Source organism: Oreochromis niloticus, linkage group LG12 (genome assembly GCF_001858045.2).
Source record: "Oreochromis niloticus isolate F11D_XX linkage group LG12, O_niloticus_UMD_NMBU, whole genome shotgun sequence".
Classification (NCBI taxonomy): Eukaryota; Metazoa; Chordata; class Actinopteri; order Cichliformes; family Cichlidae; genus Oreochromis; species Oreochromis niloticus.
In genome coordinates, this window is record NC_031977.2 from 8,658,799 (window position 1) to 8,775,839 (window position 117,041).

Below are 117,041 nucleotides of genomic sequence, written 5' to 3' on the forward strand. Positions count from 1 at the left end.
AATACAAAGTAGCAAAAACCTAGATGTAAAAAATACGAGTGTAATATAGAAGTGTCTAAAAACTTTGTCCCAAAGTATAAAAATGTTAAAGATGGATTGTTATGGAACTCTTTTTTTGCTCCCAGTAGGTCAGCAGGTTTAAGTCATAAATCCATTCTTTAGAGCTACTGTCTTTCTTTGCAGCCAGCAGCATTACCATCTGACTTTATTTGATTTGATTTTTTAACACCATACAGTAAAAAAATAAAATAAAATCAACTTAAACATATGGAAATGTTCAGCAGCATCTCTTCTGTTATTCACATCCCTCCAGCACGGTAAAACCCATCTTTTACAGTCCTTCTCTCTCTCGCTCTCCCTGCTCATTGTAGGTGTGGGACTCTTGGCACTGTTTGTGCTGAATCATGGGGATATCAAACAATGACTGGCTGGACAAAACTGACAACTAATGAAATAACTTTGTGGGAGTGTGACACTCCGGGGTGGGGTGGGGTTGGGTGGGGGTGCACAGTGACCCCTGATTTCATTCTGCTGGGCCTATGGCAGGCCGATCTGCTGGCCAGCTTGGACACTCTCGGTGCTGTTGGCAAAGTTTCCACCCCTGGGCGTCCCATATATATTGAGCTCATTGTGCCATCACAAACACACTGGCACAGACAGGTACTGGTAAGGGGATCATATCCGTCACGCTGTATTTTATAATGTTTTTTTTTTATATATATATTTATCAGTATTTGTCTTCTTTTTACCACTGTAACTTAGGTTAAATCTTAGAAACTTAGAACAATAACAGCAAAGAAATACAATCAACAGCGTCTCAGATTTTAGAAAAACCTAAAAAGAAAAAAATACAGAAATACCTCAAAATGATTCAGAATTATACTTTTGCCTGTTTCTTTTCAGCATCATCCTTATCCATTCAATATGGCCACAGACCACCAGAGTCCTGCATCCAAGCAGCAGCAGCCAGGCACCAGTGCGTTTAAGGTGAGGGAGGACAGGCACACACTGGCCGTGAGACCAGTTCACATAAGTTCACATAAAATCTGTGCACTCCCTATTTGCAATTGTTTATCTTCCAAAAAAACATAACTCCTTTCATGAGCTAAAAAAAAAGAAATTTTTCCTCTCTTCCAGCTGGTTATCTATGAGCAGGAAAACTTCCAGGGACGCTGCCATGAGCTGACTGGTCCCTGTAACAACCTCCAGGAAGCAGACGTGGAGAAAGTGGGCTCCATACTGGTGCTGTGTGGACCGTGAGTGTGGGTCAGAGACAGACAGAGAAAACTAGCAAATGACCAAAAAAAGAGGGAATGGCATACAAAAAGCAATCAAATTTAATGTGTGATACACAGACAACCAGCCATCTTTCCAGCTGAGCCCCTGCACCAATCACAACCCCGTTTTTTGTTTGTTGTTTTTTTCTGTCTTCTCAGATGGGTGGGATATGAGCAGGCCAACTGTAAGGGGGAGCAGTATGTGTTTGAGAAGGGCGAGTATCCTCGCTGGGATTCCTGGACCAACAGCAGGCGTAGTGACACCATTGTTGCATTCCGCCCCATTAAAGTGGTAAGAGAGATTTACAAATTTATACCTCCATCATCCATCCCATAGTCAGCTGCTTCACAACTCACCCTTGGGTTGATTTTTTTTTCTCAGGACAGCCAGGAGCACAAGATTGTCCTTTACGAAAACCCCAGCTTTGCAGGGAAGAAGATAGAAATCATAGATGATGATGTCCCCAGCTTTCACGCACACGGCTACCAGGAGAAGGTCTCTTCTGTTCGGGTCCAGAGTGGCACGTGAGTCCATCCTCTCAGCAGGTGCTGCATATCATAGAAATAGCTGCCACATGCCCTTTGACCTCTAACTGGCTAACATTTGTTTCCCCTCTCTTTGCTTGTGGTGCACCAGCTGGGTGGGCTACCAGTATCCAGGCTACAGAGGCTATCAGTACCTGTTTGAGAAGGGGGAGTACAAGGACACCACTGATTTCGGAGCCCAGATTCCTCAGATCCAATCAGTCCGGCGCATCAGAGACATGCAGTGGCATCAGAGGGGTGCCTTTCATCCCGTCAACTAAGCTTGTGACTCTCTCCTGTCAGGAATCCTGACCTCGGCATCCTCTGCTCCCTTTCTGGCAACAAACCCCTTGACCTTCATTTACCACCACCATGCAGCATTTTGATATCAGCTGAGGCAGTAGTGACAATCTTTGAAGCAAACTAATAAATCCTCATTGCTTACATTTGACTCGGTCATGGGATTTTCTTCTGTTTTTCCCCTCCACACAAGTCCTTCAGACTGCAACACCTAAAAAAGAGACACCACCAATGCATCTAAACTGTGCTTAAACCACCAGAGTATATGAGAGTAGGGTTATTGTATTATGAAGCCATTACATGGGTTGGTTTTTGCATTGGCCCACTCCGACCAATAGGCTGCGCTGTAGGGTGTTTACTGGAGACGTCACTTCCTGTTGTCCCAGTAAAGAAGAGGCAACATTACAAGATGAAAAACTATTCTCCTGCTTTAGCGTGCTAACGGTTTAATTTTTAAAAGCTATTATAGTAACTGCATATATTATCCCCACATTCCCCGGATACTTTGGTAAGAAAATGTTACCCAGTGTACAGCTCACGAGTTAGCTTAGCTTGGCTAGCTAATGTTAGACCACGTTTAGATTTTGTATGTGTTGTGTTGTACTACTCTTAAATTTGGCATGTCTTGAAAATATAGCCTGATAATCCACTAATATGACTGAAGTTGTGACTAAATTATCCGCTTATTTCTATGATTAAAGTAACTGGATGTTGTATCGACTTTTATATCGAAAAAAGTGAAGCTAATGTAGTAAGAATCCAGCGTATGAAGTGAAGTTTCTTATTCTTCAGGGCTTACATCTCATGTACCCAGCCTAGCTATGTAAGGAGCTGTAAAAGTGTTTTTTAAAGCACTTACTAGACTATTAGACTAAAGCCAAACTTTAAATCGGGATTTTCAGGTTACAAAACAAACATGATAAAGATCACTTTAAGGAGGTCAGCAGTGAAAAGCATCAGCAACGAGGAAATTGAGCTTTGTAGATTTGTAAGTCTTTGACATGAAATATTTAAAGTATTTGTTATATTAATTTTGGACATTGTTGTTCTTTTAATAAACCACCTTTCCAACAGTCAAGATGCCTGTCCAGTGTAGCAGCTGCTCTGAAAAGCGTGCTGTGCTTAAACGTCCAAAAACCGGCCACTCTCTGTGTAAGGAGTGCTTCTTCTGGACCTTTGAAGAGGAGATTCATCAGACCATAGTGTCAGCAAAGCTGTTCAAACCCGGGGAGTCTGTGGGAATCGCTGCCTCCGGGGGAAAAGATTCCACTGTGCTTGCACATGTAATGAAGGTCCTGAATGAGCGATACAACTACGGCCTTGAGCTCATGCTTCTCTCTGTGGACGAGGGAATCACAGGTTATCGGGATGACTCCTTGGAGACGGTGAAGAGGAACCAGCAACAGTATGAGCTGCCTCTGAAGATTGTGTCCTATGAGGAGCTGTATGGCTGGACAATGGATGCTATAGTGAAGCAGGTTGGGCTGAAAAATAACTGCACCTTCTGTGGCGTGTTCAGGAGGCAGGCGTTGGACAGAGGAGCCATCATGCTTAAAGTGGGCAAGATATGTACAGGTAGATTCAAAGGATTGTGAAAATGTGAGCAGTGTTAGCTTTAATGTGTTGTTTTGAGTAACGAGATGTCTCTGTTTTGTTTTCTTCTTTCTTTTTTTCCCCTCTCTGCACAGGTCACAATGCTGATGATGTGGCAGAAACTGTTTTGATGAACGTCTTGCGAGGGGACATAGCTCGGCTGCGCCGCTGCACCGCCATCTCAACGGACAGCGAGAATGAAGGGGTCGTGCCGCGCTGCAAGCCACTCAAATACGCTTATGAAAAAGAGATTGTGCTGTATGCTTACTTCAAGAAATTAGACTACTTTTCTACTGAGTGTATCTACTCTCCTAATGCTTACCGTGGCTATGCAAGAACCTATTTAAAGGATCTGGAGAGTGTGAGGCCCAGTTCAATCATGGACGTTATTCACTCCGGTGAGAACCTGTCTGTGCGCGAGGGGGTAAAGATGCCTGTCCAGGGAACCTGCAGCCGCTGTGGCTACATCTCCAGTCAGAAACTGTGTAAGGCATGTGTGCTGCTGGAGGGGCTGAACCGTGGTCTGCCAAAGCTGGGAATAGGCAAACACCACCGCTTCCATGATAAAATCCTCTCCCAGCAGCCGCTTACAGAGGAGGAGGAGAGAAAGCTGAAAGCAGTAGACTTTTGACTATCAGAAATAATGATTTTTTTTCTTTAGAATAAATGAGATTTGTTGTCTTTTATATGCGAGAGATCAAATCTTATCTTTACATTTGATATCATTTAAGTATTTATTGACTGTTTATATGGAATTTTAATTTGAAATGGAAATGCTATGTAGACTTTTTACACTTTATACAAAAGTGTGTGACCAGCTGCTTTTGTTGTCATTTGCCATCTAAAAAAGACACATTTGAAGGTGCATTTTCTTTATTTTTGTATGTCCCAGTGTTGGTCACACCAGTTATGGTCATACTTCAAAGTATTTTATGAACTATAATAAATGCATTGATCTTTATCTTCAAACTTGTCCCATAGACTTGAGTATCAGTCTGATTTGTTGTGCCTTTCATGATTCTAATGGTATAATGTTGATTCTTTTCTGAGGTTATGTTAACAGATATGCACTACATGATCTAGAAGGTTTATAAAAAATTGCGGTTGCTTATACAGCCATGACATTATTTGGGTATTTGGAGATATTTATTTTAAACGTGTAATTCCGGTGTTTGGCCGCTAGATGTCCGTCATCACCGCCATTCAGTCGGCGCGCGCCCTGGAAAAGTACACACACACACAAACTGCCGCGCGTTCACGAGAGCCATCCTGACTGACCAACTTCCAGGGCAGCAGTGCTGGTGAAGTTTGAAGGGGAAAAGTCTGATTTCGCAAACCCTCCGCAGGCTCGCCAAACAAAAACACTGACGCAGTCCACAACTAGACAGCAGCTATGGACGATTTAGGTAAGTTATGAGGGGTTTTTAAAAAAAAAAAATATGTGGGTTTTCTTCCCCCAGTTTGGAGCGGATAGCTGGGTGGAGGGGTAGTCAACGTTACGAAGAGATTTTATGTTGGCTGTTTGTGTCCATTGTAGCTTTCTTATCCAGGGAAAGCTTGATAATACCTGACAGAAATGTTACAGTGACGAGCGAAAGAGTGAATGTTGTACCCAGTTGACTTTCTCCTCACGTTGTTGTAAAATAAGCAGCATAGTAGGTTAGCAGCTGGACATCGCTAGCCTTTAACTCTACCTACTTTTTAACTCTCCCTCTCTGAGGTAAAGCGAACGTCTCTGGCAGTACCACGCTGCCCTGCTCATCTAAATCAAGGTCTTTTTTTTTTTTTTTTATCAGTATGTGTGCCGGAGGGAGGAGTTATTTAATGACATTTTGACATTAAGCCTTAACGTTACCTCCTCAACTTTTGCCCCACGGCTACTCATTCCAGCTTTGAAGTGGTAGAGTCAACAGGCCTCCCTGTACAATGTGTGCTCAGCCCTGGCTTGGCTGACTTCTAGTGATCCTCCAGTGTGACAAACTTAACTTGCAGGGATGTATAATTACTTGGTATACAGTCCACTTTATCATTTTATATGAAAAACTAAAAACTGAAGTATGGGAAGCGGAAAGATCAGGTCTGAAAACTGTTTGATTAGACATGTGCAAGTTGAGAAATGCTGTAAGAGTTGGACAATCAGTAGATCTTTAGGGATCTCCTGATTGGGAAATTCTGTGCTGATACTGTTAATGAGCTCATATTCAAACATGTGTTTATTTATCTAGCAAAGAAACCTTCATCATAAGAAATAACTCGGTGCTGATGGAGACTTTAAACTGTCTTTAAATATTTGTCACACACACCAGATAAAAACTGGCCTCTACCATTAGGCCGATATCTTGATGTATCCCTGACAATTTTGTACAGGAAAATATACTACATGTTTGTTAATGGCCGAATGTCATTTTCTCTTACCTGCTTCACATGTCTGTTATGACTCTTTGTGCATTTTCTTTTTTTGTTTTATGTTGGGAGACACTGTCTCTTAATATAGACTGTAACTTGTAGCTGAGGCTTTTTTCAGTGTCTGTTAATATAACTGTTATTTCTGGATTGGTGTGGCATCCCCATGTATTACTAATTTGATCATCACAAGTCATGAAAAAACAGTGATGTCATCAAATAACTTGTGGATGACTTTAACTGGTTAATTTTATTTCTTTTAATAATTTAATCAGTTTGACAAATCCTTTCATCAGTACTACAGGTTTTATCTGCCTTTTATCAATGCCAGTTCTTCTGATGTTACCAGCTTCATCTTTTTTTTCTTCTTCTACTTTGGCCCCACTTATAACCTTTGACATGCAACGTCTGAGTTTCTAATTATGTTACACTTTTAGCAGCTGGTCAGGCTTCTATATTTACATTACTAATTCAGTACTTGTGAAAAACTTGTTTCGCCAGTCAAATATCTGTAGGAATCTTCTGATCTCTTAAAGTAGACCAGCAGTGAAATGGATTTGTGAATTGTTTAAGTGGAGAGATGATGGGCCGCATTTCCCATTTGTCTGTTGTGAGAATACCTCAAGGAGCCATTAGACGCTCTCGCTGCCTTAGGAGGCTGAAAGGATTGATTGTTGGTTGAGAGGGAGCCTGTAGGCTCGCTGAAGGGCTGACGGAGGGGGCGAGGCTGCTGAGGAATTTCGAACATCACTTTCTGACAGGGTCCAAGGCCAAAAACTCTCTGGGTCACGACTCGCCTCCTGTCGCTACTATCTGAGAGAGGGATGTTGGTTTCACACGTGTCTCATTAGAACATGGGTACCCTAGTAATTGCAGCCACTGTTTAAAAAAATTTGACCTTTGGGGTGGGGTTGCTTAACAATCGCAGTCATCCACATCCTCCCTAAATACACAAAAACAAATCAGTGTAAATATTTGTAAATATCACATCACTGAGGTTTACTCTACTGCCATTTACCTGCACCTGCAGGTCCTGATATTCAGGGTCGCTGTTTGAATACTGTGTTTGTGTATAGTGATCTGGTGTTGCTCACTGCTCGAGGTAAGGAATTCCATCAGCAGATTGTAAGCATTCTTCCCATTTGTTCCTCTGAGTCAGATTTTTCCAGAGGACCTGCTTGATCAGTCAGTTAGCACAGATCATACAGCACAAACTAGAGATGGGATCACACCAACCATGAGGCCAAAGATTTCCCGGACTACACCCATAATGGAAAATATTGTTTATACACCAGATGTAGATCCTTAAGGGGAGTTACAAATACATTAACAATGCAAAAGGCTGTGTGACGGTGGCATAAACACACATAAACACCTGCTAGGGTGTTCATAGCCATCTCGGTTGTAATTACTGCTGGAGTAGGTGAATCAGGGGCCGTGTTTGGCCATGATAACAGACAAACACAGTCATACTGTTGTGGCTGGTAACCAGGTGGCAGCCAGGCTTAGCCTTCACTTCTGATGTGGCCAAGGGGGCGACTTCTCATGCAGATGTGGCTCTTAAACCACATGTGACGTAGTGTCCTCTCTGTTGGCCCGTGCTGCATTTCATGTTTGTGGGGTGTGTGTGCAGCTAACGTTCAGCTCTCTGTGAATTCCTGACGATTGTGTGACATTCAGGCAGACTGACCTCACTCAGTGAGCTGAAAACCCCCTGTTCCACCTCTGCATGTTAAGAACGAGCATACTGACCTAATACACATACATGCAGTACGCTCAATGGTCACAAACAAAGTGAGAATAATATTGAGTAACAGAATGTGCTTTTTGGTTGCAGTTTCCCGTTGAATTGTCTCTTTGTTAATTACTAGGGAATCAAACTGAAAGATTAGTGACTGGACACAGAAGGGAACTTCTCCTATTTACTGCATTCTTGTTAAATATATTATTTTAACGTACAATAGAAACTATAATTCCAAGGGCCTAAAGGCAGCTTCTTTATTTTTAGACTTTGGGGAGTGACCCTAGATTTTGCAAAACAAAGTTGGTAGTAGTCAACATAGCTTTTTTGAATATATATCCACTCACTCAAATTGAAACCAAACTAATGTCGGCAACCAGGATCACTAGGAGTCCTTTTGTTTGTTCGTCCACAGATAATGTCAGTATGTGTACACTCCCATATAAAACCTTGTTTTCTTAATCCAGGGCTGACCAAGTAAAACATTGACGCAGTTTCTTATGATTCTAATTTTCATTTACAGGTCCTTCTAGTAAAGCTTAATAATATTTAACTTTAAAAAAAACAACACTTTTTTTTCTTTTTAAATTTCAGAGAGACCACTTCATCCCCTATGTAAAGCTTTTCAATTCAGTTTTACTTTACTTATTTGTATAACGCCAAGTTACAACAGCAGTCACCTCAAGGAGCTTTATATTGTAAGGTAAAGACCTACGGTGATACAAAGAAAACCCCAAATATCAAATGACTCCCTATGAGCAAGCGATGGGTGACAGAGGGACAAACACTTTTTTTAACTGGAAGAAACCTCCAGCAGAACCAGGCTCTGGGAGGGGCAGCCATGTGCCGCGACCGGTTCGTGGTGACGGGAAGAAGACAGGACCAAAGACAGACTTCTTGAGGCATCGCATCCTGAAATCCCAGCTTGCACTGATTGATCAGTTCAGTCCTTGGAAAAACTGCAAGACTGGTTACATAATGTATAAGTCTTGAGGTTTTGTAGACATGACAAATAACCCTGTGATGTTACGTTGTCTGCCATTTTCATATGTAAGATCATGTGAAGAAGGCCCCAGTCACACAGTCCACAACTGGTCAGTAGGTACAGGATTCCTCTGAAGTGATTGATTGAATGACTGATTAATAATAGACAACTGAAATAGGCAGCTGTAGAAACCAGGGATGAGTTGTTGCTTCAATTATATTTCTCTGAAATCCACCAAAAATAAAGTCACTGTTTGTAACAAGCCAAAGAGAAACTTATGAGAGAAGTTTCTATGTTACACAGTGCACAACACTTTCTTGCAACGATGTTACTATTTTTGAAACTGCTTACTTCAATCCTCCACAAATTTGAGAACCAAGTTGAACTTTTTTAACCTTTCTGTGGCAGTGGAGCAGTTTTCTTTGTTTTTGTGTGTGGTTTATTTTTCTTTTGTTTTTTGTTTTTAAATGCACAGTAACCATGTAGCTTAAGGTAATGCTAAAAAAAAAGGTAGCTGTGGTGAGGGTAACACTACAGTACTGAAGGTGACATGAAAATACAGGAACATACATCTAGTCCTTGCTTCACATTTTTCTCAATTACTCTGTGACCTCAGTAAACACTTTCCTGATGTCTTTATGGCCTAATTGCCAGTTTCAGGTCATGTTGAATAAAATAAAAGAAGCCTAATGTGTTCATGATTAAAGTAAGAAAGGAGAGTTATGCAGGATGTGCTTATTGGCTCAGTGTGTGAGTTACATGTCCGTTCCCAATGAGCATGTGGTTTCACTGTCGGATCCAAGTCATCACAACCTATTTCAAAACACACAAGACAGAGCTGACGAAAACACTCATCCAGAGGCTTCATAACAGGACTTGACTAACCATCAAGTGACTGTTGACTTGTCTTCACTGGCACCCCGTATAATCCAGAATCAAATTGGGAGGGAAGAAAAGAAGGATTTTCAATGTCGCCAAGTGCTTGCTCATAGGGGGTCGTCTAATTGTTGGGGTTTTCTCTATATAATTGTAGGGTCTTAACCTTCAAATGTAAAGTGACTTGAGGTTACCGTTGTTGTGATTTGGCGCTGTATAAAAAAATAGAATTGAATAAGTCACGGAAAGAGAGCAGTTTTCTATAGGAAAACAAAGCTTTGGGTTTTGTTACTTTGAAGATCGTCTACATGCGTGAAAAGCCATGTGAAAACTTAAATGAAAGGGGAAAGCCCTCAGTGCATTATATGGCCACTTTAAAGAAAGGATAAACATTGCCTATCTTTGCGAAGAATCTGAAAAGAAGCTGCAGAGGAGAGGTGCTCTTTACTGCTTAAAGGCAGACTTTAAAACAGTGGGAGCCACTCGGCTTCGTTTTGCAGACATAATGAGGGCCATGTGGTTGCTCTGTGGAATGAAACACAGCGACACCTTATAAGAATGCCTTTGGTAAACACACAGTAGTCCTGTAAGATTTAGTGTAACAGTAACTGTTGATCACCTTGAAGAGGAACGCCTTATTCTTGAGACAATCATAGGAGTTGGCTGAGATGTGAGGCAGCTGTCTTAAATGTTTACAGTGTTTACACAGCATACCAAAAACTCTTAGAAGGTCTTTAGTGGTTTCTGTGTCCTAGTAATTCCACAGCAGAGTTAGTGTTACCAGACTAGCTATCATCACCCCTTGAGAGCTGCAAGGTTGGTGCATACCATCCCTAACCAGTGGGCTTGCCTGCTAGGCTAGAGAGAAGCTCCCGACTGTAAATCAGCCTTGTTCCCGAGCTCCACACCCATCCTGTTCTGGGTCTGGGGAAGAGCTGCGTGGCTGACCTCATCGCTTAGGCAACAGAGCCTGCCCCACATCCTCAGGAAACAGAGGAGAAAAACAGTGAGCAGAGTCAGCGCTGGGGGCAGCTGGGGGGCCTTCAGTCTGTGATCCTGCTGCTAGAACAGCCTTTCCACTATTAAATGCTGTTGTACGATACTGTTCTTTCCACTCACAGCAGCCTTCAGTCTCTTCCTCTTCCCTCCCTGCCATACTGTTTCCATGCCTTCACTGTTCCCTGCTCTTGTAACTTCTCTCGGAGAATAGTGCTGATTATTTTCCTAACAGGTCTGGGTAATGTAGTAGGAATCTGAGTCGCTGCTGTATTCTTCCAACAGTACTCAAGCCGGGGACCTCCGGGGCATATCGGGGGGGTTACCTGGCTTTGAAAAAAATGGGCCTTTTGGGGGTGGCAGCGCACCTAGGAATATTTGATCTGTCTATAGTAAAGGCAAAGAGCTTCTACTGCCTTATTTAACGGAAGTGGGTGCGTTTTTCTGTTATTCCTGCCTATTTGATAAACAAAAATGTATTTTCTACTTAGGTAAATGAAATCCCAGCTAAAAAAATATTACTGTCCTGTTGTTATTCCTTTGGGGGCAATAAGCTTGTTTATTCAGGGGTCAGCTGTCAGTAGGTCTCTGGAGAGGGGAATGTGTGTCCTTAAGCGGAGCAGGGAATCTCACTTCTTTTCTAAAGAGTAATTGTGCTGTCATTAAGTTTTGTTTTAGTCCATGTTTTGTTACTAAGACTGGGTAACAAACACTGATACTCTGACAGTGACAAAATGATTTCCAGCTTTCTTGGTTCCAAACCAAGGGCTGCAGTCTGTAGTAAACATGCTGCCTTCAGTTAATGTCGACACATGAGTTTGAGAGCTGCCCAAACCTGATGAAGTGATGAGGTGTTGGCAAAGAAGGAAAAGACGACGTGTAGCATAATAATAACGATGATGATGATAATCATTTTGGGTTCTATAGATGCTGTGTCATTTATATACAAGCTTTTCTTGTGTGAACTGATAAGATTATCAGTAAATTGTAGTCAATTTTTTTTTTTATATCTCTGCTGGGACTCTTTCGTTTGAACTTCTGCTATTTTTCTCCATTCGGTAGTTTTTCTTTATTTCCTGATTTAAAACCTGATCTTTTTTTTACACATTTCCGTTTTTCTCCACTTCTCCAGTGAGTGTCTGAGTTTCATGGTTTCATCGTCATCAGGGTTTTCCCTGCATGCAAAATCTGCACAATTGTATAGTTTGAAAACATGAACCTCTGTATGCACAGTTTTATGAATATGGTCCCAGATCAGGTGATGTGGAAACGCTTAAACCAGAGTGTGTCAGAGTTTCACTAGTGTTTGTGATTTTAAAAAACTGATATTATGAAGTTCAGCCCAACAGTTCTGTCTCTGTCTCACATAGACGTTTAAAGTGAAGTACAAGATAACATTTAGAGTAACTTTACTGCTGTAATTATTACTTTTACAGCTAAGTTTAATTTAATTTTCTTTTTAATTAGTTATAAATGTTATTAAAAAACTAGTGTTAATGAAACAGTAATGGGATTATATTCATAACAAAAGCTGACGTGCAACTACAACTTGATTATATGGGAAGATGAGAAAACCACCAAGTGTACATATGAGTTTAAAGTAATATAATAATTACTTATTCACAAAAATTCAGTTGGAACAGGTGGTACACTTTCCATATTTAAATAATTTTTCACATTATGACACTTTCTTTTGTCCTAACTCTATATTCTTAGTGTTTAACTCAAAGCATTAAGCCCTGTTAGTTTGAAGCTTGGATGACTGGTTTCAGTCGGTGTTTAAGAGGGACAAGACGGTCTTTCTTTGACCGTTCTTCTCATCCTACCCAATTACACTCTTATAGCACAAAAGGCTGCTCACTGACATGCAATTTATCTACATTCATGGCTATGAATGTGTCCTCAGTGACTGGGGTGTTACATCAGTCTCCACACGGTGCCATGTCATCTGATTTACTGGTCTGTGGGGAAGTTCTTTTATTTTGGTTTGGCGTTCCCTCCAAGAGGAGTGTCATCTTTCGGATATGGGATTGCTTGGCAGGATATTTTTAGATAGTAATCACTCTACAATGCTTTAGTCATTCTGATCCATTCATTCATCCATTGTCTGTTTGGGATTGTGTGTTGTACTGTATAGACAGGGTGCAAGACCCCTACAAGGTTTGACCTTTATTTTTCCCCTGGTCCACTATTTAATCAAGTTTGCTTTTGGTCCATTTTCTTTCATTCTCAGCCACATTCCCGCTCTGTGGTTTCTACACAGCCTTCCTTGTCTGTCTCGCTGGCATCTAACCCTCCACCCCCTCTCCGTGGCCCCTGCCTGTCTTGTTTGATATAAATATCATGTTGGGTTGGCCTGATGGGGTAGGGTTTCAGCCTGGGATTGTGGCCAGTTCTGCTCTTTTGCTCCCTGGCTATAAACAGGTGAGCTGTAGACCTCAGTGGGCCATCACCATTGCCCACATGTTAATAGAAAACATTAGGCAGCCTTGGTTTCCACCCTGCACAGTGCTCTGTACTCTGTGGGCAATGGGCAGTACAAATTTTGACATCTCCCTTATCCTGGAATTCAAGGCATGCTGCAGTTAGTGGAATCCATCCTGTAATTGTCAACACATTATTTTCATTTTCTGTACTGACAGATGGTGTTTTGTATTGGAGCACATTCTTCACAGGCCCACTACCTAGGATCCCGCAGCATTGAAGGAATGTCCTGCTGAAGTAGCTTTGATCACAAAGCGTCATTTAGATTCCAGTTGAAACAGGTTGGGTTTTTAAAATGAGTTTTCATTGGATTAGGGTGACTGTATGCTCCTGTTCCTGAGCCACCTTCCCTGCCTGCGTCCCTGCCTAATCTGCTTGCTTTTTGCCAAGTGGACAGAGGAATGTGTGGAATTCCCCATGTACCTTCACTCCCATCTGATAAACACAGCAGGACGATGGCATGGCTTTGGGTGGGTGGATAGGGGTGCAGACAAGACTGTACATGCACCCACTGCCTCAAGAATGTGTACAGTGTCCACATGACTTCAGTTGTTTGTTGAACATAATAAAGATTAGTTGGCACAGTGTGGCCGCAGTTGAATCCCCTGAAAGTGCTGCTGTTGGTTTAAATCAGCACATTGTTCGAGTGAAGCAGTTGGTGCACTTTACACCTCTGTCCTGCTTTCTTTTCAGGTTGCACACTGGTGTATCGCTGCTTTAATCATTCCCATCTATTCAGAGACTTAAAGCAGGCAAACCTAATACCTGCAGAATAACATGTAAAATGCGATCTGCTGTATAATAAATCGCCTGGGTCTCTTTCTTCTCCATCTTCTTTGTGAGAGAGGAGTAATGACATGGTTTAATCTTTAAACTGTTGGATGTCGAACCTGTTTCTGTATTCACTGTGAAACACAGCATTTAAATCATAGCTCACGACTTTTGCAGACACCCTTCTAGATGACAGCTTCATTCCTCCAGATCTTGCACAATGAACCATTGAGTCAGGATGCTGTTAGAGCAGAATTGGACTTTGTCCATTGTGGCTCCTACCCCCTGTCTGGAATGGAAAAGATTAGCCTGTTGCTTGGCTTACAGTGCATGTTTGGATTCTCAGTGTTTCTAACTCTTTGTGAACTTAACTTTTCTGAGGCTGGCGAAGGCTTGTTGTCTGTCCTCATGACAGTCAATGCTGCCCTCGTCAGGGAAATGAGGAGCAGCAAGCAAATTTAACTCCCGTTTTCATTCTTTCTCCTTTTATGAGCTGCAGTAAAAGACATCAGAGATGTGCTTACAGGCCACCCACTGAGAATAGTGTGTGTGGATTACAGGCTGCTTAGTCAAAAGCCACAAAAGGATGTGTGATGGAAATTTTGGATTTTCTTTCCTAATGTCCTGTTTTCACTGTCAGAGCAAATTTAAGGTACTTTTCTTTTCCTCAGACATACTTTCTACTTCTACTCTGCAACATGTCAGATGGAAATATTGTTTACTTCCCTAGAATTATCTCACATCTATTGTTACTTATTGTTTACAAATTCAAGTTTTTAACCTAAAGCACATAAATATTTCGCGTCAAAAAGTCCTCTCTAGCAGTTTATACAACCTGTCAGCTGTGTTTTTGTAAATGTTTAAATTACCTGCATCAGAATATTTACAAACCAAACAATGGATTAAAAGAGAAGATAAATAGTTGAGATTATTCTATAATATAAATAATTGTTAACTTGAATCTAAAACAGAATCATTCTGTCAGTCAGTTTCCTAGGCAATCATTTTTGCTCTGGTTTCTGGCTATACTGGTTTCACAGCATAACATATTATGAAAATTTGACCGGCATAATAAAATGTACATTTACCTTTAAGTACAGCTGCATGGAGGTTCTTACCTGCATAACTCCATTCCCCTAGTGACTATCTGTTGGACTGTTTCCCTGGCTGTGCACACAAACACATATGCAATGGAGAAAACATCAGACAGAAGTGATGTGAAAACACTGGTCTCTGTCCATGGCCAAAAAGAAGAAAAAATGTGATTTATAGGGACTGATTCCTTGAGGATGTGTATAATAAATAAATAAACTTTTTCTTCTTCTTCTTTTTTTAAATAACCATCATGAATTGTACTATCCAGAAAGTGTCTACATTATGGCAATGGCTATATCTATATTGTCTGACAGTTTGGTAACCTGTGACCTACATGCAACCGCACACATGCGCTGAACCCTGTGATATGAAAGAAACACAAACTTATCAGATGTAGAGTAGCTATAATAAGTTGCATATATGGATAGGAGCAGTCTAGCTGAGCTGCTGTGCCTATTTTTCATTTACGGGTGTAACAAGTTTGGAACTGGGACCAAAATGACAACACGAGAAGCATGCTACTCAGGTGAATACATTTAGCATAACCCCAGTTCTTTGAAAAGCAAATGAGGGTTGAAAGAGAACTGTGTATCGTTAAGGCCCATATATCATAATAATGGAGTTTATTTGTTATCCAGTCTGTGACTAATGGATAGGTTTTTTTTTAAATGAATGCTCCCTTGTAAAGAGCAATAGAGGTATTAACCAGCCTCAGGTTTTAGAGAATCATTATACCCTGTAGTTTCCTGAAAAGATACTACTGTACTGATCATTGAACTAGTGTCACATTCAGAAAACAAACTCAGAAACTGATGTATCAATATTGGCTTGTCACAGTAAAATGTACTAAAATGTATTTCCTATTATGGATGCACTGGCTTGTGTACCTGGATACTCTGTGTATATTTATCCTGGAGATCATGGTCCTGTGTCAGGCATACATGTGTAGTATCACCAGCTGGGAGAAGGAATAATAAGTGCAGAGTTGCTGTGAAAGGAGTTGTCTCATAAACTTGGCTCAGAGGGCCTGAGGCAGCATAGCTGCCCTCTCTGTCAAGGCTGTGAAGAACTTTCTAGGAATACATGGCCATAATTAGTAACCTAAGGCATTTATTTATTAATTTATTTTGATTTGAATGGCTCTAAGCTGATGCTTCATGAGAAATGTAAATCAGTACCTAAATGCACTATATTTCACAGGACTCACCTTTGCCCCAAAACACAGTTGTGGTATTTTTTTTTTTTAATCTAGCGGCTTTGTTTCATGAGTGACAAAGTCAACTTCAGTGAGACCTTGCTCAGCATGTCAGCACCAGGTGCAGATTATTTTGGGCTGGTCATGATATTTCAGCACATTTGCACAGACATGGGCTACTCACAGAGCTTCCAGCTTTAAATAGATTTGAGCTCCCATGTGGTTTATGTCAAACTTTTCAGGGCTTGTGGCAGTGTCTGTGGATTGAGGGCTGTGATGAAGCGTCGAGACTGAATATATATGAAATTTGAAAGATGGAGACAGGTGTGAGTTTTTCTTTTTCAGATATAGCCGGTCTGTCGCTAGAAGATGTACAAGATTCAAACTTTTTTCACACATTATTCTTGCTCTTAACCAAACACCTCTGAAGCTCAGATCTGTTGGTCATATTTTGTTACTGCATTCTCTCTCTCAAATTTACAAGTTCATTTCAGCGTTTGTGTTGAGATAAGAGGGCACTGAGAGGATACCGTTTGGCCCTTAAACCACTCCCCCATTAGACTGGCAGCCTGTTATCGCTTCACGCTGCTCACACTCACTCATTGGCACCCACACAGTCGCAGTCCTTCATCAAGGATATTACAGATACAGGTGGAAAGAATGTAAGTACAGATACTGAACTTTCTCAGGATTTCAAAACTAGATAGTTGTGTTGCATGTATGTGTTTCTCTGTGTGTTTGTGTATTTTATGCTGGAGTTGTCTCCATTGACTTCATTAAGGAGGAAGTTGGGATTTAGTGGTGGAATATTTTGAGAATTTGAATTATTTTGTAAAATATACAATTTTATGAAGTTATCCAGAATGATATGTAATCAGATGAATCTTGTTTCTTAACTTATTTAACTTTTCTTTTTTTTTTAACTTGTCAGCTCTCAAATACTTTAGAGTTAGATATTTTCCCTTTGGTTGCTCTAAACAGGCCCATATCTCACCAGTGACTTGGTTTGATGTTAAGAGATTAAAATATTAACTCCCAGAAGAGGCAGGAAATAAAACTTAACAAATCCAAATCTAGAGAGCCAGTCTGTGCTAGATAGACAGGTGGTAAGAGCTCCCTGTTTCTTGGATATTTGGACAGTTTTCCATCCTGCCTTTCAAAGATATTATTCTTTGTAACAGGGCCAAGCCACTGTAGTGTAACACTATGCAGCCAGTGATTGCGGTCTATTCTAGACATGCTGCAGATGGATGGATTGTGTGATGTAAGAGTCTATTTTGTTCCTGCGTTCCACCAAACACTCATCAGGGTAACACTGTACCCCCTCAACCCTGGGCTGGATTCAGAAACATTTTCTGTCTCTCTCTGCTTCTTTGTTTTATCAGTCTGTCTCGCGAAGTTCACACTCATGCTCTTGAAACTAAGACTAATCATAGACATGAACTGAATGCATGGCATACTGAGCTGACAGATCAAATGCATGGTTGCTCTCATTGACTTCACGTTTGTATCTTAATGTGGACTGTTGGAAAAACATATTGCCAGTTTCTGGGGGATGTTTTATAGTTTTATGATTTAGGTATAGTGTTGTTGTAGTGTGCCATGCTGTGGTGGCCATGTACCCACCACAGCATGGATGACCTGCTCTGAGGAGAAACCAGTTTTGTTGACAGGCTGGAATGAAGGGCTCAGACTCGCTGGCATTGTCTGTTACAGCCTGACGCCAACATCAGTAGTGACCTCAGGGCGCCCATCCATCCGTCTGTCCACCCATTTTGTTAACTAGTTATTCAGCAAGAGCTGCGAGGGCTTACAAGGATAACACACTATATCATCCAAAGCTAAGGCCAGTATAAAATCACAGGTTACTCTGATATTCTTTGAGCTGTGGGAGGAAACCTACACAGACACAGGGAGATTATGCTTGCTCTTCACACAGAAGGGATATCCCACTGAAGGTGTGATTGGTTTTCATGTTCGCAGGCTAAAACATCTTGGAAAAAGACCTTTAGAATTTGTTTACCTTAGACAAATAGATCTGTTCTGATTGATTGTTGTTTTGGTTGGAGAGATCATTTTTTATGTTGTCACTGTGCCTTGAAACATGAATGAATTCAATCTTTCAGACGCGTTACTGGCAGACCTGGAATCTACTACATCCCACATCTCAAAGCGACCAGTATTCTTGCCCGACGAGACGCCCTACTCCATCCCTACAGGAGGACAGCCCTACCAAGATGTTACACTTCCACCTCCGGTCCCTCCTCCACCTTCAGCTGAAGCTCTGAATGGGTCCCTGAGAGATCAGCCTGATTCCCACCACTCCTCTCAGCAGGTAGATCTCTGCAATGTTTGTGATCTCATCTCACTTAGTTAATCAGACTCTTCAAATGAGAAACAGTAAATTTTACATTAATTAAAAAAAAAAAACCCAAAACCTCAGCAATGACTGGTTGGTGTATTCTCTGCAGTCACTGGGTTCGGCACAGAAGAGCTCATGGTCAAGGGACAGTAGCAGTTCTCCATTATCTCACATTGAAGAGGACCACGTTTACAGGTAACTTCCACACGCTCAGGATGTTGTGTATATAAACCTGACTACGTCATCTGGCATTTTCTTTAACTTTTAGTTTCTTTCAGTAAGTTATCTCTGTCTCTTTAGTTTCCCAAACAAACAGAAGACATCAGACTCCTCTACAACAGCCATGACTTCTGCCTTGGGCAGTAATCTGTCAGAGCTTGACAGGCTTCTCCTGGAACTTAACGCTGTGCAACAGAGCTCCCCTTCATTTCCCACTACAGGTAGAGATAAAGGCTTTAGTTTTATCAATTCTAATGGGATTGAGCATCATTAGTTTCAATGTTATGTGTCCACAGAGGAGGCAGCTCCTCCCTTGCCATCCTGCAGCATCACTCACTATGAGAACGGCGGCACACCTGACATCTTGGTAAGCCCACCACCTCAGGAGAAACCAAAGAGGAATGGGAGGATGGAGGACGCCCGGCCTACTGTGGAAAGTCTGCTGGATGAGCTGGAAGGCTCGGTGCCTTCACCCAGGTATCTCCACTACAGCTGGGTTCTAACTTGGCATTAAAGTCCCCTCTAATCAGTGTTGCAGACTTTGTTCCTTTTTGTTTTGTGTTTGATTCACTATACTTTGCAAAAAGTTCAGATTTAGACACTAAAAGCAGTCTTTATATTCTTCAGCAGAAAGTTTCTGAGACCGACAGAGTAGACCTGTCATGTTCATTTGCAGTGCTGTATTTTTATCCCTAGAGTCTACTAGAATAGCTTTGCATGATTTGCAGATTAAATTAATCCTAATATATCTGATACAGAGTTTTTGTGTAGCCCCTTCAGTTCATCCACTGTCCCAAGATATTTTAGTTCAAGCCACCCTCCCTTTAGTCAACTTTCTTCTGATGCGCTGACCCTCTCAAACAAATGATATGAGCAGCAGATGTGTGGGGCTTCTGCGGTCACAGAGCTTTATACCCGAGATGACCATGTTACGGATATTTGCTCATTTTTTCATCGCGTAGAACTTAAGAGTAGAAGAAATATTTGCAGATGTTGGGCTAAATGTCTTTTTTTTTTTTTTTTTGGTCCAATTTCTCCCCTCATGTGACCTTATTGAAAAGTATTCCAGAAAAGTTCCACACAGGGAGGTATATATATTTAAAATGTATGTGAGAGTGTTGATATTGGATCTGGTATGAGCAAATGCAAATATTTGAGGTTTCTGAATGTGTATTAGCATTTACATCTTCTTAACAAATACATGCATACATGCATTTCCCACACGCAGTAAAAGATTGTTTAAATAAGTTTACAGCAGCAATAAATGGTAGCTGTATTGCTTTGTGTGTGACAGCTGCCGTGAGGAGACTGAGACATTGTGGAGCAACACAGCACCTGTTTTGCTTTGATAATTAGAAATCATCAACTTACACAATTTTGAGCTTCACTGATAAAATAAATGTCAGTGTTTGCATGTATTTAATAATCACAATGACTTGTGTTTTCCAGCCCCTCCACACGCCACAGTGACTTGGACACATCCTCTCAACAGCAGGCCAGAATTTCAGCTTCCTGTGCCACCAGAGAGCTCGATGAGTTGATGGCCTCTTTGTCTGACTTTAAGGTACAGAGCCCCATGAGGGAGCATTGGAAAGGCTTTATTTAAACAACAAATCCCGAGCTTCTCCTGTCATTTTCTTCATGATTGCTTTCTTCTTCTTCTTCTTCTTCTTCTTCTCTTACTTGTGCTTCTCTGTTCCTCTAGCCTAGCTCTTTAGGCTCTCTGCTAGAACCAGCAGGAGCATCTTCCAGCTCTCGCCACACTCCAGTGTCCTCTTCCATTTCCCCCATGGCTTCTCCTTCCTTGAGTCTGTCCCATCCATCTGCCTGTGCCTCTCCTCTCTTCTCTTTACCTGCTGGGCTAGAGCTACATATAGATGAGGATGGAGGAGATGGTGGCATGTTGAGACCCCACCCAAGCCGTCTCTCTCCACACAGTCCTACATCCTCATATTCTGCAACCAGTGAACTAGACCTGGACTCTGTCATAGATGTCTCTGCCACCATGCTATCATCTCAAACCAAGTCTCTGCTAGTCCTCTCTCAGTCTGCTTCCTCTAACTCCAACCTGCTAAGAAATAGCCCAAGTCCTTCCAATACCACTACCCCCTCCCTTACCTCAGTTATCACTGTCCTGGACCACAAGTCCTCCAAGTCCCCAAGTCCATCTGTAGAACGGGTCTCACCCTCAGCTTCTGGAGGTAAATCCTCTTGTGCTCCTGAGAGTGTAAGCAAGGGTTCTCCTTGTTTTTATGATCTCGATGTCAGTTTCTCCTCTTCGTCTTTACTTACTACCCAGAACCTCACCCCTCAGGTCTCAGCCCCCTCACCCCTCCCCGTTTTTGTCTCTCTGTCCCCACCTTCAAAAACATCTTCACCATCTCCAGTCTCGCCACTAATAGTCTCTTCTCCAATGGCCTTTAATAACCACAACAGACAATTGCTGGAGACAGCACCCGCAACCCATACAACCACCACCTTCACTGTACAGCAACCGCCTGTGGTAGAGCCATCCCTGGATGAGGCACTAGACAAGCTTCTAGCAATGAGTTTTTCACAAAATCACACAATGGCGAATGTGGATGGACCTCAGCTGAAGAATGATGCAGAGTGTCTAGGCAGAGGAATGCAGGAGGTGCACGAGGAGCTTATCCTGCCCTTGGACAGAAGCAGTGTCCAGCCAGACACTTTCACCAACACTTTTACAGACGATTCAGTGGACGGAGGAACAGACGGGAACGGAGACCTGGACTGGGCAGACGAAGAGCTGTCCATGTCCTTACATGACGGTCTGGATGGCACCATGACCCCTTACACTGAGAGGCTCTATACAGATGGCAGCATGACCCCACTGACAGAGGCCAGTTGGATGGATGAGTCCATGACCCCATCGTCATGCCCCGGGACCCCTGACGTCACCCTGGACCTGCCCCTGCTTCAGACACCCACTATAGACAGAGTCTCAGCATCTGGACATGTACGCTTCGCCGGGCCTGCCTGATTTTAAAATAGGCTTGTTTTGCTAGCTAATGAGACTGATGCTCCTATGAATCCCAGCCTCTGCTGCAAGGGTTTATCTTGCATGTTTCTTGAAAAACTAAAACATGGCATCTAATATTTTATCTGCTATTTTGACCACTACTATGATCCTTACATCAGATACAATTATGATTGATTTATTAGCTTTCAGTATCATCAGGGCTGTGATTGGCCAAAGTCTTGAGCTCGATTCTTTTCATCCCTGTAAACAGACCTTGGAGGAGATGCGTGATTTGAGATCCTGTCAGACAATTTCATTAATAATATGGTGCCCAGTTACTCCAAAAATATATTGCATACCCCCAATTTAGCCAGGCAAATAAACCAGGCGGAAAAACGCAATATGTTTAAGCTTTGATCGATATATAGAAACTACATGTATTTGTTTAGAAGAAAATGCCTTGTAAGTAAGAGGCTGAAGGAGCTGAAGCAAGCTAATTAATAGGTTTTGCTTGGAAACTACACTTACAACTAACCTGCTGTTTGGTAGCACCAGCACTCTGCATGGCACCACTGCATTTGTGTGAAGGACCAAACTGAGAGCTGATGTTTATGTGGCTGCTTGAGAAACTGAAGGATGAGAGTTAGATCATCGATAGCAGTGGCTTCTGATGAAAGCATGCGTAAAGTTCCTAATATGGGACTCTGAGCTCAGTGACCACTGCTTTGCCGGCATGTCAGTGACTTGAAAACGGCTGGTGTGACTGACCTGCTGCCTCAGTGCTCTGCTGTAAGTGCTTGAGCTTGTAAATTGGAGTGGACATATGATAAGGTGTTCACTCCCTCCCTCCCTGCTCTTAGATAAAATCAGTTATTAGGCGCACTAAGGAGACTCCCAATGTGCACCCCATGTACCGAGAGGCTCACCTGCGCAGGAAGATGGGACCCATCATTGTAAACAAGAACTCTTCCCAGGACCGTCTCATAGAGGAGCTTCAGGGTAAGCTTGGGATCGGCCGCTCAGAACGGCGGCGCAAACAGTCCGATGATTGGCTGACGGAGGGTGTCATCATCACGTCCAAACCTCAGCGATATCGTCCCGATGGGGCGGCCAGTGAGGTCGACAAGGTTGGCTTCAGTGTGCTTGCCAGTTTCCACAAATTCTCCTTTTGCAGTTGTTTCACTTTTGTTTTCCTTTTCTGCACATTTCCTGTCTCCTTCCTTCCTTCTGTTTTTCCTCTTTTCTTCAGATCATAATTCCCCCCGAGTCGCCTGTCCCTGTGAGGAAGGTGCTCCCACCTCCCTCTCCCCCTACCCCTCGTCGCCCCCTGTCATAGAAGAACCTAAGCGACCCCTCCCAGTACAGCACCCCCCTGTCCCAATACCACCCCCACCTCCTCCACCTCCTTCACCACCTCCACAACGTACCCACCACATTCACGAACCAGTTCCCGCTCCACCTCGGCAGTTCATAAAACCCTCACCTCCACCGGCTCCAGTCCAGAACCCTTCTACACCTAAACCAGAGCCGCCTCTTCCTGTCCTAAAAACCCCAACCCAGCCACCAACAGTGGACTCGGTTCCCCCAGTTGCACCCAAAGTCCTGGTCTCTGTAGGCTGCCAAACTGAGTATGACCCCATCTTCCCTCCAATGCAGGCATGAACCCCTCCCTCTTTTATTCCTTCTGTTTTTCACGCTTATTTTAAAGTTTAGTATCCCAAAACTTAAATAGTTTTGTTACATTTCAACAGTAAATAACTATTTTCATACTGAACCATTTCAGATTATGGCCCAAGGGAAGGGTGGTGTCTCCGGTGGGCCCCCGACACAGGTCAACAAGCTGGACAACATGCTTGGCAGCCTGCAGTCTGACCTCAACAAACTGGGCGTGCAGACAGTAGCTAAAGGAGTTTGCGGAGCCTGCTGTAAGCCGATTGTGGGACAGGTGAGATGGTTCGGTTAAGGTAATCTTTTGTCTGTAACATAAATTGATGTTTGCTAACCATGCTTCGGTTATCTGTTTTTTTTTGTCGTTTATTTTTTAGGTGGTGACCGCCATGGGCCGCACATGGCACCCCGAACACTTTGTGTGCACACACTGTCAAGAGGAAATCGGCTCCAGGAACTTTTTTGAACGTGAAGGACAGCCCTACTGTGAGAAAGATTACCACAATCTGTTCTCTCCGCGGTGCTACTACTGCAACGGGCCCATCCTGGATGTGAGTCACTGCTCTCCACACATGTGGTCTCTGCTGTAGACGTGTCAGCCAATAATAAATGTCTTCAATGTCCATTCAGAAAGTTGTGACGGCGCTGGATAGGACATGGCATCCCGAACACTTCTTCTGCGCTCAGTGTGGCTCTTTCTTTGGCCCTGAGGGTAAAGTGATACAAGTATATTTTTTTTAATCATACTGCTTAGCAGTTTCTCTCTACTTCAGAGTGGATATAATCTCTTGTCTCTTTCTACTTTCAGGTTTTCATGAAAAGGATGGAAAGGCCTACTGCAGGAAAGATTACTTTGACATGTTTGCACCGAAATGCGGCGGCTGTGCCAGAGCCATTCTGGAAAATTACATCTCAGCTCTGAACTGTCTTTGGCATCCCGAGTGTTTTGTTTGCAGGGTTAGTGTTATGCTTAAGTCAGGAACTTTTCCTTAATAGTTTGCACGCCTTGTAAGAAAAAGAGTACTAAAATAATAATGTGTGTGTGTGTCTCTGCAGGAGTGCTTCACCCCGTTTGTGAATGGAAGCTTTTTTGAGCATGACGGCCAACCCTACTGTGAAGTGCACTACCACGAGCGTCGCGGCTCCCTCTGCTCCGGCTGCCAGAAGCCCATCACGGGGCGCTGCATCACAGCCATGTCCAAGAAGTTTCACCCAGAGCATTTTGTCTGTGCCTTCTGCCTGAAACAGCTCAACAAAGGCACCTTTAAAGAGCAAAACGATAAACCCTACTGCCACGGCTGCTTCATCAAGCTGTTCAGTTAGAGAGTTAGGGGGAATGTTTAACACTGGCACACTTGGGTCAGGGCTAAAATGAGAGTCTGAAGCATTTCTAGCACAGGGAGAGTGAGAACGGGTTTAGTTTGTATCACAGGAAGCTGTCTCTGGATGATGGCGTTGGAAGTGTGTATGGGCTAAGTATGTGCATGTGGTTGAAGCGGTGTGCTGCTTCTGCCAGACTAAATGTTTTTCATGTCATTCAGATTTTTTTTTTTTTTTGATTGACAGCAGTTTATTTGTGAAGCTTTTTATGTGTTGTGAGCGGGTGACTATATCGGATGAGGGTGTATTTGGTCTTTAAAGGAAAATCCCCCCCCCCTCCAAATCAGCAACTTTTCTCCCAGTCTACTTAGATGTGCTGAAACAAACAGCTGTCTCTGTTTTGTTTTGTTTGTTTGTTTTGAGTGTGTGTGTGTGTGTGTGTGTGTGTGTGTGTGTGTGTGTGTATGTATGTGTGTAATCCTCAAATCATTTTATTTTTTATCTTTTTAGAAGGTGATAAATTGTTACTAAGCACACTGAAACTCTGATCTATGAAACGCTCGGTGTGTGGTGAAGTTACTCACTGGTTGAGTGCGTCATTTTAGAAATCAAATAAAATGAACATATGGCAGGGAACAGGTGACCTGTTGTTTTTACACAATATAAACACTTTTTTTTTTTTTTTAAACAAATGATCAGGATAAAAGGCTTTTTACTTTCTCCCTTCCCTAGTCTAAAGTCAGATAAGGCACATCTTTATATAACTGATAAAGTTGTGTTTTATGGTGAAATGCATCTTTAGTGTCCCTTGACCAAAAACCCCTTTCTAGTATGTCATATTTTAATTAAAGATGCATACTGTGTTACAAAGCAGTCAAGGGCAAACTGAGCATGGATTAATATTTGACTCAACAGTCACTGCGGTGTTCACTCTTCATTACACGTGCTGCCAAATCATTCCTTTTGATTCCTCTGAATTAAAGCGAGTCTAAAAGCAGTTTGTTGGATTTGCGTCACCTAAAGTGAAACTGCACAGAGATATTGGGAGTACGGTGTTTTTGCGCTACACTACCATTACTGTTTCTGAGTACATCCTGAGAAGTTTTTGTTGTTGTTTGTTGTACATATCCAATGCAGCTACATTGTAAGCATGTACATGTGTTTAATAACCACTCGTTAAAAGAAGGAAAGGGCTGCTGGGAAGGCATAGCGGAGATATTTGGATGTCTTTGCTGATATTACTGTATCGAGAAGCTGATGAATGTTTGTTTTTGAGAGAATGCAAACCGTACACACAATTTGCCTGTGATATTCCGATAACTATGCAACTGTGGATTAACAGCTTTGTATTTCAGCATCAGCATCTATTTCTTAGGCTGTCTGTGCCATTGTATCATGTCTAATAACACTGGCAAATTCAGCAAAAAATACTGAGAGCAGGTCAAGAGTCCGCTGTTCTGTTTTCATGTTATTAGTCTGTGAGTTTGTAAAAATGAGAGCCTGGTGGTCTGCTAGAATAACTGGTAGGACTAGGATGACTCGTCTCCCTCAGCGTCTGAGGAGCATCTACTGTATGACCACCAGGTTGGGGTTCTGTACAACGTTATTCATACACAGCAGACAGATTTGGCCTTTTGTCTTGTTCAGGGAATTCTAGAGCCTTAATTCTTTCTTCTTTTTTTTTCTCACTGTATTTAAGATATCCTGTAACAGTCATCTTTTCAAAATGACTTTCGTAGAGGTTATTTAACCAAAGCCATACCTTCTTTCAGTTTTTCTTGTCTGTTCACTTTGTTTTTTCTTTTCACTTTGAATGTCAATAGATACAAATAGTGAGATTACTCTGTTCTAGCCTGATTATGCCAATAAATTCAGTTTTGGTATCAAAATGTCATCCAAGGGTCTAATTTATGCTAAGCTTTTACTTTGTGTGTAGCTGTTACCCTTAAGCTTTGCAATTTCTTAGCTTCTAGAGAAGCTTTGCATGATTCACAGGTAAAAATGACCCTTATTTATCTTGGTACAGTCTTACACAAGCTGTTTTAGCTTTCTAGTCCTTCCCTTTAAGATAGCCATCTTCTGATTGACTGAATAGTGCAGACAAAAGGTTTAAAGAGAAGATGAGTGTAGCTTTATTAAGGATACCTGCTCTCACTGAAATCATCAAAAACACTCACAGAGATTGCTTGTACACGCGACGACTTCATTATGTAAAGTTTAATTCATCACAGTTAAATAGATAATAATCATCATAGGTCCACTTTAATCAGACATTAGTCCAGCTGTATAGCACCTCTTTCAGGACGAGGTAAGAGCCCTCTTCTTCTGCTTATCCACTTCAGGGTCACAGCTGGGTGATAGGCAGAGTACACCCTGGAGAGGTCACAGAGCTAATGCATAGATTATTCATGCTCACACCTTTACACCTTTAGTTAATTTAAAATCCCCAATGGGGATCAAGATACGCATAGGATTCAAACCCACAACCTTCACAGCACCCTGCTGTCCCTACTCACTATGATAAGTTAGCCCTTTTTATTTAAGCAATTCTACAAAATCTAGGCAGAAGGTCCGTATTATTCATCACCTATAGATTAGAAAAATAATAAATAAATGATTCGTTTCCGTACAGAAACCCTTTGAAAGTTCAGTGTTTGGGAACGTCTTTCACCGATTGTGGGCGCTAGTGAGACATTTTGCACGCTTACGTAGACAAACAAAACAGAAGACGAGGAAAACCAAACCTCTACTGTGATTGGACGAGGAGTCACGTGGCTATCTTCCTACCCGGAAAGATGACAAATGTTTCTTTGCAAGATTTCAGGTGAGTCGACCAAATTTATCAGGTCGGGAATAGTTTTAAGACAATAAATTCTTTTTGTATTTTATGATTGGACAAAGCTCGTGTAAGGGTTGGTGTTTCCGGTAGTTCAGTGTGGAGGCTATTTGTAATGTGGAAGAGCCTTTGAGCCATTGTTGGTCGTTAACGTCGAAGCGGCTGGCTCACTGTTTACACAGTTCGGCTGGAAAACGCTTTTTGCGATGTTCTCAGTTTTATATTTTGAAGTTTTATTTGTATCCTTAATACGTGAACAGAATTTGCTAAGTTGAGCAGTTTTCTCTTTTGTTTTCACGTAATAAAGCAAGTAGCCCAGGTCGATGGTATCTCTGCGCTGACTCGTGTTTTTGTTGTTATCTGCCCCCCTCCCCCTCTATTGTGATCGAGTCCCCAAGGAAAGCCTTTATTGTAAAACATGACCGGACTGTGTTTCAGATCCCCATCACACTCTCTTTGAATGTTTATCCTGAACAAAACTGAAGTTACAAAACAACATCAGTCCCTGCCATCAAGGCACATATATATCTGCTTTCCAGTATGATTGGCATAGCTGTGTTTCTCGTACTTTCCTGCACGGTGCTCACTCATCAATCGCATTCCTCAGCTTTTCATTTTCACTGTCTGTTGTAGAGCCAAGCTTTAATGAAAGCATGTCTCATGCCTGATTTCTGTTGTTGTGAACAGGACATACTGGGCGGAAATGGCATCCTACTTTGATGAACACAACTGCGAGCCCACCGACCCCGAGGAGCAGTACCGCCAGAATGCTCTCCTTGAGATGGCCAGGTGAGGGCGAGCAAACAAAGAGGCTTTATTCTCATGTCTGCAGCGCTCTGACTGACTGTTGGTGTCTGCGTTGGTGTTTACAGGTATTTGATACAGGGCTTGGACTGGATCGACGCACGCTATGCTGGCATGTCAAGCTGGGACCAGAGGCTTCCTCCTCCAGCTGCCAAAACTGCTGTTCAGACCCTCACTGTGATCGTTATAACTGCTGAACAAGCAGGTAGACAGAAGCACGAGAATTAACTGCGCTGACATTTAGATTGATGATCAGCCCATTAAGAAAGGGCAGAAAATCTACGTAAGCGTGCATAGTACCTGAGATTTTGATGTGGCTTTTTGTTTTTCATTCTCACAGGCAGAGGTCTCAAGTGTCCTGTGTGTCTGCTGGAGTTCGAGGAGCAGCAAACGGCTCGAGAAATGCCTTGCAAACACCTTTTCCACTCAGGATGTATACTCCCATGGTTGGACAAGGTAACGCTCCCGTGTTTGTGCTTCTCTTTGAAATAGAAAACACACGATCGTGACCTCTTACAAATCCTTTTTTCTTTTTCTTTGTCGTCTTTAAACTTTAGACCAACTCCTGTCCGCTCTGCCGACTTGAATTACCCACCGATAATGCAGACTATGAGCAGTTTAAAAAAGACAAGGTGGGTGTGTTTGAGTGTGTCCTGTCCTCACGTTTAACGGTACATTTATCGTGGCATTAGCTGAATATTGTTATTTATTTATTTTTCTGATCTGCAGGAGAGAAGGAAACAGAGCGAGCATCGGCTGGAGGGCCTGCATGGAGCCATGTACACATGACGCTGCAGTGCTGTTGGGCAAGGTTGTGGCACATTGACATTTTAGTTTAATGAAAGCTTGAGAAGTGCATAAAGCTGCATTCGCACACCATTTCACACAGTGTAGTTTCACGCTCAGGGATGGGGAAACAGTGTGAAATATTTGGCAAAATATCAGCAATAAAATTGTAATACTGAAAAAATGGACCACAGTAAAATAAAAACAACACATCAGTTTATCTGGAATGACTTTATGTTGGGCAATCGGGATGACTGTCGAGGATTAGTGTGAACAGGCTCCTGGTCTCCCGACTCTGTTGACGTGGTGTGAATGCAGTGTAAGCAACAAGGTCATTAAACATTTAAAATGCTCGTTTTCTCACTAGCTAGGACCATTATACTTCCACATCCTGTTGCCAGCAGAGCGCTCTCAGACACAGCAGCTGCTTTTTCTTTTCCTCTAAAAACAAACCAACAAAAAAACCCAACTTTGTAGGCTATAAATGGACAAAATCTGTTCGTCTGTATTTGTTCAACAACTATGAAGTAATTATGATTTGTAATTTATGATTTTAACCTCTGTCTGCTGCTGTTCTTACTTCTTCATAAAATAAAATAAAAATAAATTAAAAAATGATTTTATTTTGGTTGTTTTTTTTAATCAAAAGCTTAATTTTAAAAGAATCGCCAACAAGCTTAGCGGAAGTCAAATTCTGGGTTGCCCGTTGTTCACGGATAAATGCCCGCATCTTTCAAACTCCATGTTCCCAGTAGAGAACGGGCTTTTTTTTGTACATTTGCAGTCTCAGCAGATTTTTCTGTCTGTTCCTCGTGCTGAGTAATTTGATCTGTAACTGGGAAGATTTGTGGAGTTCCCCTTCAGCTGGTCCCATGATGTTGTTTTTAATTTTAGAGAAAACACTAGCTGTCCTGTAGCCTATCTGGAGTGAATATTAAGAACACAATCTGCACAGAATTGGTTTTGATGCTCCTGAATCATATGACAATCTTCAAACTGCGTCCACGTCACAGTGGTAATGTGGGAAACATTACCAGAAGACAGTTGCCCTGATGAAAGGGATGATGAAATTAAAATAGAAGCTGATTTGTAGAGTTGAACTAATTTTGCCGTTTATATAACGTTGTAGTTTACACATTCACTGAGTGTTTTTGAGAGCCCAAGAGCCCCGGTCTGATCCCAGGAGGAGATCTGAATTCCTTCGGGGTTGCGTCAGGAGGGGCATCCCACACAGAAGAAAATAATCTTCTAAATCGAAGACACAGCAGCTGAAAGTAACATTGAGGAAACAAAGGGAATTCTGTGCGTTTAAAATAGTCCATGAAAGCCACATGCTAATAATTTATCATTTTTATTTCATATTTGAATATAAATCTCTGTCAAATGAAAATACCTAAATGATAGACAAAAATCATACATATTTACAGAATTTATAAAAAACAAACAATTTGTGTTGACTTGATTTCAGGGATTTGTCAGACTCGTGATTACCATTCCTTTACATACTCTTCAAATTCAAAAGAAAAATAGGACCAGTAAAGTTTTTCTGTGTTGTTAAAGTTCAAGACGTACAGTTCAGGCGGCTTTTTGTAATACAGTGTTCTTACACAAACAACCTAATGATCTGACTGCATATTGAAGTGCACATTTGGATAGAAAGAAAAAAAATAAAATAATGAAATCCACTTTAATTTAATATTTGGCGTGTGGAAGATGGCATTATGGTATAGATGCTGTAACAGAATAATCCCAGCCCCAATGTGAGGACTCAAACAAGCTGCCATTGGGAGTCAAACTGCATGACTCAGTTACAGTATAGCAAAACAGGTTACAGGTGAACACATGAGAAGAAGGGGAAAAAAAAAAAAAAAAAAAAAGTACAATAAAAGATGTAATGGTAAAACAGAAAAGACACAAAAAAATTTTTTTAACTCAACCTGGAGTAGATTTGTCTTTTTGGCAAGTTTTGCAGGACAAACAGGATTGACAAAACAGACACATGATTGTGCATCCTGTGTAACAGTGCATCCACTGTGCTGTTACACAGGATGCTGACACTTCTTAGGACAGACACTTGCAGACAGAGCCGCAGACTGCCGACTCGCCATAACATTAAATACCTCAAACGCTGCGAGATGGAAAAGGTTTCACAACTGTATTCTGCACTACAAGCTTTCACCTTCTGGTAACATCCAACTGACAAACGATAGAGGTAGGTGACCTTTTAAAAAAAGAAGGAAAAAAAAAAAGTATTGCTGGCATCCAGTGTTTCAGACAGTTTAAAATGACTCAACACTATGCAGAGGGCAGAATACTGTGCATCTGTGAAACACACCTCATTCACTCCAACATAAAGAAATGTAACAGGCAGCATTAGCCAGCTGCTGTTTGACCAGTGGTGATGTGTGGCAGTCTGGTGTTGAGCTACAACAAAGATAACAACTTAAGAGAAATTGGCAACAACACAATTAAAAAAAAACAAAAACGCATTACATAAAGCACTTTGACATCAGTCTACAGCCTGTATCATATGTACCTCTCCTGTGAATAAATCACACTACCTTGGGCTTCACATCACTTCATACTGAAACAAAACGCTGGTCGATGAACTCAAATAAGGCTTCCAAGGGTCCAGCTTGGAATCACATCAATGTGCAAACAAGAACTGCGTTATTCTCAAATGCCAAAGTCGATTCTTGTTTTAACTCACATGCGAGCTTGTTTTATCATAACATGGGCTTTAAATGTCTGTCAGAACCAAAGAGAAGGTTTGCGTTAAACTCATTATCACATGACTGATGGCAGTTATTGCGTGGACATCGGTGAAATAAAGGGTAACATGAAATGTTAGCATTCCAAAGAAACTGACTACAAATTAATGGAACGACATAAAGGAGATGACAATTATCATTGATTCATTTCCATGCTGCTCGCACACGAGGGACGCAGGCCCAAGATACACATTTACACGTTTTTAAAAAAATTATTTAAAAAGTACCTTGACCATCTGAATTCAAATTATCTGTGCAACCAAACCAAAGGCAGGTGCAATAATTAATTTATGCTTGATTGATTAAAAAAGCCTGTGTGCTCTCAAACTGTAAAACATAACGTAACTATTCATTTCTCAGACATTCAGTGGTTCCTACCTACTACACAAACTCGGAAATCAAACATGAAATGCTCTTCTGTTAAAAGAAAAAGAAAAGTGTGCCGTGCAGAGAGAAGCAAAACGCCGAAGCAGGTCAGCCACACAAAAGTTTTGGGTAGGAGTCTGGGGAGAAGGAGAAAACCAAGGGACCAGCTATGCAGAGTAAAAAAACAAAAAAAACAAACTACTCTCCCAGTCAGGCAACACCCTACCTAATGCAGAAGTGCCCAGATCAAAAGCCACCGAGGAACATTCATGGCTCCAAACTTTCAACAACACTACAGGAAACAACTGTAGCAGGTCATGCCAACAGTGGAGATTTAAAAACAAAAAACAGGTTGAGGATATCCAAATGCCGCCTCTTCCTCCATGTGCTGCTTCTGTCAGCTTGGCTTCCTGTGGGAGCCCGTGAAGCACCTCTGCGGTGATGTTTCAGACCTTTCGGCTAGGCTGCACAGCTACAACATGGCTGTGCTCTCTGGGGTACAGTTGAGATGTGTCGATGTGCTGCTTCCCCCAGGGGACTTGAGGCCTTTGGTTGCCCCTCCTAATGTTGAGCCCTGGCCCCTGGAACCCATGATCACGCCTGAGCCGTGGTGGCTCTGCTGCAAGCCTGCCATCATGGTCTCACTGGTGACGGTGCCAAACTCATAGGTGAAGGTGCCGTAGAAAACCAGGATGTCCACCGTGAAGACCCACTCGCAGATGGCTGCGGCGTGCTGCAGGGTGAAGCTCTCGTGAATGAAGAAGATGCCGCCTTGGAGGACAAGTTAAGGATGACAAACGGCTCTTGTAGAGAGAACACGGGGCATTTATCCTCACTGAAGCAGACAGAACATTCAAATCTATACATAAAGCAGCAGCTTCACCTCAGGCTGTCACACATGAATTCCGGAGGTTTCTTCCTGTTAAAAGGGAGTTTTTCCTTCTCACTGTCACCAAAGTGCTTGCTCATAGGGGGTCATATGATTGTTGGGTTTTTCTCTGTATGTATCATTCTAGGGTCTACCTTACAATATAAAGCGCCTTGAGGCGACTGTTGTTGTGATTTGGCATTGTATAAATAAAACTGAATTGAATTGAATGATCTGATTTAACTGCAATTGGGTCCTGAGCTCTACCAAACAGATGGACTTACAGTATTTAGTGACTGGTGTCTTAATTTTTTCTTCACCCACAATAGGCTTATTTATAATGAGGACAGAGCTGTACAGTTCTAATTTCTGTTGCCAATCAGCCAATGAGTAGGCAGGCAGAAATAAAATGATATTAATTGAGCACTGAAGGGGAAACACTGATTGCTAACTTGCAGAGAAGAGCAGGCACCATAGAAACTAAAGTCTACAACTCTATTCCTTTGATGGCTAAATAATGAGAGCGAGATAAAAGCAGTTTGACATGAAACGTCAAAGGCTATTTTGCTTATTTAGTTCATAGATTGTTCCTGTCCCAGGTGAGGTGGCGAGAAAAGCAGGTTACACCCTGCTTAGGTCACCAGACCATCACGAGGCCCAACTAGACTATACTGGAGCAAGAGCAAGCAAGGAGCACACAGAAAGGCCCTGTCTAGGTTTGAACCCAGGACGGTCTTACTGTAAGGCCAACCACAGAGCCACCATGCCTTTAAATGACAAAATCATCACTGTGGCTTTAAAGGATCTCAGTCCAGTGAGGAAAGGATACTGAAGACGAGGGAGATCATGGCTCCCAGTGCCAGAGCCACTCGGAAATGAGCCATCCAGTAGTCGAGGGCTGTCACAGCCAGACGGTAGGTCAGCACACACTGCAGGCACACAAACAGCAGCCCTGCTGGAAAGGCCACACCCGCTCCCACATAGTGAAGAGATTTGGCGTGATCAACCTGTCAGATGGAAACAATGTCAGAAGAGCCGTTTGAACTGTGACATCCACGAGAAGGTCTTCACTTATTGTGTGCAGCATCACTATAAAATGCAAATAAAAATAGAGTGCAATGATTTGCAAGTCTCACAACACTGAAACATCAAATGTTTAAACTGAGAAAATGTATCATTTTATAAATTAAGGTCATTTTAAATTTGATGGCAGCAACATGTGAGACATAGCCACCTTCTCTGGCTAAAGATAATATAAAATTGACCCTGGTAACAAAAAAATGCTCTGTGGTCAGACAAACTGACGACAATCCAGCTTATCATCAGCGCTCAGTTCAAAAGTCTGCATCTAGATTGTATTGAGGCACATCAGTGCCTGTGAAATTAACAGCTTGCACAAACAGAAAGATCCCATCAATACCAAATGATATATACACTGGTTTTAGAGAAACTTATCCTCCCATTCAGGCGATGGCTTTTGTTTTGTTTATTTTAAAAGAGAAGGCCATGCAAATTTGAGCGAGACTGTGTTAAACCACCGACTGCAGCCATTATTACATCAGAACAGAAGAATGTAGGTGCTGAACTGGCCGGCTTGCAGTCCAGACCCTTCAACTAAAAACATCCGATGGATCATGAAGAAAAAAAAGGAAAAAAAAATCTATTTCAGACAAGAACGAGACAATACTGCTGTTCAAGTTCAGCAGCTGGTCTCCTCAGTTCTCAGATGTTTACAGACTATCGCGGAGAAAAAAAAAAAAAAAAAAGGCACTTTTGTGCACCACATTCAAATGAGCAAATATGGGTTTTTTTCTTAAAAGTGGTACATTTTTACAATTTAAACATTAGAAGGGTTTCTATTGTGAATAAAAGACAGGTTTATGATATCTGCCAATCATTACATTCCCTTTTTTTCCTTTAAATTTTCGCAGTACCCCAAACTTTTTGGAATTGGTTATGTATTAATTCAGCGTTTTTTCTGTCGACACTTACCTGAAAGTTGCCCACCATGACAAGACCAATGGCATTGGTGCAGCCAGACACCAGAGCGCTGGTGTTGACCCAGCATCTGTGGCTGTGTTCGATCACTTGGGCGTAGCGCAAAAAGCACACCATCACAACTGTTGGAAACAAATTTAACAAGTATTAATAATCTATAATAATCTTTTTGATTTGAATGTGGAAGGAATCAGTCTTAGTATGAAAAGTATGCTTTTGTTTTCCTAATTTTTAAAATAAACTTGAACGCCTGAAATTTGGACACTTGCTGTTCTGCATCATAAGAAAGGCAGCTAGGAAGTGGCTTCACGCATTCTTCCAAAGGTTAGACTATGTGATTCATGTAACTGCCGCCTTAGACAGGATGCTGGTTTTCAAATACTGACATCTCTGCTTGCATAAGGGTCAATTTTCTCAGTAGGCTTAAAAACCCAGGTTACAAGTCAGTAAAACAGAGCCCAACATCGAAAGCTACCAACAGGAAGGAATTCGAGGGTCTAAAACGGCTTCTGGTCTACCGAAGAATTACAGAAATGCATTATTTACTAAAAATCCAAGGAAACACACACACAAAAAACAAAAAAAACAAACAAAAACATGACAGCTGGAATATATAGGAAAGACATATGAGAAGTAAAGGTGACGTGAATAATGAAGTAGAGCTGCAGGAGAGAAGCAATCAAGCAGCTGGGGGAAACTGGGACAGAAGTGAGTGGCGAAAAAACAAGAGAGAGGGGGAGGAGAAGGAATGGAGGAAAGCCACAGAAGGTGAATGCAGGGGAAGGGACAGAGGGGGAAGGAAAGCTGTATTCATTATTGATTAGGGAGCACAGGCTATTTCCAGCCCCTGCATAACTCTTAGAGGCTTGTGGCTAACATCAGTGCCTGTGGGAAACTGTGGAGAATTAATAAAATAGACAGAGTGGACTGTGGAGACTGTGTGGAGATGAAAGGTGTCTACTGCCTAATTTTGTTTGCATAACAAACAGAAGCCAACAGGCTTTTCACTTAAGTGTTGGTAATGAATATAGAGACAGATTAGAGATTTAACCAATCCACCTTTTATTCCTTATGAAATTACCCCACACCCTTCTTCTATGTGTCATTTAAGATGCTCTTAAATGTTTTAAGACCCTAAAGACGAAAAATAAATAAAATAAATAAACAAACAAATAATAATACACCAAGGTATACTTTGGTCATCATTCACAGACGGTATCATTCTTGCTAGTCAAATATGATGTTCTTACTAGAGATGGCACGATACCACTTTTTTATATCCGATACCGATACCGATATCATAGATTTGGATATCTGCCGATACCGATATGAATCCGATATAGTGTGTTTTTTAATCAATAAAACTGTTTTTTTTAATATCTTGCTGCATTTTGTATAAGTTCATACTCAAGTTTAAATAAACAACAACACTAAAGCTATTCTGTTATACCTGTATGTAAAAAAATACACTGCACCCAAAATATTTCATAGTTCAGCAATACTGATCAATCTAATAAACTTAAACCTACTCCATCCTTCCTATTCTGGTATTTTAAAGAGTACTTAGCAGAAATATTAAGCAACCTAACTAATAGGGTTGCAAACTCCCCCCCCCCCCCAAAAAAATAGGGAACCATCCCCCACCCTCCACCTCATGATGCTTAATCGATGCAATCAACTTAAATTTGATGCAGGGTGAAAAAAAATGCACAGAAATAAATTATTTTTCAAGAATAATTAAATAGATTCAACATTTTTCTTCAACAGAATTGCAGAATTCACAAATGGTACCTTCCCAAAGGAAAAAGTACTATAGCTTACTAGGGTATATTAGACTTAACAGTTACTATATACAGTAATGGACTTCTATACATTTTACATCAGATTAAAACTTTGGGTGTAAGATTCAGATAATTATTTATTAAAAGCTCGACATTTTAAATGAGAATAAGAAAGAAAAGTATGTCTTTGTGCCCCCTTTTCCCTGTTCATGCCCTATCGGCCCCCCTGGCTAAACTTTGCTAGATCCGCCCCTGCACAGTTACCAGCCGTCAGCTACGTAGAAAAGGATCCTGGTGTAGAAAGTAATATTAAATAAATTCTAACAACAGCTTATCAAGCTTAAACGTGCTACTGTTGTTCAGCCGCTGGTTTCCTCTTTCTGGTGCAAAGTGGGCCAAACACAAAGAAGAGAGACGGACTCGCGACAGAAAAGCCGATCAGCTGATCATTGATCAGTTTCATGATTGAAGTAGCAACAGGAGAGGGAGAGAGAGAGGCAGTCGCTCCATATATAGGTTGTAAAGCTTAACATGGGAATGCTTTACAAACATTCAGAGATGAACTTACACACTTGCTTTACTTCTCTCTGGGATAACTTCCTCGGAGATGAACTGCTGGATTGCTAGCCAGGCTACAAATACACACAGCTGCTCTATCACGTGAGCGCACTGTTCCAACGTGCTACGGTTATGAGCCGAGTTACGCCGTGTCGCAAGTTTTGTGAGGTGCTTTTTGGATATTTAATGGATCAGATTACATTTTTTTATTTCTCGCCGATATCCGATCCAGTAATTTACGTCAGTATCGGACCGATACCGATACGTAATATCGGATCGTCCATCTCTAGTTCTTACAGATGATTATCTCAGTTTAACATTAAGACTTGAAACAGAAAGTAGCTTAAAATGATTATGTAATCAGTACAACAACAAAAAAAGGAAGTGTTAAAATGTCAACTGGTAGTTCTACAGGAAGTTATTAACCAAAACTTAGTTTCTCTGAGTACAGTCGCTTCCTGGTGTCTTCACCAGGAAATTGGTGATACATTAGCTAACACTAGTACATAAACACTAAAACCCTGTCGTTTTATTTTTAACTAAGATTTAAAGGTGTTGCTAAAACTTAACATAACAACAGAACATAAAACATAATGAGGAACAGATTTTCCCATAGTTTACAGACTACATGTCGCACTAAGCCAACTCACTGCAAGCTACATCGACATCTATACACACTGTAAAGACATGCATGCATGTACTGCGTTTAGTTGGCTTACCCATGAAGGCTCCAACATTGCCTATCAGGCTGAACAGACAGCTTTCAGGAGGGTAGGAGCCACATTTACTGTGAAGACATGAAAACAAGATGCAGTCAGTATTTACAAAGACACACAGCACACACACACACACACACACACACACACCAGAAATGACATAAATGATTCTAATTTCTGAAACACCAAAGATGGCAGCTCTCCTGCCTCTACCCTTAAAGAGCAAACCAACAATCTAATGAACTGAAAAACATGAGTCAATCATGTTGTTGTAGTGTCACATACGGAGATTCAAAACTAAACCGTTCTGAAACCACTCGATATACTAAAAACATGGAAAAGTGTACTTATTTTTTTTGTTAACTGCATCCATTTGTTCAATGATCTGGTATGAGAAGCAGGAAACACTGTCTTAAGCAGTTATTTATAAGACTAACCATGGCTCCTTCCCATTCATTTAGATAGGATCTTTAAGATAAATGCCCAATTAACTTCCCAGAGGTGATGATAAGATGGCTGCTGAATAGTGAGACTTACTTTAAAAGGACTACGCATGTATTTTACCTGACACTGTTTAACAGTATGCTTCTGCCAAGGGAAGCTTCTCTAATAAATTCAAGTATGACACCAAATGTCGGCTTACGCAGCCTGAAACTTAGATGAGAAATCATCTAAGCATACGGACTGCAAAAACTTGTTTGGAGTGATTAGTTTTTACAAGAGCGCTATTGTACTCGCCTGTGGTAAGTGGCGTATTTGCAAATTAAGCAAATGCAATTTATGCAAAGCGATGACATAACAAGATGATAATTCATGCCTCGAGGCCTTTGCTAACACAAAATAGCTTTTGTACTCTGAAACAAAGACATTAAGTGTAGCAAAGGGACCTGATGAGGGGGATGTCCTGGATGGTGCAGCATGACTTCGGGAAGCCTGGCCGGGGCAGCTCCTCTATGCATGTTACATTGTAAAACCTGTAGGAGTGACACAAAAAGCTCTGTTTATTCCCTGCTCATAGCTATGGAGTTAGGTTACAAAAATAAGCCAGAGCTATTAGATATTTTAGCCCATTTCATCACCTTCATAAAAGAAAAATCACATACCAGTTCTCCACAGGACACACATGGTGATTCATCACAGCCATGGCATACCTGTAGAGTAAAAAAAACCACCATAACTTAAAGAAATACAAATCCCTAATGACAAAAGCCCATTTGCCCTGTCCTTTCCCACAACCCCTTCAAGTAATCTACCCATCATGTAACACATTTAAATGTGACAGCATACAAGACCCAGGCACTGTGACTCACACTATCCATATTCCTGTGATGGAGAAGGCAGACAAGCTGACAGGTAGTACAATCCAGGCAGTCATTGGGCTGGCAGTGAGCAACCTTTGTCCCAAGCATGGGGTGAGAGGGTGACTTTGGGCTGGAGCGGCAACGGATCAGGTTGGGGGTGGGTGGGGGTGTGGGGGCACTAACACACAGGGAGACACACGGGGGAAAGGGGGGCATGAGAGGGCAAAAGGGGGAATGGCACAGCTCTTCTGCTCCACACGTTCCTGCAAACAGCAGCAACCCTAAAGAAGGTGAGGAGTAGAAGGACAATTTTATTAAACAGGTGAAGCATTCAGAGAGTTTTTTTTTTTTTTTTTTACACAGGCACATCTTCGGTGTTATATCATCTGGAAACATCTTGCCTTGGCATTCATATCACAGAAAAAAAGAGCTCAGTTGCCTCACACGCTCTGTTAATGGTTGCATTTTAAGACATAAATGCAAGCGGCCAACTGTTAAGCACATACACACTGTACTTGTGTGGCATGAGGGACAAAATAAGCAGTGACTGTGCGTACTCTTATAGTAAATTGAAGATCCCCAGCATGCTGATAAGAAAAAAAAAGACAAAAAAAACCAAAACAAAACAAAACACACAAAACAAAGGAGGATGGCCAACCTATCAAACTCTCTTAGGGACTCTTAGATTCTTGATGAACCTCAGCACAAAGTCATGTTTACATGCAAGACTGTTCCATTTACTGTAAACAAAACACATTCAGCAATAAAACCTCACTGCAGTCGCTAAATATCTTCCGTAAGACTGCCCTATGTCACCATTACTAATGTCCATTTGTATTGGCATCTGTTCCCCACATGATGCAAAAAATGACTGCACCTCTAGAAAAGAAATGAGCAGCAACATGAAGCTGTTAAACTGTCTGGGCAAGGTGTACCCTTTTGAGAATGTAGACTTGGCCAAGGTCAGCTGTGTGGTGGAGGAAAGCATGCCCCAACACAGAGGTGTATCACTTTACACAGGGTACAGTTACAAGTGTGCCCTTGGTTCAGAGGGAATATACAGTGGCATTAGATTGAGCAGAAGCTCTTGTACCCAAAGAAGGGTTGAACCCACAAATGAAGCAGTGTTAAAATTATTGTTCTTTTTCTACTCTGTAATGTAACAACAACAACAACAACAACAATAATAATAATGATAATGATGATGATGATGATAAAACTTCCCACAGTGACTACACCCTACTAAAATGTGATTTGCAATTACAAACCTCTACAACTAAAAATAAAATAAAAAAAAATCCCAAATCACTCATTTAGGTCTTGTATCTTTTAGCATTTGCCAAACGTAACTTGCCTGTTTGTTTAACGTGGCAAACAGTTAGCTTCACAGCATACTTACTTACTCATACAAGTAATTTTAATTATGAAAAACTACTCAAAGTTAGCATTTGTAAATGTAAGATGGTAAAATATGCTGTGATGAAGAGGATGACGAGGATGACTGGCCTTTTATTATTCTTACCTCGCCTCTACGGAGAAGGACTTTAACATACTGAACAGAACCGTCTGTGTAAAGGGGGGCATAAATGCCCCCCCTCTTACCGCCCGCAGCCACTCACAGCAAATATTCGCCACTGTACTTATAAAAGGCAAAATACAACCGTGACAGTATGTTTTTTACGAAATGCCAACAACACTAACTTTTCCACCGTCTACTCCGGCCAACCAAAGGCAGTAAGATCCCGGAGCTCGGCAGCCTTCTTTGCAAACCGCGGAAACCCAACCGTTAGCCTCGCTAGCTTCAGCCTAGCTAGCTAGTTAGCTCGCACTTTACCAGTTCGTTTGACTTGACACCTGCACGCATCTCGGTTTCCGCTAACCCCAGCGATAAGCTCCGAAACAAGAAAAAATTCAAGACCGAGAACATCTGTGGTAACTGGACAGCTATAGTGCAAAAATTAGTTTACACCTACCTTCCACCTGCTATGCCCACAACAGACCTCAACAACCTTGGTTTCCCTTTAAAAACAGCGTTTTCTTAGCAAACGAGGTATTTGCTTAAACAAGTTCCGGTTGGGCGTTTCAAAATAAAATATAGTAGCCGTTGCTGTTAGAGTTTCTTTAAGAATAAATAAATTATCAAATAATTTTAGTTTATCTTTATAACAATAACTATTTCATTGGTAATAAAATACAGAAGATGCTCTGCACCGCTAATAAAATAAAAAATATATATATAAAAATCACCACCTCCGTTTAATGCCCATCTCCTCAGTTTGCCATCCAATCAAGCCCGGAAGTCACACCTTTGGGGCCAGCCGACAGAAACCATTTTACATGTAAGCCGATTTGGCATAAAAATAATAATTAGACCTTCAGTCCATCCGTGATTTTTTTTTTTTTTTTGTCTGCAAAAAATCCATCTCCTGACGTCTTCCCTGGGAATCTGTCAAATACTCATAAAACACTTTTATTTTCTTACAATCATATAATCTTTTATTCTAGTGTAACTAACTTGACAGAGCTCACAGTGCTGTCAGGCCCCACTGTGCGACCCCGCTGTAGTTTTTGGTGAGGCGGTTAAGTAAGAAACGTGATTTGAATGTGTTCAGAAACGTAAGCTGATCAAAGTTTATGTGTGTTTTGTTCCTAAAATAATATTGACTCACTGTAGTTTCTTCTTCTTCTTCTTCTCTTTTTCAAAGTTTCTACCACAAGAACTCATCTCTAACAAGTGATGGAGTTGGCCATTAGGGGAAAGGGAATACCATAAATGATGAGTTGCCAGCCTGATACAGAACACGCTGAAACTTAAGCACATAAATGGTGTTCAAGCTACATGTCAGGACAGCCCTCCAATTATCAGTCAACAACCCTGGCAATATAAGAGCAGTGTAATTCACTTGTATGTCTCAGCAGCGAAAGCACACATGTAATTAATAAGTAGAATTAGCTCTGAAAAGCTGTCTTGAGAAGATGGAAATAGTATTTTGAGGAGCTGATGAATGAAGAAAATGAGAGGACAGATGGAGAAAAATTAGTGAATCAGGAAGTTTCACACATGTCAGGACAAAGTAGTTGGTCCACATGACATATCTGTGGAGATAGTGAGATGTCCAGGAGTGAGGGCAGTGGACTTTTTACCTCAGTCTTGGAGAGTGAGAGGATGCCTGAGGAATGCTCAGGCATCCTGCTCAGAAAGTTAACCATTATTTTCCTTTGATTGCATTTGAGTATCACTGATAATCTAATCTATTCCTAATCGATATCTACTCAGTATTTTTTACTGACAAAGACAGAAAAGTGGTGTTACTAACATTACTGATGACTTGATTCTGTCATAAACAAGCAATCAGATCTCAAAATCGAAGTGCAATTAATTCATTTATTCCGTTTCCTATTGTGATGTGTTAAATTGTCTCTGAAAATGATGTATTGTTGGGAATCATTGCAATAATTCTTTAAAGGCTTCAAACCAGAAAATAACAATATCTGAAATATCTCCAAAGCTACTTTATGAATATTAGAGGTAAAATAACCTGTGCACAGCGGAGGCGGGAGAAGCCAGTCATCTAAATGTAAAAATAAAAATTCTTAATGAAAAGTAACATTTAGCAGAGCACTCTGCCCCCTTCCCCCATACTACACAATGTAAAACAGATTGGTAAACAAATATTTTGATGGGTTTTTGCTGTTGTTCTGTTTTGTTTTGGTTTTTTATTTGAGGCAGCAACAAAATCTAACTGTTTTTAACAAATTGGAATATGAACATGTGTAATGTATACACATGCAAGTAGTGAGAAAATAAGATTAGGTTGTTGTATCTCACTGTACCTAAAAAAAAATATTGACACCAAAACTGACACTGCACAAAGGTCGGGGGCTTTATGGTATAATCTGCTGTGGAGTTTGCAGATTGCAAAGTTGTTCACTTTGAAATTATATAATAACACCTTCAAAGGTCAAACACCAGCATTTACTGTAGCTGAACAATCTGTGTTTGAATTTAAATAACAAGGAATGTTTATGACCGGAGGCTTTAAAAAAGCTACAGGGCAGATTAAAACTTGCGTTCTTGTTCTGCTAAGCAGCTTTAAAGGGACTGAATTTGATCTTGTGGACATTTGTGATTGACAACAAAGCATAGGCTTTTTTTTGGGGGGGGGGTGTCATATTAATCCCCAGAGATGCAAGTAAAAAGTTATGGTACAAAATTATTTTGTTTTAGGATCTTGCATCATGAACTGGATCAATAGGGAGATTCAGTTGTAAATGAAAAGTACAAAGAAGTTTGAGCGATTATGTTTGCTAGCTATGTTTGTCACCATGTTGGACTACTTTAATTTAAATCCTTTCCATATGGTTTTTGGATCTTTCTAACATTTATTCTGAAATATTAAATTCTATGACAATCCATCATTTTTTAATCACCACATTGTAAATTAGAAATTTCAGCAATACCGTAAAAGAGGACTCACTATGGCCACAAGTGATATTTACAGGAAAGACATTCGGATTTATTCAGCAGACAGTTGCATAAATGGTTTTGTGATAAAATCACTGAAAGGTATATATATGTATATATGACTCGGTCTGTAGGAAGGTAATGTTTGTCACCATGTCAGAGTAAAGGTCATAGTAAAAATAAACCACATTATTTTCTCCTTAAAAGGCAAGAGCTGCCTCTCATTTCCTTATGTTTTGCTGGGAAAATGAGAAAGAGGTGCAGGGATTTATTGAAACATGCAAACACACATCAAAATACAGCATAAGACAAAAAAAGTTTCTGGAATTCTAACAAGCTTGAAAGTCAATATTTGGCATGGCCACCTTTATTCTTCAACACAGCCTGAACTCTTCTATGAAAGCTTTCTTATAGTTTCTTTAAGTACTCTTTAGGGATAGTTCTCCAGGCTTCTTAAAGGATGTTAAAAATGTTCTTCCTTGGATGTTGGTTGCCTTTTGTTCTCTTCTTTCTCAAGATGATCCCAACACAATGAAATCAGCCTCAAATCATGACAGAGCTGTGTTTTACAGATTCCTGTTGACACTCACTGTTGTACCTCTCTCCTGAACTGCACTGTACATACTGACAACAATTTGCACCAAGGACATGACTTTCAGATAATGTTAATCAATGTTCAACAAATTCTGTGCTTTTGAAACAATTTAAAATGAGTTTTCTGTTGAGTTGTCTCGTATGTGTAGACACATTATTGGTTTATCCCTCGAATTGGGTGCCTTTCATATTCTTAAATGATTCACAGGTCAGTGTGAAGTGGCTTAACAAACAACAAAAAACATTCTTCTGAAACTGTATATTATGGAAAATGTTCTTTTCCTTTCTCTTCCACATGATCTGACCCTACAGTTTGCATCGTCATCCCAGTTTACCCCCTGTTCTACTGACACCTTATACTAATAAGACTATCTTAAGTCTGAAAGTGGTATTTAAGTGTCACTGATTTAATGACTTCAGTCCTTAACTGATTTAAGCCTCACGTGGTGGTTGGCAGCAGGAAGGTAAATAAAGGGTTGACATACTTTATGGCTCTTGTAATAAGCCAATAGTCTTGCAGAATGCCATCACTGGTCAGCCTGGGCTGTTAATCAGCAGGACAATAATCTGATATCCAATAAGAGGATTCAATGGCAATCAAAGTCATGTTGGAGACACTTGTTTCTTCTGAGTAGAAATTTCCATCTGATTAAAGCAAGCCTGCTAATTGCTTATGTGAATGTGTCACAGCGTTGCTGCTGATGCTTGTCTGCTGCTTTAACATTAAAACCACATGTTTTAATGTTAAAGGCATGCAACCTTGATTCACTTCATTTCTGAGGAACCCCACCCCCTTCCAGTCAGGAAGTAGGCTAATGCTTAAAGCCTTTATCCTCTTTTATGTATGCACTAGCCTTCCTTTGTTTCCCTTTGCTATAGGAAACCAATACAAAAACATCTCACAAATAATTTGAAGTGAACTTTTAACAACTGTTCTACTAGAAATCTACAGTTTATCCTGTATTAAAGTATTAAGTAGTGTAGTTTTATTCAGACAGCATGCAAGTAACAAAGCATTTCCCACACATAGCCTTCAGGTATAACTTCTTGAGTTAGGGATTTCAAAACACATTTTATATAAAACGAGATGTATTCTTATTGGTCATCTGTTCAGATATTCTACACAGCCACCGTCATGTCACCAGGCAGCTCAGCAGAGGATAATGGTATTTATATGTCCTGTAAGCACGCGGATCCTCTCAGTCAGCAACATTAACAGGGCCATGAGGCATCCTGCTTGTGTCCTCCACTCTTAGGTAAAGGGGGTATTAGACTCCGGTAATGCTAGTCAGTCTGGCTGCTCTGTTTGTTGTGTAGTTTTTGAGGGTGGAGCACAGGAAGATGGGGAGCACCAGGAAGGTGGACAGCATACTGAACAGGAGACAGAGTCTCTTCCCCAACTACAAAGTCACAGATTCTGATATTAATCGAAGACCTTCTGAGATTGTTTACCCACTAGCAAAGGAAAGCTGCGTGAAAACATGGAACTCTCTGCAGGAGCTCAGCAGGGACATCTACGACATTTATGCAGAATATGAGGACGAAGAGGATGACAGTACTCCATACGGCTTCGCCAAGCACATTTCCCCCTCCAAGAAGAACTATGTGATCAATATTAATGTAGGAGGGAAGCCCTACAAGATAGCCTACAAGATGGCAGCGAAGTACCCCAAGACCAGGATAGGGAGACTGGCCACCTACACAGACCACAACATGAAGCTGGACCTGTGTGATGACTACATAGTGACCAGCAATGAGTACTTCTTTGACAGGGACCCAGATGTCTTTCACAGCATCTTCAACTTCTACAGGACGGGAGTGCTCTGGATCAAGGACGAGCTGTGTCCCCGCAACTTTCTGGAGGAGATCAACTACTGGGGCGTGAGAATCAAGACCACCCACCGCTGCTGCCGCATCGCCTTCGAGGAGAGGCAGGACGAGCTCAACGACCAGCTGAAAATCCAGAGGGAGCTGGAGGCAGAGGTAGAGATCGAGGAGAACGAGGAGCTGTTCCACGACATGTTCATGGGCCACATGCGGCGAGCCATCTGGAACTTGATGGAGAAGCCTTTTTCATCTGTGCAGGCCAAGCTGATGGCTGTGGCCTCCAGTTTGTTTGTCCTGATCTCCCTGGTGGCCATGACCCTCAACACAGTAGAGGAGATGCAGTACAGAACTGCTTCAGGTCACCTCAGCGGCAAGACATACTGGGAGTACGTGGAGTCCATGTGCATCACCTTCTTCACCATGGAATACCTGCTGCGTCTCTTATCCACACCTGACCTCAGTTCCTTCAGCAGGAGCGTGCTCAACACCGTGGACCTAATCGCAATCCTGCCTCAGTATCTGCAGTGCATTCTGGAGATCTTTGACAGCCAGGATAATTACATGAAGCATGAGGCTGACATGCAGGCGGTGGGGCAGGTGGGAAAGCTGGGGCAAGTGTTGAGGATCATGAGACTGATGCGGATCTTTCGGATCTTGAAGCTGGCGCGTCACTCCACTGGTCTGAGGGCGTTTGGCTTCACCCTGCGACAGTGCTACCAGCAAGTGGGCTGCCTCTTCCTCTTCATCGCCATGGGCATTTTCAGCTTTTCTGCTATGGTTTATACCGTGGAGCACGATATGCCACACACAAACTTCACCAGCATTCCTCACGCATGGTGGTGGGCAGCTGTAAGTGCATGTTTGTATTGAGGGGTATAAGGAAGAATGACTACAGTCTGAAATAATAACAGAAAGGGTAGCAAATATAAACTTTATCATAAAATAAGGATTAATGCATCCTGTCCTTGAGTAACTCGTGTCTCAGTGCAACATTATTAGATTACACTGGGCAATACCCACCTTACAAAACAAATGAGGTCAGCTCTGATTAAGGACATGTCTCCCTGCGCTTCCTAGGAATTGTGTATTGAATATTTTCTGATTAAATAGGGGCACCTTGTCAAGTTTTAGAGGGTGGAACAGCCATAACTCCAGTAGTGTCTGTGCTGGAGTTTAAGAGGTTAACATCTTGATTCACAGAGTCTTCTGTTGCCATGAATAAACCCATTAACAGATCCTTTCCCTCCCTCCCCTAAACCAGGTGGTAGAATCTTACATCTAATCCAAAGGAAAGAAACAATAATCCTCTGAATGATAGTCGTGTTTATGGAACTCTGAAACCTGCTCAAGGCTACCGACTCCAGTTGCATTATTGTGAATTCACATACAGTGAGTCATCGAACCACCTACTTCTAAAGCAGTTTACCTGCAGTCTGTTGGCAGGATACCTTATGAAAACTGAACTGGTGTCTGACAAAAGTGCTCATGGATCAAGGGGCAGTGTGGGTGCTTTCTAACTAAAAGACTGAATGTATTTACACAATACAGCCTGACCGTGAGTCTGTCAGCAGGAGGGGAAAAGCAGTGAAATTCAGCAAAACTGAACCACTCTAGGGCAAGATTTATAACTACTACAAAGGTGGTTTGCTAGTCAGTGCATGTCCTGATGTGAAACAAATTGTCATGTGTCATCTCACCGTAAGTAGTTGTGTAGCAGTGATTATTATTAATATCTAATAATAAGATCTAATAAGTAGTGGCATGGTGTGTTAACGCTGCGATGGGCTGGGGACCTGTCCAGGGTGTACCCCCTCCTTTGCCCCATGGCAGATGGGATAGGCTCTAGCCTGGAAACAACCTGGAATTGGAGAAGTGGTGGAAAATAGATGGATGAACATTTGCATTTTTTTAACATAATTATTTTTAGCATACCTACAATTTGCAGCACTGAGATATACAGAAGCATTTACAAACTCTTGTTCGTGGACGCTGCACTCTAAAGAGGAGGCCAGGCTTGTTGTTAGGACGGTTAAGAGAGTTAAAAAAGTTCTCTTAACACTGACCATAAGCTGTATATAAAAGTTGGCTGTAATGTACATTCTATCTTATGGCCAACAGGGGGCGTCTTGTGTTTAGAAGTGAGTGTGAATATGAGCATGCTGCTCACTTCATTCATAACCTCAGTAAACACTTTCCTGTCTTTTAGGCTGCTAGTTAGCTACCGAGAACACGCTAACCTGCTAACACTTTCCTGGTGGCCTCAGTCATTCGTTTGAAGGCTTATTTAATACAATGTGATTTAGATTACAATAGGCAGGAAAAGCAGAGACAGCTTTAGGCCAGTTTAGCTGGGCCCTGGCTAAACCTGCCTACTGTTTATTTCTGGGATGTTTTTTCCATCAGGACTGACCGCTCTCCTGTCTTCGCTGCAGGTCAGCATCTCCACTGTGGGCTACGGAGACGTCTATCCAGAGACCATACTAGGCCGTATTTTTGCCTTCATCTGCATTGCTTTTGGAATCATCCTCAACGGCCTGCCCATATCCATCCTCTTCAACAAGTTCTCTGACTACTACTCCAAACTCAAGTCCAACCAGTACACCGCCTCCCTAAAGAACCGAGGGAAGGTGAGATTTGCCAAGAGGACGGTGAAAACCCTGGAACACTGCTTTGGAAACCACCAATGTCATGCACACTGATTGTTTTTTCTTTATAGAACAAACTAATATGCTTCACTGTGAAACTGGAACAGGGACAAAAAAAAGAAAAGAAAGAAACCACTCAGTTTACTGGAGTGGGGTGCTCCAGCTAGTTGGCAGCTTTTGTAAGGGAAGCATATGGCTGTCTACACCCTCCAGACTAGTTAGCTATTAAACTGAGTTCAGAGTGAAAATCTGGCACACAGTGTGCCGAGAAGAAGAGGAAAACTGGTCCCTTTAAATTTTCTTACAGGAAATTATATTTTTATTAAGGGATATTCAAGCATTAAAAGCATAATTTAGAAATATTTGTTTAAAGAATACCACAAATGTAAACATTCTTCAAATCTAAACAATATTTTGTCAACTATGCACTATATCAAAAGAAAGACAAAGAGAAACTTTTGTGGGCAACATTTATTAAATTGTGCACATCTACAGTATTTACCCTTGGTGCAAAAATGGGAATAATTCTCTCCATAAAAGCATCTAGTATGTAAAAAATATGTTTACATATGATCGTTTTATCCATGCTGTGAAGATGTTGTTTTTTTAACTTAAAGTCAAGTTTTTAAGTGAAATGTTTTAAAAGCAGTACTCTTAATTTCCCAGAGTGAAAATCTGTAATCTCATCAACATCTAAATGTTTGGATAAAGAGGTCAGAGTTCACCTGCTCGTTCTGGATACCTATAGCATGAATGAAAATCCTTTAATCCTTTTCTCTCGGGCATAGGCAGGGCATAGGTCCTCATGCATATCTACAGTGTAGCTCTGTGAAATTTAGGAAGAGACACTTTTAAGAGGCAGCTGAACAAAGTTTCCTTTCCTTTGCATCTGAAGTGCTTTAAATCAGTGTTCACACGGGTGATCTGTTTACTTGGTGAACTTTGTAGAGCAGTGCTGCTTTTCATGTGTTTGCAGTATTCGGTCATTTTGTAAATCTGCATGCAAAGCAAATAAATCATTCCGCCAAAGTACGCAGTATGATTCATTGGCTTTGCCCGCAGCAACATATGCTGTCTCAAACATTGTTTTCAATAAATGCTGTTTTCCTCATAGAGAGAGTCTCCTCAGTGACTGATTGTAAACAAGTAGAGTTTATTTAAACTGCACTTTTCAAGAACAAACATCACAGGGCTTTGCAGTACAAAATAGGATACAAAAGTTTAAACTATAAATGGATAAAAGTAATTAAAGCAAATCTCACACATGTGGGTTTTAAGGGGTTTAAAAAAAAAAGAAAAAAAAAAAAGGTATCACAGTCCAATCAATGGAAGCGAGTTTCACAACTTGGGAGCCACAAGCTCAAAATCCCAGTCTCCTGTTGTCTTTAACCTGGATCTAGGAATAGGCAAAAAGAGATGGTCGGATTACCTCAGAGTCCTAGCAGTTACTTATACAGCTGTAGTCAGAAGTTCACATGTACTGGTACTCAAGATGGGCATGAACATCATGGTAATTTTGGGCTCTTAATGATTTCTTTGAACTGTTCTTTTTCCAGGGTCTAATGATTGGACAGCAAACATCTTTAATGACTTCTGGATTTTCCCTAACACAAACACAGGGTCAAAATATACATGCAGACTCAAATATATACACATGTTCACTTAAATCTTTTAATAATTGGTGCTGAAGGCTCCACACTGTCTTTTAACCTGACAAGGCCTTTTAACGTCTTGGTGATCATGACTGACCACAGCTTGTAGGTTTTCCTTGGAATTACCAACACTCAGAACAATGGGAAATTTCAAGGAACTCGGTGTCTAATCTAAGAACAGAAATTGTAGATTTACACAGGGTGGGAAGGTTTCTTTCTATACGTAGGTACATGCTGTTCAGATGTGGCATCACTTTGCTAAATTCTTGAAAAAACACCTGAACTATCAACATCAGATGAGTGGAAATTGGTTAGGATGTTCAGGAACAACTCAGGAACCACCAAGACTCAAACTGCTGGAACACCAGCATCACTGTCCACAGTCAAGTCAGTTTTATATTACCATGGAGTGAGAGGGTGCTGACCGAGAAAGAAGTCCCTGCTTTAAAATCAACATCGAGCCAAATCGAGCCTTCTAACAAATGTTTTATGATAAAAATGAACAAATATCAAGTGATTCTGCAACAATGACAAGAGGTATGTTTGGAGGAGTAAAGGTGAGGCTGTCAAAACTAATACTGTACCAGCTGTCAAGCATGGTGGTGGTAGCATCATGTTCTGGGGCTGTTTTGCTGCCAGTGGTTGTTACATTGCACAAAGTTGATGGAATAAGAAGGAAGAATACCTTCAAATTCTTCAACTTCACCTCAACACAACAGCTAGAAGGTTGAAACTTAGACACAGTTGGGTGTTCAAACAGGACAATGATCCCAAACCGAAATTAAAACTGGTCTAAAATAAACAAATCAAGCTAATGCTAAGCTTCTGGTATGGTTTTCCCAAAGACGACAGATTTTGTGTAACATGGGACCTTTTAGAGGACCAGGTGAGCAGCCTCACAGGAGCATTCTGAGCTATTTGCAAGTGATCCAGGAAAAGGAATAATGAATTGCAATGGTCAAGGAATGACATAACAATAGCTTGTATGATTGTCTTAGTTTGAGACAGAGACTTTAAAACTTTACAACTGCATACCTGATTAAAAGTTACCCCCAGATTTCTCACACCTGGGTAAACTGAACATGAAGTGTGTCCAAGGTTCTCAGCTATCCTGGGGATCTTCAAAGATTCTTTACTGATCTCTGCAGGAAGACATTTGCTACTGCAATGTCATGTCGGTGTATATAAAGCCACAGTTTTTAGATCTCTGGTTGAATATTATGACAAAGAGAAAAAGTATTACTGACATATTTAGTAATGGGCTGGTTTTCCTGCTGCTGTTATGATTTTCCATTTAGCTCATAGACCTTATTTCTGTGGAGAAGGTGGATTATGAATTATTATTATTATTATTATTATTATTATTACTATTATTGCTAGATGGCAGCATTAGTAAGGGAATTAACCCAGTGTTATGTCTGAAGAAGAGTTTCTACATTATTTTCAGATGTAGACAAACTCTATGACTGAATATAAACAGATAAAAGAAGATAAAATGTTTGCATTTAATTAGAAAAACAGTCCACAGGGTGGCACAGCACTGTTACATGGAGGCATGGTTGAGGAAGTTGAGTACTGTAGTACATATCACAGCACAAAACAGCATTTGCAATGCTAAAGACATTTCACATCAACTTTATTTTTGTTTTATTGTATTCGGTACAGAGTTGATTGCTTTTTATAGTTTTTATCAACTACACTCTTCAAAAAACCTAAACACATTAGGTCTAAATGGGAAAAGATATCATGCTCATATCTGTACAGTTACGGACAGAGTGATGTGTTTGGAACAAGAGGATGGGTTAGTCCATTTTGCTGAATTTTCATTGCAGTAACTCAAAATAGTACTCAGTAGTTTGTATGCATACGTGAAAATGTCGGGGCATGTTCCTAATGCGATGACGGATGGTGTCCTGGGGGATCTCCATCCAGATCTGGACAAGGGGATCACTGAGCTCTTGGACAGCCTCAGCTGCAGACTAGATCAGGTGAGGGGAACTCCAGGCCTCAAGGCTGAAGAGGACCATTTGTTCCAGGAGGTGGCAGCAGTTCCCCAGCGGCAGTAAGACCTAAAGAAGAAGACGCCTCTGCTCTTCCTCCTACTGGTGCTAAAGTGACCTCTGCTGCTAATCGTAAGCCTTCCGTGAAACTATGGTTCCTCCGGTTGCAGTGTCACCTCTGATTAAGGTTTGCATTGACACACATTTTGTTATAAACATTTACTAGTGTTTTATTGTCAGACGGCACAAACCGCTGTCTTTTAGGCTGCTAGTTAGCTACCGAGAACACGCTAACCTGCTAACTTTTAGCAAGGGCATGCTAGCTGTCAGCTGTGTCACTAAAACTATGAATGAGCAGCTGCAGCCTGAGCTGTACTGTTGTTTGTTTGTGCCGTACAGCTCAGCTTGCACTGACCGTACATGTGTGCAGGAGAACAGTGACTGTGTTACGGAACATCACGCTTGATTTGACTGATAGTTAAAACAAGCTGCCTTCATTTAAACGCCGAATCGCTAACTGGCTCGTAAAGTGGAGTCACCGGAAATAACTAATGACTAATTCTAAAAATGTGTTGTTTTTGTAATTGTCTCTGCATCAAACAAGTTTAGCTGCTGTTCGCTACTTCAGTTGTCAGCTGTCAGAAAACTCTTGTTGCCCCCTACTGGTCATACTGTGAATGACCGGTGGATAAGGTCACTGTAAACTAGATATTTTTTACTGTAACAGTAACTCTTTGTGCCCTGTCGTTAATGCCCTTTAAATCCTCAGTCAAATGTATGTTTTGTACTAATGAAAGCTCACCAGGTGTAGCAGCTGGTGTTAGAAAACACAGCCTCCAAATGATAAATACTTTAATCCCATAAGGGAAGTTTTTGTGTTACAGCAGCAGGATAAAGAATACAAATAGTACAGTCTTTAATAAACATTAAACAAGTTAAAGTAAAAATGCTGCAGGCGCCTACTAAGGGCATTATTCTATGAGAACACAAAAATGTATATATACTACAGACTGACATTGTGTAAGAGAATAATGCATAATGCATTAATAAATAATATACACTATAAATCTACAAAAAAAAAGCGACGTGACGGTATAATACACAATATCAGAATATTTCAATAAATTTGCCATAATTGAAATGTGAATCTATTAAAACAAGGTGCATTATAGTGCAATAGTAGAGACACAGCAGAAGTTAAACATACTACAAAAGTAGCCTAGACAGTTTTTTTCCCTCTGGAAGCCTTAAGTATAACTGCTTAACACTTTAGTTATTGTTGAACTAAAGTGTGAACTTAACCCTGTAACCCTTCAGGAGCTGCACCATGCTGTCATATAATAAAACTGAAAAATATTTTCTGTCTTGGATCAAGCTTTTTGCAGCCTTGTTTTTCCACCATGTGATCACATCAGTAATTTCCATCCACCGTTTGCCCTTCCTGTCATACGGAGCGCAGTCAGCGAGTTCTCCAGCGATGCTCAGTGGAGTCATTTTACATTTGGGTCGCACAACACCAGCCGCTAGTATCTCCCTCTTTATGGCAAGGTTTTACTCGGTGGTGTGTTTTTGCCTCAAGTGGTGAAACACCTTTTGTTGTTTCCACTTTTACTGGGAACATTTTTCCTCCTGTGTTTTGTTGGAGGATTTTTGAAGTAGCTCGCTTTTTAGGTACCAAATGGTCATCAGAGGCTGATGCATGGCTCTCACCGTCAGACATAAATCATTTATCATTTACAATTATATCATATTTTTTCTTTTGCATCTCAGCTGGCTCATTATGGAGTTTTTGGCACTAACATGTACACATTTTCTATTCCAGACAGCCAGGTACTCAGCTTTGATTGTTGGGATCATATATGGCAAAAGGAGATATGGTAAGTTGTTACTAGAACTGTCCTTTACTGCAGCTGTGTAGTGTAATGAGGTCAAACACTTCCATTCATTGGGCAGAGCTTCTTATATACTACGTGTTGTGTAAGACAATAGTTGTATCTCATAAATCAGGAAACTGTGTCTTTTTCTTCCACCTCAGCTTAATAAATGTTCTAATTTGCTCAGATCACCTGAAGCCTATTGCAGCAGAAGAGAGGAGGATTGAGGAGGAGGAGAAGAAGGTCCGTGAAGAGCAGGAGCGCATCGCCAAGCAGCTAGCAGAAGGTAGCTTGTTCACGCAGACATACTGTACAGCTCACATTTGGACTCAGTAATGTGGACGTCTCCCTCACGACTGCGTCCTCAAATCTCATATTTTGCTCTCGTCCTCACAGCAAATGAAGACACCATTCTGAAGTAAAGCCTTGGAGTGCTGTTTGAGGATGTCCTCGTCCATGTGCAATTTCCAATCTCTTCCTCCTTTTTCTGGAGTAGCAAAGGCAAAATGGGGTCACTGCCACTCAAAAACACTCCCATTATGTGGACATGTTCACCGTTACCTTTAATAATACAGCAGCCCTTTGGGTTTCCAGATATTGTGATTTAATGTTAGTCAAGGATTATGGAGTAAAGCTTTTGAACTAAAATGCCATATATGCACTGTGGTCTTTGTTCTCCTTCAGTCAGTTGAATTCCTGATTGCTTTTGCAGTCAACACTTTTTCTCATTAAATGGTGAAATATATAATTTATTTACAGTTACCTTTTTTTACTGCCAACACCTTTTTGGATCACTGGTTTCCATTTACAACACCGACTTCAAAATTTGCAGAATTGTCTGGGAACCATTTACAAAGGGGTGCTGGTTAGTTTAGTAAATGTCTCATTTCTTCTTAAGAAATGCTGATGAAACACGGAGTGCACTGATTTATTATTTTTTTTCCTCCACTTTCGTGCACCTCCGTAATGCTTCTCAGGTCCTGTGTAAGTTGATGATGAAAGCACTGTTCCCTCCAACCTCACTCCAGAGCACAGGTTGTCAATTCATTTATACAAATCCTGTTCAATCCAAGGAGCTTTTGAGGTATTATGTCCACTTTCTCCAGCCTTCACTTTAAGCTTTTCAATAAAGACATAAGAAGTAAAACTCTGTGTGCGTGTGAACCACTTTTTGAAGAATAATTTAGCAGGTGGTGACACGTCGGCCTGTGAATATGCCACCATGATGGTGGGTTATGATATGAGTTCTGAAACTTTACGGGTGTGGCAGTGAAATGGCAGTGATCGGTCGAGGTCTGACAACTAACTGGCAACATGGCTGAGGTGATCTCTAGTTTTTGTTACAGTGGAATGACTTATCCTCTTAAATCCTTTTGCCAGGCATTCACAATCTTTTCTGAAAGAGCCTTTTAGATGTTGGCACGGTGACATGCCACCAGGCCCTTGATGTCAGTTTTAAATAACACAGCCTGGAACACTTTATTTTATAGATTTAAAGGTAAAAATGTACTTATTTTGTGGCTGATCTTTAATTTATATTTACTTTTTTAAATGCATAAATATGCAAAGTTTATGAGTCATACGCTCTTTATTTGTAGCTCCTTTAAATAGATTCACATGCCTGTCACTCTGCTCAGTCCTGCTGTATTTTTGAACCTGTGGAAAAGTTAATACTTAATGTCTAAACTTCCCATTTAATTAAGATTACAGTTCATGTGGAAATTCATTTTCACTTTTAGTGTGACCCACATTGGTTGGTAAGTGTTAAAACAATATTAACAACCTCTTATTTTTTGCTTAATTGCATTGCCTAAAAATAATTTCTATTGTTTCCTAATGTTCAGGATTATGTCATTAATTATTTACACAAACCTACAAAAAGATAGTATTGTGAAAAGAAAATTTAACTGGGAGAAACGTGAATGGCTAGATGAGTATCAAAACAGTTACTGCAGCTTATGATTGAATAAGATGGACGCATATATTCTTACATCCATTCTGGACATTCAGCTGCTTGTTATACAACTTGAGCCAGTCATCAGCCAGTGACCTGACTTGGCTCTGGTCCAGATCTGATCAACCTGAGCTCACTTCCAGTTAAGCAAGTGTGCGTCTGTAACAGGATCATTTAAACCTGTCGTTTGTTTTCAGATTAGAGATGCAGAGTTAACACTGCTGACACGTGACTGGCCACATCAGCGTCGACGATTTGACTGCATTTAAAAAGGTGTGGACATGGGGCACAAAGGTCTTATCTAATATCTTCAGGACAGGTTATTGTTAGAACGACAACAATGACAGGGCTGCCAAAAAAAATACAGCCGGATTTACTGGCACACTACTCGTCTTAAATTTCCTTCCTTAACTTACAAAAATATCTCCAGAGAGCTGTTAGGGGGATTACAGTGATCTGGTTACGTTTGGGACACAAAAACAGAAACAGACTCCTTTTGATTTTACACATTTTGAAGACCTTTTTTTGTAAGCAAACCATGTAGACAGTGTATAATATCTTATAGTGGAATATAACTTAACTTAACCTTGATACCTGTGAAACACAAGCGTGTGCATTTTTAGACCTCTGCACATGCAGGATGCATAAGTGGTGTAAACTTTCTATAATGCAGCTCAGCTGTTTCCTGTGTGACACATTGCAGGGTGAAGCTGAAGAAGAGACAGATTACTTAACTGAGCAAGTGGCAGCAGCCAGGAACACCTGAGCCTGTGCTGACCTAACATGACCCAGCATTCACCCAACATCCAGTATATATATATCATTTTTTTGCAGTTTTATCAGTTGTGCATCTGTACTGCTTCCCGAAGATGGAAAACAGATTTTTGATTTTTCCATTGGTTGTTAAAGTTCAAGACCTCACAAAATACATAGTTTTACATTAAAAACATCCTGAACAAAACAGAGCAGACAAAAAGGCTAAACAGACGGAGCTGTAATCCTAATCTACAAATAGACTTGGCAGAACAAATCACTAAGTTAATTAGTGTAGGATTTTTTTATTATGTTAAATTAATAATACTACTACTAATAAAGAGAATGTCAAAAGAACAAAAAACATTAATGCTCTTGGAAAAACTGTCCCTGTTCAGGGTTTTGGGAATATTTTGAACACATTTAAAGGAAACTCATAGATGCAGTAGAAAAATGGTCAGTTCAGAATCTTTCTTGAAACCTGCATCTTTCTCAAACCCTAACCTGCCACGACAAAAATACACTTTATACATTTTCATGTATCCTCGGGGCTAAAAATACATTTGCTTGCTCATGTAAACACCTTCGCTGTGCATACGTGACCTGAGGCTCAGCCAGCCTTATCCTGCCCAGGCATCTGTTATCTTGTATTCCGTTATGTAGCCCTGCAGTGAATTACATAAAGCCTGCTGAATCTGGGGGTTCATCAGCTTACACCGGCGGATTTTGTTAACTGGATAAGCCGTAGATTTAAAATCTGAAAATAAGCAGTGAGTCTGTGCGTTGGGTATAAAAGGCTCACACAGCGTCTTCTCACCACAGTTCACTGCAACAACTCTGCACTGAAAACATCTTGTGGCTTCTTCATTCCCTGCTTCAGGTAAGGAGTTGCTGCTTTTAAGGGACTTGCTCAACTTTTTACAAATAAATATGGAGCTCAAAGAACGACCTTTTGTTATTCTTAACCATGTAAAGACTGTGAGGATTTTACAAGAGTGTCAAAATGATTTAGGAATGCTGACTTTACACCTTTATATAAACAAATAATAATACAGTCTTAATTTGGGTTTTGCCTTAGAATGGATTTTCAAATCTTTGCTCTGGTGATGATGTTCCTGGCCTGTGTGGAGCACAGCCTGGCCTCCTGTGTGGTGGACAGCTTCACAGTCAAACAGGACTTTGACCCCAAACGAGTGAGTATGCAAATGTGTCTTTTAAGGATACTTCTTAACCCTTTCATTAAGAGATCAAAAATTGAAATATATTCTAAGACTTTTTCTGTGTATTTTTGAACTTTCTGTAATCTGAATTAGCTTGACTGTATTTATAGTAACACTGCTGTATAATAAGTAGTTAAAAAATAACCGAAACAGGAACAAAATGATCAATGTGGCTCATGTATAAACCAGAACATCATCGGCATACAGTCACACATATGAACTTATGAACTATGTGCTACTTACTGTCATATTCACACATTTCAGTGTGTATATCCATAGTGTACTATAGACATGCCAATCAAAATAAAGCTCATCTTTGCCCTTTCTTCCCCACAACAGTATGCAGGAAAGTGGTATGCTCTGCAGAAGAAAGATCCCGAGGGTTTGTTCCTGCAGGACAACATCTCTGCTGAGTACACTGTTGGCGATGATGGCTCTATGGTGGCCTCCTCCAGAGGCAGAGTCACTCTCTTTGGGTGGGTATTTGCAACATACTTGGTAGCAGCTTCAATGTGAGATCATGAATACGCTTGCATTTGCTAGACATTTTCTCTCCTCTGTATTCAGGTTCTGGGTTGTCTGTGCTGACATGGCTGCTCAGTACACAGTCCCTGACCCTGGCAACCCTGGCAAAATGTTTATGGACTACCAGGGCCTGGCCAGTTACCTGTCCAGTGGCGGTAAGCCTGCTCATCATGTTCTCTTTATCACTCTGTCTTTCCTTCATGGAGCTGAGACTAATTTCTCATTCCTGACTTCTAGGTGACAATTACTGGGTCATTGATACAGACTATGACAACTATGCCATCACCTATGCCTGCCGCACCCTGAAGGATGATGGAACCTGCGAGGACGGCTATGCTCTAGTCTTCTCCCGCAATCCCCGTGGCCTCCCCCCTGCCATCCAGAGAGTGGTCCGCCAGAAGCAGGAGGAAATCTGCATGGCCGGACAGTTCCAGCCTGTGCTGCAGTCCGGTATGTAAAACAGGGACTTGTGTCGAGGGTTGTTTAGCTTAAGCTCTGATGCAGAGAAAGCCTTTTAACACTTAATCTGACACTTGTTCCTCCTCTCTGTTTTCAACAGGAGCTTGCTAAACAAGTGCTAATCTGGGGCATGTTGAGCAACCCTACATTAAAGTGGATCCAGGAGAATAAGCCTGTCACATTCCAACTACGTGGCCAACATCAGATAAATCCAATCCAATCCATAACCCTGTGAAAACTTTAAACCTGCCACGACAAAAATACAATTTAAATCCACTGGAAACTATTAGCGATGGAGTGGATATCATCAAATGACCAGCTGTATCATACTGTCACACTGGTGGGTAACATCTGCACTGTGCCATTCTGTATCGGTGACAATAAATTTTGTAAAGAAACTTGTGGTGGCTCTTTATTTCCCTTAACTGCACTTCATATCTACCGTTCACTTATTTATCCAATCCCTATGAACTTAAAAACGTACAACAACTTCATAAATAAATGTATGAGCGATGATAATGCTTTCTAATGGCACTTTTATTCACGTTTATTCACTCTTTTAAAGTGATTCGCTTGAAAAATTAGAAAACTAACTAACTAACTAACTAACAGAAAATGTTCCCTCCAAGGCAGAGGAGAAAGAAAAGGGATGCATTTAAAGAAATGTCTTAAAACCTGTGATTATCTCAACTGAGCCTTAATCAAATCAGCAAAGATGTACAGGAAAGAGGTTCAAACACCAACCAGGCAGAAATAGAACAACATTGTCGTCCCATGACTTCCCCCTGCACTTCAGATGTAGCAACACCCTCAGACAGAAACTGGTTCATCTCAATGCACTCCCAAACACAAGCTGAATAACACAATGTATGTTGTGCGGTGCGGTGAGTAGTCCTCGGACTCTAAATAGGAGAAACCAAACAGCCGACGTAGAAGAGCCACCTCAACATGACAACATCTGCACCTAAACGATAAAGGTCACTCTTTCAAGGATGCAAATGTTCACACCTTGGACCGAGAAGACAGATGTTTTCAAAGAGCAATAAAGGAGACGATCTGTGTCCACCATCTTTGAACAGACACCAGATATTAGAAACCAACAATGCAGTCTAGACATCCCTTCCCTAGCGTCTCAAACCTCACTTACACCTTGCCTCAGGTGACCTCAACATAATGGGGTGGGGCAAGGTTTCGCAGTGATTTCACACCTTACAATAATTTACATTATATAAAACAATAACAAAACGTAACATAATAGCCAGCAGACTAGATCTCGGACTAATGCTCCTCTGAATATCTCTCTGGCAGTGAGTACTCGCCGGGCCTTCCCCAGTAGTCCACAGCTCGAACTCTGTACAGACCGTCGACCTCCTGGTCCACTACAGAACACAACAGAGAGCATGATATTATTTCTCTGTACAGTCTCTAAATCACAGTCTCAGGTTTAGAAGAATTTAGTGTGAATTCTTACCTGGTGAATAAACATAAGAAGTAAAAATAGTGTCCTGGGTAGTAATTTTGCTGAATGTCTTGCCGCCTGTGGATAATTCCACTTCATATGTTTTGATGCATCTGCAAAGCATAACATAATAAAAGTGGTATTAGCCTTAATAATGTTGTCCAACCTTTAAAGGATAAAGATGCATATAATGCATTTTAAAGCAGAGTGAAATGAAATGGATGAGAAACACCTACTTTGAATTGACACAGTGGTCAGACCAGATAATAAGGACTTGACCTTTAGTGATCCTAATGAAGCGTAACCCGTTGACCTGAAGAAGGTCAAATATAACGCAGTGTAAAAATATAAATCTGTGATTAATTTTATAGACAACAGATCATTTAAGACATACATTTATTTTGAATTTAGCAATTAGACCTACTCATAAAGACTCGCCTTGGCTCTACAGACTTCTTTCTAGCTTAAAATTAAAAATATAATTAATTAAAACATTTTAAAGCCGCTTCAGCTTTCTTATTATTTTCTAATATTGTCTTTCAGAATCATTTATGCCACAAATGTAATATAAGATATTTTACCTTCACACCATTGTGTTGTGTTGGTACTAACCTGGTCTGGTACACCTTTCGGTCGGGCACATACGTGGATGAGGAGGACGGACGGCACCGGCAATTTGGCTTTCAGAATCAGACTGTCTCCTGCAGGAACGTCCCAGGGTCCGTCAGTGTGGGGGCCCTGAGACAATGACACATCAGCACCGGGTCAAAGCGTGTCTCAGTGCACTTGAGAGAGCGGGAAAAGGCCAAAGTAATCTGTCAAATCAGTTCAAGTCTTAAAGACTCACAAAAAAAAAATGATGCCACAGCCATCAACTAGATAAGAAAAAAAGATGAGAGTTCACACTGGGAGGAAATCCACAGTCTCACAGTGTGGTGTGCAGAAAACATCGTCAAAAAAAACAATAAAAGCAGAGAACCCTGTTTAACTCGGTGGAGCTGGGGTGCAGATTTAGGAATCAATAGCATGACATAATGTGTGCCACAGCCTTTCAAGGCTCTTTCATGCCGGTCACGTGTGCTCACTGACAACCTGCTCCCTTCTGTAAAGAGTAAAGGGCACCAGTAGCAAACCTGCCTGTTCTGCTGATCTCTTGGGAATGCCAATCAAGCCGCAAGGTCCTGGCCTGTGACCATAGATGCCGCTAAAGAATATCAGGACCACACGCAATCCTGCGGAAGTCCGATTTTGGCAGTATGCTCAGAAAATGGACATTAATAACTCGCTCGAGGTCATTTTTTTTAACTGACATGTGGTGATGATCAGATCTTCCCCTAATTTTTTCTGAATAGTGTATCAAATAGGATAAATAACTTTTTGCTTTTTTTTTTTTTTTTGCTGTACACTATTTGAAAAACATACATACAAAAGCATATTGCAGAAAACTAGAATCTATACTGTTCAGCTGTCCTGTTTACCTCCACACTCCTGAGGCGTCTGAACTGCTCTGCTGTGGGGTAGTCAGGGCTCCCCATGTTCTGCCACAGCTGGTAAGGGTTGGTTACATTATTGTCCAAGTAATATGTGACATACATTAGACCTGGATAACAAATAGATAGCAAAGAGGAGTAAAATGAACCAAACAGACTTACAGAAATCATATCAGATAAACAGAAACACTCCAAATCCCCTGACAGTGTTACCATTTTGTGCAGGCAGTCCTTTCAGTGAGACGGTGACATCGTCGGTGATGGTGGAGGTGCTGTTGTCCTCACTGTTGTACACCAACACTGCTGCCTGCCAGCTGTCTGAGCCACCGGGCATTACGGGTTTGTGGCTACTGGCGAGAACTCCCAGTGTGCTGTTGTGGCTTCCTGATGAGTTCACAACCTGAGCCAGAAGCTGGGTCTCTCCTAAAATGTGAATCACAGGGACACATACGAATTAAATCATGTTTAAATGATTCATCCCTTTTTCCCCTGAGGGAACATGTGTTCTAGAGTAAAGATGTCACCTAGCAAAGCCAGCAGGCCCATGACTGTGAGGACAGGCTTCCTGATGAGCTGAACATGAGGGGGCTGAGTGTTGTTGACCTGGAAGCGGGCGGTCAGTGTGCGCTGGGTGAAGGGGTGTGGGTGGTAGCTGAGGAAGGCATTGTCGTTGCTCAGTAAGGTGTAGTTGATGGTGCTGTTTGGGTTTGCCATCAACACATTCTGGTGCTGGTTTATAACCTTTTGGAAGGTGGACAGCAGAGGATTTGATCAGGGTGATTTAGCTGGCAGAGAGAAGCTCCTCGTAAAACACGGACAACAAATTAGTTCTTTTATCCCATACCCACATTTAGACTGGTCTGATGAATACATATTATGCAGTTGTTGGGGTCATTTCTATGGGAAGAAGATCATACACAAAATATGGAGGCATTTGCTGATCCCTCCATTACCGATTAAAGTTTGCTGGCTCGGCAATTTAGAGCTGCCGTGCTCGCATCAGCTATTTGGTACCGCCCTTTTCAGGTCTAAATGAAATATACTGTTCTAGACTGGACACTTATAACAAACATAAATTCCCACGTGAAATCATTTTTTTCCACCCATGCTGTTCATTTGAATGTCTTCGCCTCACCTTTACCACCATTGCAGCATAGGTCACATCAGCCCTCCACTCCTGAGGCCTGGACCACCCTACCAGAGGATCAGCCTCGTCATTGTAAACAGGCAGGCTGCGAAACTTAGGGAAACGCTCTTGGATCTCTCCTACAGTCTGGATCTCCTGCTGGAGGATGGGGAAGGAGTAGCCTCCTCCCTGAAAGATCGAAAACAGGAAGTCAGCCTGGAATTAAGCAAGTTTGTGTATTAATAACTATAGTTTTTCCTAAAACAGCTGAGTCTATGAACATAATGATAATTATATTTTTTAGGCAACTATAAGCACAAATCTAATACATAATCAAGACTGCTTTAGTTTTTTATTTGCTAAGAAAAGAAAACACCTTTTTGTGCAGGGCTATATAGTCCAGTCTGACCCCAGTCTCTCCAGTGAAGTAGTTGGTGCCGTTGTAGCAATGCTGCAGCATGGCCCAGCAGTACGGGGAGTGTGGAGGGGGGTGACAAGAGTCTCCTGGACCTCCAAACTTCAGGAAAGTACTGGCAGTGCGCAGACCCTCTGAACAGGCGTCATAGTAGTTTAGAAATCCTTGAGAAAAAATGATAATCCACAGCACAGCACTGTCATACTGTCTGGTGAGAACATTTTAATGAACAATAATAATAATAATAATGAAAGAAGCGCCAGAAGAATTGTGTTTTTCAGTTTAGGTTTAGTGCTTTTAGGCAAAACCCATTAAAGCAGCTCTTAGACCATAACTGCATAACTTAATATAAAGTGTGTGCCCGTTTACATTCGCATTAAATGACGCTATTATAAACACAAGCTCCAGATCTATAAGAGAAGATGACATTTAGGGGAAAAAATGGTAACAGTTTACACACACAAACATATATACACACCTAAATAAAAGCCATGCACAATGTCTCATAGGTTTACCTTGAATTGAAATAGTAACATTATCAAAGTCATGGTTGTTGGGCTCATTCCATGTTTCAAAGTTCCATTGAGAAACACTTCCCAGGCCATATTTGTCTGAAATTTACAACAAGCAAAAACAGTCATCACAAAATGCATGAGCAGGGTGGACACAGTGCAGATTAAGCCATTTAGTTCCAGCTAAATCACATGTTTAAATGCAAGTCCGATGATTGTTTCTGCCACAGTACATTTTCTGAATACTTCCATCAGGATCATTTTAGTCAAAAAATGACTGTTATTCATTATTTTAATGCACAGTAATTTGTTATGGCTCTATTGTTGGACCTCACTGTTCTTTTAATGTGCATACATAGAAAGTAAAACAGCAGCAATGAGAATTAGCCATAAATGGCATGAAATGTAGGAGTTGGGATGGAGGTGGGTTGACAAGTGGCTTACAGAGCCAGATGAAACTGTAAGCAGGCTCAAGCAGCTTAAATATACGGTATGAGCTAAACCATCGGCTTTTCCGGGCTGGTAATGAGATCAGCGTCACTTAATGGTCTACCAAAACTAACACTATGCACACTTTATGTAAAAGAAAAAAAGCCCCACATAAAGGTTTAAATAAATGGCAAGAACTATATAAGATATTCTATATCAACTTCTGTTTTTTCCTTTTTAAAATTCTTATTGATTATGCAAAAAGGTACAAAACAAAAAACTAAACTCTAATGATGACTGCTCCCACTCACTCACCGATGTACCTCTTGGCTATGAGATAAACCAGATTTCTCCACTTGACCACTTGTGATTTATCCTCAAAATCAGTGAAGTAATTAGAGACACTTCCCATCAGTTCAAATCCTGCAACAGAGAACAGGAAAACCCCATTACGTTTTCTGATATACAAATTTCTGATGTTTAGCTAACAAATTAACTAAATGGTAAATGGACTGATTCTTATATAGCGCTTTTCTACTCTTCTGGAGCACTCAAAGCACTTTATACAACATGCCACATTCACCTATTCACACAAGCACTTTCTTCTATGCTTTTTCAGTGCTTCTTAAGCTAACATTCACACTCCGATGGATGCATCGGAGAGCAACTTGGGGTTAGTGTCTTGCCCAAGGATACTTGGCACACAAACTGGAGGAGCCAGGGACCGAACCACTACGCAGATGACCTGCTCTGCCTCCTGAGCTACAGCCACCCCAAGCAGGCTAGGCAAGGCAAACTAGGCTTTAGATTTTGATGCAAGAGAATGGGGAACAAGGATTCAGTACTATTCACTTAACCACAGCTGTACTTGCACTAATAAATCAAAGACTGCATGTCCGTCTATTCTTGCTTTTCTCAACAAGTTGTCATCTGACCTACTTCAAAAATGGCTCATGTATTACTCGAGTAAGTGCAGGGTCAACTTTGTGGTAGTCGTGACCTCAGAAAGGATGTTATACTCGTCCATGACCTCATAACAAACAATAAAAAGGTAAGAAAACAGATGACAAATTTACATCAGGAACAAATATAGCGGGATTGTAGTACAGTACCTGGTTGAAGGCCATTCACCCACAATAGCTCTATCAGTCGGTCCAGTCTAGTGAAGTTATATTGAGATTTTCCTCCAATATCTCTAAAATAACAAAGTTAGATGAGACCACTCTTAGTAATGCTGTAAGTTATAACCTACAAGAAAACCTTTCAAAAAGCTTGTCTTCAATCACGAGTGTATTATAACAAACACGACCAACCACATGTCATGCTATTTGCTACCCACTTGTTCATTTACTTCACTTACTGTGGAGTCACCAGCTCCAGCATCCAGTGTATCCTGACCTGCTGGATCCCTCCATGAGGGACAGAGCCCACATAGGCCAAATTCAGCTGCTGGTCAATGCTCAGGTCATACTCATGGGCCTGGGTGTGAGGGAGTGGGGGGCTGGACACAAAACACAGACAAACATTTAGCTTTGGGCTATATCTACACACACACACTCACTGGACATTTTATTAGGTATACCAGATTGGACCCCCTTTTGCCCTAAACTGACTTAATTCTTCATGACACAGATTCAACAATGTACTAGAAAACCATCTTCAGAGACTTTGATCTGTAGTGACATGATAGCATAACATAGCTGATGCAGATTTATCAGTGGACTGGTGAATATGGAGGCTATTTGAGTACAGTGAATTTTCAAGAAACCAGTTTGGGATGATTTGAGCTTTGTGGCATTGTGTGTGATGCTGGTGCTGGAAGCAGCCATCAGAAGACAGATGTGATCATAAAAGGATGAAGATGGCCAGCAACAATGCTCAGGTAGGCTGTGTCGTTCAAATGATTCTTAACTTTTAGTAAGGGATCTAAAGTGTGCCAAGAAAATATCTCCCACACCATGACGCCACCAGCAGCCTGAAGTGCAGATACCAGGCAGGGCCCTCATGTTGTTCATGCCAAACCCTGAATGTAGTGGCAGACACTGAGACTCATCAGAGCATGCAACATGTTTCCAGTCTTCTGTGTTGATGAGCCTGTGTGAAATGTGTTCTTAGTTGACAGAAGTGTGGTCTGCTGCTGCTGTAGTCCATCTACTTCCAGATTTGATGTCTTGTGTGTTCAGAGATGCTCTTCTGCATACCTTGGGATCGACTTACTCTATCGTCCTACGTGTTCCTAGTAAATACATTGTTTTTAAACACTTCCTCTGAAGTATTCTGCTACAGTGAATATAAAAGTAAACCCACAGTCAGTGTCCCATTCCAGTGAAATCTCTGCTTTCTGGCTGACACTCACTGTTCGGCGCTCACACGGTACGTTTTGCTGGACTAACGGTGAAAAGGGTAAAAGTTAAAACTGGACCTACCAGAAACCAGTGCTTCTCCAGAAGTGTTTAAGATCTCCTGTCGGCCTTTGCACGTCAACTGTGATAACATAGGAAGTGCTTGAAGTTTCGGAAATGTAAAGGAGCAAAGCTAGAAATATAAAAGTTTTCCACACCATCATGTTTGCGACCCGCTAGCTTAAACGGCTACAATAAAAACAGGGTGTGTTATAAAGAGAGTGGGGAAGTGTGCCTTAAACGTCGTCAGTGAGTAAACACGAGAGAAAGTTCTGCCATAGCTCACCTAGATACACATAAAACACCAACAAAAATGTTTCTAACAAACTAGCGAAGTGCGACTGCAGTCACGTGAACATGACAACGTAGATTACACGCGACAGTGTTGTAGTCTTTTAAGGAAGTGAGCTGTGCGTCAGTTGCATGAATACAAAACCCCTGCACATTCAATTAAGGAAACAATTAGACAGCACATTCTGCAGAGTAAATGATTACTGCACATTTACCAGAACCATATAAAAGACGTAGCTTATTATTAGATTATCGATTAGATGTGGTTTATTTGACTACAAATGGAATCATACTGGTTTAGTTGTGCATCAAGCTACATTAAATCCCCAATTTTGACTCTACATATATAAAAGAAATAGATAATAAATCAGACGCTCAAAATACAAGGAGCTGTTAATGGGACATTTATTAAAAAACAAAACAAAAACAAAAAAACCATAGGAGAATCAGAAGGCATTAAAGGAAAAATACAGATGTCATTTACAGTTTAACTCAAAGATTGTTAAACAGCAAGTTATACACAAACATTTACACAACCTGTACAAATATTTTTCCTCCGCAAACTTGCAAGTTAAATTTCAAAATAACTTAAATAGTTTTCTACGTAAAAGTGCAAATCCATATGGGTGTGATGTCTGTGAGTAAGACCATGGCGACAGAAAGGGTGCTTTGAGCTCACTGGCTGTAGGATGTCCATTCGTAAGGCAACACAAACACATTTAGCTGCGTAGTTATAATGCCTTGCACAGCAAATCAGTACTGTAATGTCCTAAACAGTCCCAAACTCTGTGACGCCCTTTCTCAATGAATTGTGCCCAACCCTAAATAAAGCCACTATTAAACATTGCAGTTCAGTCTTTGTAGTGTTCTCGGATTCAAAGTTTGGAACGTCAGCATTACAGTATAGCAATGACAACCTGTTACATGTATGGTAGTGTTATAGGTTAGCATTAAAGTCACAGTTAACCACAGACCATTCTATACAGTCTTGAACCCAAACACGACAGGGTTGTAGTAGTCCACAGGTTTCAGGTTTCAACAACAAGTGTGAGTAGAGGTGAGGCGAAGGCGGCTGCTGATTCTCCACAGTCACAAGGCATGAAGCGACAGAGAGTGGCAAACTGTTAATGCTGAAACTTCAAAGTCTCTACAGGCATCCTCCTCACTGGTGAGGAGGGGAGACATATTGAAAGAACTAACCCACACACACTATTGGGCTTTACATGCTTCTGTAAAATCATGCAGCCGAGTCCAAAAACAGAAAAAAGGAAAAAAAGAAAAAAAATCACCATGAGGAGTATTACAGCATATCTGCTCATGAAGCACTGGTCACCATGGGCTCTACTGGACATAAAACTGGAAATGTGTTTGGTAAATAAAAACGGTGTTTAGGCATTTGCAATACAAATGGGGAAAAAAAAAGAAGAAGCAAGCATAGAGTCTTTGTGTGAGTTTGTGTAACATGAAGTAACTACGACTTCTGCTCGGCTCCTGCTGCAGACTGCGCTGCGCTCTCAGGCTTAAGGATCTGGTAGGTGATGAGGTACTCCGGGTAGGCCTAAAGAAAACAGAGCAGGATGTCAGCCAATATTACACAGCAAGTGTTGCTTTTTGCTAACGCTATGGCCCGAGTTCTTAATTACCTGCTCTCCTCTGTAGATGACATACTCGGCGTAAGCTAGGCCGTTAACGCTGGGCCGCCCGATTACTGAATGATGTCCTGGGGGAGCGTGAGCCATCTTCATGGCACTGAACTGTAGGAATGACTTCCCCAAAGTCACTCGGCAGAAAAGCATTTGCCTGAGAAGTCACAACATATGAACTGAATACAGGAACAAAACTTTGCTACAACATCTTTGTGCTGCAGTTTAACGGGTGACAGCCAAAAGTTACCTGTGGCACAGGTAGCAGGATCGGTCTTTGTGTGTCGGGCAGCCAGTGCCTCCACCGATGCCGTAGACGTATTGATTGCTTTTTGAGGAGTTCTCTGCAAAATAGATACCTGCTCCAAACATCCCTCCTATGTAGGCGTGACGCTCATCAAAGCCTTTGTGAATGATGGCATTGATAAATGGGGAACCTGTAGGAAATTGTGGCAGGATGAAGTTACACAGTAGTCAAGTTTTCTGTTATGTCTGCTGCAGACACACAGAGCACAGATGGTGTGACAGTGGGTGTGGTTACCGTGAAACAACATCCGCTCATTGTGATGGTTGTGGTTCTCATCTGCGATCTCCTTCTGCCTGTGGGTGTAACGTTCCCTCAGCTTCTTGTTTACCACCTTTTGAATCTGTGTGACACAGTATGGTACATTTCAAACAGGATGCAGGGAGTTGTGTTTGTTTTACACCAAAAACTAATGACTCCTCTCAAACTGCTGTAATATTGAGGTTTCTAACCCAAAAAATACATTAAATAAAGATTTTAAAATTAGCCAAAACTTGGTCGGTATTTTGCTGATAATCAAAACAGGCAAGTAAAGAGTCAGCGTTCAGACCTTAATGATGTTGTATCTGCTGAAGACACCACCAGCATTGCCTCCATCTCTGTGCTCTCTGATGGTGCTCTGCATCTGTGTGACACACATGAACAGCAAGATTTGTTATAAGGCACTCTGTCCAGCTATCGCTATATACTAATTTACCAGGTATTTAAAACAGCTGCATAAAAAAAGAAGCTATTTTGGGTAAATGCAGCTTCTCAGCTCACCTCCTCCTCCACTGACTGGTACTCCTTGTCCTCTGGGGCGAGGTCTATAAGAATGGTTCCCTGGCTGGCACAGTGGAATGTCAGGTATGGGTTGCCACCTGAGAAGTGATCAAGATTCAAAGTGTAAAGATGCGCAATCTCTATCAAAGTAGCAGTATCAAAAAAAACACCAAAGCAAAACAAAAAAGCCACTGGGTTACACCTTACCTTGTTGGCCGCCCAGCAGCCTCTCAACTCCCTTGATGAGCTTGTGTCGGTGGCCGTATGCGTTAATCCCGATCTCCTTCAGCTCCTCGTGGCCCATGTCAGCCAGCACATCCAGTGTGATCTGAGAAAAAAACAAAGAACCCCACAACAAACTGAGACCTTTAATAATCTAATATTGGTCAAACGTATATCCAGCGGGTTACATAAGCCAAGTTCAGCATAAAGTGTGTGCTTGATAGAAAAAGCAGTTACTGACCTGCTCTCTTTCAAAGATGTCCCTGAGGTGCTCCAGGCCCAGGCTCTTCAGGAATTGACTTATGTTCATGTCCAGCATTGCCACTATGGGAAAAACAAACAAACAAAACAAAAAAACAAAAAACCCCAGCAGATTTAATAAAACATAATTCTTAACAGAAGCTCCCCAATCTCTTCTATGTCCATTTTTTTCTGCTTGACCAGATTTTATAAACTGACCAGTGTTTGATATAAGGACCGCAACAACAAACTTACTTTCCCCTTCCTTGCGGTCAGTGCCAGTGGCTCCATCTGCTACCCCAGAGGTCCCTGTAGCAGCGGCAGCAGCCAGCTCAGTGAGGGCCCAGCGAGGTTGTCTATGCTGCTGGCAGCTGAGAGACAAGAAGGCGTGGAGGCAGGGGAGATGACAGAGGCGCTGACCACTGTGGCCTGAGGCTTAAAGCAGCTGGGCAGGGCATCCGGTGGCATGGCATCCATCAGCAGGGCTCGGATGTCATCAGCCTGCAAGAATATATAAGTTTATAAAAAAATAAATAAATAAAAAAAAAAATCACCAAAGGGAACAGTTTGAGCCTTTCAACAAGCAAATGTATTAAAGTACAGAGTTTCCTTTTATGGTGCCTTTAATATCACAGTTATTCTTTCAGACGGAAGCCATTACCGTAGCCAGATCCAGAGCAGTCTGCCCCTCCTGGTTCTTCATGGTGGGGTCGGCTCCATGAGCCAGCAGCAATGCACAGAGCTGTGTGCGACCTTTCTGAGCTGCTTCATGGAGGGGTGTGAACGCCCATTTGTCTGTGGCATTCACACACGTGTTGTATTTGATCAGAAGGGCTGCAATATCCACATGCTGCAAGGAAGAGAGAGGGAACAGACCACACATTAAACCCTGACCTTTAAGTTAAATGAAATAACACAGTTAATGACACTGCGTTTCCAAGAGCTGATGGCAAGTTCATCAGCTCAAGTATCTTTTCATCTAAAATGTTTACACTTTACATGTATCTACAGCTACAAAACCCACAAAAATGTTTCTGTTTAAGTAGCTGAGACTGACCCCGTAAGAGGCAGCATTATGAAGAGGGATAAGGCCTCCTTTGTCCTGTGCGTTGACGTCGGCCCCATGTTCTAATAGATACTCTGCCACCTCAAGGTTGTTGTAGCCAGCTGAGGAAAAAAAACAAAACAAAACAAAAAAAAAACAGAGTCAGTGCAACTTCCTTCATATGAACACACTTCAAATAGTCTTTTAATATATATTTAATTAGATGAGATTAGTCTCATTGAGCTCCACTCCTTTTAAAGATAGACATGAATAAAATGCAAAGGAAATACTGTGTAAATACAAACAACAAATGCACAAAACACATAAGACCAACAGTCAGAAAAACAGGACAAATTATGTTCCAAGTTTTAATGTCAAACAGTGTGTGAATTAGTATTTTTACTCAGTAAAAAAGAATAAAAACACATCAGAAGAGCTTGTACCTGCGAGGTGAAGCGGTGTGGAGTTGCGCCCCTGTGTGTCTCTGCAGTTGATATTCTCCGGTGAGCAGAGCTTCTGGACCCGGGCCAGGCAGCCCTTCTTGGCAGCATCCAGCAGGGCGGCATCGCCCCTCAGCAGGTCCTGGATGTCCGTGTCGCCATCTTTCACCATGTCCAGCGGCATGTTCCCATCACGGTTCTTCTTGCTTGGGTCAGCTCCATGCTGAACAGAAAAGTTTATAAAAATATTTGTTACACATGACACTGAGTGACTATTCAGGCCAAAGTGATTTGTTTTCCTGTCAGGATCATGAAGGTGGGTGCTTACTTTGAGTAACAGTTTGCAGATTTCATATTTTCCTTTGGCCGCAGCCTCATGAAGAGGGGTGAACTTCCAAAGGTCGGCCACGTTCACTGAAGCTCCATGTCTGACCAGCAGCTCGGCCACTTCATAGTGACCATAGGAGCATGCATTGTGGAGGGGAACAAGACCACTGAAGGAGGAAAACCAGCAGAAAAAATGATCACATTTAAGAAGGAAGAAAATTTAAAGTACTGATATTTACGGCTTAAAAGGCTTTAACCATAATAACTTTTGATTTCTTTTATGACATTTTTAGTGAACCAACAGATGGTAGTTTACAAACTCACCCCTTGTCTTTGGCATGAACGTCAGCTCCGTGGTGTAGCAGGTATTCAACAACAGCCACTCGATTGTAACCGGCCGCAAAGTGCAGAGGAGTGGAGTGGCGGCCCTCCAAGTCCCGACAGTTTACATTCTGGGGGGTGCAAAGTTGCTGCCAAACATACATTTTATAATTAGCCAAGTTTACAGGACATTACATTTTATATCACTGCTACTAGTGAGCATGTGGAACTGATGTGCTACAAACTTTACAAGTGTACAATAAACATTTTATCACAGTAATACGTCTCTGTGAAACTCATCATAAATGATCAGGCCGAAGAGTCAGTGAACTTACTTGCACTGTATCCAGATCTCCTGCTTTGGCCGCCTCCAGAAACCTGTAGTCCACATCAGAGTTACGTGTGGGAACATTTTCTGGAAAAGAGAAAGAAAAAAAAAAAAAGCTGTCAAAGATGACTCACATACACCACGTGATGATCAAGAAAACAGAGTGATTTTTCATTTTCTTGAAAGTGTGATAATCACCGTTGAGAATCTGTTGCACAGCCTCGTTGCCCATCTGAGCGGCAGTGAAGCCCTGCAGAGACACGATGGAGGGGTCGGCCCCGTAACTCAGCAGCAGCTTGCAGGTCTGGATGTGACCAGCCAGCGCCGCTCTGTGAAGAGCTGTCTGACCCAGAGTGTCCACAGCATTGACCTGGAGTCAGAGCAAATGAAGTTTTTAAGTTTCATACCAACAACTCTCCCAAAGACCACATTTTTTCAGAAAGAAAATGCAAAAGCAAACCTTTGCTCCATGTTTCTGCAGCACCTCAAGGATATCATTGTGAGCTCTCTCGGCAGCGACATGCAACGGGGTCATGAAGCTAAAAGACGTCACAGATGAGAAGATGTCACCATTATCACTCTTTAGGGCTGAATCAGCAGCATTTCATTTTTTAAAATGTTCTACATAACGGTTTCATGTCTTTGTGGCACTTAATGTGTTTTTACTTGCAACACATTTTTCTGCAGTTATGATGTCACATCTTAGACCACAGAGATTGTGTGCTTAATTTAGAATTAAATGCTTATTATTATTTCGTTCATTCCCTTTAAGATGAACTCCTACAAGTTTACTTGCTCCTGACTTTTAAAAATAAAATCTAAAAACTTTGTTGTTGACTCACTCTTTGTTCTTCTCATTGATGTTGGCACCTTTACGCAGTAACAACTCGGTCACCTGCTTTCTCTTAGGGTGGGGTGAAGCCACAGCACAGTGCTGAAATACACATTAACATTATATTAGTGCCGAGCTTAATCTTCATTATGCAGAATTATGCAAAGAACTGTTGGTAGCATAATGAAAGAGAGAGACAGGCATGTTAAGAGAAACTACTGGCAAGCTCCATAGACTTGATTCTGACCAGAGCTGTTTCGTTGGTCTGAGGATGTTTGAAGCTGATAATTTCCAGAGCCAGTGTCTTCTTCACTTTGGCCACGTCAGCCTCCCTAGCTGCCTGCAGCAATGAGTGACCTTTGAACTCATCTAAAAAGAAATGTTGAAATGATAAATTAGGTATGGTCTAATGATTTGGGTTTCTAAGTACATGAAAGCTAATCTTTGTGGAAAAAATGGCTGCTGATCAAGCCTCTTATGTGGCTTAGCAAGAACTCACAGGTGAGCCTTTCTTTCAGCTCTGGAGTCGGAGCCATGTCCACAGCGCTCTTGCTGTGGCAGTTTAGGAGGGTGGGGTCGGCCCCGTGGCTTAGCAGCAAGGAACAAACCTCCACTCGGTTCTTGGACGCTGCCTCGTGGAGGGGAGTGAACTGCCACAGGTCCATGGCATTCACACAGGCTCCATGCTGCAGAGAGAAACAGCACAAAATGTGTACAGAAGAAAGAACAAACATTTGTTTCATCACATCAGTATCTGACATTATAACAAATTGTAATTAGTGTCTGATTATAATTCCTAGCACTATATTATTTCCTAGTTATAACTCATGATTTTACAAAGCAAAACGAGTTACACCTACACAGTCAAATTTGACTTTGCTGCAATCAAAAAACCTAAAAGCACAAGCTCATCAAATAAGAAATCTTATGTGTCCTTACTTTAAGCAGAAGCTCAGTGACCTCGTAGTGACCGTAGGAGCAGGCGTTGTGAAGAGGAACCAGACCACTGCGGGACAACACACTCTGGTTAGTGTCGTGACTTATACTTAAAAGGACAAAGAGAAAAAAATAAAAGCCTCACCCTTTGTCCTTGGCGTGAACATCAGCCCCATGCTGAAGGAGGAGCTGAACGATGCGGACCCGGTTGTAGCCGGCAGCCAGGTGCAGCGGTGTAGACTGCAAGAGAAAGAAAGTCTGTTAGCATCGTTCGCGGGCCGGGTTGGTGCATACTGCCTTTGATGGCCACATGAGCAAGCAGCTGATTAAGGCCATAAGCAATTGTGCTAGAGCAGGCTATGCTCGGTGAGTTGCAGATGAATGGCGGACATCATGATGCAGTCAGTGAGTTTGTGGGGAAAATCCAACAACAAAATTCAGTTGCTGTCGTTACTATGTCTGACCTGAGCGATGACGAGCAACTTTAACCTCACTAGTCATCTAACTCGATTTCCAATTGATAAGATCACAAAAAATAAATAAAAATAAATCCATCTTTTAGGTCTTAGTACTACAAAAATAGGTTTGATGCAGTAAGCTGAGGAGTAGGAGTAGTAAAGTCCAAAAGGCTGCTTGTGAATTATGGTTAGGATACAATACCCGACTTACTTTCCACTTCCAGTTATAAAAAATAAACAAATAAATAAAAAGAAGAGAAAAAAAAAATGATAGAAACACAAAAATGCTTCCCAATAATTAAATTCTTAAGAATTTCTATTAATTTTTCAATTACCTGTGTATAAAAACATAATCATTCAATACTAGATATTGAGTAAATAAAATTCTATTGAATCCCAACCATAATAGGATGCAGTGAAGCTACAATAAGCAGGTTGAGGGAAAAAAAAAAAAAAAAAATCAAATAGCCTAATTTCAGCCAAGAAAAATGAGAATTAGTATAAGCAAAGCTGCAAATCCCATTTCAATTGCATTTGTTCACTGTTCAAAAATCTGGCTCAATCCATTTCAATCCATGCAGTGATGTTAATATAAAAATGCAGAAATGTAAGACTATTAAGTCACAGTGAAAAAAATAAACTCTGAATAATGAGAGCTGAATAATGGAGGCTTCATTCAGTTTGGGATGACACAAGCAATTTAGAAGCAATCAACATGGAGGACAGAGCATAGCACTAGAATGGCAGGTTAAGTGTAGTCCATTCAATACTGCATACCAACTAATCCAGGGACATGTGAAGTATACACAAGTTACAATGACACAAATCCAAGATTCAATTGACAAAAAAGTGCGGAGGGGCAGGCCTTCAGGCATGCATGAATTATCACCATCATCAAAAACAAATAAAATAAATGAAAAGCCAAATCAGACACTGATTTATGAGCAAGTGATCGAAAGTTGGAGAAGTGTGGGTGAGTGTGCAGAGGAGAGAGGACAGACGCTGAAGTAGGCAGGCAGTGGGCATTTTGTGCTCCTCTCCAAATCCAAAAAGATGAGTCGTCACCATGACACCAACCCAGTTCAGTCGCTCACTCACATTCACGCACACACAACAGAGGAGCATCAGGGTAGGATAAATGAGTGACCCGTACACCCAGGTCCATGATGTGCAATTAACAAGTGACAGCCAGCTTATTGGTCAAATAAAAACGATGGATTAAAAATAAAAGAATAAAAACAAAACAAACAAAAAAAGATCACAACAGTGCATCAATTAAGTGGCCGTTATCAAGGTCAACTTACCAGCATTTTTTGTGATGTTGACTGATCGACAAATGTTGCCAGAGTCACACGGAAAACAAAATGAAACAAAAATTACAAAATGACAGTGTCTTTTCACAGCAATTTCTCTCTCTCTCTCTCCCTTAAAGTCAGTGAAACATAAAGCGCAGTAAGACAATAATCACTGTTTGATCCGTCAAAGACGGTGTGAGATTAAATGTGACAAGGGGCCAGAGAGGGTAAGTAGCTGGAGGATGCAGTGGAGACTGCTCCTCCTCTTCTCAGGTCTGCTTAAATTCCAGACCACATCTCCGAAGTGGCTTACAGACCTAGATCATGCAAACATCAATTCCACTGCAAAGACGTAACACTTTAATTTGTGATGAAGAAAATATGGTTAGAAGTGAATGAAATGTGCTGAAAAACTGTTAGCAACAATGAGTTTTCATGGAATAATGGAGGTAGTGGTTATGTTTTGCTTCAAGTTGTTTACAGAAATAAACACATTTATTCAGGATAAAAAGCTAATCCTTCAATATTTCCAAATAATGCATGAGGGACCAAGCCCACCTCCCTCCCTCCCAAAGAAAAGACTTTTTTTTTAAAAAATACACAAAAACAACCTGTTCATATGGATGCAATGGAAACAAAATCCCTCACCTAAATCAGCCATGATAAACAGTGTGTAAAGTCTAAAAGAGGAGTGTCAGCTGTGTTTGTACCATTACACATCTAGTTCCCTCAACCACAGAGAGGAAGACAAAAAACAAAAAGAACAAAAAACAAACAAAATTAACACGAGGAAACCTGCATGGTGATCTAAACACTGCTTACAGTGTAATCAAGTCCCACTAACAAAGACTAAGAACTAAAAATTACACAGAAATAAACTGTGCAGAATATGTTAAGTCTAGTTCTCTGATCTGACCAGATGTGCTTTCACAGAAAATAGATTTCAAAACTGATGCGTGACAATAAGAAAGAAGAGACAGCACTGCCATCAAGACACTGGGTCCCAACATGCTGGAAAAATATAGTTTTGGGTTGTATATATATATATATATATATATATATAGTTTGGGGTTTGTCGTGTAAATTTATGTCTACTTTAGCTTCAAGAGAATGTATACAGAATCAACTAGCCTGATTAACTGGGTTGAAATAGTGCTTTTTAGTGGTTTTCCTTGAAAAAGACTGAACAATTAAAAGCCGAGTTGAAGAAAAATGATGCTGTTAAAATGAGGATGATTTCACAGCAGCAAATGGATTTTGTGGATGGTCTGACGAGAGTCACGCATGCATGATTAGAGAATGAGAAATGTCTAAACCAGGTATTCCCAAATTAAGGTGGCCCCAACATAAATCCTCTATAGAAACGCCATTCAAACTAATTCAGACTCCTTTACACACATGCTGACTGACTTAAAAAAAAACAAAAAACAAAAAAACAACAACATATTTTTCCCCTCAAAATCTGAAGTTTTGGAAAAACACTGGTAAATGTGTATGTATTTGGTGTAATGTGCTACTTGTGGCTCATTTACCTTGCGACCATCGCTGGCGTGACAGTTGACATTTAATGGAGTCAGCAATGCCATCAGTTTTTCTTCATTTCCACTCCTGTAATTACATGGTTGAAAAGACTCAGATGTTGTTAAATCAAAATAACTTGAAAATAGCAACTAAGAAGAGGTCAATTAAAGTCAGATTAAAAGGATATCATGTGCAATCACTTGTCCTCCTTCATATGTTTTAACTCTTAAATGTGCTTACAGAATCACAGGACACACCAGCATCGTTTCTTTTTTTTTTTTTTTTTTTTTGTCTGTCCCATTTGGTTCTTAAGCCGTCAAAATTGTTGTCTGAAGACCAACAAGGATACCAAATGGATTTATTTTGCCAAATGGATCATCATGGCATTGCCGTATTGGTCCATTTGATCAAACTTTGTTGTTATTATTTATTTTATTTTCAGTTGTTACAGATGGGACAGACATGACTGGGGGATAGGAAAGGGAGAAAGAAAGAGAGGAAGGAAAAGAAAAACAGAAGGGAAAAGGGACAGTGAGAAAGGGCACTTACAAAGACAAAGAGAAAGAAAAAAAACAAAAAAAAAAACCCAGCATCGTTTCTAACTGCAGTTTACCCAACAACTTCATGTCATCAACTATTGACACACTCACCTTGCTGCTTCCAAAAGCTCATCCTTCTTGTATTCACCTGGAAGAAGAAAATCCCTCAGATTAGAGAAACGCTTCCCATAAATATTGGTATGTGACCTAACTTTACATAGCATTTATTGATTATGTTTGTTTGGGACATTAACCGTGAGTGACTGACCAGTGAGAACCGCCTTGGCTGATGGGTCAGCCAGATCCAGAGCAGACTTGCCATCGGTGTTGCGGATGTTAGGATCAGCTCCGTGCTGTAGTAACACTGCAAGAGATAAGTTGAGATAAACAAAAAAGAAAAGCTTGCATTTTAACGTTCCTCATTTGTGTTACCCAGAATGCTGAGCATATTAATAAAGAGGAAGGCTGGTTAAACAGCATAGATAATAATAGAAGAAACAAAGTTGAAAACAGTGTTAAAACTGTGACCACCTCTATATTTTAAAGAGCCCCAGGGGAGAACGCCACCTCACACAATGAATGCACAAGCTCATCGGGCGTCTGCACATACACTAAAAAAACTAGAATGACATCAGTCTTGTATTCATCTGGATGAAAATGAGCGCTTAGATTAGAGCCTGGCATGCAAAACACTTCACATAAATGTTTGCAGTGGATATAACTTTCCATGGGCAATTACAGTCTGTTTGTTTGGCAAGTTAAGTGCTGAGAAGGAACCCGGTTGATTTATCCAGTAGAACCTTAGTTATTTCCACACAGGCCCAATTTATTTATACAAATAATCCATATGAGTCAAATGCTGAGGCTTAGGATGGCTCATAATGCCAGTTTAAACTGTTTTTTGTACTCTTGGGTCTGTCAAACAGAGGAAAAAATCCTTAATAAGTTTATCTCAGGCAAACCCGGCTGCTTTTCAAATCTTCTGTTTGCAAAGGGCAGACAATCAGAAGAAATTTGTCTTAAAGGGAGAGGAGCTAAAACAACTTCAGACAGTAGATGAACTAAGAAACGGCATCAAGGCCCAGTAAAAGATAAATAAGGATTTATTTAAACTGTGAATTCTCCAAAGCTAATAGACTCAATCTATAAAATTAGTGGGATGAAAATGAGCATAACTGGTCCCTTTAAACCATCAATCGAGATAATATTAAAAAGGGTTCTATTAAAAAAAAAAAGCTAATTACAAAAGAGTCCTCAAGATGTACTTCTACATGGCAGCCATCCCTGCATAGGCAAATGTTCATGTAAATTAACAAATAAAAGGGTTATATAGCCTACCTACAGCAATTTGATAGGAGAAAAAAAAACATTAAGGCATTTGTTTGTGTGTCACCCCAATGTAAGTAATGTTTTTAGCCTGTTCTAGCTCTACTCCTCTGTCTCACACACATATTTATTAAGTTTTTCACTCCCCCACACACGCAAACACATTTCCATATTTGCCTAACCGTAGATATAAACGGCTAGCATCCTTACCAATGCACACATCTATCTTTCCCTTGATGGCAGCCTCATGTAACGGAGTGTAGTTCCAGTTGTCTCTGGCATTTGGATCTGCGCCTTGACACAAGAGGAGGCTGACGACTTCTGCGTGTCCAAAAGAGCAGGCATTATGCAGGGGGATGAGACCTCCATCATCCCTGGCGTGAACATTGGCCCCAGTCTGCAGAAGGTGCTCCACAACATCTTTTCTACCAAAGCCTGAAAGAAGGTTAAAATGCACGTGAATTAAGTTTTTCCATCTATATTACATTAAGCGTTTTGCATATGTATCCTGCTAACATTAATAGCTTTTAGCCATTCACAGGAAATATCCCAACAAAAACAAACATCTATAACTATATTATAATATAAATACTCCTTATACGCTTAAGCATCCGTATAGATACACACACATCTTACCTACAATAAATGCAGAGGTGCTGTATTCAATTTAGAGCTTGGGAACTTAGCAAACAACATACACGTAGCATAATGTTAGTTTTTGTTGCAGTTCATGCTAATGTACGGTTATCCTAACTAAAAGAGAGGACGGTTTGCGTTTCCTAGCTAAATGTTATTAGCGGCACAGCTTATAAAATAGTTCGACAGCTTAAAATTATAGTTACCTTTTAAGGAATATATAAGAAAGATAAATGTAAATAAAAGGTTAGCGCTAGCAGTAAACAAGTTAAGCAAAACACATCATCTAGCTAGCCGCCCACAGTATGTTAGCTAATAACAAGATGCTGTTGCTACTTCATTAGCTCCTTACCCGCAGCGAAATGAAGGGGGGTTGATTTTCGACCAGCCATGTCCTTCGCGTTTACATTCACCGAATCCACAAGTCTCTTTACTCTGGATACGTCTCCATTACGACAGGCCTCGAACAACTCCCTGAACGCCCCGCCGATGCCGCTACTGCCGTCGGTGGGACTGGCAGCTCCAGAGCCAGGGCTCGAAACGCTGCTGCTACCTCCGCCAGAGGTTGTCGTGGTGGAGCTCGCACTGCTCGCTAAGGCCGGGGCTGGTAGGTCTGGGGAGGCCAGAGCCATTTCAATCCCTCCGCTGCACTCCCTCTCATTCTCCGAAGGTCCGACGGCCGAGGTCAGCAAAGCCATCGGCGGAGAGCCCGGAGGAGCGCCAGAAAGAGAGCTGTTTCTCGGCGGAGACTGTAAAGTATTTTGCTGTTGTTGCTGCTGCGATGAGCGTCGAGACACCGCCATTACAGCAGCTCTCAGGCGATAATAAAAGCAGTTCCTCCTTCTTTCCGGTGAAAGTGGTCGTGTTTCCTGTCAGCTGTTTTCTTAGTGGAGCCTGGCAGTGGAAAACCCCCCGACTTAAACTTACTATAATGCATTGCAAAACACATTAAAAAATATCGTCTCTAGGCATTACATTGTTTTATGTTCTACCTTATTTAAAATTGATTAATTAATTAAAAAGAACGTACTGAAAGACTGAAAAGAGGTTTGTGAGATTTGGGGGGAGAAATTCACAACAAATGTTAGAGTTCATGCTGGTGATCAATGAATTGGGCCCGACAACTTAAAAATGAGAAACTTCGTGTCATATGTTACAATATTACGTGTTTTTTATAATTGTTTTTTATATGATACATGAATCATCACTCACAGTGCAATAAATAATTAATAATAAAAAATAATAAATGAACTTTTAAAAAAAAAAATTAATTGCTTTGGGGGCCCCCCAGTGGTGACGTTTAACATTTTTTTTAATTTATGATAACAACAACAACAATAATAAGTTTTGCCAGTCTTAGAGATAATTCATATATTATAAAAGTTTTATTAAAAAAGCCCACAATATTATGTAAACACAGCATTGTTGGTGTAGTGACTCATACTGCCTCTCTGCTCAGTGCTCAGAGCTCAACCGATAATGTGTGCAACCAGGTGTACAGTACGAAATGTAAAGGCATGTAAGGAGCAGGTTGAATCAAGATTGACTTAAGGACCATATAACCACATGACAAGACTAGATAATTCTCAAGTCACTTTCAATTGTTCCACTGGCAGACTTCTTTTCCTTACAATAAACCGCAAAAAAAAGAGAAAAAAAAACTGGAGTAAGGGTTTCGATAATGTTCAAGTATAATATGACATCAGATATGGCAGCTTTTTTTTTTCTTGATGTTTGTTTTTCGATCTTTGGTTCATTTGTGTTGTAAAGTTCATCTACGTTGACCCGGAGGACTGCGTCAACACAGGTTCACTGCACTGTGAGCTTTTCCAAAAATAGATCAATTAAAAAAAACTACCACAGACCTTCCACGGCACAGGAAAGACTGAGTGGACTGGCAGTAATTAGTGTTAACAACAAAGTTGGCCACCAGATTTCTTGCAGTGATGTAATAAATGATTTTCCCTCTAGAAAAGCTGGAAAACAAATGTGTTGAGAAGAGGATGGAGTATTGAGGACAAACAAAAAAGTCAAATGCTTGGATTCCAATCATTCATTTTCAAATGTAGTTCTTCCTATTTTTACCAAAGTGTTTATACATGTTTACGTAGTTTTCTGAACAGATTATTCAACTTTGGAATTATACATCTTGTTCCCTTATTTCACCTGCCTCTATGAATTTACAATACTGAAGTATTTCTCTGATATATTTTTTTATTATATTTAGTAGTTAGAACTTAAAACGTATTAACCAGGGACTGTTTAATTCAAGGGATTTTAACTGTATTTTTATTTTTCATGGCACTTTGTTGTTGCACATTGCTCTTACACTTTATTTAAAACTAGAAATAATAAAGCAGTTGATGTGACTTTGACTGTGACTTTTAGTATCTGTTGGTACTTCATCACTTTGAATAAGTGTAAGTCAACACCAGGCCACACTTTCACCACTTTCAGTCGTTCCATTTCCATCTTTCCTTTCAAAACACATGAACAACAGTCCATTATTTTCACCGTTAAACATAAAATATTCTTCTTAACTTTTTTAAAATAAAATAAAATAAAATAAAATAAAATAAAAAACTTAAATGACAGCCAGCATCCCAGTTATTTCAAGCTTTAAAAAAAAAAATCTCCATCCCCGTGTTGAAAAGTTTCACCTTTGCTAACTGCATGCTAAGGTTCCTTGTCTGCCAAAAGCGTGGTGCAGCTTTAGATGTGGTGAAGATAACCATATTGCTGCTCGATGTCTGAATGAACCTAACCAGACACTAGTCTGTCAGAAAAATGCTGAGTTAAAGGAAAAGCAAGAAAGGCTCCAAGCCCAACAGGTTACTGAGTTTCACCTTTGCTAACTGCATGCTAAAAGAAGTAAAGATATTTTCAGACTTACAATCTGAATTATTTTCCAAAATCATCTCAGCTAGTGAGTTTTTCTTTTTGTGGATTTTAATTGTACTTTATGTTCTTGTAGGACTCAAGAAAGCGTACTTTGAACTAGGATCCAATCGTGTGATTTGTCATCCACAGTTCTCATCATGAATGACTTCTCCTGTGACACAGAGTGCTTCAACACTTTCATCACTCCTGACAACAAGTGATTTCTCTGTGTAAAACCAGGCAGCTCTGCAATTGGTCAGAAATGATCTGTCCATAGACAGGGATGCAGGTGCCCACCTACGACCTGGTTTATTAATACTAAGCTACAGAAAAAAAGGAACTCACTGTAGTTCTCACAGCTCAGGTCAAGCAGACACCTGATGTTCAGTGACTGAATGGAACCAAAACAAGAATTCATAATTATGTTTGTCTGCCATAAACACATGATGATAAAACTCTGCATATGCAGTCAGCAGACTGATGACCTGTGAAATGAGCTGTTAGAAATGTGCAGATATGTGTAAACACTGAACAACATTTAACATCCAGGATGGAAAACCTCTGACCGACATGTATGAGAACCTTTAATCACATCATCTTTGTAGTGAAATATGACTCATTAAACCTTTCCATGTATTTTATCCACAGTGAACAATATTCACTTTGCTGGACCCCAAAATCACATGTGTTCAATTCATTTCATTAGACACTAGCAATACTATTAAACTGGACCTCATCAGCAATTAATGTGAAACTGAGTCATATCATAACAATCTATATATGTAATATGTGTTTGCCTGAATCTTCCAGCACAAACAGAAAGAGGACATGTGAGCTGTTGTCTGAGTATCAATGCAAATACACACCAGAAATCGTTTAGTAAAGACAAATTTAATAAATGAGAGCTGGTGAGAGGGCCTTTAATGTTTATTTTTGGATCATCCTTCGATCCATCTATCTATTTCCTTCTGCTTATCTAATTCATGGTTGGAGCCATTAGGGACAACATCACCAAGAATAGTCCGAATGAGCCACAGCATTTGACTGGCATTAAGACCAAAGCCAAAACAAAAGAATTTTTTGTTTGTTGGACGATTCTTTTTAGCCATGAAGCCAAAATTGATCCATAAACACACTGGGGTATGTTTTCAGTTGAAATGAAGCACCTTCTGACTAAATACTTTGTCAGCAAAACGCATTCTACAGTCGTAGCTTGCAGAGAACAATTCAACATAACCAAGAACTGAGTTCAAACCTCAATTATCACCAGTTACTTACTTGTGCAATCATGCCATAGGCAAGTTGTTCAGTCAATGATACTTACTGAAACCACTGTTTTCTAATACCTAACATCATCAAGAAATGGAGTGAGTATTTTGTCAATGTCATGTTTCTTTTCATCTTGGGAATGAAACAAAAAATGAGATGGATGTTCATCAATGAGGAATTCAGACTTGTTGGTAAATTGCACACATCCAGACAGCCAAGTTTCTGAAGGCCTTGTTTAGACCCCAGGGTGATTTGATGTTTCAGTCATCATCATAAACTTAAATTTGGAGGGTGCCATTTGAGAATAATGGTTGATGTCTGTAGCATCTGTCATCACAAAAATCCTCACACATACAGTAGCTGGTTTATTCATGTGACATGAAAATTCTGCATTTTTGAAAATCAAATCTAATGTTTTAAAAAGACGTACATAAATGAAAGTGTTATTTACTGGAGATTGCTCATATAAAGCAGATGATTTGTTTCTCTTTGAATTATATTGCACCTCCCAAATTAATTTAAACTGGGATCCATGTTCAGTAATATCCGACTGATGTGGATTTTGAATGTTACATGTAACATGTCCAGAAGTACTATGATAACAATTTAAATGCGTTCTAAAACCTGCAAACGCATGGTCACGTAAACGTAAACTGCAGTGAACAATCATCTTGGGATCAAACGAGAACACATTTTTTTGCCTGGGTGTAACCAATGAAAATAACTAAAATGCTGGATTAAGTCCTGATTTCCAAGCATTAAAGCTTTGGTGTAAGTACAGATTGCGTTAGAAGTGGAGTGCCAGCCAGGAGATTGGACGATAGTAGCACCTTGACTTTCCACCTCACAACACCCACCTTTTCATTTTTCTCAACCGCTTTAATGTAGATGGCTAATGCTCACTTTTTGTGACTGGAATTGAAAGGATTTAAACAGATGATGACAGTGCTAGTGTTTTTTCAGTTAATGGTGAAGTTTCTCGGATAGTTTGAATTCCTGATGAACCAAACCAGCCAGAGGGTAGAGTCCTGGTAGAATATTTGTCTGATCAAGCCATTCCCAAAATCAACCAAGATCTTTGGTGACTAGCCTAGCCCCAAGAATCCTGCTGTTGGTTTGTTTGTTAAAACCATTTCAGATGTTGCTAAGGAAGCGGTATACAAGTGGATCTTCTCCTCAGTGATTCCTCCTTTAGGTTAGGAAAACTCTTGAAAGTTTGCTTAGTCCAGCGACAGATGTTGTTTGGTTTGAGCTCACCACCCAGAGCTTATATTAGGCAGCTTGATTCTGCTTTTAGTGTTGTAAATAACAGAGAAGAGTTTTTTGCAACCTTTCTCAGCTCCAATCAGAATAGCGGAGAAAAGCCCTCAGCATATTTGAACAGACTCCATAGCCTCCTTACTCGAGTTATTTCTAGAGGGGGAGTCTCTGTTGAAACACCTGCTCAGACAGTTCAATAGAGGCTGATGGCATGAGTCTCATCATAGCTCTCCAGCTAGAGAACAAAAAGAACAGTCCACCAGCATTTTCAGAAATACTCCTCGTGTTGAGAACTGAGGAGGGTGCTAGATTTGCAAAGCTAGACAGGATGAAAAAATATCTTGGTTCTACAAAAGCCAGCTGTACATTCCTACTCCATTTTTAATGTACCCTCCTATGATGATTAGCCTGTTCCAGTACAGAGTAAAAAACAGAGCGAGGCATCTCAGCTTGAAAGGAGAGTGGGTGAGCTTGCAAAGCAAGTAGAGAAACTAAGCAAAAGTCCAAGAATCCTCCTGTTGACAGTGAGCTTAGTGCAGCGTTAAAACAGAGACAACAAGGAAATGTTAAACTTCAAAATAAGACAGATGAGTTGTCTAAGCAACTTAGAAAACTCGCTCAGAACCAGAAATGTCCTAAAGAGAATAACAGTGATGGCAAAGACTACATAATGGCAAGAAATAGCAGTTCCAGGAGACCTGTTAAGGTTCCCTGTCTGCCAAAAACCTGGTTCAGCTTTAGATGTGGTGAAGATAACCATATTGCTGCTCGATGTCTGAATGAACCTAACCAGACACTAGTCTGTCAGAAAAATGCTGAGTTAAAGGAAAAGCAAGAAAGGCTCCAAGCAAGCCCAACAGGTTACTGAACCTTTTACTTTAAACTTGTAGCAGCTCTTGTTGTGGGACGCCCAGGAGCTGAGACCAGCATCAATCCCGCCCCATTTGACCAAAGCATTCATCTTCAGAGCAAAATAAAAACCCAGACAATGGTTCAAGATTTTGATTCCAAATCTCGCTTGCCACCCGGTCTGATAGATTGTGGTTCACAAGTCACTACAATGTCCCAATTGTTTCAGAGATAAACTTGCACATCTCCCCATTCAGCCAATTGAAGCATTGCTTGAGGGAGCAGGTGAACAGCATGTCCCCTACCTTGGTTATGTTGGTTACATGGTCATTGAAAGCATCCCAGTTCTGTGAGCATAGCAGCCACCTAGTCAAACTCTAGAAAACTAGAATTTTCTTTTCCTCCCATCAATCTGATTAGGAGCATGCTGTTCTCTTAAACACTTCATGTTGTAAGCTAATGATAGTTATATAAGAGCAGATGCATGCTGGTGCAATAAGCTGTCGACTAATTGCAAAAATAATTGATGACTAGTCGACTATCAAAATAATCCTTTGTGGCAGCCCTAGTTTCAACATTTCTTCATTCATACGTAAAATGCATTCTTATCTTGTTTTGGTGAGAGGGCCTTTCATGTTTCTCTTTGGATCATCCTTCCTTCCATCCGTCCATTTCTTCTGCTTTTCCGATTCAAGGTTGGAGCCATCCCAGCTGTTATGGAGCCAGAGGTGGGGCAAAACCTGGACAGGTGGCCAGTCTAACGCAGAGAAACAGACAACCATTCACACTCACATTCAACCTAACTGCATCGCTCTGGACTGTGGGAAGAAGCTGGAGTACCTGGAGGGAACCACAAAGGCTCGAGGACTCTCTTGCTCTGAGATCACTGCTGTTCACGCTGCTCTGAAGACCCTCAGTTGTCTTTGGAACAAATAACACCAAATGAGAGTGAATCACGTCAGAACAACAGGAACACTCCTGGTTATTGTGAGCAAACGTCATAACAAGATGAATATATTTACCATTTTAATGAGGGAAAATCTTCTGTGTGGTGTTTCTTCGCAGCGTGACTCTTTTTCCTGACTTTTAGAAACAAGAGGCAGAAAAGAAAGAATAAAAGTTAAAACCTTGACGATTTTCAGTATTGTAGGACAGAATTTTAGAAACAACCTCAAACACTATTTACTACTTACCACTTTGTTCAGGCTTGCTGGTGTTCGACATGCTTCACTGTATATTAAATTCTGAAGCGCTTCCTCAGTGGAGTCGGGCTCCGGATGCTGTTCTCTTCCTCCGGAGCCTTCCTCTTAGCACCCTTTGCCGACGTCTTCAGAAAACAGCAGAGCACCGACATGAGAACTCTGCCGTCTGCGCTGTAGTCTGTTACTCTCCAGCGGTTCGTCATCTCAGTGTCCACTGTTCGGTAAACAGTGGAGATGACTCTGGTGACGGGGAGGCCGTCGACAGTCAGGGTGCAGACACAGTTCCTCCGGTCTGCCTTCAGCACAGCAAGATCCGCTTTCTCTGGAAGAACTGGTGTCAGGAAGCGTGGATGAGAACTGGAGCCCACAGGCGGCATCATCATCGCAGCTGGTGAGTCCGTAGGAGGAGAAGGAGTGGTGTTTTCTCTCTGGCTCAGCCTCATATGGACAAATGGTGTGGTCACCTGGTCCCGGTGGAACAATCCTTTAAACAGTATGTGAGGAAAGTCCTTGGACCCCGTCACCAGGTTATGGTAAAGAGTGAGGACCAGGTGGGACATGGAGTCCAGATGGCTGTTGGCCAGTTGACGGTTCCTCAAGTTAATGACGACCATCTGACGTGAAATGGTTGGACTCACCAGCTCAGCTACGAGAAAACAAAGCGTGCGTCTACATTAATCATGTGATCACACAAATTAAAGCCTGAATTTAAATTGTCAAGACATGGCTTTACATCATCATATGTTATTCCACACACAAACACTAAGAAGCTCCCAGCAGAACTCATTGTTTATGAAAGCCTTCACATTTTTCACGTGGTAGATGGTAAAAGTTTTCATGTGGTGTAGGGCTGCATGGACTCTCATTGAGGTTTTAATACGCATTCACATTAAGGACTAATATTTTCATATTAGTTGAGCAACAATCTGTTGAGAATAAAGCAGCTACATTTAGGTGAGAAACCTCACACCTCCTTATTACAGGCACACACTGTTTCAAGCAGCAGTCTGACATATTATATCATACCTGATGTATATGGTAACGCTATGGTAAGTACCTGCTGTACTTACCATAGCGTTGATCTTTCACACGCTCAATGAAAAGGGAGAGCAGGTGCATCTAGTGATCTAAGTCGGTAGAAGTCATTTTGGAATTCCTGCGTTTCTTGAAGTGTTCGGAAAATCCGAGTTTTCACAGCACTAGTGGGAAAAAGCTCCTGTTTGCGCTGAAATGTGAAACCTGAATTCCAATTTTGCCTTCTGCTTTTTAGATCTGTTGCTCAAACACGCCATCCTCATCACCATGACTCCCAGTGTCACCTAAAACCAATTTTATTTATTCAAAAGAAATATCCTCTAATTATCACATTTAAAAAAAATTATTTTTCTCATTTAATTTTACTGTTTCATGTTCTTTTTTTTTGCCAATCTTTGTGGTTTTCTATGCTTTAAAAAATATTAATTCACCACTTTATAAAAAATAATAACTGAAATTCATAATGACTATTCAGACTATTTATAATGGACTTTTGCATTAAAGTATAGTTTTTCCATGTGCTAACACTGCTATCAGAGCCGATGTTGTGCCAAAAAGTGATCGGTGTCCAAAAAGTAATTAATGGTATTTAAAGCTATCAAGTATTTGTCTTTCAGCTTGCTCTGAAGAACATGGCTCTTTACCATTAGGCTCCCTACTGTTCTGTAGGCAAAAATGCTGAGTGCAAGTGTAACCCAGGTTTTCTGAAGTATGAGACTTCTGATCATTTGGCAGTCATTGAATGCCTCACAGTGCGGTGAGCATCCGGTCTTTAAGTCTGACGTCATTAGCCATGTTCGGGTCCAAATCATGCTTCAAGACCCAAGGTCAAACGATCATTGCTGCATCACTGAGAGTTACAAGCTGTCTAAATTCTTTCATCTTTAATAAAATGATTAGTGTGGCTGCTCTAGCAGGTGTAACAATTAAGTTTAAAATCCTGGCATCCATGAAAACAGAATTTATTAAATTTAAGTTAGCAGGGAGTTTGCTCGCTAGTTTTCACCCAAAAATAATATACCATGTTCTGACTGAGAGAGATCTGAAAAAATTAAAATGTACAGCTCTATCGCTTCCGACATAAATGAAGACAGAAAATTAAACAGTAGTGACATTTGTAGGGTTACTGAAGTTGGGCTCGCTGGTATATAATGATGTGCTACGTGGTGGCTAGTTACACAGCTGTGGTAAGCATGACATAAACACATGAGCACAGTGAAGCAGGAGGATGAACACGTTGAAGTTTTTTCCATTTGATAAAAGTTGAAGCGAGAGTTCCTGATGGTTAGGGACAAATGCAGTTGCATGGCAGGATCCTATAAAAGGACCAAACTTCAGTCAGGAGAACAACTGAGATAATCCATCCACAATACATGGTCAGTCATTATTTACTGCTGCATGGGCTGGGCTATAGTTAAATCAAAAGGTTTTAAAAACTGAGCTTTAAAATCAAAAGTGGTAATAAAAACTAGAGAGATTCTGACAGTGATCACTGACTCTTTTTAGGGCCTTGTTAAGATTAGATAGAATAAGATGCAAAGCATTACAACATGTTAAAAACACAACAGCTTTAATAAACACAGAGTAGTTTGGACCCGGAAGCAGGATTCATCACGTCATCACTCAAAGACCGGATAGGTCTAGTCCAGCTCTAGAATTTCTTTTTTCCTCCCATCGATGTGGTGAGATGTATGCTGTTCTCTTGGCCTCTGCAACCTGGAAACTTGGGTACATTTAACCCGAGTCACTGTAAATAGGTTTACGAAACATTTGTACTTGAAACTAATGTTTTAATGTGTTGTTAGAGTCATGTAGCGGTATGCACTTGAAGCTGAGCTGAATCAAGCATTCACCATTCCACGAACTGCTCTTGTGAGTTAGCTTGCAGCGCATGTTCACATTGAATATTGTCCCTTATTATGCTGCAGCCAGGTGTCAAATCAATTGCTGTGATGTTTTTTGTTGAGGAAGAAAGCTAAATGTTATAGAATGTGTGAATGAAGTTATTAGCAGGCTGGATAGCTGACTGTTAGCAAGCTAGCAGCTAAGCAAGCCTGGTTACTGTCTTAATATGGCGGCTGGTACAAGGTCAATTACAGAGTTGATGTTTTTATGCCTAAGAAAGTTGAACAGCGTTTGTTTTATTTTATTTTTTTACATGAACAAGCCTGTATTTTTTATGATGTTAAGACTGCTAGATGAGCTGTTAGTGACATTGACACTGAGTTAGTGATACTGGAAGTCATGAACATGCTTTGGTTAATGCTCCAGCATCCTGGTGTGTGTAGGCTGGTTTTTCCTTTGGTATCCTGTTCCTACTGGATGAACCGCTTTATGATGTTCCTCATCTGATGACTGTGCTGAACCATCCTGCCTGGTAGATGGTCGTTGCTGCAGGTGGATGCTTCTGCTTGCTGGATGCTGTTACTGGATACTACACTGTTCCAGGAGAGCACTGGGAAAAAATTGGAGGGCCCCAACGTTGCACTTTACCTTTCCTGAGCTCAGGTGTTTGTTTGTTTGTTTGTTTTGTGGCCAAAGGACCTTGAAAAGATTCGTTTTGTTTTTTTGGGAACGCTAAGTGGAAAGACAGTTGTTTTAATAAATGTGTTTATGTTAAGTGAGTGTGGTGTTCGTTGTGTGCTGGAGGTCTTCCTACGGTGGAGCAGCTACTACCAATCTCCTTTACGAAACTAGCCTCTGATGGGATACAGATATTTGGGACACATTTCAATTCTTGTAACCTCTTTCCAGAGAAACTGTGATTTTTTTGTTTTGGTTTTTTTTGGGGGGGGGGGGGGGGGGCTAAAACATTGTGGTGAAATTGATGATACAGACACTTAGTGAATTGCCCAAGGTCAGCAGTCCTGATTTCCAAGCATTAAAGCTTTGATGTAAGTACAGATTGCACAGATAAGCAGCACTGATCTGTGTTTTCGTTTTAGCAGGTTGAGATGCTAGGATATGTAATAGCAGCAGCAGGAAACATGCCATGTCACTGTCCCACTCTGAAAGAAGTCAGACAAAAAAAAAAAAAGTTAAGACTGGCTGTGTCCTCCTTTTCTCCCCCCTGAGACATTTACCTTTAGTTTGGGTTAAGACACTAAGTATGGTCAGTGACCTGATGAATAAAATACTATTACCTGGCTGACAGACCAATGATTGACCAGTCTGATTTCTGGCAGACCTCAGCAAACTCTGGAGCTCAGTGGTGTTTGTAAGGCTCTCTGCTTCTCGAACCACTACAGAGCCATTTACATAAATTTTTAAGATGATCACATTGTGTACAACAGCTGCAAAGTTTCAAAGAAAGACATAAACACATACCAAGCCTTTTATGTCAAGAAATCTTGGAAACATGGAATGCGTGTTGTGCGATTCATATGGGTTGTGGATGACGATGTCTGTATTCAAAAGTCTCCTTCATCTTCTGAAATATGCTTTCTTGATCATTGGTGTGGTTCATTAAGGATACAGCCTCTTCACAACAGTCCTAATCCAAGTGATAATTAGTCTGATGCAGCTCCCTCTCCTGTCTTGGACATGAAGAAATGAAACATGGTCTCCATTTATAGACTCATTAGAAACTTGATTTAGGCTACGTTCACACTGCAGGCGAAAGCGCATCAAATCCGATTTTTTTGACCCTATGCGACCCATATCCGATCATGGTATGACAGTGTGAACGGCACAAATCCGATATTTTCAAATCCGATCTGGGTCACTTTCGTATGTGGTACTGAATCCGATACATATCCGATGTTTTAGAAAGCGACTGCTGTGTGAACGGTCAAGTCGCATTAAATCCGTCTTTTACGTCACTGACACAAGACAGACGCCAATTATCAGCGCCGGAGAAGCGCCCGATAGGACATCGTGAACGATTTCTTGCCATCCGGTGAAACTGTTGGGAAGACCACGTTGGAGAAATGTGAACATTTTATTTTTACTGTATTTTCTGCAAATTCTGACAGAAATCTGCAACTATCCTTTGAAGCACCGCTCCTCTAAAACAGCAAAAAGGATCATTATTAGGTTATTTGCATTATTATGTAAATAACAAAATAACTTAAAGCAAAAATTTGGAAACATAAAGTCCGAAGTCTTTATATTAAGGGCAATCAGTCAAACAATATTGTTTGCTCTGGGTCTAAACAGAGCGAGTTGTGTGTGACATCTTCTTTTGCGCATGCGGGCCGCTTTGAGCGTTCACACTGGAGAGCGTTTGATGTCGCATTTTATGTGTAGTGTGAACAAGCAGACAAAAAAATCGGATTTAATCAAAAAATCGGAATTGAGCATTAAGACCTGCAGTGTGAACGTAGCCTTAGCCTGTGATCGAATCCCACAACCGTGGGGGGTTTGAAAACGATGTGCGGGGAGTTCGCTGTTATCGCCCTGGCTACCATCGATCTGGTGTGTAACAGACGTCTCTGAAAACGTCGGAGGACTTTTGCAAATATGTGATATCTTGATAAACTGAGCAGATATTTGAAGTTTACACAGCTACATTCTCACCTGAAAATATCTTAAACTTTATTTTGTGACCCAGAAAGAGTAATATGAGTAATATTAAAACTTAGTAGCGCCCACAGTTAGAAACTGGAATTGGCTGGGCCGTGGTATGAACTCTGGGATATGGTGGGCCACGAAATATACACCCGACCCATCCTTCACATTCGGGGAAAAGGAGGATGCATATGTCAGTTGCATTTGGAGGAGTCTACGAATTTGGACAGCCTTTGTCGCGTCACTGTGACGTAATCGGCCTACCAGTGCGGCCTCAGGAGGATGCAGCGTATGAATTTGGACACCCCCAACATCTTTCTGTGTACTTAAGTCCTCTGTCCTCCTTTGTTCGGTGTCAGGTCGTCTGTTGTTTCTTGTCATGTTATTTTATATCACGATTACGATATATATATCACGATATACCACCTGACCTGTGGTCATCTGGAAAGTATGCAGTCTGTAAACAGCGAGTGGAGAGGGTGCAGTCTTTGTTTTGAGTTACCGTAAAGCATGTCGCAAATCCAGGTGCACGTAAAGCAGCACCATGTCGCAAAACCACAAGACGGAGTTTCTTTGCGAAAAATAACATTTTTTTTAAATACTTTTAACTTTATGAAAGAGAAAATAAAGTATGTATAGTGAGAAGACAACACTAATATATTTGCCACAGGCTATTTAACCCTTTAAGACCTACCATAGAACCATGTCCGCCAGAACTTATCTTTACATTTTACATGCTGTAGTGCCATTTGTGGGAGCATTTCAAGTTGCTATACATCAATACAACCGTTATAGCCCAAATTTTAATAATATGTATGCATTAAGTCCATAGTAACTACATAAATTGCAAAAAAGTGCAATAAACTACAAAAATTTTTTAAAATCGTTTTTTTTTTTTTCACATATATTTCTAGTTAGAGAAATTTAAGAGGCTTATCCCTCAAAACTGTAAATACAAAAAAGTTGCACAAAATAGTTTCCAACCACGAGAAATTTATTTTGAGTGTCTTCATAGTTTTATTTTTGAGATACACTAATTTTTATATACTACAGGAAAAATGAAAATAAATATTATAATGCAAATTTGCATCAAAATAAACTATTTCCAACAGTGCAATTTGACTTCTAAGCCTCCCAGAAACGATACAGAAAAGCATTAAGTCAAACATGACTTTTAAAAACTACATTTGACGTCACTTCCGGTTTCGGACAGGTAATGGCGGACATGCCATAGTTCGCGCTGACTTATATTCCAACGTAGGAAGTGTTATGAACAGCTGATCGGATCGCAAAGCGTGTTTCTGGAATATTATGTTTTTGTTGCTGCAAGTCTGGAATGTTATGTTTTTGTTGCTGGAAGTACTTTTTATGCAATTTTTGCAGAGCTATATGTGGAAGGAAACCGTGACTTCGGACAAGCTAATGGAATAAGATGTAAGTACAATTCCTACGGTTTCATATGCAAAAAAAATTATTGCGCTACCTTACCTTACCTGGTTCCAGTTCTACAGGGATTTAAAACTAGTTAGGCAAAACGGAGTGTGCCTGCTCCGACCGGTTGTAAAGGGTTGATATATTTTATGTAATAATTTATAAAATTAGGGTTAGAAACGATAGAAGACAAATGGCACGATAGACACTTTTCTATCGTCCACACGATATATATCGTCATATCGCCCAGCACTAGTGGGAGTGATGGGGGGCGTGTGGCTCCTATGTCTACCAGCAGACAGTTTTGTAAGTGAAGCATTGAAGGCTCATATAAAACACCGATCATAATAATGACAGAACCACACAAAACAGGCTTGTGTTTTATTTAAAGATTTGAAATACTACAAACTACAAATCTGTACAGCTGAAAGCTGGATTGGTGTGAACATTAAGAACACTGCTGCATTATTGAACGCAATTACTAAAAGAATAATGTCAAAAACCAGTAAAACTTCCTAAACCTAAACCACTTTTCTTTCTTTTTTTTATAACTGAACTGACCTTGAAATTAAAAAAACTCTTAAAATAACACTGATGATTATAATTATAATATGTGTGCAACTATATTCTAGGTTATTAATGAATCCCTCATTAAAGTAAATGAGTTGTCATTAAAAACAGGTAACTGCTGTCTGCATCAAGGCAAAGAATAACTCAAAGGAAGAATAGCCTGTCTGAGAGCTGGATGGCCGGCTCTGAGTGGAGGTACTGGCCAGACAGGAAAGCCAGTTTGTGGGCATATTTGCAGGGTGCTGGAACACGAATGGTGCCGGGCCAGTTCCAGTACAAATGGCACATCTTGAAAGTCAACCTGGCAAGAAACCAAAGTGTTTTTGAACTGACCAAACATTCACAATAAATCACAATTTGTCTGGAAGATACACAAAAAAGAAATCACAGCAATACTTAGGAAAACAATAGACCCGAGGTAAATACCAGTAAGGCTTATGTTAACAACTTTAATGTTAAATCGTATTCAGGAAACACTAACTGGAGATCATGATCATGAAATGTAATATATTTAAAGAAAATGTAAAAAAACAAAACAAAAAACAAGCAGCTTATGGGAGAGGATATATTTACAAACCAAATGGAGTAAGCTTGTGAGTACTTTTGTGTTTTTTCCCCTTTAGACAGAAGGAAGACTGCCCCAAAGGGTTTCAATACTCTGTTTTAGTGGTTTGAGAAAGGCTCTTTTTCTTACAGCTACAGTGATGACCTAAAAAAGCAACCTCATAATTCTTGTAATTATCAAATATTAAATCCAGATATTGCTTAGTGGAAACGAAACTGGATCATACCTTTGCAAATGGTCTGGTGTGAGGTTTGCCGTGTTGTATAAAGAGATGTAGTGTGTCGGAAGTCCGCAGCCCTGACGAATGTGATGTGCCATCAGGTAGAAGTCCACCCTGAGCATGGGGAAAACAATCACTTCAGTTTGGGAAACTTTATTGAATCGAATCATTTCCTCATCAAAGTACACATCTGCTACAGCTGCCAGTACATTCTGTCGTAGCAGTTTTGCTGTGCACATGTTTAAATTAGCATTTCTCTCTCATGTATATTTACAAGATATTTTCATGAAATGCTGTTTACTAGTGCAGCTTCTGGAACAGCACCGAGATTCACATTAGCAACATCGCCTTTAAACTGAGCTGCCAGTGTAGACTATTAAAGCAGGTCACCTGTGCCGTAAGGCTGGACTCAGACTAAAAACAAACAAACAACAAAACACACACACACAAAGCAGAAGGCAGGCCTCTCATCTTTAACAGCAGCACTGTGTTTACATTAATGCATTTTGTAATCATTTCTCACATTTATAAAATGCTGCCTCAGAAACAAACTGACATCCTACAATCCTTCCAATTGGAATCAGACCACTTGTTGTTATCCGCCCGCCCTGGACTAACCAATCTTTCTGAGTGAGGGTGTGATCCACGACAGTTCCAGGAGGGGGAGTGCCAAAGCTGTTTGCAGCCCAGGAGTACAGAGTTGTGCTAATGCGCTTTTGTACCACGATGAAGACCAGCTTGGGCTCGTAGCTGGGGAAAGTCTCAAAGCACTTGATCAACTGTGGGATCTCGTACTGCTCCACCATTTTAAGCTGGCCGTCTGAGACACCATCTCTGTACACCACAATCTTTTCTGGCAAGTTGTGGTTTACCTGTTAGACATGGGTAATCAAAGTAAAGTTATACAAATTTAATTCAGTAAATGAAAAGTGCATTAAACCCAGAAACAAACTAAACTGTTATTTTTATGACAATGCATTCACTGATAGGTGAGAATTAGGTGTGGTTTACAGAATCACAACACATTTCTGAAATGCATTTGTACCTCATAGTACTTCTGCAGTGCAGCCAGTAAGCAAACCCTGAAGCCACGGATCAGTTCCTCATTGGGGGTCTGGAAAATTACTCTGGAGTACCAGCGGGTCAATGAGCTGGAAGGGGGACAACACACTGCTGGTAGGACTCATGCATTGTGCATCTCACCAATTCAAGGTCAAATAATTTCTCATTTGTGCACTCATATACAAAGACATGAAAAGCTTTATTTGTCAAGGTGATGCAAAAATGCTTGAAAAAAAGTGAGTCACAGCATTGCTTTGCATTGTCTAGTAATGTGAAGTCAGTGTTTTCTGCACACTAACACTTTTTTTGTGTGCTCCACATTAAAAATATATATATAATAATTCAACTATGGAGAAAATATGAAATCTAAAGAACCACTAGACAAAAACTGGGAAAAAGCGAAGTTTACCTGTTCACGCTCGCGACAAACCCCATAACTGACTGATGAGACTTGCTGGGGTCGTGGTGGACATCAACTCCAACTACCATCAGGTTTTTCTGTTCAGGGGAGACAGGTTTATCATGTTCCCATGTTAAAAATTCTGATTTCCACAAACCAAAACAGCTCTGTAATGATGTTACGATGGTACTTCTCAATTAAAATCAATATGGCAGGGCAATCACAGACAACACATGATGCCACAATCTAAAGGAACTCAAGAACAAATGACATAGACGTTGACATCGATCAGACTGGGTTACAAGGCCATTTCTAATATTTCAGGACTCTAATTAAACATGCTGAATGTAAATATATCAATATACAAATACATAAAAATTGGAAGAGTGATGAACCTTCACAGGAGAGGCCAGCCTACAAAAATTACTCCATAAGCACATCAACAACCTGTCCAGTGGATCACAAAAAACAAAAACAAAAAACCCAGAACATCATCCAAAGAACTGCAAGCCTCAGTTAAAAATCAGTGTTCTGATTCAGTTTCAATTTGCAGGGATCATAAAAACTGGACTCTGGAACAATTTTTCAAAAGTCATGTCTCAGATTTAACCTGCTCATAGTGATAGGCCCATCAGGGTGAGAAGACCGTTAGATGAAGTGATCCCATCACTCTCGTTCACTGAAGCCTTTGGGCTTTGATTCTTTTTTGGGTAAAGCCACCTTGAGTCCCTTGAACAGGTATTGTATGAATCTAAGATATTGCTATTATTATGACTAAAGCCCACCATACAACCCCGTGAGAAAAGCATTGTGACCTGGTGTTGCTTCAGCTGGTAAGATACAAATTCAGCAACATTGTGTGCCTGAAAACTGAGGTCACCTGAACGAGACATCATTTTCACACGTGGATACTTCACCAGAGTCCAAACTTTAAGCCCACTGAGAATTCAAACAGTATAAATGCCATGTATATCTTGGTCTAGTAGAGTACACGCAACAGCAATCATGGGAAAGACTGCTGATCTGACAGATGTTACTGACATGCTGCACAAGGAGATTAAGCCACAGGAGGTCACTGCTAAAAAAGGCTCGCTTTTGTGCTGACACGACCGAAACCTCACAGAGAATCTATAGGGTATTGTCAAGAAGATGATGAGAAACACCCAATCCAAAAATAGAGAGGAGCTGAAAACCACTGTCAAAGTAACCTGGGCCTCAATAAGGCCCATGAGCTCCAAGCCACACCACAACGCTGATGTAGTGATTCATGGTAAAGGAGCCCCAACCAAGTATTGGGTGTATAAATGAAAACTATATCTCTGTTATAAATAATTTTTTAATTGATCTGAGGAAATATTATAATAATCCAAATTACTCCACTTCTAATATGAAGCTGTTCAGCTACTGTCATCTTGTGCGTCACGACACTTACCAGAGGAACATTGACAGTCCACAGCTCTCCTCCTAACTTGCTGTTCATCTGCAGAAGTATCTTCTGGGCCACACTCTTCAACTTCTGTTGCTGGGAAATTGTGCGGACGTTGATGGCCTAATGACAAATAGGTGAGAGTGAAACAAACTTTCTTTTTTGGAAGAAAATATTTTCAAAATTACTAGGTTATTCATTTGTTAAGTTCTAAACATTTCATTCCTTTCCTCTAATGCTGAAAGAAGAGCGCAAACATCACAAACCTGGGATGGGATGGGATTTTTAACACAGCACAGCTTCTTGATGGCACTGTAGAGATCATCTCTGTTGCCAAATATGATGCAAACTACAAGCTGCAAATTGGGCTGCACACAGAAGTGAAAAGCTTGAGTATAGTCATGTAAGACAACATCCACCAAACATCTCACCATTCACTGGTAATGACAAAGAGGTAAAAATACAGGAAAGATACATCAGACACGGCATTGTTCTCTTTGATAAATTTTAACGTTTTAAGGTAGAAGCAGTCATCAAAAGATGGGTGCAGGATGGTCATTAAGGGATGAGAATGAAATGATTCTCAGATGGAAAGTAGTCCGAACTGTGCAAAGAAAATATCCACCATCTCTATTAACAGGTGACACCAGACATGAGGGATTCATGCTGTGCTTTTGCCAAATTTGGACCCTACCATTACAATGTTGCAGCAGAAACTGATAACAGGCAACATTTTTCCAATCTTCTGTCTTCCAATTTTGGTAAGCCTGTGCAAACTGTAGCTCAAATTCTTAGCAGACAGGAGTGGGACCCAATGTGGTCTCCGATTGCTGCAGCCCATCTACTACAGAGTTCAAAATGTTGTGCATTCAAAAATGCTCTTCTGCACAGCTTGGTTGTAACAAATGGTTATTTAAGTGACTTCTGCATTTTTATCAGCTAGAACCAGTCAGACAATTCTCCTCTGGCATTCACTCAGAGAACTGCTGCTCACTGGATATTTTCTCTTCTTCAGACCATTCTCTATAAACACTTGAGATGGTTGTGTGGGAAAATCCTGATAGATCAACAGTTTCACAAATATTCAGACAAGTCTGTCTGGCGCCAACAACAACAACTTTACCATGGTCAAAGTCCCTTAAGTTACCTTTCTTCCGCATTCTAGTGCTCAGTTTGAACTTCAGTAGGCCATTTGAGTATGCAGAGATGATCAAAATGACCATGGACTCAGGTGCTGGCATGTGATTGGCTTGTGTGTGTGTGTCTGTGTGTCTGTGTATATATATATATATCTCTCATTCATTTATTTCTAATGAATATTTCTGTAGTGAACTAAAAACCAGTGAAATGAGATTTATGAAGATTTCGTCAAACTAAATATTTTCTACATCATACCTGACTCGTGAGGTGTGAGTGGATGGTCTTGACATAAGTCTCGGTCCGATCATCCCTCAGCTCCACACAAATGGGTCGACCCATCTGCACCCCAATAGGTGTGGCCACCTTGTTAAGGGTGGAAACAAGCTCTTCAGCCTGTGCTGTACAGCGTTGAGGGTAGAAGATGGCCCAGGTTTTCAAGGGAATCTAAGAGTAATATGGATTGGTTAATGAAAGAAACCAGTGGTATAACTCTGCCATATTTGTATTATGGTAGAGTAACATGTTCACACAATACACTGCTTCCTAAAGTGTCAGTAAGTGTGTATGCTGTTTTATTCTTTAACTACTTTTCAGTTGTTTTGAGGTTTAGTCTCTTTAGATTTTTTTCATCTATTTCTTATTCCCCAAGTGTCTCCATTTCCCCCCAATCAGCTGTCTGTGTATAAACAGTCCCATCTTTCTCTTGTCTGCTGTGCATTCAGTAACAAAGGATAACCAGAAGTAGGACTTCATAAACTTTAGCAAACTACTGTCGCTGTTTAACTGTACAAAGAATATTGCACTGTTCATAAGGCATCCTTAGCCTTATCACATTATGTGGGTACGCAACTCTTAGCAAGCACACTTAAAACAAGCAGGCAGAACTACAGATAAAACATCGCCGTATCCTCAGTCTGCATTCTTTTTAGTTTACATTCTAAGGGACATTTTCATGTCATATTTTAAAAACACAGTGATAACAAAATGACTCCCTCATGATTTCCAATGTTTCAAATTCAGTTCCCAACTGAATGTAGCTTTTTTATTTCCAAATTTTCATCACAAAGAGGAGGAGAACTAATAAAGTTTCACCCAACAGTTACATATCATTATGCTTAAACATTAATGGTTTACAGTTGTTTAATTGTTTAGCTGACTAAACATCTCTGGTAACCACCAGACAAGATCTGGGATATGAAACAGCACATTTATATAGGGCTCTACAGATAAGCATTCATAACACTTACAGAGCTGATTGAAGCATCCCTCACAACCTCTCTGGACCAAGACACATCAGCACCAGTGGCAAAGGATGAAGACTGCAGGCAGATGGTTTCAAAGGGAAGAGTTCTACCTTTGATCTGCAAAAGAGAAAAATATTCATACTATATTGGGAAAAATAGAGAAAAAGGGCAAACAAGGAAGGAAAACAAAAGGACAAGCTCTTATTTCCACTTCAAAAAGAACTGTTTTTGTATGCATTATGTTTACTAACCAAAGAAATGGAACATGGCCTCAAGTCAGTCAGAATTTAGTACCGACATACTGAAAGGCTGTAGCATGCCACTGGTTTAACTGTGCATTTCTCAGACAACTCTTGAGGAGAAAATAGCCCACGGGCACTCTGCATCACTGCTTTGAATGAAGGAGTTTTCAAAAGTGACAAAATTCCTACCATCAAGATTTCTGTGCCAATCTCCAGTCCCCAACCACCAAGCTCATTCAGACTTTCAGGATTGGTGTTGATGTTCTTCAGAAGTTGCTTTATCGAGTGAGTATGCTGCTCACCACTCACGTTAATGTGCATAGTCAAGTCCTAGAACATGTTAAAAAGAGCAATATTCTCTTTGAGCAGTCAGGTTTCCACAAGTTATTTTATTCATTACCAATTACTTTCATGAAGGTTTTCAGACCAGAATTTGTTCTTGGAAATTTCCATTACTGACAATAATCATAAAACACCTTTGTTCTGACAGTTATGTTAGCAAAGCACTGCACTACCGTGTCGTTGTCAATGTTTGAAATTGTCAGTCTCGTTCTCTGCTGTGTAGAAATTAAGTGTTTACACTTAAAGTTTAAACTAGCAAAATTTGAACATTTTAATATTGAACACTCTTAAGATAACAGATTTTTAAAATGCTATGTGTTCTGTTTTCAACCAACATACACATTGTGTATTAAGACTAACAGTAAGTTAGATGGGCAGCTCCTAAGTGTAAGGAAAGTATACTGACACATTAAACTTACTTTCATAGCTCTGAAGTCCTTCCTCATTTTCTCAGGAATTCCTGTCATGAAGGAAAGCTCTGGGACTAAAAGGATCTCACCAGTGATGATTTGCTGCACAAATGAATAATTAGTCGTTATAAAATCTTTTCAACTAAGTTTTTTACATCTTCGGTACAACAAAGCAAAGAGTGCATACAGCTGTGTACAACTCTGCTTGACATGCATGTATTAAGATAAAGTTTTTATTTATATTTTTATTGGTTTTCACTTAGTTAGCTTCATCCCATGTCACACAGATGTTGAGTCTTACATGATAACCAGTCATCCAGGTTGACTAACCTCTAGGGTTGGGCGATATGTAAAAATTTTCCAACAAACAATTGTCAGTCAAATAATCGACAATGGGCGATATTATTCACACATGCGCAGGCTTTTTGATGGGTGGAGCAATGTAATCATGCACGGACTGATTTGCGCATTTACAACACAGAAGTCGTCCAAACATGGACGAACTAATTTCCAAAAAAACCCATTAGGGCTGTCAGCGTTAACGCGGTCATCATGATTAACGTGATTAAAATTTTTAACGTGCTCAACCCATCTGGAGCGCAGAATGAACAAACTTTGGACAAACTGCCCGAAATGTGTTTAAAGAGACATTTCAGGGATTTTGACTCAGTCTGCGCTCCAGATGGGTTAATTGTTAATCGCATTAGTCATGATGACGGCGCGTTAATGCTGACAGCACTAAAAAAAATATAGTCGCCAATTTGGGATGAAAGAGGTAAACCTAAGGATGTAACCAAAGCAGTGTGCCAGTTATGCAGACGTATAGTGCGAGCAAAGTACTCAAACACGACTAACTTGCATGAGCATGTACGTGTCCACCATCCAGCTGAATATGCTGGGCTATCACCAGCTTCTGCAGCTCCATCAACAACCATTTGGGCGCACTCTGAGGAGGGTGCATTTGCTCGTAGATGAAAGAGACACTATTTTTTTTTTCTGTTGACTGCTTATGTTAGCTCCATCATTATTAGCAAACTTACTCATGGGCAAATAAATAAATAAATCGCCCTTGTAAAAATGATCGCCGATGGGCTCAGCCTATCATCGATAGTCAATATATTCATCCAATCACCCAACCCTACTAACCTCTGGTAACTATTTGGACAAACATAAATTAAATCAACGTGAACATGAATGTGAAGTGGCATTTTTAGAAAAACATGTCAGATGACTGATCTACTTTATCGAGCCCGCATAAACATCTGTCTGTGTGTCTTGAGCTTTTATTAATACTAGCGTTAGGCATGTGGAAATCTTCATTCCATGTTCAGTACCGACTTTAACAATATCTCCCAGGGACACAAACTGTGTTGTTGCACTGAACTGTTAAATAAAACTAAAAAAAAAAAAAAAAAAAAAAAAAAAAAAAAAAAAAAAAAAATAGGTGTTAACTGTTTGTGCAAAGTTCATACAGACATATACATATGCTGTGATAATTAAAATAACAGAAGAAAATTTAATTAAAAAAAATTAAAAATGATATGAGCCAACTGATGCTGAAGAATTTTTACCTTCCCGCCTTGTCTGGACCTCTCCTTTGGCCGATGCAGGAGTAAAGGCTGGTCCATCTCTTTGATTGTAATGCCATAGTTTTTGCTGTTAAACAAAAAACAAACAACAAACATGCAATGCGATCACACGAGCACTGGAGAAAACCAACTGATCTTTTCATTGTTGGGTTGGTATGAAGACCGAACTGCTGATATTTCACTGCACAAACACACAAAAAAACAGTTTGCTGTAGTTTTGCTGTGCAGGAAAAAGCAGTCTAACCTGTAATAGTCCACAAAGGTAGTTACAGTGCCATCCATCAAAGTGAAGGTGTCTTTGGGTGATTTGTTCCACTCAATGGCATCGATGCGGTAGGTGCGGTTGTTGTAGCGGGTGATGACAATGCTGCCGATGAGTTCTTTGGTGCATTCATCTTGAAAGTTTTCCTTGCTCTGTTGGTACAATGTGTTCCTGGCAGACAGCCCAACACAAGTACATATTTTTCTTTTTTCACACTATGGAACGGCACCTTTATTAGACTGTTATGCTCAAGCCTAACAGGGAAAGCTTGGTCAAAGTTAATAATGCTCGATAATCACTAAAGGCCATTAAGAAATGTTGCAACATCATCTGTGGCTGGAGATACATTCACAGACATAAATCTATATGCAGCAGCTCAAGCATGTTTGTATGCTGATGCTTTTTTTTTGTGTAAACTCACATGACATCCAGCACAGAGTCATTCCGCAAGACTTTGTGAGAGACATCAATACACAGGTACAGCCCTCCATCTGTGCGCTTGATACCAGTTGAGTAGCCTGGCCAAACCTGGAGTCTAGAAAAACAGATAGACTAGTGAATGAAACTGCGCTGCCTGACTTTAGCAGGGATCCTTTGATGCTACAACAAAGCTCACGTCATACCGGTGTTTTCCAAGAATGACTGCGCTTTCTGGATCATAATGGTTTCTGCCTACCACCTTTAGTCCAATGATTTTCATCACCCTTGAAAAAACGAGATGAACACTGTGTCATATCCTGTAATTTAAACTTCCTTTATAATGGAGAAGGCACAAGGTGGAAAACAATCATTGCTGGTTAGGACTAAATGAACACAAAAAACTCTTAACAGCAGTTTGGCTTATTGTGCAAAATAGAAAGGATATATTGTGTCTCTGACATAAGAAATACCTCCTGAGCACCACATTGTAGAAGGGAATGCACAGATCTGAGCTTGGTGGTAAAATCTTCGTCATTTGAATTTTGATTTGTATTTCCTGATTATCGGTCCGTCTCAAACTCTTGAGAACAACCACCTGTGCAAAAATCGTATATATATATATATTTTATTTTTAAAAAGAGTGTATTAGGTTTTAAATTTAGCACGGTGACTGTAACAACTGTGATACTCACGTCTTTCAGTTTAACAGGAAGGTACAGTATTGAACCGTCAAATGCCACAACTTCACCTGTGGTTGGACGGTGGTCTTTCATCATGCCAAAACGCATCGTCATTGATTCAACATTAGGACTGGGTAAGAAATTCACATCACAAAATACACATTAGATATTAACATGGGTAACGATACTGAATGAACAAATTTCAAATTTCTCTGTGGTTCTTCAGTGTAATTTCAGCTGATTCTACATTTTCATTGTTGTCTGGCAAACGTAAACATTAAGATTTTCCCAAAATACCTGCATAATTTTATAGACATGGGAAGCATTGTTGGTAACAGGGGCTCTCTGGAAAGTACTAGACTAAAATCTGTTAAGGACCATGGACAGAGATTTAGTCCAAATATCACTTTAGTGTAATTTTCAGTTAGTTTGTTCAGACAGGAAACTTTAGGCTGGATGTTGAACTGGAAACAATGCACTTTTTGTATGTCAAGAATAACAATACACTGAAAATCAAGTATTTATGATCTTTTGCTCCTGTAATTTTAATTCTACTGTATGTATGAGGCAGCTTTGACTGTATGCAGGTAAACCATCTTTATAGTGAACAAAACAGAGCATTTTTGTAAAAAACTGTCTACTGCCCGTCTGTGTAGGCAGTGACCCACCTACCGGTGCCAACATTGTATTAGAACCAATCCCTGTATTACATGAAACTATGATTAAAGCTTTCCAACATTTCCTCCAGTTTTTAGACATAAACTTTGTTTCCTTGTATGCAACAAGTGGTCTTCAATGTTAAATGATACTTACGTAAATGTAACATGGTACTGATACACCGCTTCATTCTTGCATTGAATTGGGATGTGGTTTGACCCAATATTTATAGGAGCTCCTTTGGTTCCAGCCTTATTTAGTGGCTCACTGACGAGTGGAGAACATACACGGACAAAAAGATCAGTTTATGACAAGTAAAACAAATGATCAGTTACTGACCTGAATAAAAGCTCTGCCCTGCAAAATGTTAGATTTGATCAACACGGAACTAATACCACACTCTGAGCTAGATGACCCTTAATAAAATACACCATTATGTGCTCATAAGAGACAATGAGAATGTCAGAAGACATGGATAAGTCAGAGCTAATGATGTTTTAGAATGAACAGCTAACACCAGAACACTCTCTCTGACCGTTAAAAAGCCCCCAAACCACAACACACCTCATGTTGGTTCGTTACGACTTGCTAAGGTAAAGGAAATAGAGAAAAACACACTCACCGAACTGCCTCCATTGTCAGCTCACTCTTTGCAGCTGGAGCAGTGGAAAGGTCGGTGGCTTCTTGAGTGGTGTGCACAGGGGACACCGTTCCTTTACAGTATTACGCATGTCATTACACAAAATGCATGGTTTTTTCCCCCCCATAAATTAATTAAATAAAAAAAAAAACAAAAAAACCCCACAATTAAGATTGTATTAGACACATGCAAAAGAAGACGCACATAACAGTTTACTTGGGGTTCCTACACATTTCTTCCCTTTCAAAATCACATTCTTCTCTAGACTCAAGTATTCAAGACAGTTTTCAAATCTAAAATCTAGAATTCCTGCACAGGAATCCCCATCATGCTTTTTTTTTTTCTTTTAAAAAGAGGATTAAAAAAAAATTAAGGTGGTAAACTCTCAGTTTTCAATCCCTTTAAAATTTCATTACCTGTCAGAGAGGGCTCAGAGTATTCTGTTTGTGGCTCAGACACTGGGGAAACAGACACGTCTTGACCTGCAGGAAATGAAGGAAGCAAAGCACGGCCTCTGCCAACTCCAAGCTGAGGCATAGCTGCTCTTCCGAGGCCCACCATTTTCTGAGGGGACAAACCTTGGCCAAGGAAACTGAAAAAGGCAAAATCCACAGTAGGAAGAGTCAAATAATGGTTGTTCAATGCAGATAAAAGTAAGTAAGTGTAATTTGGCATTGGCACTACTTTTTCCATCCCTACCTGGATTAAGTCATACCTTCACAAAAGTTAGAACATGTACTTTGTGCTTAACCTCTGTACAATGATTTAACTTAATGGCCATTAGGTATTATATATGGATTTTCTTTTTAATTGTCAAAAGTTAGGTGCGACAAAAAACATAATCCAGCAAATAATTTAATTTCCCCCCTGCTCTCTCATTGCTATATGTGGAATTAAATTCCGTGCGCATAAATTCAACAACCTGCGTGTGTAAAACTCTGCAGCCACACAAGCGTGAGAGTCTGATTTGCAGGCATTGCTGCAGTTTCACACTCTTGCGCGTGGCTCTCTGTGCTCACAGCTGAATCCTGGCTTTTGACGAAGGATTTAATAGTGTTCATAAAGCAAGAACAATGTTAAAGAGCTGTTCCTGGGAGGTACTTCGATCTTTGATTATTAGTAAAGTTATTTTTTACTGTTTCAGTGAACAAATGATTTGATCAAATGTGATTATCAGCTTTTTACAGTTGTGGAAGAAGTGCCTATCCCTAAATCCTACACATATATAAAAGTAATAATACTACAGTATATGTACATTCTGTAAAAATGAACTTTTACTGACATAAAAGTACAAATGTTATCCATTAAGGTATATTTAAAACTCTATAGAACTGATGAGTTATTAAAGTGTACGCTTCACAAAGTCATTAAAGCTACCAATTCACTGTAGCTAAAAATCACACCACAATTTATGAGTTAACTTATATTTCATATATAAATCTAATTCTGCTAAATATGATTACAGCTTTAAATGTAGGGTATGTGCAGTTACATGTTTGCTGCAGACTAAGCAACTTTTAATTGGCAGATTTAAACGTCTGTATTTTGGTGATAAATGTACACTTCCTTTCCTGATTCTCATGAGTTAGGTTTTTTGTTTTTAATTTTTCAATAACGGTATGGAATATTGTACAACAATATGGGACAGTAGTGAAGAAGCTTCAGAACGCTCTGGTTTTAAAGATTTCTTCATCAGTAAGGTAATTTAGTGACAGCTGTCAGTATTTCCACTGCTACACAGGAAACAGCAACTGTTGATAATTAACTCTGCAGAATTAATTAACAAATATGGTTTAAAACAGCGCCTACGTTGCTGCCACAGTATAACTCGATTTAAGTAAAAGAAACTGTCCATCAAAAGTGACCAATCACATTAGGACCCCTCTTCAAACAGTCAAAAGTCAGTTGATTCAAGCGAGCAGGATTCAGCAGCGAGCACAGAAACTGCAGCAGCACGCACAAAGCAGGCTCTCATTTAGTCTACTGCAGGTTTCATAAACTACATCAGGCTGAATGAAAATATCTCAGAAACCCTGTTAGTCGAAACACAACACAGTGTCACTCCCGTGCTGCTTACCTGCCGCCTCTGCCCATCATTTCTCCAGATGGGCCGATACTCTGTGGTGTACTGATGACACCTGGTGGGGCATCTCGCAGTTTCATCTCTCCCACATCCCCAGCTGCTCCCATCCCTGCAACAAAATGTAACATGAATCCATATGATTCTTCATCATATACATAAACACCAAATGAACCCAGATCACGCCACTCTGTGACTTAAAGTTTTGAGCAGTCTCTATGCCCCTGAACACACAATGTGTTGTGCTTAGGGGCACAGAGACTGTTTGTTTTCAGTATCTCATGATTTCTTAGAATAAATACAGACCCAGTGGTGCTGCTCCTCTTCCCAGTGAAGTCGCTGATGGTTCAATGCCCATTCCTCTAAACATTGAGACCAGTGTTGATCCTTTAACATGGGGTGGCTTGCCAATCTGTCAGAAGAAAGCAAACCTGTGCAACTCTGTGTGGCAATTTTACCATCAAAATTAAAACATAATGTATTGCATTTCTGGTTCGCACCTCTTCTTTTGTCAAAGTAGGGCTTTCTCCCATTAGAGCTGGCATCATTGTTTCACTTGGAGGTGTGGGTCCTTCCTGTGGCTCCAGTCTAGGTACGCCTGCACTTCTCGCCACTCCTACCTTTGATTCAACTGCTGGGACGAGCAGCCCTCTGGCTCGGCCAACTACTATATCCTGTTGCGCCAACAGCGCTCTACCTCTTCCTACCACAGGTTCAGTAATGGGGAGAGCTCCACTTAGTCCCAGTGAGTTATCACTAAAAGTAGGGAAAGCCCTGCCTCGTCCTACAGCAGGTTCTTCTGTAGAGAGCAGCAGCCCTCTACTACGTCCTACAGCAGACTCCCCAAGCTGTAGTCCTCTTCCTTGTCCCAGCCAATGGGCACCCATCCTCACAGGGAGATCAGGAGCCTTGTCTGGATCCATCTGATCAACTTTTACCACTATCAGCTGTTAACAGCAGAGGAAAAAAGCCAAATAATAAAGTTTGTAGCACATTTCAATCACACAGCAATAAAGGAAAGGCATGGCCAGATTTAAATACACTTCAACTATCCTTAATACTGAAATAGCACTTCAGTTAAACTTTGTGAGTGTCTGTTTAATTCAAATGATCCCGTTATTCCAGGTTTTTTTTTCCTGCTGCAAAATGAAATTATTATGCAAATCAGTACCGTCACTGTTGTCAGTCTGCTTTCCCACTGCGACTGAATGGGGTCAAGTTGGCAATGACATGTAATACATTTTTGAAAATACAGCAAATAACTGTGACAACGGTTGAAAATCACATATCCGTTACTGTCTGCATACACAGAAATTTACATTTAGCTATTACATTTGCAGTTAGCAATCTTCTGCTCAAAATGACTGGAATACAAGTGGCAGCCAGTTAAGCAGCGTTCTCTCACAGGCTACGTCCACACGTACCCGGGTATTTTTGAAAACGCAGATTTTTCTATGCGTTTGCACCTTTCGTCCACACGTAAACGGCGTTTTCGGTCACTGAAAACGGAGATTTTTAAAAACGCCTGCCAGGGTGGATATTTTCGAAAACTCAGTTTTCGCATTTACGTGTGGACGAGGAAAACTGAGAAAACGCAGCGTCAAAGGTGTGCGCCTTTTTTGACGTCACACTGTGCGCCACGTTATTGTTTCGGTGAAATGAATTTCTACAATACTGTTAATTGTACTCTGTGCAGTGTTTAAATGCTTACATATACACACACAGTTACTGTCCCTCCACACATACAACTCGGTTCTGCTTCTATGCCCCATCTTTGTTTACTATTTCCCACCGAGGCTTCTAGACTTCTGATTGGCCAACATTTCTACACGGTTAGGAATATATCGCCACCTGTTGCTTTGGCATGTTCCTAGCAGAGTTTTCCTTCATGTCTGCGTTTACGTGTGGACAGGATTATTTTTTAAAACGAAAACGGAAAATCTCCGTTTTCAAAAATACCCGTGTACGTGTGGACGTAGCCACAGTTTATATCTCATTGACAAAGACTCTTCACACTGACAGACAGCAATTATTTTCAATCTCTCTGAGAGTCAGGGAACTTTGCAACACTCTTGTTTAAAGTATTTTAATGTATTTAATGAAAAATAGGTAATTGATGTCGCCATAGAAAATACAATGATCTATCGGATTTCCCGCTACCCATACTACAGAGAGATTTCAGTGATAAATAATGCTTAATGGCACAAACACCTTCATACAATACTGTACTTCATACGCTTTGCAACGTGCAGCGCTGTTGCAAGTAGAGTTAGTTTTAACACCAACGTCCACCATAGCTTTATTTAGAAATCCCCACACTATCAGAAACTACAGGCGCGTGATATTTGCCTCCTGCACGTGTACTTGTTCTGCCCGTGGACATCGTTTTTAGAGATAGACAACGCTGACAATGTTCAACTCACCATGTGTAACGACACCTTTAATATAATTTATTTTGGGTGTGTGCTAAATTTATCGAGCCAAAAATAATGGCGCCTCATTTCACGTGCTAGCTTTCAAAAGCAGCACAGGCGCTTATATTATATTATATCATCTGCCTACTCATTTGCTACCAAACTTAGCTGGCAGTGGCTTGAACTGTGTAATTGTTTTTTGAGAGTCATAATATAAACATTTACCTACGCGTTCCTACAATATTATTGTGTAAAAAAACCCCCCAAAACCCCCAAAGCTAATAGCTGCTAGCTAGCTTAAACACGTGTTTAAAACAAGTGCACAGCTGTCAACTACTAAAAAACTAAATAAGATAAAAAAAAATTATCCCAGAAACCCCCCGTTGTATTTCAGTTTCGTAATAAACGGAAAGACAGTCTTAGCTCTTAAATTTACAGCAGGAAAACTTACATTTAATCGACGAAAATACTCCAATCCTCCCTCACGTATCAAATCTAATTAACAGTCCGACTGAATCCATCGTCTGACCAATGGTGTCCGCCCTGGAGCATCCTGATTGGATAGTTAGTGCAGTCCGGGGCAGGGCATTGGTTTATTGATCCTGTCAATCTTTTATCGAAAGGCGACATCATGCCGACAATTAGTCTTTTCCTCCCCCTAGTGGTTACTATCGGGGCAGACATCTTTCCAAAGTCAGACTTACACTCATTGGCTGTGAAAGCATGAGCTGTCATTAAGGGTCGAAAAACCAGCTTCTACTGCAACTACGCTATGTGCAACAGGCAAAAGTATCAGTAACCACACACTAACAAAAAAAAAAGCATATTTCAGCACATATGACGTAAACTACACCAAAGAAAAGGAAATACAGCTCAATAAATTTCTTACAACATTGTGTGAGACTAATAAAAGGAAAGTCTCTGAGTTTTTCTCAGCTGTTTTTCAGGTTTGTTGTATTCACCTAGAGAGGGAGGGGGAAATTCTATGAAAATAATACTGCGTTACTTTTGCAGTATTTGTGCTGAGACATGCATAATTTTACATTTATTTATTAATGATTATTATTTGTTGTATTTATTATTTATTTATTTATTTATTTTTACAAAAGTCTAGCTTGTAATTTAGTTAACTGAAATATTGTTCTTTCCATCTACTTTTAGCTCTGAGTTTAGTCTTAGTCAACTTTTTTCAGACAGTAACACAATTTTATTTCTAAGTTACAGAATCTGGGATCAAATTCTCACACTTCTACAGTTACCACAAATACCAGGATATTGGCATCTTTCGCCCCATTCCTGTTTTCTTATTTGAAAATATTTGTTTGTTTTTTTTTTATCATCACGTCATATTTAATTAAGGTTAAGACTCTGTTGTAAACATTAAGAATCAGGAAATAAGTAATAATAATAATAAACCAGAAATACCTGAGACAAAGATAATAAATACTTTTTTTGCGGTTAAACAGAAATGTCTTTTACAAACTAGACATTTAATTTTAGATTTAAAAGGTACATTTAAAAAAGGCGGTTAAGCAGCCCTAAATATATAAAAGCCCACAGAGGTTTGGGTTTTCAGGTCACTGGTCAAACATATTGGCAATTAGTCTTAAACTAAATTGAAATAATAATAAAAAATGCTCCCAGAGCGTGTGAGGTGATGATTTTGTGCTCACACAAATTATTCAGCGTTATAGAAAGTAGCAAGTTTTTCTGCTCCTTATATTTGCTGCTATAATTTCGAAGTAGATAATCACATAAACAGAAATAACACATCTTTAGGTTTTAAAGGATGTGATGCCATCTATCGACGAATGTAGGAAACTGCAACAGAGAAGAAAAGAAGTGACCTTCCCTCATGAATGTAAAAACCCAGCTCCCAGCACTTCCTCCTGTAGGCCAAACTGACAGCTGAATGTAGCAAATCTGACAGCAGGAATTCTCAGAGTGTCTGTAATGTTGCAAACATTGCAAAGTAAATGAATAAATAAATAAATAAATGCAACATTCACAGTGCGTGCTGCATATTTACTCACCTTTTCACTGTGTGCATCTGAAAAAGAGGCTCAGGAAAATGTCAGCGTGAAAAGAATGGCGCTTATAGCAGTAAGAGGGCTTTGTTATGTTCTAATTAGAGCAATTCGGCCTCTGATGTGGGCTAATCCGTAATTGCTGGCCTTTTGAGAGGAAACTCTCCAACCCAGAGGAGTTTGAGGTATTTTTGGGATTGTATTCACACTCAGGAGTTATTATTACTTGATCTACTTTAATTAGATGCACTAAGCAAGCCATTTTCCCTTTTAGCTGTTTAAGAAGTCATCACCAGAAGCATGTTGTGGATTGTGGTGTTGCCCAGAAAATAGTACAGATAAAACTTAGGAAAGCTTTCTGCCACGTCCCAGGTGTGGACAAACTCTTATTTTTGCTTGATTTTTGTTTTGATTTTTGTAAAACAGTAAATTTCCAGAATAATCTAAAAAGCCATTGTGCAAAATAATCAAGGACAGCTGTACTTTTTACTTGGTCTGGTCGCAGACCAACTGGTTGCAGCAGATGTCCACCCCTGCCTGAGTCAGGTGTCTTCCTGTTAAAATGGATTTTTTCCTTTCCACTTTCACCAAGTTCTTGCTAAAAGGGGTCGTTTAATCGTTGGCGTTTTCTCTGTATTGTTGTAAAGCCTTTATCTTACAGTATAAAATGACTTGAGGTGGCTGTTGTTGTGATTTGGTGCTAAATACATAAAACTGAACTGAATTAATGTGTGACACTTTTAATGCAGACACAAAAATTGAGCAGAAGTGAATAGCGAGAGCGTGTCAGGTGTGTTTTGAGTGTTTCTGTACTAGTGCAGATATACATTTCTGTCTTTTTAAAATAGTCAATATAATTTAATCAGCAGTTAATCCTTTTTTAAAGCCTCACTGTTTTTTCCCTAAGGTTTAACTATTAGTGTAATTTCCTTTTTGGATGTCTTCAAGACATATTGGGATTTATTATGAATGTTTACATACATACCTGAATTCAGCCTGCAAGAAGTTTCTTACTGTTAAAAGTAAAAGTTTTTCCTCCCCGCTGTTGCCAAGTGCCCTTCAATAGGGGTGATTTGATTGTTGGGGTAGGGTCTTTAACTTATAATATAAAGCTCCTTGTGGTGACTGCTGTTCTGATTGGGCACTTTGTAAATAAAACTGAATTGAATTGAACTGCTATGAACTGGTCAGCTGTTACAAGCTGTTTCACAAGAAGGTCAGGTGTGATAACCTTCAACCACTCTCTGATGCTAGAAGGATCAGCAGGTAATAAATGGGAAAAAGAAGATGTAACTCTAACCTACAAACATGTAGGTTTGTCATGTCAAAAAAGAAGGGGATCCAGGTGTATGCTGGCACAGAGTTGCATGCTGATTTGCCAGCAATCAATTCCCAGAGACTCCTAACAGCATTGGCTGCAGATTTGCGCTAGAATGAGGAGTAACTTAGACTGATTTTTCACCGCTGAGAATGAATGTCGGGTCATGAACCTTTTTTTGTAACTCTCCTTGAGTTATTTTTAAAAATGACTCGCGGAGTAAGCTGCTAATAGCAGCTGAGAGTAAAGGCCGCGTTTGAAGAGCAGAACACAAACCCAAGAAGCTCCGATTTTTGTTTGTTCAGATGATTATGTATCAAAGCAGTGATTTTGCTTAATGGGCTTTTTAGGATGCTGCTGCAATTCCCTTTTCTCTCTTTGACTGAAATATGCTCTTAAATGCTTATTCTTGCTTTCTAGTAGTGACCTAGATTAGATCCAGATCACAACACACACTGTGAGTGAAGTTCTTTTAGCCACTCAAATGCTGCTTGCAGTGTTGATCAGTTTTTATGCTTTACTATTTAAATTATTCAGATATAAACATAGACTGAATGATGCTGCTTCATTACTGAGATGACACAGAAACTCACATGCATGTAACAGAGCGGTGCTCACATGTGGGGCCTGCTCAGCAATAAGGACACTCTGTTGTTTGTTGGTAATTCTTTTGGCCTTATTTCTCAAACAAATGTGTTTTCCTGCTCTGCTCCTCACTTACATTTTCTTGTCGTGATGAAATTACCCGCTTCTTGCCCGCTTTCTGCCCGATTGTCTCAATTTATTAAGGTCATGGTCGCAAATCTTCAATTTGCTGCCAGGAAAACCAAGACAAACAATGTCTGACTGATGAAGAGGGACAATCTCCACCTGTCTGCCTTCAGCCATAATCTACATCTGAAGAACAGATGTTGAGCTGACTGGCTGATAGCATTATGCTTGTGCATTTCAGAGGCACAGGTGAACGCCAAGTGCAGTGCGCTTGGACGAGATCAGCGGGGTTGCTTTTGGCAGCATGATTTTAAAAATAACTGGCGAGCCGGTGAAATTACAGGTTAAAGTGTAAAAACCTGATGGGCCGCCCAGATTTTTGCCGTGAAAGGAGCATGCTTTCTTAATGTTTTGGTTTCATTAAGGTTCTTACAGCTCGGCTAGAAGGGATCCAGCAAAAGTCACACGAGCTCACACGGGGGGTTGTTTATCGGACAGAGCCTTAGTAATCTGACATCCAAACAGGCCACAGGGGGATTGTTGTCAGGACGAGAAATCAAAACAAGTTTTGCATTTCAAAGTCACCTTCCATAACTGGTGCAAATTATACCTTTGCTTTTGCACTTTGAGCTGTTTTAATGTTTTATCCTGTTGCACCAGGTTTACTCTGGACCTCAATATACGTTCAGTTGTTGGAAGTGAAGCAGATTTATCCATGCACATAGACTGATGCATGGATCCTTTATTGAAGAAAAACACCAGACCAAACCTCGTTTGGAAATGGCTGTAAATGTTTCTTGTTGGATAGTGAACTGAGCAACTACAAAGTGACAAAAGAAATAAAAAATAAAAAATAAATAACAACCCCTCTCAGTGCAGGACCTTGAGAGGGGTTCAGACAAACAGTGACACATTGACAGCATGCCTTGCATAAGCTGGAAACCCTGACATCTGCACTAATGTCCTAAGCACAAATGGGCCAAATTTCCCTGACAGCAAGAGGTCTAGCAGAAACTGCCAGTGGTCACTGCCAATAATCTGGTGTGACAATCATTACTGACCTGTCACTCAGGTAATGGTGAGTAAAAGGCCAAGGCTGCGGTGGTCTGCACTAGGCATGAAAGTGGTTGTGGGGAGGGGACGGCTATGACAGCACAGGCCCCTGGACAGCCAGAGGGGACAAACATACCACAGCTGCTCCTGCTGCCCGGACGGTGATGCAAGCAAGCGGCCAAAAGTCCTGGGAAGCTTTCCCACTTCCCCCCAGTGTCTCCCAGCGTCATCAGCATTGCTGGATTTTCTCTTTTGATTTGTCTTTAGTGCGGATGCTTTTCTCAAAGCCATG

At 40.6% G+C, this 117,041-nt stretch overlaps 10 protein-coding genes across 14 annotated transcripts; 6 read left to right on the top strand and 4 right to left on the bottom strand.

The window, feature by feature from the left end:
* Positions 1-616: 616 nt before the first annotated feature.
* Positions 617-2,326, top strand: crybb2 (crystallin, beta B2). Its single transcript, XM_003445569.5, has 6 exons — positions 617-666; positions 904-987; positions 1,138-1,256; positions 1,437-1,569; positions 1,660-1,802; positions 1,915-2,326. The coding sequence occupies exons 2-6, from the start codon at positions 925-927 to the stop codon at positions 2,081-2,083; spliced, it is 627 nt and encodes a 208-aa protein (XP_003445617.1). The 5' UTR covers positions 617-666; positions 904-924; the 3' UTR covers positions 2,084-2,326.
* A 130-nt stretch (positions 2,327-2,456) lies between these two features.
* ctu1 (cytosolic thiouridylase subunit 1 homolog (S. pombe)) lies at positions 2,457-4,675 on the top strand. The gene is made up of 3 exons (XM_003445568.4): positions 2,457-2,610; positions 3,177-3,677; positions 3,791-4,675. The coding sequence occupies exons 2-3, from the start codon at positions 3,182-3,184 to the stop codon at positions 4,324-4,326; spliced, it is 1,032 nt and encodes a 343-aa protein (XP_003445616.1). The 5' UTR covers positions 2,457-2,610; positions 3,177-3,181; the 3' UTR covers positions 4,327-4,675.
* A 229-nt stretch (positions 4,676-4,904) lies between these two features.
* On the top strand, positions 4,905-26,679 carry pxnb (paxillin b). Of its 4 annotated transcripts, XM_003445665.5 has the most exons (11): positions 4,925-5,101; positions 18,368-18,576; positions 18,713-18,798; positions 18,904-19,043; positions 19,119-19,299; positions 20,272-20,386; positions 23,586-23,747; positions 23,848-24,021; positions 24,101-24,182; positions 24,279-24,427; positions 24,527-26,679. In XM_003445665.5, the coding sequence occupies exons 1-11, from the start codon at positions 5,089-5,091 to the stop codon at positions 24,791-24,793; spliced, it is 1,578 nt and encodes a 525-aa protein (XP_003445713.2). In that variant the 5' UTR covers positions 4,925-5,088; the 3' UTR covers positions 24,794-26,679. The 4 variants fall into 4 exon arrangements, with proteins under 4 accessions (XP_019221033.1, XP_019221034.1, XP_003445713.2 ...); XM_019365489.2 differs by lacking the exons at positions 23,586-23,747; positions 23,848-24,021; positions 24,101-24,182; positions 24,279-24,427; positions 24,527-26,679 and adding exons at positions 20,528-21,799; positions 22,663-22,929; positions 23,052-23,274 and having other exon boundaries at positions 4,906-5,101; XM_019365488.2 differs by lacking the exons at positions 23,586-23,747; positions 23,848-24,021; positions 24,101-24,182; positions 24,279-24,427; positions 24,527-26,679 and adding exons at positions 20,528-21,799; positions 22,663-23,174 and having other exon boundaries at positions 4,905-5,101.
* A 783-nt stretch (positions 26,680-27,462) lies between these two features.
* Positions 27,463-29,664, top strand: rnf181 (ring finger protein 181). The gene is made up of 6 exons (XM_003445567.5): positions 27,463-27,614; positions 28,314-28,415; positions 28,499-28,635; positions 28,771-28,886; positions 28,988-29,062; positions 29,160-29,664. The coding sequence occupies exons 1-6, from the start codon at positions 27,586-27,588 to the stop codon at positions 29,217-29,219; spliced, it is 519 nt and encodes a 172-aa protein (XP_003445615.1). The 5' UTR covers positions 27,463-27,585; the 3' UTR covers positions 29,220-29,664.
* An 887-nt stretch (positions 29,665-30,551) lies between these two features.
* Positions 30,552-41,654, bottom strand: LOC100702356 (transmembrane protein 150A). Its single transcript, XM_003445566.4, has 8 exons — positions 41,549-41,654; positions 39,585-39,856; positions 39,378-39,425; positions 39,162-39,248; positions 38,278-38,345; positions 35,214-35,341; positions 34,051-34,228; positions 30,552-33,124 (listed from the first exon to the last, which is right to left on the bottom strand). Exons 2-8 carry the CDS (start codon positions 39,647-39,649, stop codon positions 32,826-32,828), a joined length of 873 nt encoding a protein of 290 aa, XP_003445614.1. The 5' UTR covers positions 39,650-39,856; positions 41,549-41,654; the 3' UTR covers positions 30,552-32,825.
* A 4,181-nt stretch (positions 41,655-45,835) lies between these two features.
* Positions 45,836-50,221, top strand: LOC100702093 (potassium voltage-gated channel subfamily V member 2). The gene is made up of 2 exons (XM_003445565.4): positions 45,836-47,310; positions 48,894-50,221. The coding sequence occupies exons 1-2, from the start codon at positions 45,976-45,978 to the stop codon at positions 49,158-49,160; spliced, it is 1,602 nt and encodes a 533-aa protein (XP_003445613.1). The 5' UTR covers positions 45,836-45,975; the 3' UTR covers positions 49,161-50,221.
* Positions 50,222-57,697: 7,476 nt separating this feature from the next.
* On the top strand, positions 57,698-59,941 carry LOC100701549 (purpurin). Its single transcript, XM_003445563.5, has 6 exons — positions 57,698-58,219; positions 58,418-58,532; positions 58,899-59,035; positions 59,127-59,239; positions 59,322-59,534; positions 59,644-59,941. The coding sequence occupies exons 2-6, from the start codon at positions 58,419-58,421 to the stop codon at positions 59,652-59,654; spliced, it is 588 nt and encodes a 195-aa protein (XP_003445611.1). The 5' UTR covers positions 57,698-58,219; position 58,418; the 3' UTR covers positions 59,655-59,941.
* Positions 59,942-60,322: 381 nt separating this feature from the next.
* idua (alpha-L-iduronidase) lies at positions 60,323-67,783 on the bottom strand. 2 transcript variants are annotated; one of them, XM_025897138.1, is made up of 15 exons: positions 67,663-67,783; positions 67,401-67,458; positions 66,335-66,475; positions 66,087-66,169; positions 65,290-65,397; positions 64,549-64,644; positions 63,995-64,197; positions 63,628-63,807; positions 63,017-63,233; positions 62,706-62,915; positions 62,481-62,602; positions 61,615-61,740; positions 61,239-61,315; positions 61,015-61,115; positions 60,323-60,922 (listed from the first exon to the last, which is right to left on the bottom strand). In XM_025897138.1, exons 3-15 carry the CDS (start codon positions 66,355-66,357, stop codon positions 60,822-60,824), a joined length of 1,647 nt encoding a protein of 548 aa, XP_025752923.1. In that variant the 5' UTR covers positions 66,358-66,475; positions 67,401-67,458; positions 67,663-67,783; the 3' UTR covers positions 60,323-60,821. The 2 variants fall into 2 exon arrangements, with proteins under 2 accessions (XP_025752923.1, XP_003445712.1); XM_003445664.5 differs by having other exon boundaries at positions 67,401-67,756.
* A 1,324-nt stretch (positions 67,784-69,107) lies between these two features.
* LOC100706472 (tankyrase-1) lies at positions 69,108-81,696 on the bottom strand. The gene is given in 28 exon segments (XM_003445663.5): positions 69,108-69,225; positions 69,311-69,467; positions 69,561-69,747; positions 69,852-69,957; positions 70,165-70,239; positions 70,377-70,474; positions 70,584-70,704; positions 70,840-70,922; positions 71,094-71,180; positions 71,183-71,339; positions 71,500-71,688; positions 71,896-72,005; positions 72,327-72,546; positions 72,652-72,817; positions 72,975-73,120; positions 73,307-73,386; positions 73,498-73,669; positions 73,760-73,838; positions 74,142-74,233; positions 74,379-74,500; positions 74,631-74,817; positions 75,071-75,137; positions 75,213-75,307; positions 78,353-78,428; positions 78,992-79,028; positions 79,149-79,244; positions 80,417-80,641; positions 81,195-81,696. Coding segments are annotated over 28 exon segments (3,768 nt in total). The 5' UTR covers positions 81,646-81,696; the 3' UTR covers positions 69,108-69,138.
* Positions 81,697-95,643: 13,947 nt separating this feature from the next.
* Positions 95,644-112,246, bottom strand: piwil2 (piwi-like RNA-mediated gene silencing 2). Its single transcript, XM_003445662.4, has 24 exons — positions 112,092-112,246; positions 109,727-110,173; positions 109,533-109,638; positions 109,224-109,338; positions 107,563-107,738; positions 107,129-107,219; positions 106,663-106,773; positions 105,862-105,979; positions 105,640-105,764; positions 105,373-105,453; positions 105,171-105,284; positions 104,732-104,920; positions 104,470-104,554; positions 102,908-103,000; positions 102,336-102,476; positions 101,908-102,021; positions 100,916-101,104; positions 99,787-99,888; positions 99,527-99,643; positions 98,104-98,192; positions 97,678-97,783; positions 97,251-97,504; positions 96,639-96,746; positions 95,644-96,148 (listed from the first exon to the last, which is right to left on the bottom strand). The coding sequence occupies exons 2-24, from the start codon at positions 110,147-110,149 to the stop codon at positions 95,992-95,994; spliced, it is 3,204 nt and encodes a 1,067-aa protein (XP_003445710.1). The 5' UTR covers positions 110,150-110,173; positions 112,092-112,246; the 3' UTR covers positions 95,644-95,991.
* Positions 112,247-117,041: the final 4,795 nt, after the last annotated feature.

What these genes read in the sequence shown, in the direction of transcription:
- crybb2 (XM_003445569.5), top strand. Translation starts at nt 925, where the DNA reads ATGGCCACAGACCACCAGAGTCCTGCATCCAAGCAGCAGCAGCCAGGC. An exon ending in CAGGCACCAGTGCGTTTAAG is followed by an intron (nt 988 to 1,137) that starts GTGAGGGAGGAC and finishes CCTCTCTTCCAG; the next exon opens with CTGGTTATCTATGAGCAGGA. An exon ending in ATACTGGTGCTGTGTGGACC is followed by an intron (nt 1,257 to 1,436) that starts GTGAGTGTGGGT and finishes CTGTCTTCTCAG; the next exon opens with ATGGGTGGGATATGAGCAGG.
- ctu1 (XM_003445568.4), top strand. Translation starts at nt 3,182, where the DNA reads ATGCCTGTCCAGTGTAGCAGCTGCTCTGAAAAGCGTGCTGTGCTTAAA. An exon ending in AGTGGGCAAGATATGTACAG is followed by an intron (nt 3,678 to 3,790) that starts GTAGATTCAAAG and finishes CTCTCTGCACAG; the next exon opens with GTCACAATGCTGATGATGTG.
- pxnb (XM_019365488.2), top strand. An exon ending in CCCACCACTCCTCTCAGCAG is followed by an intron (nt 18,577 to 18,712) that starts GTAGATCTCTGC and finishes TATTCTCTGCAG; the next exon opens with TCACTGGGTTCGGCACAGAA. An exon ending in GAGTCTCAGCATCTGGACAT is followed by an intron (nt 21,800 to 22,662) that starts GTACGCTTCGCC and finishes CCCTGCTCTTAG; the next exon opens with ATAAAATCAGTTATTAGGCG.
- rnf181 (XM_003445567.5), top strand. Translation starts at nt 27,586, where the DNA reads ATGACAAATGTTTCTTTGCAAGATTTCAG. An exon ending in GTTTCTTTGCAAGATTTCAG is followed by an intron (nt 27,615 to 28,313) that starts GTGAGTCGACCA and finishes TGTTGTGAACAG; the next exon opens with GACATACTGGGCGGAAATGG. An exon ending in GCTCTCCTTGAGATGGCCAG is followed by an intron (nt 28,416 to 28,498) that starts GTGAGGGCGAGC and finishes TGGTGTTTACAG; the next exon opens with GTATTTGATACAGGGCTTGG.
- LOC100702356 (XM_003445566.4), bottom strand. Translation starts at nt 39,649, where the DNA reads ATGACTGCCTGGATTGTACTACCTGTCAGCTTGTCTGCCTTCTCCATC. An exon ending in CAATGTTGGAGCCTTCATGG is followed by an intron (nt 35,342 to 38,277) that starts GTAAGCCAACTA and finishes TGTTTCCAACAG; the next exon opens with TTGTGATGGTGTGCTTTTTG. An exon ending in CATGATCTCCCTCGTCTTCA is followed by an intron (nt 33,125 to 34,050) that starts GTATCCTTTCCT and finishes TTGTCCTCCAAG; the next exon opens with GCGGCATCTTCTTCATTCAC.
- LOC100702093 (XM_003445565.4), top strand. Translation starts at nt 45,976, where the DNA reads ATGGGGAGCACCAGGAAGGTGGACAGCATACTGAACAGGAGACAGAGT. An exon ending in ACGCATGGTGGTGGGCAGCT is followed by an intron (nt 47,311 to 48,893) that starts GTAAGTGCATGT and finishes TCTTCGCTGCAG; the next exon opens with GTCAGCATCTCCACTGTGGG.
- LOC100701549 (XM_003445563.5), top strand. Translation starts at nt 58,419, where the DNA reads ATGGATTTTCAAATCTTTGCTCTGGTGATGATGTTCCTGGCCTGTGTG. An exon ending in AGGACTTTGACCCCAAACGA is followed by an intron (nt 58,533 to 58,898) that starts GTGAGTATGCAA and finishes TCCCCACAACAG; the next exon opens with TATGCAGGAAAGTGGTATGC. An exon ending in CAGTTACCTGTCCAGTGGCG is followed by an intron (nt 59,240 to 59,321) that starts GTAAGCCTGCTC and finishes CCTGACTTCTAG; the next exon opens with GTGACAATTACTGGGTCATT.
- idua (XM_003445664.5), bottom strand. Translation starts at nt 67,540, where the DNA reads ATGATGGTGTGGAAAACTTTTATATTTCTAGCTTTGCTCCTTTACATT. An exon ending in CATAGCCAAGAGGTACATCG is followed by an intron (nt 64,645 to 65,289) that starts GTGAGTGAGTGG and finishes TGTAAATTTCAG; the next exon opens with ACAAATATGGCCTGGGAAGT. An exon ending in GGGCCTGCTGGCTTTGCTAG is followed by an intron (nt 62,916 to 63,016) that starts GTGACATCTTTA and finishes TTCACATTTTAG; the next exon opens with GAGAGACCCAGCTTCTGGCT.
- piwil2 (XM_003445662.4), bottom strand. Translation starts at nt 110,149, where the DNA reads ATGGATCCAGACAAGGCTCCTGATCTCCCTGTGAGGATGGGTGCCCAT. An exon ending in ATGATGGGCAGAGGCGGCAG is followed by an intron (nt 107,739 to 109,223) that starts GTAAGCAGCACG and finishes TGCCTTTTTCAG; the next exon opens with TTTCCTTGGCCAAGGTTTGT. An exon ending in TTGGCACAGAAATCTTGATG is followed by an intron (nt 102,022 to 102,335) that starts GTAGGAATTTTG and finishes TCTCTTTTGCAG; the next exon opens with ATCAAAGGTAGAACTCTTCC.